The sequence below is a fragment of the Panicum virgatum genome, chromosome 2N (genome assembly GCF_016808335.1).
Source record: "Panicum virgatum strain AP13 chromosome 2N, P.virgatum_v5, whole genome shotgun sequence".
NCBI classification, from domain to species: Eukaryota; Viridiplantae; Streptophyta; class Magnoliopsida; order Poales; family Poaceae; genus Panicum; species Panicum virgatum.
In genome coordinates this window covers 55,515,652-55,652,982 of record NC_053146.1, presented here as the reverse complement: position 1 = coordinate 55,652,982, position 137,331 = coordinate 55,515,652, and the positions used below count along the sequence as shown (strand labels likewise).

The 137,331-nt window shown below is 49.1% G+C and overlaps 14 protein-coding genes, 2 long non-coding RNA genes and 2 other non-coding genes across 19 annotated transcripts; 14 read left to right on the top strand and 4 right to left on the bottom strand.

The window, feature by feature from the left end:
* Positions 1–625: 625 nt before the first annotated feature.
* Positions 626–2,168, top strand: LOC120662788 (pentatricopeptide repeat-containing protein At3g57430, chloroplastic-like). The gene is made up of 2 exons (XM_039941864.1): positions 626–1,661; positions 2,077–2,168. Exons 1-2 carry the CDS (start codon positions 626–628, stop codon positions 2,166–2,168), a joined length of 1,128 nt encoding a protein of 375 aa, XP_039797798.1.
* LOC120658222 (phospholipase D delta-like) lies at positions 1,935–8,034 on the bottom strand. The gene is made up of 10 exons (XM_039936459.1): positions 6,815–8,034; positions 6,269–6,385; positions 5,701–5,895; positions 5,097–5,369; positions 4,941–5,009; positions 4,614–4,761; positions 4,202–4,350; positions 3,625–3,795; positions 2,731–2,928; positions 1,935–2,487 (listed from the first exon to the last, which is right to left on the bottom strand). Exons 1-10 carry the CDS (start codon positions 7,775–7,777, stop codon positions 2,194–2,196), a joined length of 2,577 nt encoding a protein of 858 aa, XP_039792393.1. The 5' UTR covers positions 7,778–8,034; the 3' UTR covers positions 1,935–2,193.
* Positions 8,035–24,498: 16,464 nt separating this feature from the next.
* LOC120658221 lies at positions 24,499–25,315 on the top strand. Its single transcript, XR_005668552.1, has 3 exons — positions 24,499–24,679; positions 24,763–24,834; positions 24,927–25,315. It is a non-coding gene; the product is annotated as an uncharacterized LOC120658221 (long non-coding RNA).
* Positions 25,316–25,381: 66 nt separating this feature from the next.
* Positions 25,382–26,109, top strand: LOC120658219. Its single transcript, XR_005668551.1, has 2 exons — positions 25,382–25,417; positions 25,513–26,109. It is a non-coding gene; the product is annotated as an uncharacterized LOC120658219 (long non-coding RNA).
* A 2,758-nt stretch (positions 26,110–28,867) lies between these two features.
* LOC120658218 (uncharacterized protein At1g76070-like) lies at positions 28,868–30,161 on the bottom strand. The gene is made up of 2 exons (XM_039936458.1): positions 28,969–30,161; positions 28,868–28,935 (listed from the first exon to the last, which is right to left on the bottom strand). Exon 1 carries the CDS (start codon positions 29,815–29,817, stop codon positions 29,086–29,088), a length of 732 nt encoding a protein of 243 aa, XP_039792392.1. The 5' UTR covers positions 29,818–30,161; the 3' UTR covers positions 28,868–28,935; positions 28,969–29,085.
* Positions 30,162–37,424: 7,263 nt separating this feature from the next.
* LOC120658217 (pentatricopeptide repeat-containing protein At1g20300, mitochondrial-like) lies at positions 37,425–40,061 on the top strand. The gene is made up of 2 exons (XM_039936457.1): positions 37,425–39,179; positions 40,043–40,061. The coding sequence occupies exon 1, from the start codon at positions 37,532–37,534 to the stop codon at positions 39,131–39,133; it is 1,602 nt and encodes a 533-aa protein (XP_039792391.1). The 5' UTR covers positions 37,425–37,531; the 3' UTR covers positions 39,134–39,179; positions 40,043–40,061.
* A 1,113-nt stretch (positions 40,062–41,174) lies between these two features.
* Positions 41,175–43,970, top strand: LOC120658216 (serine/threonine protein phosphatase 2A 57 kDa regulatory subunit B' alpha isoform-like). The gene is made up of 2 exons (XM_039936456.1): positions 41,175–42,612; positions 43,491–43,970. Exons 1-2 carry the CDS (start codon positions 41,530–41,532, stop codon positions 43,800–43,802), a joined length of 1,395 nt encoding a protein of 464 aa, XP_039792390.1. The 5' UTR covers positions 41,175–41,529; the 3' UTR covers positions 43,803–43,970.
* A 20,705-nt stretch (positions 43,971–64,675) lies between these two features.
* On the top strand, positions 64,676–66,254 carry LOC120658215 (NEP1-interacting protein-like 1). The gene is made up of 5 exons (XM_039936455.1): positions 64,676–65,061; positions 65,161–65,342; positions 65,505–65,588; positions 65,703–65,876; positions 65,973–66,254. Exons 1-5 carry the CDS (start codon positions 64,884–64,886, stop codon positions 66,093–66,095), a joined length of 741 nt encoding a protein of 246 aa, XP_039792389.1. The 5' UTR covers positions 64,676–64,883; the 3' UTR covers positions 66,096–66,254.
* A 6,368-nt stretch (positions 66,255–72,622) lies between these two features.
* Positions 72,623–76,274, bottom strand: LOC120658214 (protein ALTERED PHOSPHATE STARVATION RESPONSE 1-like). The gene is made up of 4 exons (XM_039936454.1): positions 75,322–76,274; positions 74,401–74,630; positions 73,763–73,986; positions 72,623–73,671 (listed from the first exon to the last, which is right to left on the bottom strand). The coding sequence occupies exons 1-4, from the start codon at positions 76,175–76,177 to the stop codon at positions 72,816–72,818; spliced, it is 2,166 nt and encodes a 721-aa protein (XP_039792388.1). The 5' UTR covers positions 76,178–76,274; the 3' UTR covers positions 72,623–72,815.
* A 12,143-nt stretch (positions 76,275–88,417) lies between these two features.
* Positions 88,418–91,858, top strand: LOC120658213. The gene is made up of 4 exons (XM_039936453.1): positions 88,418–88,809; positions 90,585–90,687; positions 91,140–91,298; positions 91,424–91,858. Exons 1-4 carry the CDS (start codon positions 88,517–88,519, stop codon positions 91,778–91,780), a joined length of 912 nt encoding a protein of 303 aa, XP_039792387.1. The 5' UTR covers positions 88,418–88,516; the 3' UTR covers positions 91,781–91,858.
* A 2,958-nt stretch (positions 91,859–94,816) lies between these two features.
* On the top strand, positions 94,817–98,469 carry LOC120658210 (aspartyl protease family protein 1-like). Its single transcript, XM_039936451.1, has 10 exons — positions 94,817–95,297; positions 95,504–95,636; positions 96,162–96,397; positions 96,476–96,700; positions 96,777–96,912; positions 96,999–97,072; positions 97,163–97,265; positions 97,365–97,422; positions 97,739–97,810; positions 97,907–98,469. The coding sequence occupies exons 1-10, from the start codon at positions 95,014–95,016 to the stop codon at positions 98,134–98,136; spliced, it is 1,551 nt and encodes a 516-aa protein (XP_039792385.1). The 5' UTR covers positions 94,817–95,013; the 3' UTR covers positions 98,137–98,469.
* Positions 98,470–98,723: 254 nt separating this feature from the next.
* Positions 98,724–102,010, top strand: LOC120658211. Its single transcript, XM_039936452.1, has 9 exons — positions 98,724–99,056; positions 99,236–99,379; positions 100,459–100,539; positions 100,617–100,705; positions 100,798–100,872; positions 101,051–101,112; positions 101,197–101,274; positions 101,360–101,557; positions 101,636–102,010. Exons 1-9 carry the CDS (start codon positions 98,739–98,741, stop codon positions 101,734–101,736), a joined length of 1,146 nt encoding a protein of 381 aa, XP_039792386.1. The 5' UTR covers positions 98,724–98,738; the 3' UTR covers positions 101,737–102,010.
* Positions 102,011–108,406: 6,396 nt separating this feature from the next.
* Positions 108,407–111,397, top strand: LOC120658209 (probable 26S proteasome non-ATPase regulatory subunit 3). 2 transcript variants are annotated; one of them, XM_039936450.1, is made up of 8 exons: positions 108,407–108,582; positions 108,698–108,888; positions 109,421–109,558; positions 109,628–109,764; positions 109,902–109,956; positions 110,048–110,158; positions 110,349–110,588; positions 110,670–111,397. In XM_039936450.1, the coding sequence occupies exons 1-8, from the start codon at positions 108,486–108,488 to the stop codon at positions 111,180–111,182; spliced, it is 1,482 nt and encodes a 493-aa protein (XP_039792384.1). In that variant the 5' UTR covers positions 108,407–108,485; the 3' UTR covers positions 111,183–111,397. The 2 variants fall into 2 exon arrangements, with proteins under 2 accessions (XP_039792384.1, XP_039792383.1); XM_039936449.1 differs by having other exon boundaries at positions 108,418–108,582; positions 109,421–109,764.
* Positions 111,398–118,254: 6,857 nt separating this feature from the next.
* TRNAA-AGC lies at positions 118,255–118,327 on the top strand. The gene has a single exon. It is a non-coding gene; the product is annotated as a tRNA-Ala (tRNA).
* Positions 118,328–118,492: 165 nt separating this feature from the next.
* On the top strand, positions 118,493–118,565 carry TRNAA-AGC. The gene has a single exon. It is a non-coding gene; the product is annotated as a tRNA-Ala (tRNA).
* Positions 118,566–118,660: 95 nt separating this feature from the next.
* LOC120658208 lies at positions 118,661–121,216 on the bottom strand. Its single transcript, XM_039936448.1, has 5 exons — positions 120,916–121,216; positions 119,714–119,832; positions 119,302–119,359; positions 119,124–119,201; positions 118,661–119,044 (listed from the first exon to the last, which is right to left on the bottom strand). The coding sequence occupies exons 1-5, from the start codon at positions 121,052–121,054 to the stop codon at positions 118,851–118,853; spliced, it is 588 nt and encodes a 195-aa protein (XP_039792382.1). The 5' UTR covers positions 121,055–121,216; the 3' UTR covers positions 118,661–118,850.
* Positions 121,217–124,282: 3,066 nt separating this feature from the next.
* On the top strand, positions 124,283–126,642 carry LOC120658207. Its single transcript, XM_039936447.1, has 2 exons — positions 124,283–124,896; positions 126,333–126,642. Exon 1 carries the CDS (start codon positions 124,441–124,443, stop codon positions 124,891–124,893), a length of 453 nt encoding a protein of 150 aa, XP_039792381.1. The 5' UTR covers positions 124,283–124,440; the 3' UTR covers positions 124,894–124,896; positions 126,333–126,642.
* A 307-nt stretch (positions 126,643–126,949) lies between these two features.
* On the top strand, positions 126,950–128,957 carry LOC120658206 (trafficking protein particle complex subunit 2-like protein). Its single transcript, XM_039936446.1, has 5 exons — positions 126,950–127,133; positions 127,264–127,360; positions 127,903–127,981; positions 128,243–128,324; positions 128,649–128,957. Exons 1-5 carry the CDS (start codon positions 127,101–127,103, stop codon positions 128,787–128,789), a joined length of 432 nt encoding a protein of 143 aa, XP_039792380.1. The 5' UTR covers positions 126,950–127,100; the 3' UTR covers positions 128,790–128,957.
* The last annotated feature ends 8,374 nt before the right edge of the window (positions 128,958–137,331 follow it).

Here is a 137,331-nt window from a genome sequence, read left to right as displayed (position 1 = left end):
AAACCAGTCAGTAAAATAGAAGAAGAAAGAAAAAAACTGTTGCGAAGGAGCCAGTGGCTCGGTGGTAGCGCTCGCGGTTGCGAGGCTGCCCGCCAGCGTTCGATCCCCCGTGATCGCAACGCTGGTGTCGCACCGGGTGCTGAGGCCTGTGTGTGTGGGTATGCATGCGTGTGTGTTGAGGTGTGTGTGCCTCGATATGACGCGTTCTGAGACTACTCGGACAGTCTCGTCTGTGTTGAGTTCGGTTAGCGTGGGCGTCCAAAATCTTATATGATTCCCGGTGCTCTTGGTGCTTTCAAAAAAAACTGATGTTTCGATGTCTACCCGTGATCCGTGAACCATAACGGCGAGGCTTCAGGCATCGCCACTCCACTATGGTACGGGTAGGCTCCAAGCGACAGCCACGCCCCCGGCCAAGAGACTCGTACGACGTCGTGTCGCTCCTGCAGTCACACCCGGACGCCGGACGCCTCGCGCAAATCCACTCCCACGTCGTCACCTCCGGCCTGGAGAGCGACCGCTTCGTGGCCGCCGGCCTCGTCGCGCGCTGGGCCGTGCTGGCGTGGCGGCCGCACGCAACGTGTTCGACCGCGCGCCCCACAGGGACACCTTCCTCTGGAACGTCATGCTCCAGGGCTATGCGCGGGCCGGGCCGTCGCACGCGCGAGAGGCCGTTGCGCTCTTCGCGCGCATGCACGCGAGCACCCGGGCCACCGCGGCCGGGAACCGCTACACGTACACGTTCATCGTCAAGGCGTGCGCCGCCGCGGGGGACGACGACGCGGGTCGCGCCGGACGGGCTGTGCACGCGCTCGCGGTCGGAGCCGGGGTCGACCTCGACGTCTTCGTGGGCAACGCGCTCGTCGCGTTCTACGCGAGGTGCGGCGACGTGGCGGCGGCGAGGAAGGTGTTCGACGGGGTCGCCGCGAAGGACGTCGTGAGCTGGAACTCGATGGTCGCCGGGTACGCCCAGAACGGGCACTCGGACGAGGCCGTCGCGCTGCTCCGTTCCATGCTGCGGCGCGGCGCGACCTGCCGGCCTGACCATGTCACCTTAGTCGCCGCGCTGCCGGCCTGCGCGGCGTCGGCGGCCACACGCGAAGGCCTGTGGGCGCATTCCTACGCCGTAAAGAAGGCCTTTCGCGTGGACGACGCGTTGGCTAGCGGGCTCATTGCCACGTACGCCGCGTGCGGCCGGCTGGACACCGCCCGGGCCATCTTCGACCGTGCACCGGGCCGGAACCAGGCCGTCTACAGCTCAATGATCCAGGCTTACGGGAGCCACGGTCATGGCGTCGAGGCACTGAACCTGTTCCGCCTTATGCTAGCGAAAGGCATTGCGCCCGACGGCATCTGCTTCGTGTCCGTGCTTTCGGCTTGCGCGCACAGCGGACTGGTCGACGACGGGCTCAGGGTCTTCGGCACGATGGGAGACCACGGCGTGGAGAGGCGGCAGGTGCACTACGCCTGCGTGATCGACTTGCTCGGCCGCGCCGGGCAGCTGTCCCGGGCGCTCGGGTTCGTGGAGTCCATATGCCGTTTGAACCGGGGAAAGACGTCTGGGGCGCGCTGCTCGCCGCCTGCCGGCTGCACGACGACATGGAGCTCGCCGTGCGTGCGGCCGAGCACCTGCTCGTCCTCGACGCAGGGAACGCTGGCCGGTACGCCGCGTGGGCTCAGATGTACGACGCCGGCGGCAGGTGGGACGACGCGTCGAGGGTGAGGAGAATGATGCAGGATCGAGGGGCGAACAAGCCACTAGCAATCAGTATTATTGAGGAACACATGGACGCAGGATCCACCCGAGGCTAAGAACCCCCAGCCTTCCAGGCTGTCTAGCAGAATAAGCAACGTGTTACTTTCCATCACGATGAAACTATGCAGAGTGCAGAGTAGACGGAACAGAAACAGGGTAAACACGTGGGTGAACAAAATGTTCAAAACGGGTGGTATAATCGTAATGGAAATGGAATCACTGTCAAGGATCCTACAAACGCTGGGAGAACTTGCAAAGGAGCGACTCTACAAACACCATTAACTTTGAGCTTTCCCTGCGCCAACTATGGATGATTACAGGTATGGACGTATGGTACAAATTCTGTGACAACCCCGCCAAATTTAGACAGTTACAAAGTTCACAGGCGGATATGATCCAGCTTCAACTCTGAAAGGGTAAATTTTTTGTATGTAATGCTACATGGTTAGCGAATCAGGAAGTGAAGTTGGAGCTCCGAGGATCTTGCCGCCAACGTCAGGAAAGCATTCTTGGTCTGGCAGTGAGCCGATCTTACCATCAGCTTCCACCTTGACTGGGTACTTGAGGAGGTGCCCCTGTAGTGTTCCCATTTCTTCGGCTGTAAACCTTTGCCAGTTCTCTTCAGCTATTTGATTCACAAACCTTACACAGTCCAAACTCGAAGGATCCTTGAAGCGATCATCAACCATTCCAAGGTGCTCTGCCCAGAGAGACGTTCTGTATCCATATACCTGAAGGGAAAAAAATTATACGTGGGTAAAGGAAAATGATATGAGCAGTTGTATATGCATTGTTTTTAAGTGTAGGGTTGTACAATCTCAAAACAAAATAAGTTACTAGTCAATAGAAATATTTCAGTAAGCAATTTGGTAGAAAGAAGACTTGATCTCGAGGACCAAGGTTGTAGAATCATCAACATTGCAGTAAGCAATTTGGTAGAAAGAAGACGTTATCTTGAGTACCAAGCCACAAACCTGTCCGTGAGGATGTCTATTCTTTGTAGACCATGCATAATGAGGCTGGTATGCCCCCATTGCAATTTCAGTATCTCTGGAACCTGCCAGGGATCTCTGGTTGATGTTTGCCGAACCCAGAATGACGTATTCATCATCCACAATCATCCCTTTTGCATGAACGTAGATCATGAACCGCCGATATTTTGTAGCTAAGGCCTGTAGGTTTTAAAAGCAGAAAAAAATTAACATAAGAATCTGACTGCTGTTAAATTATTAAGAAGAAAAACGAACTAGGCTCAGGACAATATGGCACGCTGCGTATGTGTGCCAGTTCTTCAAAGGCTTCAAAGCCATACATGAGCAGACAACAAAAGGACTTTAGAATGACAGGAGCCCAGTATCACATATTAAAATATAGTGAACAGTGAAAATATATCAAACTGAGGAGATTTCATTTGTATTAACATTTGTCATTTCTGGCATCCTAAATTACAACAATCAGGCCAGAATCAATGCAAAAGGTAAACCAATACAGCACACAAAAAATAATACTCAGACATCTGACATTCAGAACAACAACTCAATAAGAATCAATCAACGAAGTAGGGCCTACTATAATATCAGTAAACTAAATCAACTTAAGTATGCATTCATTCTCGCCAAAAGACAGCATTTATCAGTTTAGCCAAACAGGTTACGGTAAGAAGGCAACTTTCCAAGCCAATGTATCAGCATTTGGGGAAACTTCTCCTTATGAACTTGCGCCACTTTAAGCGGTAAACACTATCCTATCAATATGCACATGAGTAGATGGTGGAAAAAATAAAAAGCAGTTAGATAAGTTTTTGTATCGAGTAACTTCGACATTTTTTTGTTAGAAGAATGAAAGAAGGAATGCAACAAATATATTACCGCTGCACTTTTATCTGTAGATTTCTCTGACTCCAGGCTGCCGTTTGACGTTGGTTCTTCCCGATTTCCAAGACAAAAGAAGTTCAAGTAATCTTGAGGGTGCAAATCCTTAATGTCCATTGCCTTAAGCTCATCTGCAATTATCTTATACATCATCTCCATTGTCTGGGCCTGTAAGATGGGAGACAAATCATGAACATAGTTAGTTGCTAAATCCCAATTTCTATGATGCTGTTGCTGTGCCATACTCTGTTCTAAAAAGAGGTGAAAAAACTTGTTTTGATATTTAAGGAAACTGGCAAACTTAGCAAATGTGACTGTAAGCCTACTCACTATTCTGTATATGTACAACATAATAGATTTTAATGAATCAAGAGCAAAGTTTTTTTTGTCCCTAGTGTAATACACCAGTCTCTCAATTCTATGAAATTAAATACACAGTATCATCAAGGTTAGAAAGCGCTATGATGATATAATCCTCAAAATTTCACTAAACTATTACTTGCCTTACACAACATGGAACATGAAAAGTCTGCAATGAAAGAAAAGGATTTCACCAATACATAAAGGAATTTACCTGAAAGAAAAGGATTTCTTGCACAGATGATGCAGTAGGTACTCCTTCAGGCCACATTGGTATCACTACATACACTGCAAAGCGTTCTCCTGCTCTAATCTTACTTGCAATTTTGAGGGCTAATTCTATTGGTATCAGATTGTCAGCACCTGCCACATAAATAGCATGTAGCATCCTTAAACATTAACAGTTAATTCAAGCAGTAGTAGCATAAGGAACAGTGCTAAATTTGAAACAAAGAGAATGTGACCTACCTAAAACAGAATTAAATATGATACAACTAACCTACACTCTGTCCGTTTTCCTCCCACTTTTGACAGTAGAAGATATACATGTAAGTGTATACTACAGAGTCAATGTAACTACATATCCATGAAAAGCAGGCAGAATGAAACAAAGAAAAAGGTCAAACCTGAATTCACATAGGATGGCCAAGCATATGAAGAACCAAGAAAATATTGATTCTCAATATAAATGAAATGCTGTGCAGATCTGATTGCCCGGACATATGCAGTATGAATGCTCTTATCAATTATCAGGTTCTTCCGGCACACGAGATTCTGCAGAGATGCATTTAGTTAGTACCTGTAACAGTTTTAAAACAGTACAATACGAGTGAAAAGGGCAAAAACAACACCAACATTAAAAGAGCTAAAACTTTACTGAAAATTCCCAATGAGGCAATGAGTATATTCTCCATCATCGCTGTAGAAGACAGAAAATAGAGATGTTGACTAACCTGCTTTGAAGCTTCTTTGGAATCACTAGGAAATCCTTTTAGTGAACCAGAGTCAATTGACCGGAATACCTGCAGAGTTAAAAAAATACATTAACCACTCCAGAAAATTTCATGATTATTTTGACAAAAAATAGAACTTAAAAGCTGCATGACAACCTGAACATGCCAATTTTCAGGATCTTCTTCTTTTGAAACCCACAAAGTAGGATGATCATTTGGAATATTAGGTGAAGGGCTTAGTATCCATGAGATACGCTCCAGCTTAATTAAAGCATCATCTTTCCAATGGGATACTGTCCTAAAACGGTCACGCCATTTTGTTGCCTTTCGCCACCGCTGTTCAAAATTTTTCAAGACATCGTAGGCAGCAGGACCATCAATCCTGCAATGTAAATCATGCCATGGTTGTCTAGGTCCCTTTGCACCTGCCTGCATCAGGTGAATACATATGATTATAAGAAGCATCAAAAGCTTGGTAATGTATTACATGAAGTATTCAAGCTTGACAACAGGAATGAAGCCAAGAATCGTACAAAGAGGGGGCCAACTAGTAATTGCAATGCATGGACAAGTAGTAATCTCCCAACCAATTTGACATGGCAAATTCATGAGTACACAAGATTGTGCAGGGGCCAAGAGGGGGGCCATGCCCCTCCTGGTCCCCTTACTAGCTTCGTCCCTGTGCTGAGGAGCTTCATTCACAGGCTCCATTCTTTGAGATGTATGGAAATTTAGAACATGCTAGCACAAAAGAACTCACCGAAAATGTAGGGTTATGGTAATCATTTTCGAATGCTGTGTCAAGATCTTTGAAAAGCCTGTGTTCTGGTGTGTCATAGCGGCCATCACAAAGATCTAGGCCCCCGATGAAAGCTGCAACTTTCCGCTTGTTTCCCCATGCTTGTGTATCAACCAGCACACATTTTTGATGGTGTGTAAACAAAGTTCCAACAACCTGCCAGCTACAAATTCAATATTATCAAGTGCATCCAAATATTCAACTATTTAACGTGAAATATAATAAAGCAACTATTTGAGGGGGGAAAAATCCCAATTGTTGCAATCATGTTCTCCCTTTAGTTGACCCATCCCCATAAGAAAAAAGGAACTTATGTCGATATGGTCTGCTAACAGGTAATGCAAGTCAGTTATGGTTTGAGGATCCCTTCTTATGAATTGAATTATGGGCTCCCAAAGAAGAGTGAATTGAAGAAGAAATGGATGAATTTTGGGCTCTGATTGTTCTTCCTATTGAGCAAAGCAATAGAAGATCCTACTGCAAAGATGAACTAAAAAGAAAGAACCATAAATTCTCGCTCAAAACTTGCCTGTTGTTTGAAAATGCTTAGCTTATTGCTGGCATATCGAGGAGAAAGAACACATATGACTGAGGAATGCTTGAAAAACTTCCGAGTTTCTTCATCATGAGTTGCCATAACTCCACCCTGCGCAAGCATAGGTAATGTTTCTTAAAGATAATACCACAGGGAAAGATTCGCAATAGGAAGGAATATCATGTTTCAGTAGATTCAGAAAACACGGCTTAGATTCGCATTTGTCTAAGATGCATGGTCACATTTTATGGCAAACTGAAAGCAGAGAATGGATGAAAGTTAAATGTCCATGTATTGAAGAGAGTGTTTTCACATTCTGTTACAAACTTACAACAGGCAACTATTTATGATTAACATATCAACTTGGCTCCATGTATGGATTGACTCAAGTGCACCAATTCCTTGCCGATGAGTCAACATCACATACATGAATTCCTTGCCAATGAGTCAACATCAGATGCATGAATTCCTTGCCAATTAGTCAACATCACATAAACTGGAAGTAAAAGGTATGTGGAAAACTAGATTATGGAGTCTCACCGTCTTGATGAAAAACTTGTTATGTGAAGTTTTGTCATCCCACACGAGCAGGCACACTCTGACACCCTCCTGCGACTTGAACTTGAGCAGGTCTCCCAGTGTAAGGTCGCCACCCTCAGGCAATGGCCGCGAGGGCGACCCCTCGCGCACGAGCCGCACCTTGTCGTAGACCGACCAGCCGACGATGTATATCATGTGGTGCGCCTCTAGGATGGCGTGGCAGATGTCCTCCCAGCACGCGTTGTGCTCGAACATCTTGCCGTTCTCGAGCTCAATCTCCGGCAGGTCCCCTTCCCTGACGTGCGCGTCCTGGTACAGCGTAACTTGGCCCCCGTGGCGGAGCGGGAAGTAGGAGTCCTTAATGCCGCTGTGGTCGGGGTCCCCGGGGATGCCGTGCCGGTATGCCGGGTTCTCGGCGATGGGCTGGAAGCGGAAGCGGAGGCGCAGCGCGGTGTCGGGCTTGTACGGCTTGCCGTTGGTGCCGATGATGGGGTACCAATCTTCGACCTCTTCGCCCCTGGCGACGAGGTCGGCCGGTACGGTGACGGTGCCGATGAGCTGCGCGCCGAAGGTGTCGTTGTCCTTGACCTGGAACTCGAGCGCGGCGGCGCGGTGGGCGAGCGGCACAGCGAAGCGCTCCTCCCAGACGGGCTCCTGGCAGTTGGGAATGACGGCGGTGCGCGCGACGACGGCGTCGGCCACGGACAGCGTGACGTAGGGGTCGCTGGTGATGATCTTCCGGTGGTGCTGGCGGGCGCCGCCGCCTCGCGTGGCGGCGGTGGTGGGGAGCGGTTGCTTGGGCCCGCACGAGGTGGGCGGGCGGCAGGCGGCGAAGCACCGGCGGACCTGCTCGGAGAAGAGGTCCATGTTGGGCAGCAGGCGCGCCTCGAGGATCCAGAGGTCGAGGTCGCCGTGCAGGAGCACGGGCTTCGCCGGAGACTCGCCGCCGGCCGACGACGCCATCGCCGGCGACGGAGCCTCGCGGTCGAGGGGGGGCGCGCGGGACGCAGACGGGCGAGCGCCTAGCCAACCAACCGGAGCCCTCCGCCCCTAGGCGCCCCTCTTATAGCGCAGCGCCCTCCGCGGCGGGGATTCCGGCGGGCGGGCGGCCTCGGCTCCGCCCGCAAACGGCAGCGTTTTGCGGGAGGCGGCGGCGAGGCGGGCGGGCGGGTTCGGCTGGATCTCGAGATTTGGCAATTTAGCCTGAAATAGCATGCGGCTTATGCTTATCACAGTTATCAGAAGCGCTTCATTTTTTTTTTCTTCTCCTTTTTATTACTCCCACTCCCACCAGGCCACCACCCAGTTTCAGGTCATTTCTCCGGACTCCGACACCAAGGGCTGCGTCCGCATGGTGCGCCGCGAAACGCAACGCAACGGTCGCCTGAACGGGCAGCTAGCTAGCCAAGCCCCTCCTGGCAGGTGGGGCACGCGACGCCAGGGCCCATCGGCATAGGCGTGCGGCCGTGGCATTTGCTTGATTCGCGGGCCTGGCCGCCTGGGGGCGCCGAGGGGATGTGGGATATGCAAGGCAGGAGAGGCAGCGCGTGAGGCCGGATCACGTGGCCCCCCGGTGATCTTCTTGAAGCGGGCGAGGACGAGAAGCCCACGCTGGTTGCGTCCGCCCGCAATCGTGGCCGGGGCGGTTGGTGCGGTGGGCGGCGGGCACGGGGGCACGTCGTGCGTAAGGATGGGAAACGGATACTAGATATCCGAATTATTTAATATCCATATTAGTTTTAATATCAATATGGATATTTGTATCCGTATTCGAATTAAATATGGTAGCAAAGTGGATATATCCGAATCCGATTTTCATTGATTTTCTCTATCCGATTCCACATCCGTATTCGACAATATCCGATACTATCCGTATCCGTTTCATTCAAAAACTATTTAAAAATTATATTTATTTCTCATCACCCATATTATTAATTTTATATTAAATTTACATTTATGTATTCTTATTTTATCTTCAAATTACCTCTATATTTTTTATTTATATATAATAAAAATTATTTATATGTTTATTGCAATATACATTTTTCTAATTTTATTTATATGTATTTGTTTATTAACATATTTATTGATAAATAAACTATTTTTAACTAGCTATATTTATTATAATATTATTATACTTTAGTTTGTACATGTATAATGATTTTATAATATAAAACTATTAATAAAAAAATAGCTAAACGTTAGCTATATATCAAGTCAATATCCGAATTCGAATCCGAATCCGAGGCATTCATTTTGTATTCGTATCCGATAATATCCGAATCTATATTCGTATTCAATTTAAAATGTGATAGAAAATGCTATCCGAATTCGATTCCATACGAATCCGATCTGTTTCCATCCCTAGTCGTGAGCGCGGTGGCGTGCTCCCGCGGGTAGCGGGGAGGAGGTCAAACGGTGCCGTGTGTGCCCTGCCGCGCGCGCGTCCGGGGGTGGCCTGAGCTGGAGGTGGACGCGCGGTCCTCGGCTTCGGGAAGTGTCTGTCCGTTCCCCGGGTCACAAAGCCAACTTGGCCACCTCTCCTATACAGAGAGTCAGAGATTTCACTCGCGGCGGCCGCCGGTATGCCGTTTCAAGCGTAGCAGCCGCCAACGGCTTCGTAACGAGCGCATGGAAGCGAAACCATCCTTTGTGTCGGATAGAGAGTGTCTTTCCCCAGCTCCCTTGGTTACTTTTGGTCCTCCTTTCCTTCCCATACAGCTTGCTGCTTTTCGTGCCGACAAAAGGGGAGTGCGAAGCTCTCATACCTGAGGGGAGAATTCGTTTTCTAGGGAAACGGTCCGCTCCGCTCGCGTCGCCCCCCGCGCGGGCGACCGAGCGGCCTTCAAACCCTAGGCGCCGCCACCCTCGTCGGCGTTCCCTCCCGCCTTGCTGCCGCCCGAGCGGGCCGCGCGGTGGCTAGCGTGGCTCGCGGTGAAGATGGCGGCGGGGCTCTTCCTCTTCTCCTCCGGCGGTTCGGGGCGGGCGCGGCTGTCCTCGCCCCCCGGAGCTCCCTTGTCGCCGGTCGTCCCTCTCGCGGCGGCGGAGGCAGGAGCCTCCAGATCCGGCAGATCCGGCGTCGCCCCTGCCGGATCTGTGGGCTGCGCGGCTAGGGGCGCGTGGGTGTGCGTGGGGAGGTGGCGGGCGTCGCTGGGATTTGGCGGCGGCCGCCGGCCCGGGCGGCACCAGAGGCCGGCGTTGGTCGGCGGCGACGGGTCGGTGGCGGCCGGTGTGTTGGCGCATGGGGGCGGCTGTGGCCGTCGCAGTGGCGGGGTGCTGCCGGCTCTGTGGCTGTTGCGGTGGCGGCGGCTGCGGGCGGGTGCCGCCGGCTTCGCCTTTTCTGGGCCATGCGGCCTGGAGTGGGTGGGGCTGGGGCGTCTCTGCGCTCGGGTGACAGAGGTTGTAGTGAGGAGGCTGGTGCTCCCTTTCTCCTCGGCGGCAATGCTGGTCCGGCGCTGCCTTGGTGGTGGGGCTGGAGGGCTTGTTGGTGCTTGCTGGTGGCGCCGTGGTGGTGCTTCGGGCTGTGCCGGGCTTCTTCCGGTGGAGACGTTGCGGAAGCGAGTTGGAGCGGGCTACGGGCTTGGTCAAGATCATGCGGCAGGTATGGTGCTGAGTCGGCGAAAGCCTACACTGACACTTTGGTTGGTGGCGATGGTGGCGGCGCCCTTGTGGCGCCGTTCTCCCTGCTGAGAGCACCATTGGGAGGCACCATATTCCTATTGCACGAAGTTTTTTAGGGTGAAAACCATGTCCATCTTTGGACATGGGACGGCGGCGCCAGTGGCGTCGCATTTGGAATTCCAACTTAGCTAGGCTGTGGTGGTGGTTGGTTGGTGGTGTTGCCCACGCGCAGTGGCAGAGGAGGTTTGCTTCGTCCGTGCTGCCAGGGAGGTGCAGAGGACCTATGGGTGCTGGTGGTCTTGAGCTGGCGCACATGGTGCAGTGGTGATCCCGGTGACGGCTGGGCGAAGGTTGATGCTTTCAGAGCGGTTTCAGATATCTGAGTCCTTGGCAGAGAAGTGTGAGGCGGTGGGTAGGCGAGGCTCCCACGCAGAGTGGCCAGGATCAGTGTTTTCCATCGGTGCTGCGACGGGAGTGTTCTGTTGAAGCATCACTGGAGCAGGGGGGATCGACGGTCGTGTGTGCGCGGCTTGAGGGTGATAGTCCCATGGTGGAGGAGTTCAAACTGCCGCTCAGGCCTGCAGCGGGGGCGCGGCATTTGGTGTGGCACAGCGTTGGCGACGACGGCGCGGTTCGCGGGTGGCTTCTTTTGGCTCCTCTCCCAGGTTGTGGCGGTGTAGTGTTTTGTTGTGTGTGTTATTTGCGTGCGTTGTTTGTGGTGGTGTGTTCGCTTTGACACGTTATATACGAATGTTTCTCCTTTTTATATGATACGACAGTGTTCCTGCCTTTTATTTAAAAAAAATTCCTTCCCGTTCTTTTTTTTTGAAACAGTAAGTATTTTATTAATCATCACTCATAAGCAAAGTACAGAGATGGGACAAAACATGCCCCATTGAAAGTTTTGTAGTGCCATCTGCACAATACAATTTTGAGAATGCCCTAGAGCCTCGCATGAGTAAAGGCAAGAACTTGGAATGGGGCTTGTCTTGCTTGCTTCGCGAGCTTGTCTGCAACCTTGTTGGCTTCTCTTCCAATCTTGATAATTGAGTAATGCATTCTTCTTGTGGCTTCTGCAAGGTCCGCAAGTATTGGTCTGAGAGACCAATGATCTGGATTATGGAGTAGTGATCCTTCTTGTGCAGCCGTCGCCACGATCTGATTGTCAGTAAGCAAGCTGGCCACCTGCAAGTTCAATGCAAGAGCTACTTTGGCTCCTAATAGGAGAGCTTGTGCTTCCGCCTCCAGTGGGTCGATGATTTTTGGAACGGCAACCTGAAGAAAAGATGCATTACAGACACTATTTTGTTGGATTCGTGAGTATGAAAATACCTATGCCTGTTTGGTTTGCATTTGGAGGAGGTTGTGTACAAACAGAGGCATCACAAAAGATTTTTGGCCCATCCTGTAATTGAATAGTGACAGTTGCAGGTCTTGTACCTAGATGTAAGCATTGTTGGTTGGCTTGATGCGCAGGAGTATTAGAAAGGGATAAGTCTTCTTCCATGGCCAGACTGTAAGATCTGTCTATAGCTACAGCCTCATGAAGCACTCTAGCAACCGACCAATGTGCATTGTTGAACCTGTGATTGTTACGTGATTTCCAGAGGCACCACATTGTCGGTACCCCAGGACTGGGGTACCCCCTCTTGCTGTGTCTAGGCAAGAGCCTTAGTAGTCATCCTTGACTACAACCAAACAGCCGGACCCCTGCGGTCCGGCGTCCTGTCCTCCCGACAATGGTCCGGACCCGTTCCACGGCTGGGGAAGGTCCGGGGACACCACGTGTCCCAGGAGAAACAGGCGCTCAAGCGCAAGCAGCCGAGGCTCCGGACCTCCCGAGGAGTCCGGATCCCCGCGGGGTCCCGGACCCCTCATAGGGTCCCGGACCCCCCGCATAGCAATCGGACCCCTCTCCAAGGAAAGATTTCGACGCCCCGCCTCAGGATGGTCCGGGGCCGACACGTGTATGAAGCCCTTGGCCTCCATATTGAGGTTCACCTACCTTCGCATTCATTGCGGTAGGTGGACGTCCGCATTAATATAGCAGAAGACGAGGCGTTTGACTAGTCAGGGACACTATTGATCACGTATTACCAAGGTAGTGGGGGGACTGGCGCCGCCCACGCCGCGTCTGCCAGTCTGCCGTAACAGATGGATACGACGGCTCGGCTTCGCCCTTTATGACGCTACATAATAGCCTCAGCAGGCCACGCCGCAAGCTACGCTACTCCAACGGGCACCTAGCTGACGGGACAAGAAAAGACCCCCCTGTGTCAGAGGAGCAGCAGTACGCATATCGGAGGGAAGATTCGCTACCGCTGTAGCCACAGTCACGTTGGGCCCACCTGTCGGGGCATCAACGTTCTATGTATCCGCTCCCCCTTGATCTATAAAAGGGGGGGCGCCGCTAGAAATCCGCGGGCTGAGCAAGAGCCAAGGCCAGCAGAGGATAGGTTCATACACACTACCAAGAACAATACATCTCCCAGTGGACGTAGGGTATTACGCTCTGGCGGCCCGAACCACTCTAAATCGTGTGTTCTTGAGTCCCCTTGTCCCAGTGTAGATCCAGCCCCATCGCCTAGTACTTCCCCGAGTACTCCCTCACTGGGAATAGGCGGGTGCGTTCCGCCACCCGGCTGTGGGTACCCCTAGAATCCCCACGACATTTTGGCGCCGTCCGTGGGGAAGCACAGGCGCTGACTGGATCTTCAGGCTTCTGGGGCCGTGTTCATCCTCTGCAACGACGAACAAGAAGATGAAGGAAGGCAGGGCCACACTCACTCCGCCTGTCTTGGCACCGGCGCGGCAACGCCCTCGGTGCGGCGGCGCACGACAGCGACGCCTGCTGTGCGTCACCACTGCAACACCTCGGAGCCGACGTAGCGAAGCACAGCGGAGGCGCCGCTGGGCGCTGTTGCCCCTACGTCGACTCAAGGTTTTCTCTCAAGCAACGGCCACATCTCCTCTGCGGTGGCATGGTGTCGGCTCAAGGCTTCCTCTCAACATGGAGCCTGGAGCCGACGGCCATCCCGGAGGAAGTGGACCGTGTCGTCCTGCCGTCTCCAGCGCCGGAGATCCACCTCAGCGTTGCTCGGCGCTGCTGCAGACAGGACCCCGCCTCCTCGTGCGGGGGCCCCTGGCGCTAGCACCAAGGACAAGCCGGCGAACGACCGCACTTCTCCACGCGTCGCACCGGTCCATCTGCTGCGCAAGCGCTCTGGTTTCCATCGGCAACGGCGACGGCAGGGGGAGGGGCCTCTTCCATTCAAAGCCAAAGAATTAGTCCCATGCCATGTAAGCATGTGACAGCTCTTAGGCAAGAAGGGGTCCCCCGAGCTCCCGAGGTGATGCTGGATGATGCGGTTCAGGCACGTCCAGGGCGCCTTCACCTCCGAAGAACACGCTGTATAGCATGCAGCCGTAGGTTACTCCTAAGAAAAGACTAAGAGAATTCCTCCTTTGTAATAGCGTGGCGTCTACATGTGTGTCCAGAGCGGTCAAGGTCCGACCTTGTAAACCCGACCTCTGGCCCTATCACACAAACAGGCAAAAGCGGTCCGGAGCGGTGGAGGTCCGACCTCGTAATCCCGACCTCCGATGTATACCGTGACAACCACAATAATAAAGGAGACTTTCTTTCTCAGTTTTACCTAGGCTCCACCCTGATTACATCTATTCGCCTTGGTTTAACTATTCTTTCCTCTTGACCGGAGTTTCCCTTATTGCTAACAATCCAAGTTAAGTTGCTGGCTTGTGGTCAGGTGAAGACACCCCTTCTAGCTGGAAGGCAGTCCGGACCCCTAAGGACCTGCTCTGGAGAAGAGGTATTTGTATCCTGGGGTAGAGAAGCTCCGCGTGGCTTAGCCTGGTAATGTACCCAAGTTTACGTACTTCACTACCCTGTTACAAGTACTCTAGTATCCAGGACTGCTGTCTTTAGAGGTCCCGGGCTCTCTTCTAGTATAAGGCTTGGTTTCTTTGCACCTTACTATGAGGTCCGGTAACATGCTTCATCGGATTGTCAGCAACGGTCGCTCCAAGTCCACTCCGGTGGCCCGCTCCGGCGGAGACCGTTCGCCACGGTCGCGCCAAGTCCACTCCGGTGGCCCGCTCCGGCGGAGACCGCTCGCCACGGTCGCTCCAAGTCCACTCCGGTGGCCCGCTCCGGCGGAGACCGCTCGCCACGGTCGCTCCAAGTCCACTCCGGTGGCCCGCTCCGGCGGAGACCGCTCGCCACGGTCGCGCCAAGTCCACTCCGGTGGCCCGCTCCGGCGGAGACCGCTCGCCACGGTCGCGCCAAGTCCACTCCGGTGGCCCGCTCCGGCGGAGACCGCTCGCCACGGTCGCTCCAAGTTCACTCCGGTGGCCCGCTCCGGCGGAGACCGCTCGCCACGGTCATTCCAAGTCCACTCCGGTGGCCCGCTCCGGCGGAGACCGCTCGCCACGGTCGCGCCAAGTCCACTCCGGTGGCCCGCTCCGGCGGAGACCGCTCGCCACGGTCGCGCCAAGTCCACTCCGGTGGCCCGCTCCGGCGGAGACCGCTCGCCACGGTCGCTCCAAGTCCACTCCGGTGGCCCGCTCTGGCGGAGACCGCTCGCCACGGTCGCTCCAAGTCCACTCCGGTGGCCCGCTCCGGCGGAGACCGCTCGCCACGGTCGCTCCAAGTCCACTCGGTGGCCCGCTCCGGCGGAGACCGCTCGCCACGGTCGCGCCAAGTCCACTCCGGTGGCCCGCTCCGGCGGAGACCGCTCGCCACGGTCGCTCCAAGTCCACTCCGGTGGCCCGCTCCGGCGGAGACCGCTCGCCACGGTCGCTCCAAGTCCACTCCGGTGGCCCGCTCCGGCGGAGACCGCTCGCCACGGTCGCTCCAAGTCCACTCCGGTGGCCCGCTCCGGCGGAGACCGCTCGCCACGGTCGCTCCAAGTCCACTCCGGTGGCCCGCTCCGGCGGAGACCGCTCGCCACGGTCGCTCCAAGTCCACTCCGGTGGCCCGCTCCGGCGGAGACCGCTCGCCACGGTCGCTCCAAGTCCACTCTGGTGGCCCGCTCCGGCGGAGACCGCTCGCCACGGTCGACAAAAGCCAGGTCCGGGAAGTGGTGCTTGCTCCCTGAGCGATCCGAAGTCTGTGTAGCCGCTTAGCTTGGTTCCGTACCCTAAGCCTACACCTTCGTCGCCCCATGGAGAGCACTCTAGTACCTAAACCTAGCAACAGGCATACCGGCTTCAGGGGTCCGGGATGCCCGCACTCTCCAAGAGCACACCAACGCAATCAAGTAGCGTAGGAACACATCACGGTGGTGGCCCCACCCGCGGGTTCGTACCTCTCCCGAGGTGGGCCCGGGGGCCACTGTCGGTACCCCCAGGACTGGGGTACCCCCTCTTGCTGTGTCTAGGCAAGAGCCTTAGTAGTCATCCTTGACTACAACCAAACAGCCGGACCCCTGCGGTCCGGCGTCCTGTCCTCCCGACAATGGTCCGGACCCGTTCCACGGCTGGGGAAGGTCCGGGGACACCACGTGTCCCAGGAGAAACAGGCGCTCAAGCGCAAGCAGCCGAGGCTCCGGACCTCCCGAGGAGTCCGGATCCCCGCGGGGTCCCGGACCCCTCATAGGGTCCCGGACCCCCCGCATAGCAATCGGACCCCTCTCCAAGGAAAGATTTCGACGCCCCGCCTCAGGATGGTCCGGGGCCGACACGTGTATGAAGCCCTTGGCCTCCATATTGAGGTTCACCTACCTTCGCATTCATTGCGGTAGGTGGACGTCCGCATTAATATAGCAGAAGCCGAGGCGTTTGACTAGTCAGGGACACTATTGATCGCGTATTACCAAGGTAGTGGGGGGACTGGCGCCGCCCACACCGCGTCTGCCAGTCTGCCGTAACAGATGGATACGACGGCTCGGCTTCGCCCTTTATGACGCTACATAATAGCCTCAGCAGGCCACGCCGCAAGCTACGCTACTCCAACGGGCACCTAGCTGACGGGACAAGAAAAGACCCCCCTGTGTCAGAGGAGCAGCAGTACGCATATCGGAGGGAAGATTCGCTACCGCTGTAGCCACAGTCACGTTGGGCCCACCTGTCGGGGCATCAACGTTCTATGTATCCGCTCCCCCTTGATCTATAAAAGGGGGGGCGCCGCTAGAAATCCGCGGGCTGAGCAAGAGCCAAGGCCAGCAGAGGATAGGTTCATACACACTACCAAGAACAATACATCTCCCAGTGGACGTAGGGTATTACGCTCCGGCAGCCCGAACCACTCTAAATCGTGTGTTCTTGAGTCCCCTTGTCCCAGTGTAGATCCAGCCCCATCGCCTAGTACTTCCCCGAGTACTCCCTCACTGGGAATAGGCGGGTGCGTTCCGCCACCCGGCTGTGGGTACCCCTAGAATCCCCACGACACACATGATAGAAAAAATCAGGCCTGTGGTGGATAGAGATTGGCCTTGCTGTAGGATTGTGGCTACCTGGATATGGAGACCATGTCCTGATGATGGCAAAGCATCCGCTCTGAGGCCTAGCGCTGATCCAAACCATACTGCCCTGGCAAAGCTGCATTCAAAAAAGATATGATTTTCATTCTCTATTCGACCACAACGTGAACATGTCTCATCAATGCTTGGTATTATTCTGTGCACTCTGCTAGCAGTGCCCAAAGCAAGTCTAAGTAACCTCCAAGCAAACGTCTTGACCCTTGGTTGGATTGTCTTGTCGACCCACACTTGACGAAGGATCTGTAGGACCTGCATGGGAATGTTAATTGGTGGAGAGTTTGTTGTCTCTTCAATTGCCAGCATTTTGTAGGCACTCTTGGAGGAACATAGGCCATTAGAAGCTAACTTCCAGCAAAGGATGTCCGGGCCAGAACCTGAAATGATTGGAAGCTGCAAAAGTGTATCCAAAGTTTGCTGCCCAAAAAGAGTGACAATTTTATTAGTGTCCCACTTTTTAGAGTTTGGCATCCAAAGATCAGAGACTTTATTTGGTATTTGATAATCATTTTGCTCAAGATTTAAACGATCGTGCATTTCTTTCCATATGAGACACCAAGGCTGGTTCCAGATCAAGCTATTTCCTTCGACTAACTGAATGGTAACATGCTTCTCAAGGTGGTGCCTGATACTAAGAATGGAAGCCCAGAAGGTAGATTTCGGCAAATAGGTTACAGCAGTCCATAAGGAGGCATATGGAAAATACTTGGCTTTGATTATTTTGGCAATGATAGAGTCAGGATTATGAACAAGGCGCCAAGCAGAGTTGATAAGCATACCTTTGTTAACTAGCTCCAACTTCCTGATACCCAAGCCCCCTTCTTTTTTTGGCTTGCAGATGGAATTCCATGACCTGTAATGAATGAGTTTTTTTTGCTGCTCGTTTTGAACACCTTGCCACCAAAAGGCACGGATAATGGATGTGATCCTTGCTAAGAATTTCTTGGTGAAGAGAATGTTAGCCATGTAATAGATGGGAATGGAAGCAAAAACAGATTGGATAAGAGTAAGCCTGCCAGCATGGTTGAGGGTATTTGCTTTTGTGAGAGTGAGTCTGGATTCATGGCTCTGAACAACAAAAGAGGAGACATCATTCCATATGGAATCAGTACGCTGGTGATGGGGGTCACCATACAAGCAGACTAGATTAAAGCTACCAGCACTACACTTTTGAACAACTGAAGCTAAGACATAGTAGTGGCTAGAAGAGACAATATTCACATCTATGTCATCAGTCCACATCACCCAAAGACCACCCGAGAGACCAATAGCCGGAACCACAAAACTACCAAAAACACCAAAACAGTTTACTAACTGTGGTGCCGTGATTTTTGAATTTCTTGTTTCTGAGATGAAAATTAACTGGGCATGAGTAGAAGATATGAGACGTGCAAGATGCTGCATCGTATTGCTTCTGAGGCTGCCACCAGAGCCTCGACAATTCCAACTTAACAAACTCATGGAGACTGTGGAGCCAATCAACACATACCTGGAGCCCTGGAGGGGATATGCGAATCGATGTGCTTGGTGATGTTTGGCACAGATCCAAGAAGGCACTTACTCTCTTACTGAGATCGAAGGCAACGACGAACTGGAGGAAGGAGGGCAGTGGAAACAAGATTTTCGGGGAAAACCGGCATGCAGCCTACGACCACAAAGGGTACTCTCAGGGAGGAAAGGGGAGGGTCGGATTTGGGAATCAGAGGCAAGGGCGGCGACCGACCGGCGAGCTTGGCCGGGAGGAGGAGGGAAGCAAGCGGCCAAGCACAGCACCCCGGCCGCCGGCCGGGGTCGATGGATCTACCCCTACTACAGCCCAGGCCAAACCTCCCGTTCTTCGGTCTCGCTGCAGGCTTTGTGTCCAGATTTTTACGTAAAATTTTGTTGAAAAAAAATCTTGCTATTTTAGAATATTAAATAAAATATATTTACAAAATTTTTTACATGGATGGGTCGTAGATCGTGAAGCGAATCTAATGAACATAATTAATTCATAATTAGTGAATGATTATTGTATCATCACTATTGCAAATCATGGATTAAGTAGGTTCATTGAATTTATCTCGCGATTTACAAACCATCAGTGTCGAAGATTTTTTGTAAATAAATTTTATTTAGTACTTCATCAATGTGTCCAAATATTCTATGGAATGTTTTTTGGAAAAAAAAAATTGAATCTAAACACGGACTGCATGCCGTTCCCTTGCATCCCCAATAGATTGATCGCCTTGAGTTGCCACAGGCGCAGCCTCACAGGTGCTGTAAAGGTAAGTGGGGACGGCGTGAAATGGTGGTCATGAGATTCATGAAAGTGATGTCAAGCCTAATAGCGATCCGTATCACCAATAATACCAGCCAGCGGGTGGGAACCCCACCGAGAAAATACGGTGACGCCACGTTGGCATAAGTAAGAAGATGCCATCATAACCTCGGTTCCGTTTGGTTTGCAGCGTGTTAGTGAATAGTGATAGTTTGACCGCTAATTACGGTGTCAAACAAAATCAATTTACAAAACTAATTTCAGAACCTCCGCGCTAGTGACCCTAAAGAATCTAATGAGGTCTTTGACCGTGCAATTAGATGATTACTGTAGCATCAATGTAACGAATCATCGATTAATTATCGTCATTAGATTCGACGCGAAAAGTTACACCCATCTCTGAAAAAAATTTACAAATAAACTTCATTTGGTCTTTCATGCGGAGATTAGAAGGGGCGCGCCTAACCAAACAAGACCCTCGGCCACACGGTTTTCCCCCTTCAAGATCTGCAGCGCTGTTTTTTTTATTTCTTTTCCAGGGACCAAACCACCACTCAGATTTGGCATTTGGCCGCAACACGTGGCTGCGAGCTTGCGACGAGCGTACAGCTCAGCTCCCTGTACGATGATTGAGCGGGAGAGATTGAGACTCTAAAAAAAAAAAAAGGAAAAACGTTACTGGCACTGCAAGCGTGTGGCTTGTACGCGCCACGTACCATGATGACACCACCAAACAGCAAAGTCAGGTCACGACGATTGGATCAGCGACTTTGATGTGGCCACTGGACCTTCTTCATATTTTCGGGCCGCCACCTTCTCCCTGAAGATCTGCGCTGAAGTTTTTCACGGCCGACAAAATTTGGCACCCAAGAAATCATCGTGTGCCTGGTTTAGGGGGTGTTTAGTTATCAAAAAAGTTCTTACAGTATTCGTCACATCAAATTTTTAAACACATGCATGGAATATTAAATGTAGTTAAAAAACATAAATAATTACCGTTTAACTGATTACGATGAAATGAATCTTTTAAATATAATTAGTCCATAATTAGATATTAATTATTAAATAACAACGAAATTTACTACAGTACCAAAATTCAAAATTTTCCACCAACTAAACACCCCCTTAGATTAAAAAAAGCACCGAGGCCAGCGGTCCCACAGCCCGGGGAAAATTTTCATTTAAAAAAACTCTGCGCTTAAACCATAAGAGTGGCATATATCTTTCTGTCACTGCGGCACGGACGGAATTAGATGGCATGCATGCATAAATTAAGACATCATCTCGTCGTGTACATCTAAACTGTAAAATTAGTTTTGTTATTTAATTATATTTAATACTCCATACACATATCCAAAAAGAGATGCACAAAGTTCGAAGTAAAATTTTTTGAGAACTAAAGGTGCCCACAGTTTCCTTGACTCGCCGGCTCATAAATGTCAGCAGGCTAGCTGAGCTACATCTCGGCGCGCGGCCTCCGTCCTTTTTCTCTCTTTTCTTTTTCCGTCGTCGGCGACAACGAACAATGGGCTGGCCCGTGGCCACGGACCCAGGACGCGAGAGATCAGATCCAGGACACGGAGCGGGCCGGCAGGTGGGGGAGGAAAATAGTAAAAGGGAGCGTCCTTGATCCTTCGACATCTCGGTGGAATCAGTGGTCGTTCCGCGAGCATCTCTCTGTCGCCGTCTCGCCACGATCGTGACAGACACTTCTCCGTCTCTGTTCGCTCGCAAATTTTGGAGGGGTTTTGCTCATCCTGGATTGAGTATATACGTATGAGTTCGTGGCTCATCTGTCTCAAGACGTTCAGATATCTTCCATCCACCCCATCCGTTGCGCGTCCTGCCAGACGCCGACGGCCGATCCAGCTCGTGAACCTCGAGGGGTTTCCGCGTCGTCGTCTGTGCTCGGTCGGCACCCACGGCCTTCGCTTCAGATATTTCCGCCCCGTTCCTTGAGCGGAATGCATCCGGCAGAGACTAGTGCCCGTCCGATCCGATCGATGTCGGCGTCGAGCCGTCGACGCCCAGACAGGTGCAAGCGCCAAGAGGCAGGTCTCTCTCGAGCGAGCAGCGACCGGCTCAGGGGTGGCCAGTGCCCATTGCAGGAGGCACTCACAACTACTCCCTCCATCTTAATATAATTGCATATCTAGAGTTTAAAATTTGTCTCATAAAAAAAATGCTACTTTGATCCAACTACTACAAAAAAACAAGAGTTTTTGGAGACTTCTTATAAAAGAGACAAGACATTACCTAGATCCTTCTCATAAAAGATAAGGGGGTATTTTGATAATTTCATAACATACATTGATTTGCGTGTCTAGTCTTAGAATTGCATTTATTTTGAGACGGAGGGAGTAGCTCCTGCTGTGACACTGTGACCTGTGAGAGCGAAAGCCTAACAATTCGAATGGTGGACAGATGGGCCGCAGTGCGGAAAACCAATTCTACGCGCGCTCGAATTCCGACCAGGCCGTCCGTGCGGACGCACGCGCATGCCACATGTAGAGGCCAACCGGATGCTTTCTTTTTTTTTTTTTAAATTTTCCTTTCTCAACGGACACAAAACAAAAGGAGCAGCAGGAAACTACCACGCCACCACGGTAACAACCAGGACGTGGGTCCAGGCATGACTTTTCTTGTCCTTTCTATTAGAATTTTTTTGTGCCTTAATATTTTTACTCTATAATGTATGCATACAATTTATGTTTCTTTTTGCATAACTTATGAATAAGGATCGATATGCATATAATTTCCGTGTCATAGAATTTATGCAAATAACTTTTGTGATTTCATGCATAACTTGTGAATTGATTGTTTATACATAAATTTATGCTTTTACATTTTTTAATAAATAATGTATATAATTTTTTATCCTATAGTTACCTTGAATGATTTATCTTTACATATATTTTGTATATATTTTTTTGTTGACATAGTTTGATTTATATTTTAATTCATATAATTTTTTTGTTTGGAATTGTACAAGGGACCACGGTGTGCATGTGGGACGTGGGTCCATAGTGTGCTGTTTGTCTTCGGCCCTTTGGGAGTCGGACACTCGGACGACACCTGCAGTGCACTAGCCAGTGTTCGGACTGCGGAGGGGCGGGCTGGTAATAATAATGAGACGTGTGTAATCGGTCGTTAGGCAAGTTTCAATGGAAATGTTGTGGATACAATTATCAAAATTATATACTAGGTGATTGAGTCGGGGAAGTATTATGATGATAACACTTTTCTCATATTTCATGATATTTCATATCCTCTTTTTTCATAAAAATTTTATTATGTCAGTAAATTTAATGCTCATGACACTACTATGATATTCTCATTAAAACTGGCCTTGTGAATTACGAAATTAATTACGGAATTAGGAAGCGCCGCATCATTAGTGCCGGTTTCCATCGGTGACGAAACCGGTGGTGGAATCCGGGGGCAGAGCTTGTGTCGCAAAGATGTCGCCACGTCCGCCCGTCCGTAGGAGTTTGAGTTTCGGAGGCGGTCTGATCCGTGGGGAAAAGAAGCGCGAGGAAAGCCGAAGCTAGCACACAGGAGGAAAAAAAAACCATCATGGTACGAGTAGGAACTACATAACGGATACTTATCAGTACTTAGCGGCCTTCTCCTTGCCACGTACTAGTACTCGCAACGGGGCTGGCTAGTTAGCGCTCGCGCGCCGGGAGGAAAAGTAACAAACGATTTCGGACACAGCAAAATCTTTCCATTTCGGGAATCCGTGACATTCCCTATCGATATCGATAGTAGATTTTTTTTTCGGGAAGACTTTTTCTTTGTAATTTTTTTTAAAAGATATAACTTGTAAATACAATTTTTTTGTATAACTTTTTACACACGTCTTCTGGGAGATAAATTCGCATCATAACTTTATGATACATACAACTTTTGCATATAACTCTCTTTCTTAACAACTTTTTGAAAAATATTTTAGCACAACTTTCACGATATATATAATTTTAATGCATAGATTTTTCAGATAATTAGGGGAGGATAATTTTTTAGCACAACTTGTATGATAAAGATTTCTTGTACAAATTTTTACACATAAGTTCATCTCACAACTTATGAGTATAATTCTCGATATACTTTTTAGTACGATTTTTACAAAATATTTGTGAAGAGAACTTTAGCACATAAAATAGAACGTAAAAAAAGAAGAGAAAATCCGAAAAGGAAAATAAATTATAACACTTGCACCACATAACGGGGGAAAATAGAAATAAAAAAAAGAAACAACGGAATATGTGGGTAATCAGTTGTCACATGTCTGTAGGGCTGAAGGCAGCTTTATCGCAGCTGTCGGATCACGCGCGAGGAGGCGCCGTACCGCGCGATGGTTAGTTCAGCTTTTCGACTCGCAACCATAGTCATATGTTTCTTTTTTTTTTTGAGAATTTCGTATGTTTCGATTAAATTTGTCGAATTTGTTTTCGAGACGGCGGATCTGAACAGACTGAATCCTGTGGGCCTGCCTTGTGCGTTTGTTTCAAGCAAAACAAGATTTTAGTTGGCCGCTTGGATTAGCCTTCTAGATGGGCTCAGGCTTCCGGCCCACGGTTTCGTGCTTACAACCTTTCGCGATGCTGGCCCACAGTCCGCGTCACAGTTAATTAATACTGTATATACTATACAGCGTGGGGAGGGCGCCCTGAGAGCACTCCGCTGCTCCCTGGGCGACACGTGTCTTAGAGGACGCCCGACGCGAGCCATGGGCTGCCGCTTCAGCCGTTTCCCCGCGCGCGTTGTCGCTGCAAGTGGGGCCGCGTGCCGCACCGCCTCCCCTGCAGCGCCGCGCACCAGAGCGCGGTGAGCTGACTCCTCCTCCGTGAGGAACGCCGCCCCCTTCTCCTCCTCGTGGACTGCCGCCGCCGGACTCCGATTGCCCTCCCCACCCCACCCGCGCCCTCCACCGCCGCCCCCTACCCCTCGCCTACGCCTGGGTCCCGCCCGAGATTTCGCACCGCCGCCGTCCGCTCCGCCCGGCTGCCCAGGGGATCCGACCGGCGGCATCCCGGTGGGGGATGTGGCCCGCTCCACTCTCAGGCGCGAGCAGGGAGGAGGAGGCCCGCCCGCTCGCCGGATTTGGGGAAGGAGGTGGCGGCGGAGGGGGCGAGGCGGTGGCCGCCACCACGAATTGAGGGAAGAGGGGCCCTTGCTCCGCCGCGCGCTGCACCCAACCTGCAGGGGGCGGCGTCCAGCGGCCTTTAGGGGCCGGCGATTCCCTGCAGGCTGCTCGCAGGGGGGGCGGCCTGAAGGTGTCCTGTTCCTCCTGTTGCGGCGGCCTAGGGTTTGGGAGGGTTTGGGGGCGACGGGATCTCGCCGCCGTCGCAGGAGAGGGCCGGTGCAGGAGCCTTCGAGCCGGCCGACGGTGGGCGGCACGGACGACGACGGCGTCCTCCCGCCGCGCTCCTGCTGAGGCGCACCTCTTTCCCCGCATTGCCCCCTGTTCTCTTCGCCCCTTTGGTAAGCTCCTGATCCGATTTGCTGTTCGGGTTCTCTCGCGCCTCCTGCTGATTCTCGCCTTTGTGATTCGTGTCTCCCTTGAGGTTCTTGCCCTGTTCGCCGGTGCCCGCTGCCTTCTTCTGCTCTCGTGGGCTGCAGTGCTGCTGCTGCCGCTGGTGGGTTTCAGATCCATTTTATTGTTACCATTTTCTCCAATTTCCTGCTGATTCTTGCCTGTTCGTCTAATGTTTGTGCTCGTGATGCGCAGGTTTTCTCTACCTACTCTGCTTTTGGGTCACATTGCCGGTGATTGCCTCCTGCTGCAGTTGGTCAGGTATGAGGTTTACGGATTCTTTACCTTTGTGACCTGCACCTTTCCTTTTGTGTGTGTGCTGCCATGCGTATGTGTGGCCAGTGTTGCTGCCGCTGTGATGTTGTTCATACTTCAATTTGGCCTGCGTTCAGCCCTTCCGGCCGTTATGGTTTGTGCTATGTGTATACTACAGTATGTTCAGGCGGCCTTTGCCAGTCATTTGCGAGGAGTTTATTAGCCCTGATAGGCAGATGCTTGGGTGGTCCTGCTCACCCCTTTGCCGTCTTCTTAGAAGTTTAGTCGATTCTGTACATTGGTGCTCGCGTGTCCCTGACGGGAGATGTTTTTTTCGTGTAGTTCCTTAGATGGATGTTCCTGGTCCTTCTCGCCGTCGTTCCAGGGAGACTGCCTCATTTGTGAGACCAAGCACAGCACCACTGCATTTTGTGAGTCATTTACCTTATCCAAAACCAATTCTCTGCAGCCTTATGCTCTACCTCCACACTCACCTAATCAGCACTCAAATAACTTCTGATTGCAGGAGGAGGTGCGCCGTTCCAGCCATTGTATATACCCACGTACTACTACTACTTCTGCCTTGCCAGCACAAAGACAGGAGCTGCCTAAAGACCTGCTGATGGGTTCTTTTGCGTGCTCTGTCACTTAGCATGGCTAACTATGGTATAGCTCTTCCTTTTGCGAGTTGCCTTTACAGACAGCACCAGCACAACAACTGTGCCGACATTCTTTTGCGTCGTCCACCGTCTGACACCAATTACAGCACTCATCCAAAATATGCTTTGGAGGACAGCTTTGTGCCAACTTCAGGCACAAAGGGCTAGAAACCCGCATCTGAATCATGAGTACGATAGTTCAGTCAAAGATCTCACTCAATTTCTTAATACAAGATAGGCCTGAGCAAGGAACTGGTGATCTCTCAAAGCTGGTTTCGACTTTGTGCGTGTTTAGTTTACCGAAATTAGTATGGCACATGCCCTTCATAGTGTGTCTCTTTTGTAGTAACACATACCTCATCAACGCAGCTGCGCCTGTTGGATGTGCCTAAAACTTCTAGCACCTGTTATTGCCATTGTCCAAACTGGTCTTGATTCATATATGCAGGACTATTTAGTTTCAATTATAGTGCATGTCTGCTGTGTTGCTTATGCCAAGTACTGTGATTACAGCATGTGTGCGTATACTAGGTTTCATGTGTTTTTGCTAGAGTTGCCCTGTTCAGCGAGTTCCCTACCCTGCGTCTAAATGTTTTTATCACTTAAATAGATGGAGTCATAAACCAAAGCATACTATGGATACCAACAAGTGATATACAAACTCAGATAAACATACATTCCAGCCACATTAAACCTGATGCCCATTGTCACTCATACAAAACATTGCTACACTTCAGATGAAGACACATTCCAAACACATGGGGTCGCCTAACATTTTGGTCCATACAAACATTGCTACGCATACTGTTAGACCAAACAAGCAACTACACGACCTCAGTGCCCCGGCAAGCACAGGAAATGACTCAAGTTTCATCCATGAGCTCGGAGGACAATTCTTCCACTGCAGCTGTGGCCATCCAAACACTCTCCTCTGCCCAGACAGCAGCTCCATGAGCGAGTATCCCGATGGACTTCCTGGACGAACCACCAACGGCATCCAGAGTAATATGTTCCAGCGTTTTCTGGAGTATCTTTACGTGATTGATTGTTTGAGCCCAACCAGACTTGAGCAGCATGTTGTGCCTGAGCAGTTTTTCGTTCTTCTTTTGCAGGTCCTCTACATCACTGAAATTTGAGTTAGTGACCACAACACCAAAATCACGGCTTGCTGCTTGGATCAGTGCACTCGCCGCGGCCTCTTCTGCTCCATCCTTCGTCGTTGAAGCACAGCTCGTTGCCTCCAGAAGAGTAAACTCATCAAACTCAACGGGTAGAGGAACAATCACAAAACCCGTTGCCACGTAGAGACCATCAGCGCTTTCAAATGAGTAGAAAGGAATGGAACCCTCTAAAGCCTTGACCACATCAGCCAAAACAGTACGGCAAGAAACATGTGCCGCAACAATTCCTCCTACAGGGATACAAAATCGCGTCACTTGCCAAGCAAACACACACGCAGATGCTACCACTTCACCTTCAGATTACACAAACAAAGACTCACTGTGCTCACCAGTGCCTGAAGCTATCGCCTCTTTGGTGAAGCCGGCGGTGCCTCTTCACAGCCACTTCCGCTGCCTCCACACGCACAAACAATGTCGCCTGAGCCCGACCTCCATTAAAATACAGAACTTTCCTTGCCTCCAACGAAACTTGCCATAGAAACCGACATCCTGGAACCGCCTCTGTCTCATCATGCCAGCAAACCGACCTGCTCGAGCATTAGGCAGCAGCAGCAGCAAACACAGCGTGTGCCAAGAGGTGGTCCACAAACATAGAAGCGGCCCAGCCCAAATGGCAACGTTAGAGCTCATGACAATGTTGCAATCCGAAAAAACAAAGTCTCAGCCCACTAACACGCCATACAAACGGGCGCAGCGTAGCGCGCTACTGACCTAGTTATTTTACATGTGTCCGAGCATGCGTGAAACGTGTTAGATCACACCCCATAAACCCCGTAAACGCAAAAAAACGTCACATCGAATGTTTCGACACATGCATGGAATACTAAATAAAGTTTATTTACAAAATTTTTTGCAAGGATGGGCTATAAATCGCGAGACGAATCTAATGAGTCTACTTAATCCATGATTTGCAACATTGATGCTACAGTAACCATCAGCTAATTATTGATTAATCATGGATTAATTAGCATCATTAGATTCGTCTCGCGATTTACAACCCATCTGTGCAAAAAGTTTTATAAATATACTTCATTTAGTACTTCAAATTAACAAAATTCCAACGCAAAAAATTTTGCGCATGGAACTAAACACGGCCTAAATGCTTATGACGACTAGGCAAAGACAATGACCCTCTTTGGCTCTTTCGCCCCCTCTTTCTTTTGCCTTGTTGGAGCCACCAGTAATCTGTAGGAGTATTCTGCTTTTTTTCTTTCTGTCCCCATCTTTTTCAACATCTCCCAGGTTTTCCTGAGCATGCGTCCACGACCACAATAAACAAGCATCGCTAGAGGAAGTATCAGTGTTGGTTCGATTAAAAAAAAAATCTGTGGACCGAGAAAAAGAAAAGTAGAGCTGCTGAATCTTATGATGCGCGTCTGATCTCATGTGATCGGTGGCATGGATGAGGGTATCTCAGGCATGAATGGAACCTGGATTTCCTACTGATGCCGTATTCCGATCACATGAGTTGAACCAGTATTGCATCAGTAATTGTACGTACGACCGGTCCGGGCTGGCCTTCCCATAGCTGGTTTTTCAGCGTTCACTTGTGCTGACCAAACTTGTCGAACTTCATCAGTAATTGCATCAGTAATTGAACTTCACAGAACAGCATGGGCGCTCGCCTGCCATTATAGAACTAAACGCCACCATTTTGACTATTTCGCCGTTAAAACCGACCAGGTACTGCAAATCTTCTCAAGGAGTAGTAGGAGCAGGAGCCCGATTATTCTCGTATTGGCAACGCAGCTAATGATTTGTTTCTTCAAAAAAAAACGCAGCTAATGATAAACAACAGGTGGATCGCAATGCATAGTATCTAAAACTAAACTGGATTTGTTTTTGTTTTTGTTTTTTTTGAAGTAATTATACTCAAATCAGGATGCCCCAGATTAGGCCTGGATATCAACTTGGACTGGTTCATACAAATTCGCCCCAAATTAGCAGCAAGTCCTTGCACTCCAGACTGTCATGTTCACATTCTGGATTGGCATGCTCCAGACTGTCATGCTCATGTGCAGAAAAAACTAAAAGGAAGAAATTGCTGAGACAAACACTCTGTTTACTTTCTTCCAAAGACGAGCACCACATATACAAAATCAACTAAAACTTGTAGGATATGCTCAAAAAAAAAAACTAAAACTTGTAGGATCATCACACAAGCGTGTCGAGCTGTACAAACTAGAAACACAGGCATTGGCACACAGAGGTGAGCACGCATGCAAGGAACAAGGAGCATGCAGGTCGATCGCTGCTAGCCTAAGGAAGCTGAAGCGGACTGGGAGGGGCCATGGGGCGCCGCCTCCACAGGTTGACCTCCTTCCTGGGCTCGGACGCCACCACCCCGCCGCCGAGCGTGAGCGGCGCCGAGTGCGTCACGAACCCTTCGTCCTCGTCGAACTCTCCGTCGCTGCCGCCATAGCTCCTCCTTTCGTCCTCCTCCTCCCGCCAGTCGAAGTCCTGGAACGCCGCGCGGCCGCTCGCAAACCGCTTCATCTGCCCGAGCCCCGCCGGCGCCGGCGGCGCCAGGGCGCAGCTGCCGTTGGCGCAGCCGTCCTTCGACGACGCCCGCGACCTGCTGCGCCGGAAGAAGGACATCCGCTTCACGAGCGAGCCCCTGGCCCCGCCGCGGGGCTTCGTCTCCTCCGCCGGGCGCGGCGGCAGCGGGCAGGCGCCGCCGTTCTTGCCGCAGGGGTTGACCTTCTTCTGGCGCCTGGAGCTGCTCCGCTTGATCTGGCCGATGCAGGAGACCTTGGGCGACGAGGGCTCGGGCGTCCGGTACCCCGAGCGGTGCTTCGCCCTCCTGCCGCGGGCCTCCGGCGGGACGATGGAGACGATGGGCCCCGAGAAGGCGTTGCGGTGGTTGAAGGAGGACCTGGCGCGGGAGGGGAAGTTGGAGGAGAAGGACGCGACGGTGGAGCGGAAGAAGGAGGCCAGCCCGGCGGCCGTGAAGCTCCTGGACCTCGCGTGCTTCCGCTGCTTCTTCTCCATCGGTCGATCGAATGGCCCCGGCTAGCTAGCCGGCCGGTGTAGATTCCTTGCCTCGTGAAGCGTCGGACTCGGGTCGATGCCTTTTGCGTCTGGATCAGTCTCAGCCGGGTGGTTGCTTCTCCTTGCCGACCTCGAGAGGAGCTTTATATATACGGCTCACAAGGTTGGACGGGGATCGGAGAGCTGCTGCTGCTCCTGCTCGTGTGTGGCGCGGTCAAAGGGAGACAGGGGTAGTAGGTTCGCGTTGGATCGCGCGCGCGAGCTTGACGGTGGTGGCCCGGCGGGCAACGCGGTGAAGCGGCCCCCGGATACCAATCACCGGGCGTGAGCGTTGAAGCGGTTTTTCTATGACCCCTGCGGACCTGGTTGCCGCGACCGGAATCCCGCGAGCGGCATGGACGGAGGGACCGGAGGGGGGGGGGGGGGGGGGGGGGCAGGGCGCTTGTGGGCTTGTCCGGTTAGGTGGCGCGCCGGCGGTTGGTGCGCTGCGGCGGCGGTTTCCTCCACACGCCGCGTGAGCGGTGACGGGCGCCGCCGGTGCGGGCGCGGGAGTGAGTGTGGGCTGGCTGGTGGCTGGCCGTGCCGACGCCTTGCTGGCGTGGCAGGTGGGCGGTGCCATTGCTGGACTGGATGATGGTGCGAATTGTGACGGCCGTGTGTTTTTCATGTGTCCCGTTTAAACTACTTACTACTAGCTACGGGGTAGGACGTGGTTAGCACTAAGCAGTGTAACAGAGCACGGAGACGACTCGTTAATAAAAAAAGGAGATAAAGAAAAACTATTCGCGGCGATGATTTGAATGTGAGGAGGTTTGTTTGTTACAACCAACTCCACAGATTTTCTTAAAGTAACAATGCCACAAATTGACCAGCGAGCATGGCTTCCGTCATTAACTAGCAAGGTGGCCCGCGCTAATAGCGCGGGTAGCTAGTTTTTTATTTATTTTTTTAAAATATTTACATTGACAGAAGAGATGTATTTGATAATTTATTTACCTCTCGTTTGCTCTTGTTAAATACTATCTGCACCTTTGTAAGGATCGATGGATCAAGAGGGGGTGAATTGGGCCTTTTTCAAATTTCTAAAATAATTAAAGCAACCTTAACCTATGCAATGCTAGTAAGGCTCAATTCACCAACCGGCTAATTAAGCAAACTACACAAGCTATCAAAGATACAACAAGATGTAAAACTAAGTAAGGTAGAGCTAAGTTATGATCTCTAAGGTCAAGCACAAGAATAATTGCATGAAAATAAATGCTTGAAAAGAAAGAGTGGTCAAGAGACAACCAGATTTTTTACCGTGGTGTCGATGTGTTGGCACACACCCCTAATCCACGTTGTGACACTCACTAAGAGTCTTGTCACCGAGACTTGGGCGCTCACTAAGAGTCTCCGTTCACCATCCCGGCGTGGTGGAGCTCAAGCCACGTACAAACTTCTTCGGGCTCCCACAATCCTTGGCAAGCTCCGGAAGAAACACCTTCAATCACCAAAATCGCCTAGGTGCTGCCAATCACCAAGAGTAACAAGCTAGGGCCTTCACTTGAGCAAGAACCGATCACCAAGAACGGATGCACACAAGTTTTTCTCTACTGAAGTCCTTAGTCTTGCTTCTTGAATGATTGAATGAACAAATGTGTGAAAGATGAAGCTCAAGGTGACTCTCAACAATAGTATGAGTATATGAATGTTGCCTGGTGTCAAGAGAGATCAAAATGACCCATTGGAGGGGTATATATAGGTAGCTCACACGAATAGAGCTGTTGGAGAAAAGCTGCCAGAAAAGTACTTAACGCCGGTTAATCTGACAAACCTCCAATAGCCAGCGTCGGTTTAACCGATGCATGTAATCTGCCCATTTGGAAAACTAGCCGTTACAACTGGGGTAGATTGACCGACGTATCATCGGTTTAACCGGTGAGTGTAGTTGTCCACTGATCAACTGAAAAACCAACTCTCTGGACAACTGCACCGACGTTAACTCAAATCCATCGTCGGTTTAATCGGTGAGTACAACTTCTGAAATCCCTGGAAAAACCATCTCACTGGTCAATTGCACCGACGTTTAATTTCAAACATCGTCGGTTTAACCGGTGTATAGAACTTGAAATACCCTGAAAAACCAACTCTGGACTATTGCACCGATGTTAATTTCAAACATCGTCGGTTTAACCGGTGTATAGAACTTGTCCAGACTCTGCTAACTGCGTTTAACCGAGGTATAGAAAAATGGAGTCGTCGGTTAAACCGGTGTATAGACTTTTTCTAATTTTGTCTTTTCTGATTTGAGTCTTGAATGAAATCCAAATATTCTTGAGATATAAGTTGAAAACCACTTATTTGAACTTCTAGAAATCTGAGTGACCATAGTGTGTATCCATTTTTGATTGACCATGTCCATGCTCAAGTTACTTGGCCTTAACCCCTTTTAATAGTGCGATCACTACAAAACTATAAAACCTATACTAACCTAAGTGTTCTTCTCAACCTTACGACACTTAGGACTAGAAAGATCCTTAGTCTTGATATATATTTGAGTTGAATACCGGAATCGCCTTTTTGAATAATGAAATTGAGGGGTCTCTTTAACATATGACCAATTGAGCGATAATGATTCATTAAGCTGCACAAACTCATTAGTCACAATAATGGTTGTCATTAATCACCGAAACATACCTAGAGGGCCTAGATGCTTACAATCTTTCTATACATAGAAGTTCATATCAATCATCACTTTTTATGTTGCTTTGTTCTATATTATAGTTACATATTTTAGTACTTAAATATGCAAAATCTAAATTTGAGGATTGAATTCAATTTTGGGTCACCTTGAATACGGATGCATATTGTACATAATTGTATTCATATAAAGTTTTTTATAATTATGAAATATATTTATATGTATTTATTAGTTATGTTTGCCAACAATATGTAACTTAGATGTTAGAGTTCGATTTGTATCTTGCAATATTTTGATTAATATTTAGCGAAAATATATCTAGTGTAGTTGTTAGAGCACTTAAGTAGCATCTAGCAGATCTAGATTTGACTCATCATCGGAAAGAAATAAAAATGATCATGGATTAAACAAAAAAAAGTTATGTTAAAAAATAAGTTGGTAAATAAATGTTATGCAAAACTTATATATATGCGTGCTATGTTAATGCATATATGTTTTAAATATTTTAATTAACCAAACCTATTATTATTTTTTCCACTTTGGTTACTGCACAATTTATTAGTTTTTAGCCCATATCACTGCATAAATTGGCCTAATTTAGAGTTTTGTCATCTCGGTGATAGATAGTTCTATATATATCTTTGCTGTTGTTTCTAACTCTTTTCTTTATCTTCCATTTTCTCTAGTAATTTTTATTGATTTCTCTGTCTTCTATTTTGGTCCTTGGTATATTTGAAATCGATTAGTGTGTATCGCATCCAATGCATCTAATGGAGAAGTTTCCTGTTTAGTATTGTGCCTCAGGGTTTTTTTTTCTGAGCGAAGAGGAGCATCGACAACGTACATTTGTTTGAATCATTTGGTTTTGTACTGTAGGCAATCGACTTGAGATAGATTAGCAGGGCTTCAGGCCTGTAGCTGTGGCTAAAATAACTCCAGTTGTGGCTTCTTTGATGGAGCAGCTTCTCTTATGGATATAGAGCCGTTTTGAAAACCGTTCGGTAGAACCGCTTCTCCTATTTTTTCATGAATATATGGAAGATGTCAAATGTCCAATGTGACATGGCTATAATTTAATATTTTTCCTATTCTAATGATATTATTTATAAACTAAACCAATAAATTCACTTTTGTCTTTTTCTTTTGCCATCGTTTTCTCATTTTTTCTGCCTTCTTTTTCTATTTTTCTTTTTCTACTTTCCTTACCCGTTCAACCTTGCTGCTTCTTTATCTTTTTCTCTTCTCTTTCTCTATACTTCTTTAGAGGTATAGATCACATTTGTGTTCCATCCCTAGTGTGTACCTATAGAAGATTAGATGGGGATAATAATGTTAAGAATTATTTATACTATTTGATTCCTCACACGACTAACTCCCTGATTTTTCCCATGCATCTATTTAGATTGAGCTAATAATAGTCACATTTATTTATAGGTTTCGGTGCTTTACTCTTTATCCCAACGATTATTACTTGTATGGAACTATTTATATGCCCATAGAATCATGATTCTTTGTTGACCACCATCGGATTAGTTTGTATAAATAAAGTTGTTCAAGAATATGCAATATTTATGATGATAATTCTTGTTTGGAGAAAGCATTGGTTCTTCAGCGGATATTCTCTCACATTGATTCGCCTGCGTATTCATTGGCCCACACTGACAATCATAAGGTGCCGATGGTCTTACAATAGATTGCAATATCTGAAACTCTACGCATCATTATTATTTTTTTCATCCCTATCTTGACGTTTGGTTGCTCCAGAAAAAATGGATTGATTGAGTTCAGCAATGATTTTGAGTAGAATCCAGTGTGCTTCATGCAGCTGCATGTACTGCAGGATGTTCTTGAGACTCGAAAAGTTGTGATTCGGAATCTCGGGCAAAGACTACAGTCGTGTCGTAGTGCAGGGCGTTCCAAAGATTTTTCAAAGCAATTATCTCTTCCAATAGTACCGATACAATACGACTATGGTCGTGTTGTCACGCTTATGTTGCTGCCATTTTTTTGCATCTTCAAGGAAGGTTAATGCGAGACATAGATGGTAACGTGAGTTTTTATGTCATGCGGAGTCTGTATTTAACTTTAATTGGATACAGACACTTTTGGGTAGTTTAGAATATTGCATCTCATTAAATTGGACATGGACTCTTTTGTCCAATTTAGATAGTTAGATCTTCATTAAATCGAATGGTGTAAATTCTATACACAAATACTATTTAGATCTTCATTAATTTGGAGTATTTATTAACTTTATTTGCCATGAAACTCAAATTTGGGTTTTTATTATTACATTTGATACTATTTATTTAGCTATTTTCCTTCTTAATATGCTTCATAATCACTACACACATCAACAATAATTTTTTTATTCTAGTTCTTGCATTTATCTATTTATTAGTCATATGTGATGCCAATTTTTTTATACTTTTAATTTTTAATTTAACTATTTCGCTAATAATAATTTTTTTGTCGTGTGCCAATACTAATTTTCTTAATTTTATAATTCCGAATTTGCCGATTTAGTAATTATATTCAACATGGACTCTTTGTTAAGTCCTAATTTCCTTATTTTTTTAATTCCAAATTAAGTTATTTACTAATCATATTTGGAATGGACTCATTGTCATGTCCTGATTTTTTTAATTTTTTTAAATTCAAAATTAGTTTTTTATTAATTGTATTTGATATGAACTCTTGAGTTAGTTTGAACCGTTAGATCTTCATAAAATCCAACGGTGTAAATCCTTCTCGTGTTTAGATTAACGTAGAAATTTTTAGACCCTCTCGACGAACATGGTGGCTTGTTTTAACACTCCCTTAATAATATAATAGAATTTATACTTTCAATTTTAAATTTAGCTATTTAACTAATATTAATTTTTGTCTAGTGGTAATGCTAATTTTTTTAATTTGATAATTCAGCATTTTTCTATTTAGTAATTGTATTCAACATGGACTCTTTGGTTAAGCCATAATTTCTTTATTTTTTTAATTTCAAATTAAACTATTTACCAATAGTATTCAGCATGGACTCTTTGCAATGTCCTAATTTTCCTTAATTTTTAAAATCCGAAGTTAGCTATTTATAATCGTATTTGATATGAACTCTTGAGTTAGTTCGAACCGTTAGATCTTCATAAAATTCAACGATGCAAATTCTTTTTTTAGATTAATATGAGAATTTCTAAACCCTCTCGACGAACCTCTCGACGAACGTGACAGGTTTTTTTAACACTGCTTTAATAATATAATAGATTACCACGGCCATCAACTCAACACATTTGCGCACGCTGCGTAAAAGACGAAGTCCCTAGTCCCATGACAATATTTTTTATCCCCGGCCTAGCCTTTGGAAACGTACGTATATACACAGAGAAGTCGTACCCCTGAACAGATCTTGTACTAATAGTCGTACAGTTTTTAATTATTGGATTGACCGTGAACTGATGAAAAAAGAAGAGGAGAAACGGCGAAGAGACGCTTCATCCATGACGAAGGCGACGGCGCCCATAAACCCATCCATCCTCTCTTGGCTGTCGATATCAATGTTTCCTCCGTCGCACGATTCGTTGCGTCCTCATGTTATTGGACTCTTCATCCGTTTCTTCTTCAAAAAAAGAAAAAGAAAAATTACAAAAAAACGTCACATCAAATATTTTGACACATGCACTGTTTAGATCTTTACCCGTAAACACAAAAAAACGTCACATCAAATATTTTGACACATGCATAGAATACTAAATGAAGTCTATTTACAAAATTTTTTGCATAGATGGACTGTAAATCGCGAGACGAATCTAATGAGCCTACGTAATCCATGATTTGCAACAGTGATGCTACAGTACCATCCGCTAATTATAGATTAATCATGGATTAATTATCATTATTAGATTCGTCTCGCGATTTACAACCCATCTGTGTAAAAAGTTTTGTAAATAGACTTCATTTAGTACTTCAAATTAGCAAGATTCCATCGCAAAATTTTTTTTGTCGGAACTAAACACGGCCACAGCTAAAATACGGCCGGCCGTAAATTTACCTGTTCGTATGATCGCACTGTTTTAGAAATATAATGATTAGGAATCAACATGCGGCCAGTGACACGTGTAAATAACCTCAAAACTTAAAAAAGTTGTAATTCTTCAACCATGCAACAAATACAAATTTCGATTGCACACTTGTATCTCTTTCGAGGAGACCTTCAAAACAAGACTACACTTAAATATATTTCGACGATAATTTTCAAAACATATAAATTGTTTTATGTACAATGAAAAAATGCCAAAATCAATTAGTCAAAATGCTAAATCGATCTGCTAAAGTTGCCTATTATTGATCATGCGATAAACATTCACCTACCTAATAAAGTTGTTTTCCCTTATCCACTATTGACATTAAATATTCTATCTTCACAATATAAACACCAATATCCAATTAACTGAACTCGGACATGCAAAAGCAACATTATGTAAACTCATGAGCAATTTTCGCAAACATCATAAGCAAATTAGAATGCGTGAAAAAGTATTTTCTCTCAAAAAAAATTATATCATTAAAACATAGTGTTGTGAGAACTTGTTTTGAAGTTTTTATTGAAACAAACACACCTGTGCAATCGGATTTTGATTTCGATGCTCGGTGTTGAAATTATGATCTTTTCTATTTTGAAATTATGTGCATGCATGCGCTGTTTGGTTCTGTTATTGTTTTTCACATGCATGCAACACTCACTGTCCAAACGGCCGTACGACCAGTCTGATTTACGGCCGGTCTAAAAATAAGTGTTTATTTTTTCGTTGAGGGCGGCCAAACACCAACTTTGTAGAGAGCACAATGATCATGGTCCAAAATACGATATAGCCCAATAGCTCTTCGTGGTCTTGATGGGCCTAAACTGCTCCAATACTCCACGTACGCTGACCCACCAAAGTCCCAAACCCCCAAAACCGTCTACACCCCCAAGTTCGGCGGCGGCGGCCGCAGGCGAGCTCCTCCCCGCCAACTCCCAGCACACACCCCCGTGGCGCCATGGCTCTCCTCCTCAAGCCCAAGCACCACCTCTCCGAGACCGGCCGCATCATCCTCCTCCGCCGCCTATGCGACGGCACACCAGCCCCGCCGGCCCCAACGGAACCCTCACCCCCGCCCCTGAACCGCGCGGAGATCAAGCTCCTGGACGCCCTGCACGCGGCGCTCCTCGACCACCGCCGCGCCAACCCGGCAGCCGAGCTCCCGGTATCCCCGCCGTTCGACACCCTCCCGTCCCTCTCCGCAGCTGTCTCCGGCCTGCTGCCTTCCCCGCCTTCCCCTCACCTCCCGCTCCACCTCCTCCGCCGCCTCCTCGCGCTCCGCCGCGGAGTTCCGCTCCCCGAGGCCGTCGCCTTCTTCCACCACGTTGTCCCCTCCTTGCCCGAAGACTCCCTCCCCGAACTCTACGGCGCTATGATAGACCTGCTCGCCAAACACCACCATTTCCCTCTCGCGCGCCACCTGCTCGACGAAATGCGCGAGCGAGCCGTCCCCATCTCGTCACAACTCATCCGGGCCCTGATCCGCCGGTATGTCCGGGCGGAGATGCCTTCGGAAGCGGCAGACCTGTTCCGCCACATGGAAGACTATGGAGCTGGGGCTCCGGATCCTGCCACACTGGCGTTCCTCCTCGGCGCCCTCTCCAAGAAGCGCCTTGCCAGTGAGGCGCAGTCGCTGTTCGACAGCTGCAAGTCTGTCTTCCCACCGGATGTTGTTCTCTACACTGCTGTGGTGCACGCATGGTGCCGCGCTGGGCGCCTTGATGAGGCGGAGCGCGTGTTTGCAGAGATGCAGCAATCAGGGATCGTGCCAAATGTATATACCTACACTGCTGTGATTGATGCAATGTATCGTGCAGGGCAGGTTCCCCGTGCACAAGAGCTCTTGTGCCAGATGATCGATTCTGGTTGCCCGCCAAACACGGCAACGTTCAATGCAATCATGCGAGCGCATGTCAAGGCCGGCCGTTCTGAGCAGGTGCTGCAGGTGCATAACCAGATGCAGCAGCTTGGATGTAAACCAGATATCATCACTTACAATTTCTTGATGGAGACACATTGTGGGAAAGGGCAGGGCAACCTTGATGCAGCACTGAAGGTTCTTGCGAAAATGACAGCAAAAGGGTGTGTTCCTGACTGCCACACGTTCAATCCCATGTTCAAGCTGGTGCTTGTGCTCGGCAACATTGATGCTGCGCGAAAGTTGTATGAAAAGATGAGGGAGCTACAATGCAAGCCAAATGTTGTGACATACAATTGCCTTCTAAGGTTGTTCAATAAGGAGAAGTCAATGGATATGGTTCTGAGGATGAAAAGGACCATGGATGCAGAAGGAATAGAGCCAAATATTCACACCTATGCGATTCTGATTGAGGCATTCTGTGGGAGAGGGAACTGGAAGCGTGCACATGCAACACTAAGGGAAATGATCGAGGAGAAGTCCTTTAAACCCTCAAAGCAGGTGCGAGATATGGTACTGACCCTTTTGAGGAAGGCTGGACAGCTCAAGAAGCACGAAGAACTTGTTGAATTGATGGCTGACCAGGGTTTCATTAGCCGTCCGGCAAGTGATGCACTGTGGAGCACTCTCTCGGCTTGCTGATTTTCATGTGTTAGATTGTTATTCAAGTGTATTCACACATAAAAAGGTAACTTTTCTTATGTGTTGTACCCTGATAAAGCTTTATGAGTAAAATTGATTGGGTGAGAGGTACCAGTCAAAATTTTAGTGCTACAGCCTGTCATCCTACAAGTATTTTTGGCCACAAGCTTTGTTGTTCAGCTAAAAAAAAGGCATACCCAGTGCCGTAGGCTTCCCGCACTGCGCCACAAGCTTTGCCGTTCAGCCAAGTTTGTTAATATGAGAGGTAACCATTCCTAGCAAAACTAGCGAATCTGAACCTTGGGTTTAGAATAAGAAACTTACAGGCAACGCATGGCCTATTGGCATTTACTTACAAGTAGCAACTATAGACCTTCTGGAATACAAGTAGCACAATAGGGTGTTTGCCTTTGTGAATTCTGATCACCCATCGGGGGTAGAGTTTGGGCAATCAAAGGTGGATCTGAGAACCACATCTAGTCAAATCTTATGTCCTTCCGATCCCAGAGACTACATTAGGTTTGCAGTTCTGATGCAAAATCAAAAGTCCAAAAATTATCTTGAACTTCAATTGCTTGATTCTGCCTGTTTGGCGCTACCCCTTTTTTTTCTGAAATTAGGAGCAGTGCTGTACTGCACTATTAGGTAGATGCGTACTACCCATATTCATATTGTTTGAGCTTTACGGGACATTTTAGGTTACAATGTTGCACTCTTATAGTAGTTAGCATTTTGAGAAATCATGGTTGGCATTCATTTAAATGGAGGTGCTGAGATGTACTATGCAGGACCAGCAGTCCTTGCTTCACATGATTCGAACTGTTTCAAAATGAATGCCTAATTTAATAGCATGGAAACCTCACATATATGTCCTATGACTGAGTAACCGCCCAAATTAAATTCTTGCAGTGACTGCATTCCTTATACGATCAATCTTCGGCTTGAAAAGTTGGCATGTTTCTGGACTCTTGTATCTTACTGACTACTAGCGAGTGTGTTTGCCTGCATAATCAGTTGCCTGCTGATGAATTCTTCATTCGCTTGTCTAGCTTGCAAATTTTTAACTAGGTGTATACATGCAAGCCTGCAACTTGTCTTGTATTCTTTTTTTTCCTCAGTAGCCATTTACATGCTGATGTACAGAACGTTTGGTGACGATAGAAACCAAACGTTGCAATGGCACCGTCAGTCTCAGTCATGAGGTGTTCATGTACATTTCTGCTTTTTATTCACTTCATCGCTTGAAATAAGGTTACCATAGACCTCCCAAGTCTCTGCTCCTCGCTTGAAGCTTTTTAACGTACTGCTACTTCAATGTTCACGGGGTAGGTTTTGAACTTCTGATCCGCCGGGTTTTTATGATGGCCCGATACTTGCCCGGCGTGCAGTCATTGCTCTGACATAGGGATAACTGGACTTCAAATGATCAAATCCTCCTCCTCGCGTACTCCATTGTTTCAGCATCCCCTAGGTATCGCGTTTGCGTTTAAGCTGTGTAATCTGCACGAAGGACAAAATCCATAGGCGCCGCACTTTTCAGAACTTAAGACGTGTCACGCTTTTTCAGAAGCGCCATGCTTAACTCCCATCTAACGTGCTCATCGGCAGCTTCCAATCTAATGTCTGATGCTCCTTTTTCCTGTTGTCCGTTGCCTACCAGCTCCGAAAATGGTCGGCGCACTCTGTCCGGGACCCGGTGCCATGCACCTGTACACCCTTCGATCCGGTTCAGGCTAGCTCAAGCTCGTGCTTCCCTTTCCCATCGATTGGTTGCTTCCTCTTCCTCAACCAATAGTCTTCAAATGTGGGTAAATTTATTAACCCATTGCGGTCAAAATTGGATACCGTTCCGTTTGTCTACACCCAGTCCAACCAAATCCAGTGCAGTGGATTGCTTTCCGAATTCTGAGCCGAGCCTAGCTATCTGATCGCTCGCCGTCACGCACCGGCTGACCGGCCGGGCCTGCGATCTCGACCCTGCGCAGCTCTCCAGCGCCCTGACGACCAAACATCCGGACGCGTCCAGGCGCTAGGCTCCAGCCACGGGCATTGTTCTGGCCTCCCGCCTACAAGACTCCGGAGCCGCGCCAGGCGCAGCGGCACATGCGAGCCCTCTCCCTCTTGTTTCGCTGCGGCGGCCGGGACCGAAGCCATCAGCCCACGCGTTGGCGTCGCCTCCAACGCGCGGCGTTTCCAAGCGCGGCCGCGGCAGCGAAGGCATCGCTCCCGTTTGGCGTCTTCCGCGCCCGCGCTCCTCTTAAAGCTCCGCCCCCAGCGCGCGCCCGCTCCCGCCCACTTGACTTGAGCGAGCCAGCGAGCTGTTCTCCCGTGACCTCACTCACCTCCTCCGTCAGGGCCCGAGGCTGCGGGTAGGGTAGGCGACACCGGCGAGGCAAATGGGCGCTGCCGCGGCGGAGGTGGTGGCGCCGAGGCCGCCGTCGGCGGCGGGCAAAAGGCGGTCCACCACGCTGAGGTTCCTGTTCGAGCTCGAGAAGCCGGACGGGCTGCTGCCCGGCACGGCCAAGCTCCCGCCGCCGTCGCCGGAGCCCGCGGCCGACAGCCTGATCGACAAGATCGCCTCGTGCCACCGCGTGTTCACGTTCGCCGCCGGCGCGGGCGAGAGCGACGAGGAGCGGGACGCGAAGCGGGACCGCCTCGTGGAGGTGCTCTGCGAAGTCCGGTCTGCGGGCGGCAAGCAGCGGGCGCTGGACCACCGCGTGATGGTGGCGCTGCTGAGGATGGTCGCCGCCAACCTGTTCCGGGCAATGCCGCCGTCGGCGTACCCGCCGCTGCCGCCCGACGGCGTGGACGAGGACGCGCCGGCGATGGTGCTGGCCCCGTCGTGGCCGCACCTCCAGGTGGTGTACGACATCCTCCTCTCCGCGGTCACCGCCGCGGACGCCAAGGCGCTGCGCAACCACGTGGACCGCGCCTTCCTCTCGGGCCTCCTCGCGCTGTTCGGCTCCGAGGACCCCCGCGAGCGCGACCGGCTCAAGACCGTGTACCACCAGCTCTACTCCAAGCTCACCGGCGAGCGCGCCTTCATGCGGCGCTCCATGGCCGCCGCGCTCCTGCGGCTCGTCTACGAGGCGCCCGCCGCCGAGCGCCACTGCGGCGTCGCCGAGCTGCTGGAGATCTGCGGCAGCATCATCAACGGCTTCGCCGTGCCGCTCAAGGAGGAGCACCGGGCGTTCCTGGCGCGCGTGCTGCTGCCGCTGCACCGCACGCGCTGGGCGCACACGTACCACCGCCAGCTCGCCTACTGCGTGCTCCAGTTCGTGCACAAGGAGCCGGGGCTCGCCGCCGCGGTCGTCACCGGCATCCTGCGCCACTGGCCCGTCACCAACTGCCAGAAGGAGGTGCTGCTCATCGAGGAGCTCGAGGAGATTCTCGACGTGATCGACCCCGACCAGTTCCAGAACCTGGCCGTGCCCGTCTGCTCGCGGATCGCCCGCTGTGTCAGTAGCTGCAGCTCTCAGGTCCGAGTCGCCCGACTTGTTTACATTATTTTCCCTACTATACTATTGTGCTTTAAATAATCTGCATTTTTTTCGCGCCAACAATTTCCGTTTGCATAATTTTGCATATTTTCTGTTCAAGCGAATTCAGTTCTAGAAATGTGGTCACTGAACATACCGTTAGACAGGCCACTTTCCTAAATTATGTGGTGGAGATTCAGATTCAGTGATCCACCTCCGCCCCGTAGCCATAACCATAGTTGGGTACATGTGGGAGGAAAAGGTGCCCTTTCACTCAACAGTTTTTGGGCGATAAAGTAACTTTATAAAGTGGCCTCACTTTAGTTTGTCGACTTCACGTACGCCGTTCGTGTAATTCAGCTTCAGAAAAGACACTTTTCTACATTTCATTTCATGTCCATGTTCCAGCTCCAAGGAACTTTTTTTTTGTTTGTTCAGAATGTGGTTCCTATTGAAAAAACTTTAGTTGTGAGATGCCAGTTTTTTTCTCATCACGCATGCGTGTTGGTGAAAAAGCGGTGAAAATGTTGGTGAAATAGATTTTTTTTTTGGGAAGACAGGAGAAGTGCACTGTCCTGTATCTGAATATACCAAAGTAACCAATCCGAATTCAGTAAAGCTGCTTTATAAATAAAGTCCCGGTGATGATTTCACTCTAGCCATCGTAGCGCGTTTCGTGTCGTGTAATCCAGTCTTGGAAAGTTCTCTTTTCTCGTTCTTAGGTTGTTGTTATAATATCGCTGTCCTAGACGAAAGAATTCTTTATTTCAAAAAAAAGACGAAAAAATTCTTAAAACTAGCCTCACAAACTCTGCTGTTGCTGCTGCTGCGTCACCTGCGTCAGGATTCTGCTCACAACGAACTCGTTCCCTTTCCAGGTGGCGGAGCGGGCGCTGTACGTGTGGAACAACGAGCGGTTCCTGGAGCTGGCGACGTCGTCGCCGGGCGTGATGGAGAAGATCCTGCCGGCGTTCGTGGCGAGCGTGGAGGACAACCTGGAGCGGCACTGGAGCAAGTGCGTGCAGCAGGTGACGGCCAGCATCAAGGCCCTGCTGGAGCAGGTGGCGCCCGACCTGTACGCCCGGTGCGCCGCCGACCTCGCCGCGCGGCGGTCCGAGGCCGAGGTCGCCGCCGCCGTGCGCGACGCCCGGTGGCGGAAGCTCGAGATGGCCGCCGCCGGCGCCTTCTAAGTAGCCCGCGGCGGCGAAGCGTCCAGTGTACATGCGTGCGTGGTGGCGATGGCAGAGTGCCAGGATTGATGGCGGCGCCGCGTGCCATCAATCCTGGCACCGGCGCCGCGGCTGTAAGAGCGAGACCGTGTGTTGTGCAAGCGAAGTTTGTGCTCCCGTGAGACGAGACACTGCCTGGTGCACCGCCCTGTGACCTGTGTCTCTTTGCCGTTGCAAAACCGCGGCCACGCACCCGGTAGCGGCTGGCCGCTGGTGGCATGTGACGACGCCCGGCGAGCCGGACGGCGGAGGCGCGCGTGAACCGACGAACCGTAAGGCTGTCAGGTTTTTGGAAGCGAAGTGACCGAGAGCGGCCCGTGTCGCGCGGCGTGGCGTGGGCGACGCCGTTTTGACCACCGGTTTTGGCAGTTCGGCCGTCGAGCGCGGGCAGCGGCTGGATGATTCTCGGCTCGCCCTTCCACGGCGCTGCGAATCCAGCTGCCCGACAAACTGCCAGTTGAGTCGCTTGTCCTCTGCTGCCTCTGAAATGTTCAGGATCAGGGCGGATGGGTGAAGGGGATTTACCAAGACGACGTTGACTGCCAGTGACTCACTGCCTCCTACATTGCATGTGACTCACTGCCTCACTGATCACCTGAAGGGGCCCAGCCGCGATAGGGCGCACCTTCTAAATACGAATAAAATGATACCAATATTGTATTAAAATCTTACGTATTCGTAGAGTGATTGTTGGGTAAAGCTTTATCCTAAGGAAACAAAATTTATCTTATGTTTCTAGACAAAGAGAGTTTGTTTTGTTGGTTGTGATTATTGTTCCAAAATTACTTGACAAAACCACATCAAAATCTGAGGGAGAAATGGGCCAGAGTTGTATCTCTTTTTTTAGAAAAAAATATCTCATCGAGGGCTTCAATACATCTTTCACAAAATACATAAGTTATCCATCTTTATAGCCTATTTAGCCCAATTAGCTACTACAAATATGTTCAACATCCTGATAAGATTAGCTCAACATTTTTCTTAAACGTGTTCAATATTTGATAATCAAAATGTTGAAACAGTACATACAAATGTCGAATTTGGTGGCACAAAATGTTCAAAGTACTAAATCGAATTATTGAAGCCGCTTCGTCTTTGACGAGCAGCCTTCTTCTCCGGCGAGTTCGGCGCGCGACGGCACAATGCAGTGGCGGTGCATGCGCGGCCCGCACAGAGCAGGGGAGGGCCGCCGGGGGGGGGGAGTGTGTGGCGGCGGGGTAGGCGCAACGACATGACAGGGGAGGGCCGGTGGCGGCGTGGCCGCGCGCGGCGGAGGCGGAGGTGGGGCAGCGCATGGCGGCGGGGTAGGGGAGGATCGGTGTGAAGGCAAGGGAGGGTTGGTGGCGGTGCGTGAGCGCGGCAGCATTGGTCGACGTGGGTTGGGGGCACGGGGCAGGGGAGGAGCATGGTAGGTGAGAGAAGGGTGAGGGTTAGGATTTGGATGTATTGATTCAATGGTGATGGTTGCACAAATTTCAAATGCTGGAATGTGTGGAAGAATTTTTTTAAAAAAAGATATATAGGATTGGCGTATCCCACCAGCAGTCCAGCACAAATCCATGTGCAAAGCGGTTTCCCTCTCCCTTCACCCTTGTAAAATCGCGGCTTTTTTATTTTTATATTTTTTAAAAACATTTTTTATAGAAATATATTTTTGGTTTCACATTTTACAGTTTTATACCCTACCACCCGGCAGGGGGGCGGCAGGGACCTACATGTAAATAAATATATTTTTTTTTTGCGTGGAGGCCTCTGGCGGGAGCCTGCCGCCTCCCGGCATGCACCTGCTGCCCGGTGGAGGGGCGGCAGGCAGCCCGCCCGCCCGGCAGGGGGGCGGCAGGCTCCCCCCAAATATAAAAGCTGAGCTCCTTCCCTCGCACCCTCATTTCCTACACACGAGATCCAGAGAGGGGAGAGGGAGAGAGGAGGGGTGAGGGAGGTAATTCCACCGGCGAAGCCCTGCGGATTTTGGATCCGAACCGCAGATAACCAATATTTTTCAACTTTCTCAATGAAATTTTTTTGTATGTTTAATTCTATGATTAGTAATTTTTATTATTGCAAGCACTTAGGGTTCGGATTAGTGGTTATAATTGAAGCCATACCATGTTTCTAGATATTGAATTAATTAAAATAAAGTCTTTGGATGGCCAGATATGTCGAGCAAGGTGGCGTTTCAAGTTCATTACGATGACTTCTATAGAATTACTCATGATTACTATGGAGTAAATCTATCAGCATTGGAAAGAAGACAGTGCAGTCTAGATAAACCCCTAGAGAGGAGTTTTGAGTCCATACGGAAATGTCTTCACAGGAAGTTCAATGTGAATCCAAAGACCCATTTGCTTACGGTTCATACCTTGACTTCCTGGGAAACTAATGGGGATTTCTGGGAGTTGACGCCCATAAGTAGTACAGAAGAATGGCAACATTACATGTACGCAGCTCTTGAAAGTGGGTGGCCTCTCGCAATGGTAATTCAGATTCACCAGAAGGCCGGTGATTTAGGTGAAGGGTCAACACACACAACATCTGACTGGAATGAAGAGATGGAAGAGGATAAAGAAGAAGAGAACGTTGTCGGTGTCCCGACCCGGGCGCCTGGATCCCAACTAGTAAATGTTGCGTGTTTCCTCGTCCCAGATGAAGATGCAAGAGGCAACACAGTAACGCACGGTTTATCCTGGTTCTGGCCGCGGGGTCGTACGTCCAGCAAAGGAGGTGTGCGAGGGCACTGTATTATCTTGCACCCGGAGTGCTTGTAGTAGGGGGTACAAGCAAGGCGAGAGAGGGAGGACGGCTCCCAAGTCTCTGCTAGAAGAGGGGTTGAACGGGGCGAATAGGGATGCCGGAGCGTGGGTGATGATGGATCTCGTCTAGGAGCGTTTGAGTGTCCTCTGAGAGAGAGCGTCGGAGACAGAGAATGCCCGCCTCCTCCTTTTATAGTCACAAGGAGGGGCGGCGCACATGGGTGGTGGCGTGGAAGTCGTAGTTTTCCCCGAATCGTGGGGTACAGTGACCGAATGCTGTAGGAAGTACATTGTGGGGCATGGCATCAGGCGTGGCAGGCGTCCTGGATATCGTCCTTGGTCCTGCGAAGATCGCGCCGGTCGTCCTGCCAGCCCCTGCAGGCGGCGTGGTCGTCGCTGGTGTATGGTCTTCTATATACGGCGCGGTGGCGTTCAGTGGGCCCTGCGGACTAGAGTCCTGTATGCCCAGTGACAGCGGGGCGCGCGACGGCCCCGGACCCCCTGGTCGGAGTGCGGGCGTGCACACTAGGAGGTCCGGGGGAAACGTGGAGGTCCCGGACTCCTCAAGGGGGGAGGTCTGGGACCCCGTCCGTGTGTGCTGAGCGCCCCTCTCTGAAGGACACGTGACGTCGCCGGACCCCTTCCTCAGTGGGAGGCGGGTCCGGTTGGTCGGTGTAGGCAGAATAGTAACGGGAGCAGTGCAGAGCCTGTCTTGTCTCGCGTCGCAGGTCCAATAGTGCTGCTACAGCATCCGGGGTGGTGGAGCGATGACCGGAGTCAGCAGATGGGACCCCGGTCACATCCACTGTGGGAATGGCGGCCCGACGCCGCCTGTCCTGGGTGCCGTGGTGGAGTGGCTAGCCTTTAATGCCTTCGTACGACGGGCGGGTGAGCGGCAGGGCCGTTTGTCTCTTATGCCGAGAGGTGGCCTCGAGCGAGGCGGAGATGAGTTACTCCCTCGAGGGTAGGTTTGCCACCCTCGAGCGAGGCGGAGATGTTTTGCCCGCTCGAGGGTAGGTGACCTACCCTCGAGCGAATCGGAGATGCGGGGCGCAGTCGAGGGGTCTCGACGGGGACCCTCGAGCGAGGCGGGGATCGTCCCGCGGGTTCGAGAGGGATGCGAATGGGCCGCACGCTGGGCTTCTTTGAGTCCTTTCCTTTTCTTTCAGATTGGAAGGAGGTCGTGGGCCTTCGTGGGCCCAGTTGCTTTAACATGTGTTTGCGTTTTAAGGCGATCTTAGTACCCCGATTAGGGTGTCCCTATTCGTGGTACCCGACAGTAGCCCCCGAGGCTTTGGTCGAGTCAGGGGATTCGACCAAAGGGTGATTCGGCGATTTCCCCCTTGACGTGATCAGTCAAGGTCGCGCACCCGCCAGACGCGCCTGAGCACCAGCCTGGCGGATGTGACAACACGCTGGTCGGGGTAGTGCGCCCGCGGGAGGAGTACTTCGAGGCGCGCACCTCTTTGTTTGTTTGTTTCAAGGACAAGACGTGTCCGCGGGCTGAGGGGGGCCAGGGTGACGACGGCGTCCACTGTTCTGCAGCTGGCGCTTCCGTCGCACTGTCCCGCACTCAGGGCCTTGGCCCTGCCTTCCCTGGTTGCCTGGCGGCGCGCCATTCAAGGGCGGTCAGCCTGGGCCGATGCTGCTCCGCTTAGCGTCCAGGGGCTCAGCTCCGCTTTATTTCGTTTGGTCGCGTCTTGGCATGGTGACCGAAGGCATCTTTCTTTCGTGGAGGATCGCGTTGTCACGGGCAGTCCAAGCCTCCACCCTTCGGTAGGGCCGAAGCTTGGCGCTCGGTGCAGTTATAAATAGGGGTCGCGGGACTCCCTTTCCTCTCCAACCTCCCAGCTCTGTCTTCTAGCTTTATCCAAGTCTTAATGTTTTCCTTTGCCATTCGTGGCCGGCCCCCAGATGGGGTGGCCTGGCTTTTTTAGGCCTTGGCGCCAGAAGAATGCTTGCGAGCGGTGGGGGAAGACCGGAGTGGGCGTGCGCACCATCCCTCAGCTTAAGTAGGATCCGCAGAAGAGCATTGGGCCCATGGGGTCCTGCTCCTGCGATGTCCCCTAGCCTGAAGGGGGATGGAAACGCCTAACCATGGCGTTAGTGCCAGGTTGGGTGGCTGTTCTTCGCATCGTCCCCCCCGGCAACAAGGTTGCTCTCGGGGAGACGGTGCGGAGGGTGCTGTCCGCCAGCTGGACCCCCCGCGTAGTCTTCGGTGGAGGAGACGCTAGAAGAAGGCTTGCGAGGAGAGCATTCCCCTGGACCCGTGCGGCCTGGGGGCCGCTCCTCGCATCCCTAGCAGCCTGGCCGTTGCGTCAGCCAGGGGCTCGGTGCCTTTCTTCGTAACTCGTTCCTCCCCAAGACAGGGAAAATTGCCACATAGGTGGCAATGTGTTTGTATTTTGTGACGGCTTTGTGCCGGTAACCCTTTGTAATCTTTATTTGTATTTGAGCAATAAAGTTCCCTTTCTCCCCTACGGGGAGGATGACCGAGGGTATAGGGGTGTATAGAGAGTTGCGACCCTCGAATATGCGTGAAGTCTCCTTTGCGGGGGCGCGTCAGCGCACCCGCGGGTGTAGCCCCGAGACCTTGGAGGAGAGTTTGTGCTCGTCCAAGGGCTATAAACGTTGTCCCACTGGGTTGCCTCACCGGGGTGGCCGTCCAGCGTCTTTTTTCAGCCGGCAACGGCACTCTTTCAGCCGCCCTCGGCATTCTCCGTGCCGGTACAGCGACCCGGTGTTTAGCTTAACCATCAGGGGAGCATACGTTAATAGCGGGGGGTTTGGTTATACACGTGGATCTTCATAATTGACGGTCGTCGATTTATTCGAGGGTGCGGTTTGAACCGTGGTGTGCGAGGAGCCCCCGAGCCTAGGCCCGTGTGAAGGCGTTCAGGGGAACCCTCGACTTTGATTACGACCCTCGTCGCCCTTCCGCAGGGAGGAGGGGTGAAGCACACCATGCTACCCATGCCCGGGCCGCGAGCAATGGCTGCTTCGGTGAGCTATTAGCGGGTAGTTCAAGCGGACGTCCGTGCCCCATTCGATAGGGGTCGGCTCATGGTCCATGGACACGTCTCATAGAACGCTCGCAAGGGTTCGCTAGGCAGGGCTCGGACCCGTTCGATAGGGTCCGAGGGCTCGATGCTCTCCCTCGATGGGATCCCCCTTCTAGGCACCCTCGACTGGCCTTGAACACTGCGTAGGGTGTCTCGAATTCCGCGTTCGAAGGTGGCTTGTACGGCACATCCCTGCAGTCCCTGACTCTGGTGATCTGGGGCGCCTGTCGAACCTCCGAAGGGCCAGGCTTCGAACCCCTGATCAGTAAGGCCTCGAAATACGGTTCCTTCGAGGGTAAAGGGACCCCTGAATGAGTATTCCATCTTGATTTGAAAACAATGCAGAGTCGCGAGTCACGCGCGCGGATCTTCTACTGGTGGTGGGCGACGTGGCCCGATTCATGCGGTGCGGTGCGGGCACGCCTTTTTAGGCGGCAGCCTCGGGTAGATGAAGCGGCGTGGGCGGCGCCTGACGGATGGGATAGTGCAACAGTCGCACCGTGCCGCCGGTTACGTGCCACAGTTATTGCTGCGTGTGCGCATGGGAGACTCCGTGGTCGCGGGGCCCAGCCGTCAGCGACAGCGAATTTTACCGCATTCAATGCGGTAGATTCGGGTTGAGGTGGCGGACCCGCTCATCGTGGTGAATAAAAATGAAAAGAAGGGGGATGTTTGGGCTCACCTGGCTGTTTGCCTTCATCTCACTTTGCCTTCTCCGCCTCCCCTGCATCCTGAGCCCGTAGCCAAGAGCGAAAGGGAGGAAGAAGGAGGCGAGGAAAAGAGGGAGAGAGAGAGCACCTTAGCCATCCCGGAGCATTCATTCCCATGTCCCCCCTTGACTTGGAGAGATGTCGGACATCCAGGAGCCATTGACATGGGGGAAATCCTCCGCCACCATGGCGGTTCTCGAGCAGTTGGTCGCCGACCGGCTGCTGCCGCGGATCACCGACTCGGGGGCGCTGGCGTGGATTTCCCCGCATCCGGACGAGACCGTACCTAAGCCCCCGCAAGGCTACATCGTGAGCTTCGTGCGCCTTCATGAGCGAGGCTTCGGCGTCCCCGTCAGCAGGTTCATGCGGGCGCTGTGCGACTATTATGGAGCGGAGCTTCACAACTTCAGCCCCAACTCCATCTCACAGGCGGCAGTCTTCGTCGCCGTCTGCGAGGGGTACCTCGGGATAGAAGTGCACTGGGATCTTTGGATCCACCTGTTCCGCGGCGAACTCTTCATCGAGAGTGGGCGGGGCCAACCGAGGCGGTTCGCGCGCGCCGGCGGCCTGACGTTCCACGTGCGTCACTCCCGGTGGAACCTCTACATCCACAGCAAGATGACAGCCGGGTGGAAGCGATGGTGGTTCTATCTTCGGAACTACGGCGGCGCACACCCGACATTCACCAACAAGGTGCTCCGGGAGCGTCCACCGAAGTGGGATTGGGGGGTGTCGCCCCCAGCACAACAAGACAAACTCGAAGTCCTCACCGACGCGCTGGCGCATCTGGCGAGGAAGGGGTTGACGGCGGCGGCCGTCATCGCAAACTTCCACCGGCAGAGGGTGATCCCTCTCGTGGAAAGGGCCCTACCGATCTTCCAGCTCACCCCCAAAATCCCGAGGATCTTTGGAGGATCAAGATGCGCCCCGAGACGGGGTACATTTCTCTGGTAAGTTTTGACTTCGAATCCGGTGTGGGTTGTGTAGCCCCCTTTTCCTGACTCCATCTTCGTCATGCTTTGCAGGGGTTGAGGTGCGGTACCTCGAAGCCCCGGTCCCGGAACAACGCCTGATCAACCGCCTCCACGCGGAGAAGATGAAAAGGTGGAAGGACGCGGCAAAGGCGAAGGTTGAGAGGAAGAGGAAAAGGAAAGCGAAGCACGACAAGGCATGCAAGCTCGTTCGCGCGGAGGGGAAGCCGCGGCCCGCCACGTCCGAGTCCTCAGAGGAGGACGAGGAGGAGGCCTCGGATGCCGAGGACCACGCTCTGGGGGGCGACGGGACGGCGGCGGGTGCGAGCCCCCCGCCCCCCCCCCCCCCCCCCCCGCCGACCTACCAGTGGGAAGATGACGAGGGGGCACCCGTGGCGCCAGAAGAGACGAGGGCCGTGGCGGAGTCATCGGCGAATCCCTCCCTCGAGGGTGCGGAGCGAGAGTCGTCCCCGCCGGCGGCCGGTGAGGAGACGCCCGCGCCCCAGGTGCTGGTCCGTGGCGACGAGGTTGCGGCGGGCGAGGGGCAGTCTTCGAGGGGCGGTATGGTGCTAGGGCCCGAAGAAGCGCCACGAGGAAGCGGAGCATGAGTGCTCGATCCGGGTAAGTAAACTTGGGTTTTGTTTTTGTTGCGTGTTTGGTCGATTTCTCGATCTTGTTGTTTTCAACTTGTGTTCCTCGATTTTTTAGCCCCGGGGCCGTCGCCAAGGATGCGGTAGAGCTTGCCCCGGCTAAGGCCCTCAAGACCGGGGCACGCAGCACGCCGCACACGGCGCCGCAGCCCCTGCCTGCCGTGGACCTCGAGGCGGCGGCCGCGAAGCTACGGGAGGCCATGGCTCGAGGGGCCCAGGCGGCGCAGCAAGCTCGGGCACAGGAGGAGGAGGGCGACGCCGGCCAGAGCGGTGCCGAAGCAGCCGCTCAGGCTTCCGATGCCGAGGAGACCGGTCGGGGCGGCGTGGATGGTACCGTCCTGGCAGTCACTGAAGTCGAGGCCGGTGAGGGCGATGCGGTTAGCGCCGCCCAACCGGACACAGGAGGAGAGACCGGCGGGGGCGCGCAGGAGCGCCCTGCCGACCAAGCAGAGGAGGAGACCCTCGTCCTCGAACCCCCAAGTGCCGAGGGCGAGGGCGTCGCAGAGGAGGAGACGGCGTCGAGGGCGCCGGGGGCAGAGGGAGCCCCTGTTTCGGAGCCCACCGAGGCCCGGGACGAGGGCACCGTCGCGGTGGTGCCCGCGCCAACGGCGCAAGGGAGCGCGACGGTGGTGGTGGAGCTGCCGGATAGCAGCGAGGAGTACGGGGACTCGATGGACTTCGACCCCGCTGCTGCAGCAAGCACCGCCACACACATTGCCGAGTTCGCATCGGCCAGCGCGCGTGTGCTCGAGGCGGGGACGTCCGATGGTCCCCATCACGGGGCGATCGTCCCGTCTGGGCCCCCCTCGGAGTTTCTCCGCAAGGAGCAAGAGGAGGAGGAGGCCTAGAACGCGCAGATGAGCGTTGGTCGTGAGATCTTGCAAGCCCTCGACCGCGCCTTCCAGCTCCACCAGAATACGGATTACCAGGTCAGCCAGGTAAATACTTCCCCCGAAAATTGCTCGGATTCGGTTTAACTTTAATGTGTCTTCACCCACATCTTTCCTCTTGCAGCGGCTGAGGGAATTCTCGCGTGAGAAGAGCGCCGAGATGACCCGGATGTACTCCCAGATGAGCCAGCTTGGGCAGCACAATGCCGAGCTAGTGCTCAAGAACATCAAGGCCAATACTAAAATGGCGGATCTGGGAGCGCGTCAGCAGGCGCTTGAGGAGGACTTGGCACGGGTAACCGGTGAGCGGGATGTCCAGAGGGCCGCGGCGGAGCAGAAAGCTCGGGACGCCGAGGCGCAGGTTGCCGAGCTGCAGCGCCTCCAGGCGGCGCTCGAGGAGAAGGCTCGGGAAGCCGAGGCGCAGAGTGCCGAGCTGCAGTGCCTCGGTACAGTGCTCGAGCAGCAGAAGGCCGAGCTCCTCCACAAGGAGGTGGCCGTGGTTGCGCTCACCGGGACCCTCCGGGAAAAGGGCGAGGCCCTCGAGGAGAAGGAGGTGGCCCTCCAGAACGTGGGGACCGCCCTCAAAGAGAAGGAAGCCTCCTTGTCCTTGCTCGCAGAGGCTGCCCGAGCCCAGAGGGAGGAGGTGCAGAGGAACATCACAGGTGAGTACCTTCGAGTTTTCGTCGATTTGTTTCCTTTCATAGCTTACGTTGATTTCCTTTGCCCAGAGCTGAGGCAGAAGGTGGCGGACGAGTCCGCGGCGAACGAAGCAGTCCACACGGCGCTCACGGCGGCGCAAATGGAGTTTGCTGAGCCTAGAGCAAACCGCCGAGAGCGTGTGTCAAGAGCTCGAGGGGGAGGGTGCTGTCTCGGGCAGTTCGGTGATCAGCCGCCTGCGCGCGCTGGGCAGTCGAATTGCCGAATACGCCAAGAGCACCTTCCATCTCGGTGTCCTGCGGGCCCTCGCCGTGGCCTCAACATACTACCTCATGAATCTCCAGAGGGTGTCGTTGGGGTATGTCGTTCCCGATGATGCTGATGCGGACGCCGCATCGGCCATCATGGACGAAGCCGACGCAGCCGCGGAGGAGTTCGCCGCCGTCCTCGCCGAGAAGCACGAGGCAGACATCCCTCCCATCGCCGAATTCGATTCCACTGAAGACCCGCAAGGGGGGATGGTAGCCTGTAGGAAATCGGGGCCTCGAAGCCCGTGTAATAGATTAGTGAACATGTCATAGTCGCGCCTTTGTAATCGCATCTTATGAATATAAGAGATTTATTTTCGTTAAATCGACTGTGTGGCCCATCGAGGCCTTGTGCGTTCGAGCCTATGTTTCTTTACTTTATTTCCGTGTTCTCGTATGCGACTTAGATAAACATCTGCGAGGAATTTCGCGTTCATAAGCAACGTAGGCGTAGGATGGTGAGGGGGGTGCCGTATCCCGGAGGCGTAGGCAGCCCCACGACTCGGCCGGCCCTGTACCGTAGTTGCTTACGCCTCGCGTCTGTTTTTTCCGAGGATACGAGAAGCTTAGAGGCGAGACGGAAATATTTTGAAAAACATTGGCGACTTTTTGGGGACGTTCGGGGGTTCCCCCCGTAGTAGCCCCCGAGGGAGGCTCGGCTTTGCCGAGGGTAAAGCCGTGCGTACCTCAGTGTTAGCGTGCATCCGAGCCTTCGAGGGTCCGGAAGGTTCCCAAAAATAAACAAGTAATGTGTACTTCTTTATTATTTCGGGAAATTGAAAATGTGAGCGCAAACAAAGTACAAAAAGCTCGAAATTCTACGGATAGAAGCGACGTAGCTATTGTATGTTCCAAGCGTTGGTGAGGACTTCGCCTTTGTCGTTCGCAATCTTGTACATGCCAGGTTTGAGCAGCTCGGCGATTATGTACGGTCCTTCCCGTGGAGGTGAGAGCTTGTGGCGGCCCCTGTTGTCCTGTTGAAGCCTCAGCACCAAGTCCCCTGTTGCGCTTGATACCTTCGTAAGGACTACTGGTATCGCGCAGAGTGGAGGAGCGCCACATCTCGAGCCTCGTCCACTTGGTCCAGCGAGTCTTCGCGAGCTCGCTGGTTTTGTTACTCTTGGTATGCCTTGAGCCTTGGCGATCCGTACTCCAAATCAGTGGGGAGTATGGCCTCGGCGCCATAGACGAGGAAGAACGGGGAATAGCCCGTGGCTCTGATTGGGGTCGTCCTCAGGCTCTAGATGACCGAGGGTAGCTCCGTGAGCCACCTCCGGCCAAATTTGTTCAGCTTGTTGAAGATTCTCGGCTTCAGTCGTTGGAGGATCATGCCATTGGCACGCTCCACTTGCCCGTTCGTCTGTGGGTGCGCCACAGCCGACCAGTCCACACGTATGTGGAAGCTGTCGCAGAACGCCAAGAACTTCTTGCCTGTGAACTGGGTGCCGGTGTCGGTGATGATCGAGTTCGGGACCCTGAACCTGAAGACGATGTCAGTGAAGAATAGGACTGCTTGCTCGGATTTGATCTTGCCGATGGGTCGAGCCTCGATCCATTTGGAGAATTTGTCGACTGCCACCAGCAAGTGGGTGAAGCCCCCGGGCGCCTTCTGCAGCGGACCAACGAGGTCCAGTCCCCACACGGCGAACGGCCACGTGATGGGGATGGTCTGCAAAGCATGGGCCGGGAGGTGGATCTTTCGAGCGTAGAACTGGCAACCCTCACAGGTACGCACGACGTCAGTGGCGTCGGCGACCGCGGTGGACCAATAGAAACCTTGCCAAAATGCGTTACCCATGAGGGTGCGCGGCGCAGCTTGATGGCCGCAGATGCCGGCGTTGATGTCGCGGATCAGCTCCTTGACCTCGGGGACGGGGATGCATCGCTGCATGACGCCCGAGGGACTGTGCTTGTATAGCACGTCGTCGATTAGAACGAAGGACTTGGCCCTCCTGGCAAGGCGCCGCGCCTGAGCATGGTTCGAGAGTAGGGTACCTCGAATCATCCAGTCGAGATACTAGACGCGCCAATCATGCGAAGTGGGGGCCTCGTCAACTTCCATTGCTTCGGCCTCGTCCGCGGAGGTGGTCCCAAAGTCAATGTCCATGGCCTCGGCCTCATCCACCGGGGGGTTCTCGTTGGAGGGCCCGGCGGACGAGGGGCCCGTCTCCGTCGGATCCGTGAATTCAACGGAGGGCTTGGTGATGTCGCGGGCGAAGATATTCGGAGGGACGGTGGTCCGCCCCGAAGCGATCCTCGTCAGTTCGTCGGCGTCCTCGTTGTACTTGCGCGGGACATGATTGAGCTCTAGGCCGTCGAATTTGTCTTCGAGGCAGCGCACTGCATTGCAGTATGTCTCCATCTTTGGGTCGTGGCAGCTAGATTCCTTCATCACTTGGTCGACGACGAGTTGAGAGTCGCCGCGCGCATCGAGGCGTTTGATGCCAAGCTCGATGGCGATGCGGAGGCCACTGAGGAGGGCCTCGTACTCCGCCATATTGTTCGAAGCAGAGAAATGCAAGCGTATCATGTACCGCATGTGTTCTCCGAGGGGTGAGATGAAGAGGAGGCCGGCACCGGCGCCGGTTTTCATCACGAAGACGAGACCACGGTGACGGGATGGGCCTCGATGTAGTGGCGTAACTTACGCCGAGCCAAAACCACTGCGTAGAGCAGCTTCTGAATCTGCGGATAGCGTATCTTAGTTTCAGACAACATCTTGCTGATGTAGTACACCGGCCGTTGGACGGGCAGAGCATGGCCCTCCTCTTGTCTTTCGACCACGATCACCGCGCTGACCACTTGGGTCGTCGCAGCTACGTACAAATAGAGGGGCTCGCCGTCCGTGGGTGGCGTGAGAATGGGGGCGCGAGTGAGCGACGCCTTCGGCCTTTCGAGGGCTTCTTGGGCTTCGGGGGTCCACGTGAAGCGTTCGGTTTTCCTCAAGAGTCGGTACAGGGGTAAGCCTTTCTCGCCGAGACACGAGATGAACCGGCTAAGGGACGCTAGGCATCCCATGACCCTCTGTACCCCCTTTAGGTCTCGGATCGGTCCCATCCGAGTGATGGCCGAGACTTTTTCAGGATTGGGCTCGATGCCCCGCTGGGAGACAATGAAACCCAAAAGCATACCTCGAGGCACCGCGAACACGCACTTCTCGGGGTTGAGTGTTACCCCCTTGGCCTGTAGGCAATCAAATGCGACCCTGAGGTCGGCAACCAGGTCGTCCGACTTCCTGGTTTTTACAACGATATCGTCGACATATGCCTCTACGCTGCGCCCGAGATGGTCTCCGAAAACGTGGAGCATACACCGCTGGTATATGGCTCCGGCGTTTCTTAGGCCAAAGGGCATCGTAACGTAGCAGTACATGCCGAAAGGTGTGATAAAAGAAGTCGAGAGCTGGTCGGACTCTTTCATCTTGATTTGGTGGTAACCGGAGTAAGCATCAAGAAAGGATAGAAGGTCGCATCTCGCAGTAGAATCTACAATCTGATCAATTCGTGGCAAAGGAAAGGGAACCTTCGGACATGTCTTATTTAAACTAGTGTAATCTACACAAATCCTCCAGTTTCCACTCTTTTTCTTCACTAATACTGGATTAGCTAGCCACTCGAGGTGGAATACCTCCTTGATGAATACGGCCGCCAGAAGTTTCTGCAACTCCTCGCCGATCGCCCGGCGCTTGAGCTCGTCGAAGCGTCGAAGGCGCTGCTTCACCGGCTTGGAGTTGGGTCGGACATCAAGGGAGTGCTCGGCGACCTCCCTCGGTATGCCAGGCATATCCGAGGGGCTCCACGCGAAGATGTCATCGTTGGCGCGAAGAAAATCGACGAGCACCACTTCCTATTTGTCGTCGAGGGTGGCACTGATCTGCAACGCCTTGTCGTTGGGGTGGCTCGGGTCAAGGGGCACCTTCTTGATACACTCGGTGGGTTCGAAGCTCCCGCCGTGTCGGTGCGTGGAGTCCAAGGCCTCGCTTGCCATTTTGTCGAGGGTGGCTGCGAGGGCCTCGTCCTCTGCTTGAGCCTCCATGCGCTCAACGCACTCGACGTCGCAATCATAGGCGTGCTCGAACGAAGAGCCGATGGTGATGATGCCCTTTGGACCCGGCATCTTGAGCTTGAGGTAGGTGTAGTTGGGGACGGCCATAAACTTGGCGTAGCAAGGACGGCCAAGGATGGCATGATAGGATCCTCGAAACCCCACCACCTCAAAAGTGAGTAACTCCTTGCGGAAGTTGGCTGCCGTACCGAAGCATACAGGCAGATCGATCTGGCCGAGGGGTTGGACGCGCTTCCCCGGCGCAACGCCATGGAATGGCGACTTGCTGGGGCGAAGCTTGTCCAGTCCGATCCCCATGAGCTCCAAGGTGTGGGCGTACATGATTTTGAGGCTGCTGCCTCCGTCCATGAGCACCTTGGAGAAGCGGGTGTTGTCGATGATGGGATCGACAATGAGCGGATACCGTCCCGGATGCGGGATGTAGTCGGGGTGGTCCTCGCGGCCAAAGGAAATGGTGTGCTTCGACCAGTCGAGGTAGGATGGCATGGCCTTGGTGATGGAGAAAACTTTCCGGCGCTCACGCTTGCGTTGCCGAGATGTCATGTTTGTCGTTACTCCTCCAAAGATGAAGAAGGCGTTCTCCACTGGGGGGAACTCGTCATCTTCACCTTTGTCACCCGCATCCTTCTTCTTATCTTCGTCGCGATGCGCGACGCGGTTGTAGTATTTCTTGAGCATCTCGCACTGCTCAAGAGAGTGGTTGACCGGGCCCTTGTGGTAAGGGCACGGCTTCTTAAGCATGTCGTCGAACTGGCCACCACCGCCTCGAGGGGGGCCTCGAGGTCCTTTGCGGTCCGGGTCGGCAGCGAAGGCCTCCTCGGAGTCCACTGCCTGCCCCGACCCGCACTGGTTCGGTGGGACCGGCTTCTTTCCCTTCCTCCCCCACTTATGTTTTTCTTGGCGGGGGCGCTGGGTTTGACGTTGCTTCCCTCCGCGGGCGCATCGTCCTTTTGCTTGCTCGACTAGTCGTCGAAGATGGCACCGACAGCCTCCTCGCCGGCAGCGTAGTTGGTGGCAGCGTCGAACAGCTCGTTGGTGTTGGTCGGACGGCTTCTCGCAAGCTCATGCACCAGGTTCCTGCACGTCGTACCCTCGAGGAAGGCGTTGATGACCTCGACGTGGGTGACGCTGGGGAGCTCGGTGCATCGCTTAGAGAAGCGCCGCACGTAGTTGTGCAGGGACTCGTTGTGCTTTTGGCGACACCCTTTGAGGTCCCAGGAGTTCCCAGGGCGCACGTATGTGCCCTGGAAATTGCCCACGAAGATCTGGACCAAGTCGGCCCAGTTGTGGATCTGATCCGCAGGCAGATGCTCTAACCACGTTCGTGTGGCGTCAACAAGGTGAAGACAAAGGTTGCGGATGATGACTGCATCCTCCGTCACGCCGCCAAGCTGGCACGCTAGGCGATAGTCGTTGAGCTAGACTGCAGGGTCAGTCTCGCCCGAGTACTTGACGAGGGTGTTGGGTTGTCGAAAGCGCGGGGGAAAAGATGCTGTTCGGATTTCCCGGCTGAACACCCGGGTGCCCGGAGGCCCCGGTGACTCACCCCTGTCGTGCTCGGGGTCGAAGCGTCCACCCCGTCGGAGGGTGTACCTCCTGCCGTCGATGATGTTGCGGGCGTCGCCGTCACTAACATGCCCGCGCGTGTCACAGATTCGCTCCCTTACGGGAACTCTGCCGACGCGCTCGTGCACCGAGGGTGCCTTCGCACCGGGCGCTACGGCTGCCTTGCCCTTCCCTGCTGGTGGTGTGTGCACAGAAACCTCGCGGTCCTGGTGCGCAGTCCCACCAGGCTGCTCCGGGGCTTTCGAGCGCATACGAGACGCAGAACTCTCGGCCTGCTGCACGGCAGCTTGCTCGATGAGCTCCTGTGGCTCGCGGCGCAGGTTGCGGCCCGAAGGCGTCGATGGCTCGGGCATAGCTTGGAGTAGATAGGCCGCAGCGATGAGTTTTTCGCTGGCCGTCTTCAGTTCCGGGGGTTTGTCGACGTTGTCGTCGGCCAGGATGCGCACCCGGGCAACACGTCCCGCCGCCTGGTCATGTGCCCCATGCGCGGTACGCTGCTGCTCGAGTGCGGTGCGCTGCTCCTGAGTTTGCTGACGCTGCTCGTCAAGCTTGGCCTGAAGCTCCTTGAGCTGTGCCAGCTGTGCTTGCCGCGCCGCCGAGCTTGACGAAGAAGAATGGGCTGCATGTGGCACCACCGGTGGGTTCGCCTGCGCGTCCGCCCCGCCATTCCTGTCGTCACCCGGGGCGTTGTCGTCTTACCCGTCCGCGAGTTGGACCATGAAGCACTCCTGGGAAGGATCGAAATCTCCCTCACTGGAGTCTTCGGAGCAGGTGAAGCAGTAAGCCGTCGCCAGCTGGAACAAGCGGAGAGCGTCGGGGTCACAGACCCCGGAGTAGTCCTCGGCCTCCTCGGCCGTGAAGTTGTTCATGAAGAAGTTGATGTCGTCGGCGATTGAGCTCGCCGTCTCGGAGTAGGATTCGTCGGGAGACAATGCGATGAGGCTGCGGATCGACAGAAGATGAGGACCCGACAGATCCTCATGCTTGGTGAAGATAGTGCTGATCGAAGAGGCGTAGGTGCGAGCGGCAGTGCTGCGCATCCCAAAGGGGAAAGGCGAAGGCGAGGTCGAGCCCCTCCTGGGAGGCACTGGTGCTGTAGCAGATAACAGTGCCGGCGCAGATGACGCCGAGGCACGTGATGATGAGGCGATGGCCCCATTGGGCGCGATGCTGGGTTGCGACATGCCAGCCTCAACCCACGTGGTGGAGCTGTGGCGTGCCGCATGGCGCCGCTCCACGCGTGCTTGTCTCGAACGGTGGCCCGAACCCCTATTGCGTTGGGCTGGTGGTGTCGGAGCGACGAGGTTGCGTCTGGGTGAGAGGAGCTGCATGAGGTAACCGTTGCCGGTCGCTCTGAACTCGAGACTCCCGAACCAGATCACGAATCCCGCTGGGAGCGGATCCGAAACACCCATAGGGTATGGGTTGGATCTGCCCGCCATCCCTGGAGATCAAAATGGGAACGAGAGAGAAAATGTCACACAGGTCCCCTACCTGGCGCGCCAACTTTCGGTGTCCCGACCCGGGGGGCCTGGATCCCAACTAGTAAATGCTGCATGTTTCCTCGTCCCAGATGATGATGCAAGAGGCAACACAGTAACGCACGGTTTATCCTGGTTCCGGCCGCGGGGCCGTATGTCCAGCAAAGGACGTGCGCGAGGGCACTGTATTATCTTGCACCCGGAGTGCTTGTAGTAGGGGGTACAAGCAAGGCGAGAGAGGGAGGACGGCTCCCAAGTCTCTGCTAGAAGAGGGGTTGAACGGGGCGAATAGGGATGCCGGAGCGTGGGTGATGATGGATCTCGTCTAGGAGCGTTTGAGTGTCCTCTGAGAGAGAGCGTCGGAGACAGAGAATGCCCGCCTCCTCCTTTTATAGTCACAAGGAGGGGCGGCGCACATGGGTGGGGCGTGGAAGTCGTAGTTTTCCCCGAATCGCGGGGTACAGTGACCGAATACTGTAGGAAGTACACTGTGGGGCATGGCGTCAGGCGTGGCAGGCGTCCTTGATATCGTCCTTGGTACAGCGAAGATCGCGCCGGTCGTCCTGCCAGCCCCTGCAGGCGGCGTGGTCGTCGCTGGTGTATGGTCTTCTATATACGGCGCGGTGGCGTTCAGTGGGCCCTACGGACTAGAGTCCTATATGCACCTGCGACAGCGGGGCGCGCGACGGCCCCGGACCCCCTGGTCGGAGTGCGGGCGTGCACACTAGGAGGTCCGGGGGACACGTGGAGGTCCCGGACTCCTCGAGGGGGGAGGTCTGGGACCCCGTCCGTGTGTGCTGAGCTCCCCTCTCTGAAGGACACGTGACGTCGCCGGACCCCTTCCTCAGCGGGAGGTGGGTCCGGTTGATCGGTGTAGGCAGAATAGTAACGGGAGCAGTGCAGAGCCTGTCTTGTCTCGCGTCGCAGGTCCAACAGTGCTGCTACAGCATCCGGGATGGCGGAGCGGTGACCGGAGTCAGCGGATGGGACCCCGATCACATCCACTGTGGGAATGGCGGCCCGACGCCGCCTGTCCTGGGTGCCGTGGTGGAGTGGCTGGCCTTTAATGCCTTCATACAACGGGCGGGTGAGCGGCAGGGCCGTTTGTCCCTTATGCCGAGAGGTGGCCTCGAGCGAGGCGGAGATGAGTTACTCCCTCGAGGGTAGGTTTGCCACCCTCGAGCGAGGCGGAGATGTTTTGCCCGCTCGAGGGTAGGTGACCTACCCTCGAGCGAATCGGAGATGCGGGGCGCAGTCGAGGGGTCTCGACGGGGACCCTCGAGCGAGGCGGGTATCCTCCCGCGGGTTCGAGAGGGATGCGAATGGGCCGCACGCTGGGTTTCTTTGAGTCCTTTCCTTTCTTTCAGATTGGAAGGAGGCCGTGAGCCTTCGTGGGCCCAGTTGCTTTAACATGTGTTTGCATTTTAAGGCGATCTTAGTATCCCGATTAGGGTGTCCCTAATCGTCGTACCCGACAAACGTGCAAGCTCCAGAACCAGAACCACAAGGTTTAGCAGATGAATGCGAGCGGATACCTGGAATTGTGGAGGACATGGAGAAAGAAGACCAGGATGCGCGAATAATGGAGCAATGTGGGGACTCATCGGACGATGAGGACGATGAGCGCTTCCCAGTGCTAGGTGAATGGCAAGAAGCGGGTTTTGGGAATCTAGTGGTACAAGATATTAGGAGTTCGAAGTTTGAATACAGAGTGATTGAGGTTGTACAAGGGGCAAAGTATCGTACCATTGAGGATGTGAAGGATGTTGTGAAGCTCTGTGTTGTATCTCTAAGAAAGGAATTCGGAGTACTGAAGTCTAGCAGCAAAGAATACGAGGTGAGGTGTGCAGATAGAGACTGTACATGGCGAGTGCATGACTACAAGGAAAAGTTCAAGACACACTGGGAATGTTCAATTGTTATACCACATACTTGTAGATTGACATGTGTTGTGGGACATCATCATAATATCACATCAACTTTCGTGGCTAAGAAGATGTATGGGGTGATTCTTGACAAAATGGATTACGAGCCTGCATTGATAATTAGGGACATTGAAAAGAATTTCCAGTATGTGATCAGATATGCAAAGGCTTGGCGGGCTAAACAAAAAGTATTTGAGATGAGGTTTGGCACTTATGAAGCATCATATGACAACCTACCTCGTACCCACTGCTACTGCCGAGGCTGGACCTTCCGGGAATTCAACGGATGGGTCGGCTCCACCTATAAGAATTCGCCGCATGTAGTTGTGCATGACACACCTTCCAATGTATTTATTTGTACGAAACAAAGTATATTGTGTATGTAGTATGCCTAAATATCTTATTTAATTAGTTGGCAGCGCGTATTTCTATAGAATTTGGTTGTAATGAATGAAACCTTCAATGTAATATCTTATATGATATCTTGTTTAACGTTCAATTTAAATTTCGTTTATTGTATCAAATTGGTCTGCCCCAAATGCTTGTACACATGGTTTGTGGCCACCTTTAGCACAAGCACCAATTAAACAAATCAAATAATTCTGAACGCCAACTCTACTTGACCAAGTCATAGAGCCACACGAGGTTCAAGGTTCACAAAAAATATAATCATTGCAATCAAACATAGCAAACATATAACTATTGCAATTAAAGGTAGAGGCAGCCTGCCGCCCCGTCACAATTTAGTTCACAATCTAGACCAATCAACACCATAACACCATATGATACACATCATGTCATTTCTTGGAGGCCATAGTCCGGGGGGCATGAAGTCATCTAGATCGTCATCCCAGTTAATAGAACTTGGTGCTGGAGGTGGTGCAGTTTGACTTGATGAACCTCTTGACTTTCCCTTTCTCTCTTTTATGATTCTACTTTCATGTACAGGGGGAGAAACATCAGGTCTTGGAGGTCATGGTTTCGGGGTATGAAATCATCTAGGTCGTCATCCCAGTTAACTGAACTTGGTGCCGGAGGTGGTATTGATTTGATATTGATTTGTTAATCAACTCTGTGTCCTCGAGACAAGAAATGAGGGTGCGAAGGAAGAGGCTTAACTTTTATATTTGGGGAGCCTGCCGCCCCCCTGCCGGGCGGGCGGGCTGGCTGCCGCCCCTCCACCGGGCGCCGCCTTCACCGTCGTCCATCGCTCAGACGCAGAAACAGCATGGCCGGCGTCATGCACGGGCAGGGCACGGCGGAACATCAGATGACAAGGACAGGGCAGTCCATTTCTCCGGCCACGCAGCTGGCGCCCTTCTAGACGACGAACTGTTAGCCCGCGGAGATTGAAGATCGCGGCACACAAGTTTCCGCGGCCGGTTGCTGACACGGAGGGGTTGCCTATAGATTCCCTTTCAGCTGCGGTGAAAGCGAAAGCTTGGTGGTTAAGGGAGCGATCGCTCGCGCGGCGAGGGGCAGGCCGACCGAAGAATGAGAGCATGAGACGCAACGGGGACAAACGAGCAAGCCATCGCGGCGACACCTGAACTGAACCGAACTGCCTCTTCTTCTTCTTCCTTGCCGCACCGGAGGCGAGTACCCGTACGCCGCGTAGCGTCTCCGGGTTGGACACTCGAGGAGGATGTGGAGGACGAGGCAGTCTAGGCGCAGGTCGCACTCGCCGACGCTGCTTCTGTCGCTGCCGCGTGCCGGGGCGCGCCTATCCTGGCCTACATCCTGTCAGCCTCGCCGCAGTCAAGCCCCCGCACGCACGCGTCCGCGTCAACGAGCAAAAGCCCGGGAGATTTTCCAACCTAACCTCGCGACCTCCCACGTCTCCTCCTCCCTCCACCTCCGTTATAGAGGAGCCGTCGACGGATTGCACGCCTCCGCCTCCGCCTCCGCGTCCTCCGAATTCTCACCACACCGATTCCCAGCTGCAGACGAGCCCCCCTGCCTCCCCGAGAAGACCGCGCAGGCGGCGGGGCAGGCACGGACACGGACATGGACGTGGACACGACGACGCTCCCCGACCACGGCGCCCGGCTCCATCCTGCTACTGCCGATTCCGCGGCGCGACGCGTCTCGCCGGCGGGAGTCCGCGGCGGCCGACTCGGCTCATTGGCCGCCCGCGCCGCCGAGGGCCTCGCCCGCGGCCTCGTCACCTGCGTCTTCGCGACAGGTCAGTCGTCAGCCCTCAGATTGCTCCGTGGCCATGGCGCGCGGCTGCAACCGTGTGTTGGCTACTTGGCTCTGATCGATTTCGTCGCTACGCTGGCAGTGGGCACGGTCCTGGGCGCGATCACGGGCGGGCTGATCGGGCTGGCGACGGAGACGGGCGTGCTGCGCGGCACGGGCGTCGGCGGCCTCACGGGCGCGCTCGTGTCCATGGAGGTCGTCGAGTCCTACCTCGACATATGGCGCTGCTCCGGCGAGCCGGCCATCTGGAGCGTCGTCTACGTGGTCGGTGCCCCCTGCTCCGCTCTTGCTTCGGCCTCACGCGTCAGCGCGTTGCGTCCGTAGATCGGTGCCGAATTCAACGGCGAAAATTCGTCGGCGCGTAGCTTCGTCGCGTGCCGTACGTGCCGTGCTGACCCACGTTTCTGGCCTTCTTCTGTTTCTCAGCTCGACGTGATCTGGAGCCTGCTGACCGGCCGCCTCGTGCGCGAGAAGGTGGACCCCGCCGTGCTCAGCGCCGTCGAGAGCCAGGTGCGCGTGCCACGTGAGCCCCGTCCCACTCGCCTAGTCGCCTACCAGTATGACGCCGACTAAAATCATGTACCAACGCTGCCCTTGCGTACGTGACACGGGCGGCTCCTGCAGATGAGCGCGGTGGAGGCACCGGCCGGGCAAGGCGACGGCGCCGACTTCTTCGGGACGGGCGGCACCAGCGGCATGCCGAGGGCCGCCATCGACGCGCTCCCGGTCGTGAGGTTCGCCGAGCGCGGCAACGTCGACGCCGGCGGCGAGCTCATCGCGTGCTCGGTCTGCCTCCAGGTATCCATCCATCCCCTACTGCTGGCTACTACTACTCGACATGAATCCGCAGACTGAACCCACCATGACCTTCTCTTGACGATCGTTCCTCCGCAGGAGTTCGAGGCCGGCGAGAGCGCGAGGAGCCTGCCGATGTGCCGCCACACGTTCCACCTGCCGTGCATCGACGGCTGGCTGCTCCGGCACGCCTCCTGCCCCTTGTGCCGCCGCGCGGTCTAGGCAGCCGTTGATCACCCCCTGAGCCTCTGCAGCGAATCCTATGTAGCTCGTCAGATGCGTCCATAGGAGCTGACTGTTCTAGTCAATTTTCGGTATATTTTAATTTCAAATGCTATTATCAATTTCATGGCATAAATAAGTGATATTGTGCTAACAAAATATGTGCTCGTGTTCATATTATTCTCACTAATAAACATGAACAAAATAATAAACCAGAATTGGTTTAGAGTGTACCTTAAGGCGGGACCAGTGCTAGAGGCACCGGGTGCGCCGTTCTCATGACTGGACATTGTGTCGGTCAGGGCTGTTCGATGTAGCCGAACTTAGTCGATGCAGTGCAGATGGCCGTCGGAAAGTAGTCGAGACGGTCTTGATGTTCACTTGGAGAACACAGGTACGACCACCAGGAAGTAGAGGACGTAGACGTTCGACCACCAGGAAGTCGAGGACGTAGACGTTCATTCGGCCACCGGAAAGTAGACGGAGTAGTCGATCAGGGAGCGAGCAGCCACGTCAAGACGCTCCCCAAAAATCTGATTGCTCCGCTATCCCGAGCAGGATTTCAGCGTTGTAGAGGTTTCGGAGGCCTGCTCTCGCCAGAACTGTGCTCGCAGCGCTAGCGATGGGGATTGCAGAAAACAGCTGAGGGAGAAGGGAGAGGTCTCCTAAGTAGGAGTAACTGAGAGCTTGAGAGTGTTATTTTAGAATGAGAGGGGCTAGTATCTTTTTATAATCGATCCTATAGAAAGTGGGGATGAACCTGGACACATCTAGGTGTAACAACGGCCATCAATTTGCACCATTAACCGGTCATCAATCCTCTAATTTAATCGCTATTTATTACCCAGCCATCACTATCCTCAATTACAACATGGTATTAACATCCTCATGACTTCCTAGCATTAGTAGTGATATTTAATTTTTTCCATTGAATTATTAAATAATTGGGCTAAAAAGCCCCTCATATTCCAACAATCCCCACCAAAAATTTCAAGCCTCACTGAAAAATGCTCTCAATCCCTCTTTGATCTATTAAGTTGAACTTCCATCTAGGACAAAGGCTACATTTATTCACAACTATACAATGGACTATACCTTGAATTGCCAGTCTTGTGCAAACAAATTTGACTAGAGACATACACTGGTATTAGGCTGCATAAACATTCCCGCGGTTTGGAGCTTATAAGTCACACTCCATGTCTTTCATGCGTTTCTAGAAATTACCCACTTCTCATAGACTATAACTAATAGTTAGACTCATATAGGTGTGTTCCTTACAGACGCTCTGTAGGACAACATTTTTGTTTCAAGAAAACAACTCATTTGTTTTAAAGAAACCACCTGGAACACATTAAGGTATAGACCAACCTACCATACAGATTAGAAGAGAAATGCACCTTATACACGAAATGAGTCTTTTTACAAAGGTTTTCTTTCCTCAGTCAGACTTTAGTTTGTTTCACCATCCTACTTCACGGGACCTCCGATCATGTAGGACATATTACCACTATAGAATGACTCACGTGGGTTTCAAACCTAATTCCATAGATGCATTGTCTATCACATTCCGTGAAAAACCTTTTGTAAACTGATCTGCCAGATTTTTAGCCTTCTGAACATAGTCCAAGGCTATTACTCCGGAGTTTCTCAATTTTCTGACAGATTTCAACCGTCTTTTCACATGTCTTGATGACTTCATATTATCCTTTGAACTGTTCACCTTGACAATCACCGTTTGATTATCACAATTTATTAAAATTGCTGGTATCAGTTTTTCAACTATGGCAAGTCCATAAGGAGTTCACGAAGCCACTCAGCCTCAACAGTGGCGGTATCTAATGCTGTGAGTTCTGTTTTCATAGTTGACCTCGTTAAGATGGTCTGTAAACACATATCCACTTGTGGCCTTTATCTCATCAGCATCAGAAATCCAGTTTAAATCACTATACCCTTCTAGTACCCTCGGGTACCCGGTGTAGTGAATTCCATAGTTCATTGTGCCCTTTAGATATCACATTACTCTTTCAAGAGCCTTCCAATGATCATCTCCCGGGTTTGAAACAAACCGACTCAGTTTGCTTACAGCAAACGAGATGTCAGTTCATGTTGCACTACCTAAATACATCAATGACCCAATGATCTGAGAATATCTCACCTGATCTCGCATTATCTTTTTGTTCTTCCTTAGAATTAAACTGGGATCAAATGGTGTTGAGACAGGTTTAAAGTCGCTATAGTGAGGCTGTGTAAGAATCATCCCACCATTGCTCTTTTTTACCAGCTTTATATTAAGGATAACATCAGCTTCTCCCAGATCCTTCATCTCAAAACTTTGAGATAAAAAACTCTTTGACTTTCTTAATCACATTAAGGCTAGTGCCAAAGATCAGTATGTCATCCACATACAAGCATAAAATCACTCATTCAGCCCCACCATAGCGATAGTACACACATTTGTCAGTTTCGTTCACAACAAAGCCAGCGGACGTCAAAGTTCTGCCGAACTTTTCATGCCGTTGCTTAGGTGCTTGCTTGAGACCATATAAAGATTTCAACAACTTACAAACTACTCCTTCTTGACCCTTTGATACAAACCCATCTGGTTGATCCATATAGATCTCCTCTTCCAATTCTCCATTGAGGAAAGCCGTCTTAACATCCATCTGATGAACGAGAAGACCATAAGAGGCTGCCAAGGAAAGTAACACTCGAATTGTGGTCAATCGTGTAACTGGTGAATAAGTTTCAAAGAAATCTTCTCCTTCTTTTTGGGTATAACCTTTGGCCACAAGTCTAGTCTTGTACTTTTCAATAGTACCATCTGGCCTAAGCTTTTTCTTGAACACCCACTTGCATCCAACCGGTTTACATCCATAAGGATATTCAACGACCTCCTAGGTTCCATTAGACATAATAGAATCCATCTCACTCCTCACTATTTCCTTCTAATAGTCAGCATCAGAAGATGAATATGCCTCTTCAATGGTTCTGGGTGTATCATCCATGAGGTATACATTGAAATCATCACCAAAAGACTTTACAATCCTTTGTCTCTTGCTCTTTCTAGGAGCATCATTGTTATCCTCCTCAGGATTTTTCACAAGTGTAGGTTCATTGTGTTCTATCGGCTCAGCAGAGCTATCATCTTCTATGAACTCTTGCCTAGATGAATTTGTTCCATCTCTCATGGGAAAAATATTTTCAAAAAATGTAGCATCTCTGGACTCCATTATAGTACCAACATGCATGTCAGGTACTCTAGATTTCACTATTAAAAATCTATACCCAACGCTGTGAATAACATAACCTATAAAGACACAATCCACAGTTTTAGGTCCAAACTTATGTTTCTTGGTTATTGGCACACTCATTTTTGCCAAACAACCCCATGTACGTAAGTATGAAAGTGTTGGCCTTTTCTTCTCCCATTCCATGAATGGTGTTATCTCTTTATTCTTTGTAGGAATACGGTTTAGGACATGACATGCAGTCAATATAGCCTCACCCCCACCATTTTTTGGAAAGTACCGCTGTGTCTAACATGGCGTTAACCAAATCAGTTAGAGTGCGGTTCTTTCTTTCGGCAACCCCATTTGACTGAGGTGTCTCTCATGAATAATACCATATTCCTCGCAGAATGAAGTGAATAAATTTGAGAAGTACTCGCCACCACGATCTGACCTAACTCTTTTGATCTTTTCTTTCAAGTTGGTTTTCTACTTCATCTTTATAGATTTTAAAGTAGTGTAAAACTTCATCTTTTGATTTCAACAAATAGATGTAATAAAATCTAGTGCAGTCATCGATCAAAGTCATGAAATATCTTTTACCATATTTTGTCAACACGCCATTCATTTCGCACAAATCGGAATGAATTAATTCTAAAAGTGCCAAGCTCCTCGCCTCCGCGGCTTTATGAGGCTTGCGAGTTTGTTTTGATTTAACACATACATGTCACTTAGAATTTTTGACAAAAATAAACTTTAGAATTAAACATAAATTAGCTAAGCGCATCATACAACCAAAATTAACGTGACAAAGCCTTGAATGTCAAACATTTGATTCATCAACATTAATAACATTGTATGCGACTTTATTACAAACATCTGACAAAGAAAGACGGAACAAGCTTCCGCTTTCATAATTTTTTCCAACAAAAATACCAAACTTAGATAAGATACATTTATTGGACTCAAAGACTAATTTAAAACCATCTCTACATAGTAGAGAGCCGCTGACTAGATTCTTCTTGATGGTGGGGACATGCTGCACGTTCTTCAGCTGCACGGTCTTCCCCGAAGTAAACTTCATATTTACCGTACCAACATCAAGAACACGCGCATGCGATCCGTTTCCCATCAGCAAGGAGGAAGTCCCTCCGACCTGGTAAGAAGAAAACAAAGAAGCATCAGCACAAACATGAATATTAGCACCAGTGTCAACCCACCACTCGGGTGAACAGAAAACTGAAAGAACTGTAGGTAATAAATTACCGTACCCCGATATTCCTCTAGGCTTGCTAATTACCACGTTGGCGGAATCCTTGCCTTTGCGGTTCGGACACTTTGCAGCAAAGTATTCTGAACTAGCGCACACATAGCAAGCTCCCTTCTTCTTTTTGAAGGTGGTTGTCTGCTTAGTCTTTGGTTGGTTCAGCGGTGGCTTTTTCTTTTTCTTGTGGGAGTTGTTCTTCTGAACAAAATTGGCACTTGAAGCACCAACAACTCCTTTCCAACGTATGTCCTTTGCTCTCGCCTTCTCCTCAACATCAAGAGGCCCAATGAGTCCATCTATGGTGAACTCCTGTCTCTTGTATTTTAGTGAAGTAGCAAAGTCCATCCAAGAAGGTGGCAGCTTAGAGATAATACCTCCAACCACAAACTTATCGGGTAACACACATGGGGACTCTTTGCTACAATTTTTGAGATTTTTTGCCAGAGTATGTATTTCATGGACTTGTTCCACCACAGAACGGTTTTCGACCATCCTATAGTCAAGGAACTGCTCCATCACATACAACTCACTACCGGCATCAGACACTCCATATTGAGCCTCAAGAGCATCCCACAACGCTTTGCCAGTTGGCAGCCGGACATAATTATCCACCAGGTTTTCAGCGAGAACACTAATGATACAGCCTCGAAAGAGGATATCAGCCTCATCGAACGCACTTCCTTCCTCTGTAGTGAACTGTTCAGGCTTACTCTCTTTTACATGCATCACTCTCAGCACTGTCAACCATAGTATAAGCTACTCTTGCCAACGTTTATAATTTGAACCATCAAAAGGTGGCGGTTTGATTGTTGCAGCAAAGCTAGATACCGAAAGCCTATTAACATGATTAGGTTTTTGGATTGTTAGATAGCTAAGCAATTTTCGGTATATTTTAATTCCAAATGTTATTATCAATTTCATGGCATAAATAAGTGATATTGTGCTAACAAAATATGTGCTCGTGTTCATGTTATTCTCATTAATAAATATGAACAAAATAATAAACCAGAATTGGTTTAAAGTGTACCCTAAGGCGGGACCAGTGCCGGAGGCACTGGGTGCGCCGTTCTCATGACTAGACATTATGTCGGTCAGGGATGTTCGATGTAGCCGAACTTAGTCGATGCAGTGCAGATGGCCGTTGGAAAGTAGTCGAGACGATCTTGGTGTTCACTTGGGGAACACAGGTACGACCATAAGGAAGTAGAGGACGTAGGCGTTCGGCCACCAGGAAGTCGAGGACGTAGACATTCGTTCGGCCACCGGGAAGTAGACGAAGTAGTCGATCAGGGAGTGACCAGTCGCGTCAAGACGCTCCCCAAAAACCTGATTGCTCCGCTATCCCGAGCATGATCTCAGCGTTGCAGAGGTTTCGGAGGCCTGCTCTCGCCAGAACTGTGTTCGCAGCGCTAGCGATGGGGATTGCAGAAAGCAGCTGAGGGAGAAGGGAGAGGTCTCCTAAGCAAGAGTACCTGAGAGCTTGAGAGTGTTATTTTAGATTGAGAGGGGCTGGTCTCTTTTTATAGTCGATCCTAGAGGAAGGGGGATGAACCTGGACACATCTAGGTGTAACAATGGCCATCAATTTGTACCATTAACTGGTCATCAATCCTCTAATTTAATCGCTATTTATTACCCAGCCATCACTCTCCTCAATTACAATATGGTATTAACATCCTCATGACTCCCTAGCATTAGTAGTGAGGTTTAATTCTTTTTATTGAATTATTGAATAATTGGGCTAAAAAGCCCCTCATATTCCAACACGGACACCCGTTCCTGAACATGAACAGCACTGAACTTGACACCATTTTTGTGAAACACGGCAGCGTGAATCCTCTGTAGCTCGTCAGATGATCAGATGGGCATCTTGTATGTAGCTTTGATTCTTTTTCTATTGCTTAACATACTCGTATGCAGTACCTGACTACCGGTCCAGTGCTCCCCATTCTCATGCACATTGGCACATTGCGATGGCTGGCCAGATGCCTGACAGGGTGAACGGCACCACTAGGGAAGAACACCAGCAGCGATAGAGCGAATCCCCCCACTGATATCAAGCTAGAAGAATAATTACAAGCACAAGTTGCCCACAAGAATGACCCTACCTCCCACAACCAACCAACATCAACATGGTACTCTACAAGCTAAAATCAGACAGATTCTAGGGGCCCAAAAACTGGGGCAATGCAACTGGCTAAGTCCTACAACGGGGGTCACTAACATTCATGTAGCATCCACCGCTATGTGCGAATATGGCCCCTCAACGCAGGGCCGTTTCTCGGCAGTAGCCTTCTCTGAATCTTTGGCGTTGGCTTGAGTTAGAAGGTCTTTGTAAAGCTTGACCAGATCCTTCGAGAATTCGGTCAGCGATTCGAAGATACTGGCGAGGCCGATCTTGAACCCATTGAGAGTGACATCGTGTGTGTCCCGCATGCAGGCTTGATGCTTCGCTTTCTCCATCTCAATCCTCTTCCTCAAGACGTTGAGCATCTCTTTCTTCTCCGACAGGTGCTCCATGCGCTGCTTCGCGTCTATCTCAGGTTTATGCTCCAGAAGCTTGGTGCCAATGATCCTGTTCTCTGCTCTTTTGTAAGCGTTTAGCTTCTTGTCCAGCTCCTTTGACAGGCTGTCCACTTTTCTTTTCTGCTGTTGCTCTTCTCCCTGCTTCTGCCATAGCACTCTCACACTTCTGAGAAAATTTCGCATGGTGAATGAGACCCGCTTGTTTGGAAGCTTGCACAGCGTAGCGTACCAGTCATGGCAAATAACAACTAAAGTTGGGGCACCAGCTCTATCAGGAGCAATTGATGAGATCCCTCTGGAGTACCGGATGGTATCAGTAAGAATAAACTTCGATAACCAGCCATCAAGAGCTTCCATATATGCTCTCTGAGCATTGACATAGCTTATAAAGCAGGATCTCCAATTTCTTAGTTCCGCCTCCAACTTCAGAGTTGCATGACGCTGTGCGTCATTACAGAATTTGCCATAAGCTGGACATGTGAATGAATTCACCTCAAACATTATCTGCCTCTGGGTCTCATGTGAGTCTACCATTAATTTCCAAGATTTTGTGAAGCTGCAAAGGAGCGGCCAACCGGCCAAAGCATCAGCACAGATTGAAATGAGAACTACAGAACCAATCCTATACGTGAGGAAGGTTTGCTTACCCTTGCAACAGCTCAACAAGTTGTGGCTGCAGTTCCTCATCCCGTAACTTCTGTATCCTATCAGATATAGATTCTGCTGCTCGTAGAGAAACCCAGATTCTTGTATACAAGTCTCTAACTGTTGTCCTAGTTTTTTCAGCACTACGCAGCTCTGAACCTCTGGCATCTTGGTTCCTCAGCTGAACACATTTTTTCTCATAGGTTTGTCGAATTTGATCTATAGCCTGCACAGGATTGAATATAAATAATATCAGTACAGATGTACAAAAAAATCAATAGATGACAACTGATAAGATAGTTAAACCATGTAGGATAACTGCTCTGCAGTGAGGCAAGAAAAAAAATTATATACAGACAATAGAAACACATATTGGTCAAGATATATTGAGGCATTTGCTCTCATAAGGACACATCACAAAACTAATTTGAATACAAGATGGTACCCCTAGCTCAAACGATTGGTAGCTGGCCATGTCACGGGGTGTGGCAACTCAGCTCAAAAGATATACACTCATTTTCTTTTGTTTATCATTCAGAGAATAGCACAATTCTAATATTTATGCTCCGAACTCAACTATCAATTGACTCCAACATAAGTAATGGTCAAAAACTCGTGAAGAATCAAGAGTAAAACCCACCTTAACTTCTTCATAAAGTTTCTTCTCCCAAGCATACAGTCTTCCTAAAGTCTGGGAGTGACTTCCTGACTTCATCCCACCATAGTCTTCGAATATATCACTCTTAGTTTCACTCTTGTCCGTCCAGGACAGGCTATTTGAGCTTGCTCCCAGCTCACTTCTGTAGGATGAGGATACGGATGATGGAGAGCGATGCCATGTGATGGCATGAATTATCTTTGATGAATTTTCTGCCAGGATATAAATGTAGAGTAAATATGATGATTCAAAGGCATACGAAACATAGTATCAACTGATAACTACCACTAATCCATGGATTCCTGGTACCAACAAAACCGAGCCTTTTTATACTCCTATTGTTCTAACTTGAAGCAACAGTGCAGATTCATGATGCTGGTCATCAAGCAGCGCAGCTTTAGCCTTTTGCATACCAAAAGGATCACTTTAGCAATCGAGGGCAGCAAGTATACTAGCATCAAAGGAGCTACGCAAAATGGCCCATGAAATGACTGCAGAGCAGAAAAGATGATAACAAATTGGCAGTGGGCGGCTATTACATCAGCCAGGAATATTTAAAGGCACTTTTTAAAGACATATACTCTGTCTATTGTCCAGGGGCACGGGGAGTCCTAAAATAAGAACAGTAATATCATCCCATTCCATCCAGACTCGTGAGTCCTCAACTCCTGATGAGTATAAAAAGCTATCACCCAACTAGGAATTACAAAAGGACTTCCTTGGATAAAAGATTTGTCAAAACCACTCAAAACTCGCAGCATTACACCCAAATCTTACGATTTCCAGAAACAGCAAAAGGGATTTGGCCAACCCAGCACCACATTTGTAGCACAGATCGAGCAAGTTGCAACCAGAGAGCGAAATCGCGGGAAGAAAAGCGATGGAGCGCAGTAAAGGCTGGACCTTTGAGCTCGGGGACGCGGGTGGCGGCTTCGAGCATGCTGGACACCTCCTTTCCGGCCTCGGCGGCGCGCGCGAAGAGCTCCTCCACCTCCTTGAGCGCCGCGAGCAGCTCGCGCCCCTGAGGCGCCACGGCCACCTCCAGCCCGCTGTTGTTCCCCTCCATCTCGCACACATCTCTAGCCTCTTCTTGGGGAGTTGAGACTCCAAGAGACACCTCTGTCTTCGGGGCCTTGGCTTCCGCCTCCATGGCTCCGTCGTCCTCTTCCTCCTCCGCCTCCTCCAGCTCGGGGATGCCCTCCCGCTCCCTCACGGCGCGCATCTCCTCGTCGCTGATGGCCGCAGCCACCTCCTCAGTACCGTAGAACGGGTTAAAGAAGTCCCACCCGCCAACCGCCGACGGCGCAGGAGGCGGCGGCGGCGGCGTCATTGGGGGCTGGTAGTAGTACGGGCACGCCATCTCCGGCGTCTGCGGGCCGCCGCCCCCATCTTCGGCGGCGGCCGGGGATGCCGGCGCTTCCTCCTCCTCCTGCTGCAGCGGCGGCGGGGGCGTGGCGGGAGAGGGAAGCTCCTGCACCTGAACCTGCGCCGCCTTGGGGGAGCCCGGGGGCGAGTTGCTGGGGGTGGGGAGCGTGATGAGGATCGGCGCCGGCGCGGTGTGGCGCGCGACGAAGACGTCGAGAGCGTCGGCGACGGACCGCAGCGCCGCCGCGTAGTTGGCGTGCGCGCCGGCCAGCGCGAACCGGCGCTCGGCCGCCGCCTTGATAAGGCGCTTCCGGTCGCGGCACACGGCCACGGGGTCCCCTCCGTCGCCGCCGCCACCGCCGCCGGCGAGGCGGGAGGCGGCGCAGTTCCCCATCGGAGGCTACCGGACCCTACCCCTACCCTTGCCAAGGTTTAGCGCAGGGTTTAGGGTGGCGTAGGGGAGTCAGGGAGTGGGGAAGGGGGAGGGGGAAGAGGGGTAGTCAAAGTCAAAGCAGTGGGGTGCGTGAGACTGTGCAGGAGTAAAGGGTGGGGAGGAGCTTGGGGTGTTGGCTGTTGAGCCTGTTTGGCTCGGCTTGTTTCTGCTTGTCTTTATTTATTTTTTCTCATATAATACTATTTATTTTATTAGTCGAATATTATTTATCAGATCAACCGAACAATCTCATTATCAGGTGGTGGCGGAGGAGAGTGAAATTTTGTTAGTTGTGGGTGTGGGCTAGTGGGGAAAAAGAAGAGATTTTGATATTTGACATTAAATATATAGACTTCACGTGTTTTGACATTAAATTCGCGAGCCTTTCAAAATATAACACTGAACACGCGAATTCTTTCAAAACATAGGATTTCTCCTCCTTTTCTCAATTTTACAAATTTCTTTTTTATTTTAATTTTACAGGACACATGAAGTACCTAGATTGCCCCTGACCCAATCGGTTAGAGCTCATGTCTTCTTCTCCATCTCCGACAGTGGGCAGCATGGTGGCCACTGGCGCCTTGCCAGCTGCAGAAGCAGGTCAACGACCTCAAGGCGCAGCTGCCGCGTGCCCACGAGTAGATCGCCGGCGCCCGTGCGCACCTCCTCGCGCTGCTCTGCGTCGAGGTCGCGGCCGCGCGGTGGGATCGGCAGCGGCGACCAGCTGTCGCGCGCGAGCGCGAGGCGCAGCACCGCGCGGTTGCCCGTCGCGGCTCAGGACGTCGACGGGGCGGGTGGCCGGCGAGCGCGGGGTGCGGCGCCGTGCCGGCAGGCGGCCAGTGCAGCACAGCGCAGGGCAGGCGGGTGGTCGGCGAGCGCGGCGGCGGCACCGTGCGGTCGGGCGGCGGGCGGCCGGTGCAGCACAGCGTAGGGGCCGCCGTCGGAGTGCATAAGATCGACGTTGCTGCGAGTAGCAGCCGATGCGGCGACGGACGAGCAGCGGAGTAGCATGTGGAGTCCAGCGGCAAGCAGCGCGAGGAGGAATAAGGCAGAGACATTGGCTGTGGTGTTTAGTCCCAAAATTTCTCCGTCCAAACTTCACTATTCACCTATCACATCAAATTTTTTACTTCATGCATGGAGTATTAAATATAAATAAATAAAAAAATTAATTGCATAGTTTTGATGTACACGACGAGACGAATTTTTTGAGCCTAGTTAGGTCATCATAGGACAACAATTACCACAAACAAACAAAAAGTACTACAGTGTGCTACCGTGTCCGATGTAACCTTTTTTACCACTATTTTACGGATATAAACACAGGCATTGAGATGAGAAACGACGAACATGATCGGATGGATGGATTGGATCCATTCGAGTGTATTGGATTGGGTTTGGGATAAAACGGGAAGATTCAGTGTCCAGTATAAGATAAATAAAAAGAAAAATCGTGAAATAAAAAAGTCTTGAAATCTCTTGTTTTGAAAGAATTCACGTGTTTCAGTGTTATATTTTGAAAGACTGACGAATTTAATGTCAAAACACGTAACGCCTACGTATTTAATGTCAAATATCAAAATCTCGAGAAAGATGTCAAATATCAAAATCTCTCAGAGAAAAAGTGGGGGAGAGGACTAGAGAAGGAAGAAGGCGGCCCTAAATTCTGGTGATGATGGCAGGGGAATCTTTGGGTGATTTGTTTATGTGGGGCTGAAGATTTGGGGTTTGTGGGGTTGGGAGGAGTGATGACCATTATGGTAGCTAAAATTTGCTAGAGTCACGAGGTAGAATGCTGCCCCAGGCAAGGGTTACATCCCTGAAATGTGAAACAATAGATTCTTTTCAAAGAAAAGACAATTGATAGGCAGCTTGGTATGAACAAATTACTACTTCACTACATGATTATAGGGCTATCCGTTTGAGTAGCAAAGAAGTGTCAATACTATGACTCATATCTTTACAGAAGAAAAAATAAGCCACAAATCCTATTTTCTCAACATTGAAAATGACTCAATTTTTAATTATAAGTAGCTGGTGCCATGCATGTATGTCTGCAAGCGGGGAAAAGCTATGGTAAGAAGAAAAAACTTATGTGAACAGTGGTGGTCAGAAAAAGAAATTAAACAAGATGGTTGGAGGAAGCTTAGATAGCATAAGGTTTCTATGACTTCATGAGGAATGTATGTGGCGTTGACTAGATAAAAGGCTCGTTTTAAAATTATTCCTCTTCAACCTCGAATGTCTGAGTTAAGTGGGCCTGTTTAGTTCCTTACGGCTACATCAGAGCCGTGTTTAGTTCCCCACCAAAAATTTTTCACCCATCGAATCAAAGAGAATCTTACATGTATGAAAATGTTGAATAAAAAAATAACTTATTACACGGATAGGCTATAAATTGCGAGACGAATTTAATGATTCTACTTAATCCATAATTTGCAACAGTGATGGTACAATAATCATCTGCTAATTATGAATTAACTATCCTCTAATTATCTCCATTAGATTTGTCTCGCGATTTCTAGGCAAGATCTGTCATTAATTTTAGAATTAGTCCACATTTACCGCTCCAAAATGGTAAGATTCTCTTCGCAAAAAAAAAATCACCAACTAAACAGCTAGTTTAGCCCTTCACTTTTAGCTTTATTTAACTTTTGGAGAACCAAATAGGAGAGGTAAAAGTAGAGTGCTAGATTTTAACCCGTTAGCCCCTCCAAGATAAGCCTACATGAGACTAAATTTGGTCGTGGATGACCAAAAGACTCTCGTTACCCTCCCCAAAACATTAATTTGCGGCAAGGCAAAGGAGTCTTTTTATACACTTTGAACTAAATTAAAACCCTTGTATCCAAACAACAAAAGGGGCTAAACTTTAGCCCTCCATTTAAGGGCGCTATCTTTAGCCCTTGAACTAAAGTTTAGCTCCATAACATGCCTTTCGAAGTCAAAGCTGAAACAAATAGATAGCTTTCAAAATTGGCTACCAAGAAGCAGAAAGCAGTTTTGGAGATGCTTTTAATATTTTTCATAGAATGTTGTTTCCGGGTTTGACATCTGTTATTCATTTCATTAGTCCACGAGTCCATTAAAATATATTTTTAGCATCCCAGCAGTTCGCAAAAAGTCAATTTTTTGGAAAATAAAAGTTTCAACAGAACCTCATAATAAGATGCCAGAAAAAAAAATGAAAATATCAGTAATCAGCCCATCTCGTATGTAAGGCGTGATCTCTAATGTCACACTTTGACTACTAATATATCACATGTTTTTTTATGAAACAGGAGGGGTAATTCCCCTACTAATTATATTATATTAAAATAAAATAAAGTGTTACAGTCTTGGGGAGCTCGCTCAAGAAACAAAAAAGATCAAAAAAATTGCACAAGGCCTTCTAGCCATGAAGACATGGGGGTCTTAGGTCTAGCTTTTGCTCTTAGAATAACTAAGGCAAATTCCTTAATGAAGTGACGTCTACAAAAATATCACATGTTATAGTGTAAGTAATCAGAAAGGAGGACTCATGAGAAAGTGCTTCCAAAAATAATTTCAAATTCATTTGGAATAATAATTCCATTAAATACAAAGTATTGGTAAAAGTGAAAATATTTGGGTGCTTTGCATTTCCAAATAAAGGGGGTACTAGTTAGTAAAATGTCACTGAATGGTTGGTATACAACCAAAATGTAAACGGTATAATTTGAGCTTGGAGGGCCAACATTGCTATAAACAATCTAAAGGAAATAGCTTCGGTGTATCTTGGACAACTTTTCAGCTCATAAACCACCACCCGTCCGCCCCACGTGACATGAAGGAAAATAGTAAGAGCTTCCCCTAAGGGGCCGTTTAGTTACCAAAAATTTTCACCCAAAAATTTTCACATCTCCTTTAAACACATATATGAAGCACTAAATGTAATTAAATAACAAAACTAATTACACAGTTTGAATGTACACGACGAGACGAATCTTTCGAGCCTAATTAGTGCATGATTAGCCATAAGTGCTACAGTAACCCACATGTGCTAATAATGCGGTCAAAAGCCTCAAAAGATTCGTCTTGTGGTTTTCAAGTGAGTTCTGAAATTAGTTTTTTAATTAGTGTTCGAAAAGCCCCCGACATCTGGTCAAACATTCACGTGACTACCAAAAAATTTCACCTTTGGGAACTAAACACGCAATGATGAAGCGAGCAGTCCCCTAATTATCTGCATGTCGTCGTCCTCTTGCAGGTTGCTCCCCATAGTCACAGGATTCGGGGTCGATGCCTCGTCCCTCGACCCGGGAACGTCGTTCCGATTTGAGGGTCAGGGTCGAAGAGGGTCAGTGTCCCATTCAAGGTTGGATCGTGTCCCGGTTTGAAAGGGGTCGCAGCCCCATTGCTAGCAGATTTAATTGGGATAAGGAGGTTAAGGACAGTGGATTGGTGTGGTTTTTGTTAGACAATGAGCTGAGTACGTGTAGCATGGTCTAAATGTACTCTTTTATATGTTTCTTATATGCTTGTGCAGATTAGTTTCTTCATTAGTAGCACATATATAGTTTTTGTCTTTATCGACCCGAAGATATCGACCCCGATGAATCAGGGTCGCGTCCCACATAATAATTTATCGTTCCATAGATGTATACCCCCTTCGTACCACAATTTTATAAAATGATGACCCTCGACCCTCGACCCCGTTCCTCGACCCGGTCGACCCAGGAACTTTGTGACTATGTTGCTCCCAGCAAGCCACGAAGCGTACTGAAACCATGTTCGAAACAACGCACATGCTATTATTCGGTCCGGATCCGAGCCCCTTCCTTCGCGACAGTGCCAAGTGCGCAACCAACTACAGGCAGTTCGTGAATTTTTTTGTATTTGGCTACTGAATCACTTTCGTTTTTATTTGATAATTAGTGTCCAATCATGTACTAATTAGGCTCAAAAGATTCATCTCATCATTTCCAGCTAAATTGTACAATTAGTTATTTTTTAAAACTATATTTAATACTTCATGCATGTGTTCAAAAATTTGATGTGACGAGGAACCTTAGAAATTTTTGAGAACTAAACATAAACAGGGCCGTAACTACTCCGTTCGACAGGAAACAGTCTTGATGAGTTTCGGATGCCACCAAAAATTTAGTTACTAAAATTTTTCACCCAAAATTTTTTGCCTCCCCTTTTGAACACATGCATAGAATATTAAATGTAGTTAAAAAATAAAACTAATTACACAGTTTGGATGTACATGACCAGACAAATCTTTTGAACCTAATTAGTGCATGATTAGCCATAAGTGCTACAGTAACTCACAAGTGCTAGTGATGCGGTCAAAGACCTCAAAAGATTCGTCTCGCGGTTTTCAAATAAGTTCTGAAATTAATTTTTTAATTAGTATCTAAAAATTCCTCCCAACATCTAATCAAACATTCGATGTGACATCCAAAAATTTTCATTTCACCAACTAAACACACTCTTACCCAGTCAGCCAACCGCCGGATCCCCATCCCCGCACAGCGCCCAGGTACAGCCGTACAGGGGCCGGCGCCGGGTGCCCACTGCTGACGGCTGGCTAGTGGCTCCTCCTCCCCATTGGAACTCCCCTTCCAATCGATTGGCGCCGGAAAAGCTCGCGATGCCTCATCGTTTCAGGCCAGCGGGCACTCCGGGCACAGTGGCCGCGGATCATCGCGTCCGCGTGGCATGGGAGCCCCCTGCCGCACCCCATCATTGCGCTGCTGCTGCCGCGGCCCGTTCCATCCTTTTGATACGCCGCGGCATGGGCGTCACGGGCGCGGCGGCGGGCATCGAACGAGGCCGAGCGAGCCGGAGGGCAGCCGTGTTCTCCTCCGGGTCCCGGGCCTGCTCGTGGGAGTCTTTGTGGCGATCGCCTTGTGAGGCGTGACGCGGGAAGGGGTAGCGGCCGGGCATGCGGGTGGCGGTGCCGGAGTTGTTTTTAGTCCCCGGCGAGCCCGAGTTACTAGGCTTGTTGGCTTGTTGCCATCCGCGGCGAGCGAGCGAGCGAGCGCACGGCGGCAGCCCGGGTGGGCGGGGGCGGGGGCGGGGGGCGCAGCGCGTGGTGGGTGGCACGAGAACTGAATTAGGCCCGGGTTTTGTGGAGCCGGAGGCCCCGGAAATCGTCTCCTTGTCCACCCGCTCTCTCTCTCTCTCTCTCTCTCCTGCTAATCCAGGAGGCCTACCAGGGTCTTCAGTTCCGCTAGGTGCACAAGGAGTATAGCAAGAGCAAAAGTAGACAGGAAGACGCTTTGCGTTGTACTGGACTACTAGCACGCTTGAGATCAAAAAGAAAAAGGTACTGTACTGCACGTACGTGATACCCGTGCGTCACCGAGGATTCTGTTCTGCCACGAAAAGTCCGTCCAGCTCGCTCCATGCGACGCGCCAAAGCGAGACTTTTGACCTTGGCTTGGCTACCTGTTCTGCTTCATGAGGTCATCGATCCATCTCGGTCGTGCCCTGGCCGCGTCACAGACTCACAGGCCCTCTGCTCTGCTTCAAAACTCGTAAAAGAGCACGTGTACGACGAAAGTTTATACTCATCCCTCAGGCGGGGTGGCGCACGGCCGCAACCACGTTTTCCTGGTCTGCGCTGACAAGTGGGAAGCGCTACCGCGCTACTGTCAGCTTGGTCTTGTTTAGATTTCAAAATTTTACAACAAAAAATGCTAAATTAAATACACCAATACCACGTTTAGATTCTCTTTTTAAAAATTACGCCAAAAAAATCTAAGACACCGATAGTACGGTAGGACGTATTACGAAGGTCCCGCTGCGCAACCTCGTGCAGTACCGAATGGTAATGTTTTGGGAGGTGCGAGTGCGACTATCCCCTCTGTCTGTGTGGCTGCGTGCTCGGGAAACGGCCACCCCCACCTGCGCGCCTTCCCGTTTGCCTGTTGTTTAGTTGCAAAATTTTTTTAGAATTTTAATACTGTAGTACTTTCGTTTATATTTAATAATTATTATTCGATTATGAGTTAACTAGGTTTAAAAGGATCGTATCGCAAATTACAGACAAATTATGTAATTAGTTATTTTATTTACCTACATTTTATACTTCATACATGCGTTTAAATATTCGATATGATGAGAAATTTTATAAAATTTTGAAATTTTGAATGCAACTAATCAAGGACTGGTTCAAATCCCTGGAACCAGGTCTGACTCGTCGATTCGTTATTTACAGCGGAGCCCGTACCACGGACCACCCTTCTTTAACCCCAAGCACTCTCGGTTTGCCCTGCCTTTCTCTCTCTCGTCCTCTATCCGTGTGTTTGGTTGCGGGATCAATGGATTGGATTGGATCCAACCTGGATTTTGGGGACGGAGCCAACCCATCCATTGTTTGGTTGCACTTCTGATTTTGGGGATGGAGTGAACCTATTTCATGTTTGGTTGAAGGAATTGGGAATACGGGTTGGATGGCATGATAACACCGTTAATGAGGGTCCCACTTGCCACCAATAGACCCCACCTGTCAATCTCTCACTTTTTTTTCTAACCCTTATCTTCTTCCTCAGGGGGGCACCGCGCCCGGCCCCCTGCCCCCGGCCGGCCCCCCTCCGGCGGCCTGCGCCCGACCTCCCGCCGCCGGCCGAGCTGCACGGCCCCCGCCGAAGCCGGCCGCCTGCGCCCGCCCCCCCCCCCCCCCCCCCCGCCGCCGGCCGCGCTGCACGGCCCCGCCGAAGCCAGCCGCCTGCGCCCGCCCCCCCCCCCCCGACGCGGGCCCGCGCGCCCCCGACGCGGCTCCGCGCGCCGCCGCCGCTACCTCCCCCCCCCCCCGCCGCCGCCCCCGACGCCGGCCCGCCGGACCTCCTCGCCCGCGACGGGGAGGAAGAGTGAGGGAGGCTCGAGCTCGCCACCGCGCCGCTCCTGCTCGGGGCTCGAGCTCTCCCACCGCGGCCTCCCAAGGAGAGCACGCGCGCGGCCTCCTGCCCGCCCGACGCTCACGGCGCTCCAGACGGAAGAAAAGGGGTTCGCTCCGTTCGCCAGATTTCAGCGGACGTTGCCGACCCGCATCTCAACCGAATATTCAGTTCTGGGTCCAACCCAACCCACCTCGAATTCCATCCAAACAACCGTAGGGACGGGTCCAACCCAACCTAGCTCGCTCCAATCCCCAACCAAACACACGGTATGATGCCGGATGGCCGCCAGATGCCTACCCGGGCGGCCGGACCCGGATGCGGGGTTGTGGCCCTTGTGGGATGGGTGGGCCGCAGAACGAACAGAGCGGCCAACAGGTGTCCGGCCGGCGTCCGCTCCCGCAAAGGCTGCAGCTGCACGAGCAAACCAAACCAACGCTTCGATCGAGCCCCGCTGCTGCTACCTGCACTGAGGTTTGCTTGTCACGACCCCAAAACGTGGAACGCGCGGAACGCCGGCGCGCGCATCGCGGCGTGCCGCGTGTCGGTTTCGCCGGCGTCCAACCTCGTTCCACGCATCGGTCATCTTCGTTCTCCGCGCTGTGCACACACTTATCCGCGACCCCGCCGCCGGCCTTATCCTCCCCTCTGTCGTGTTCCCCTTCTCCTCCTCTTCTTCCTCGAGCACGAGCAGAGCAGAGCAGAGCCGCCCTCGTCGGCGCCCCGACCAACCTCGGCCGCCGCTCCTCGATTCCGCTCGCCCACGGCCTCCTCACCTCGCCCTCTGTCTCCCCCGCCCCTCACCGGACTCGATTGAGCACCATTCCGTGCTACCACGTATCCAATATAATGGTATGGATGAGCCAATTATTTTCTTTGACTTGATCATTGATGTGCAGTCCTAGATACGTGGCTAAGGGCTATGCAGAGAGGCTTAGTGTGTCCCCGGGTGGAACTATGTGTAGGAAAGTTTAGAGATGCCCCCGGTGGAACTAAATCTCTACGCGTAAGTTAGGTGTGAAAATTTCAATGATCGAGCCTTGTTGGGAACAGTTGACGCGAGTACCCCCTTATCCAACTTTGGCCGGTTGGGTGAGTCGCATGGTCCTTGCGTCGTGTGGGTAAAGTAGTACACCCTTACAAGATTTAAATCAATTCGAATTGCCGCGCTTTCGGTTATGAGCAAGCTCTTTATCCCATGAACTCCTCGTAGAATTTCGGTTATGATGGGAATGGTTCATGTTACAGCTATGATCAATTATAGATTATATTACTCTCTTAATCAATTAAAATTGTTTGGGGTTGGGCAAGATTAATTAATTTTGCTAGGTGATAGTTTAGGAAGCTCTTGCTTATACAATAATTACTTAACCTTAAAGCTTTTAATTGAGCCTTCGCATGATCCTTGTTTATTTAATCGCGTAAGTCTTGCGAGTACCTTTTGTACTCAGATTGCTTTCTAAACCTAGTTGCAGGTGAGTCGGAAGTGGTGTTCGGCCACTTCTACCCCGTCGATCCTGGTGCGGGGGAGGAGTAGGTCGTTGAGGCTATGGTGGTGTCCTTGAGCAAGACACCATTAGCTTAGGTATGTTTTTATCGTAACTGAACTCCGTGAGAGTATGTAAATACAATAAACTTTAAGTTTCGGTTTAATATGTCTTTCGTGAGCCCAAGACTTGTAAAGGTAGTTTGAACCCTCCTATATCGAACCTGTAATGAACTTTGGTAAAGTAAAACTGCTCTTTGTGATTCTGTGGCGATGTATTTGATTGTAAACGGTATGTACATATGCTGGATCCTGGATGTATGTTGGAGCACATACCGGGACTACCGGATTTGCGATCGTTTTAGATGAAATGTGTTGATTAAGTGCCTCTAATATGTGGATTAACACATGGCGCGTCGAGAGACGGACACGTGTTAACTCTCATCTTAATAGATTAATCAATAATTTTCAACTAAACCGAGTGCAAATTGGGCTGTTCTCACATTTCTGTTCCTCGCCATTTTACTACTACTACTCGTATTTTTTTTCTTTCTTTCTTTCACTTGCCATTTTACTACTACTACGAGTAGCTCGTAGGGGGTCTGCCGGTACGTACTCGCCTACCAGTACTCTCGGAGGAGTAGTTTATCACTGTAGCCGCGCCGCATGCGAGGGATGGACGCCTGCTGCCTGCACATCCCTAGACGCAGCTCACGCGAACAGAAGAGACTGCCCGTGTCCTCTCCTCCGGTGCGTGCGCGAGCCGTGACCGCTGTCGCCGCCTGCCGGTTGCCGGCCGGCGCGGTCTACCTGCCTGCCGCATGGCACCGCCGTGCGTGCCCCCGCCGCCCGCCCGCAGCTGCCTGCCTGGTGCTGATTCGTGAAAGTGGGGGAAGGGAACGCAGGCGCAGGTCAGCCCTAGCTACGCGCACCGCGACGCTGCGGACGCCGGGCCTGCTCGATCTGTCGCGTCGTGCCCAGCCCGTGCTGCCGCTGCCTGCTCCTCCTCCTGCTACTGGCTGCTACAGTGCTACACACCGCACTACGTTTCCGTTTGTTTCGCTCTGCTTGTCTCACGTCAAATCTCCTCTCTATTTTTCCCCGAGTGAACGTCAAATCTTTTAGGTTTTTTTAGCAGGCTGGGCTGCAGACGGGATACGGCCTGAGAAGAAGGCCCAATAAGCTGCACCATCTCTTGTTTCGACTGAGCCTAACTAAACGTCGGGTCCACTAAACCATCGCCGAATAAGCCCAATAAGTGGAAGAACAGAGGCCAGCACGGAAGGGACAAAAAAAAAATCTCCGATCCATCGCCGATCGACGCGCTTTTTTATTTTTATATTTTTCAAAATCGTTTTTTTACAGAAATATATTTTCGGTTTCATAATTTACAGATTTATACCCCTACCGCCCGGCGGCAAGGGGCGCCCTGCCGCCCTCCTGCCGGGTGGTAGGGACCTTAATGTAAATAAAATTTATTTTTAATCGCATTTTGGCCTCTAGGAGGTACCCGCCGCCCGGTGGCGGGGCGGTAGGCCAGGCAGCCGCCCGGCAGGCCCCTCCCGCAGGTTAACCCTTGACCGTCAGTGCGGCAGTGCGGCATTAGATGTGGTTTTAAATATTTTGGATAGAAATAAAAACTGTTAGTAAAGTAGATGAATATGAAAAGTATAACTTAGCAATTCATACACATACGCAACTGAGAACGAAATAGGTGATGTATGAGAACGAAATAAGTATAACATGACGACATGTCCATAACAAAAATACAGAAACAACTAGAAGCATCTCCTAACCACCCCGGCCATGTCGACCTCTTTTACGCTGTGCGTGGACGTGGTCTGTAGGGTAGATGTGTCGGTCTGGAGGCCCTGCGTCTATATCTGGACGTCCGGTGGCCACAGGTGTCTGGAAGGTAGGATCAGCCTGCTGGTTAGGTGTAGAAAATAACCGACTCCAGTCTTCGAAGCTCGCCTCAAAGGTATCCCTGTGTGGCCCCTATGCAGTAGCAATTAAGATATCTTAATCATCGTCTTATAAGTCATATATTTGGGTACATATTCATCATACGTATCTATTAGTGGTGGATACGAAGAAGGACCCATATCCGAAAGCTGGTGGTGCGATCATGTAAACCGTTCAAATTATTTAAAATATTCATAGAAATAAGAAGAAAATGATAAATTTGAGCTACGAATTAGGTATTTACCTTACATTCCTTCTGCTGTCGCCATAGGGTAATACGAAGAAGGTCCCGCATCATATAACTGTTGTGATCCTATATGTAAATGCAAAAGGAATTAGACTTCATACCAAAATTAATTGAAATTAAGATATGGACTATATACTTACCGAAAGATTGTGGTGGTGCCTGTGTTGGTTGAAATAACATCCCTGCAGCTGGTGCCATAGTACTAAACTGGGTCCCCTCCGTGAGGTTGATAAGGTGGGTGTCCATCACCTGTATGGACTGAGAATTAATTGTTGTTATCAAAGTAGGAAGTCAGTAAGTATACTCACGTACCTGGATAATGCTGCTGGGACCAATAAGGTGTTGACTATCAAGAGTTAACCTGCGGGAGGGACCTGCCGCCCCACTGCCGGGCGGCTGCCTGGCCTACCGCCCTGCCACCGGGCGGCGGGTACCTGCCCCAGGGGCCAAAATACGATTAAAAATAAATTTTATTTATATTAAGATCCCTAATGCCCGGCAGGAGGGCGGCACGGGGCCGGCCGCCCCGCAGACGGGCGGTAGGGTATAAATCTGTAAATTGTGAAACCGAAAATATATTTCTGTAAAAAACGATTTTGAAAAATATATTAAAAAAACGCCCGAGCGACAACGCTGTGATGACTTGCTCCTCCTCTCTCCCCATTTCCTCGGGACTTCAGTAGCGGCGACCTGCTCCCACTAGGGCGGCAGGATCGGGGGGAGCTCTCCCGCGGATGGCGAGGCCCGCGCGCGCCCCGCTGCTCCGGCGCCTGCTCCTGCTGGCGGCCCTCGCGGCGTCCTGCTCCTACTACCTCCTCGTCCTCCAGGCGCAGGCCACGGCCCCGCCGCGCTACGACGGCTTCGCCTACGGCGGGGGCGCCGCCGCGGCGTGGAAGGACGCCGTCCTCGTCGAGGCCTTCCTCGACCCGCTCTGCCCCGACAGCCGCGACGCCTGGCGTCCGCTCAAGCTCGCCGTCGAGCGATACGCGCCGCGGGTCTCGCTCATCGTCCACCCCTTCCCGCTGCCGTAAGCACACCGAAGCACACGTTGATCTGGCTGTCTTCCGGGTCTCTATCAGGAGAGATTTTGCCATGGCGGTGAAAGTTGTTAATTATTTTGGATCCGTGGACAACCTCGTAGTAACATCGAGTAGCTGTTCATATACTAAGAGTACTGTTGAGGTCACTGATGTTCTGTACCGGAGTGTGATTTCGGCAAGTCTGGGTAGTTTCATTAATTCACATGGCAAGTCTGAGTAGGAGTGTCATTTTGGCATGCCTAGGTAGTATCTCTTATTAAATTGGCGAATCTGAGTATTCTCACTAGAAATTGGACTAATTAGGCTGTGCTGGTTTCACTATGTTGCCGCTTTGACTTTAGGGTGGAAAATTATGAGGGTGAGCTAATTCAATTCTCTCTTACAACAGCCAATTCGTTTCCCATTCATGTTGTTTTCTTCGATATATTCCTGTTTGGTTGTGTATGATTTGTACTGTTAGTGTATACTGTATTTGGATGCACTGTTTCATTGGCCCGCAACAAAGTATAGTATTTTTGTAAGAACTTTGTAAGGCTGTTTCCAGCAGGTCGCGGTTGCGCATGCGTAAAACGGATCAGATCCGCACCGTGACCCACCACCTGCATCGCGATGAGGAAAGGCCCGTTCCAGCGGGATGCGGACGCGGCCTCGCAAAACAGACGAGACTTGCCTCCCGCCAGTGGACGCGGTTGGGTTCGTGTGGATGAGGCGAGGAGAGAGAGGATGCGGTGAGGAGAGAGAACGAGTGAATATGCGGTGCGTCGAGGGCCGACTCCTTTTTTACGCGCCGCATCTGCATGCTGCTGGATAGTGCTACAGTAGTCTCGCGATGCGCATCTACTTTGTTTTTCCGCATGCGCGACGTGATGAGAGACCTGCTGGAAACAGCCTAATTGGTTGTGCATAACAAAGGATTGTGGTACATCCTTTCTCCAATCAGTTAACTTGGTACTCAATTTCTGAAAACCATGAGATTTCTGATTTGTCTAAGGGGTTTCCACTTTCCACTTTCCACTTTCCCACTAACAACTAACAAGTTAATTAAATAATACAGAACAGAATCTATAACCAGGCCGTGTTTAGTTGCCTCCCGTAAAGTTTTTGAAAGGGCATCTTTCTACATTTGAAGTACTAAACATAGACTAATCATAAAAATAATTACAGAACTCGTCTGTAAATCGCGAGACGAATCTAATGAGCTTAATTAATCCGTCATTAGAGGTTATTTACTGTAGCATTATTGTAGCAATTTAGCGTCTAATTACAACTTAATTAGGTTCGTTAGATTCGTCTCGCGATTTACAGGCAGCAGTTGCAATGCGTTTTTTATTTCGTTTAGATTTAAGTCTCCATGCAGGTGCCGGGAATTTTTTTTTGGAATTTTGATTTTTGGAACTAAACACGGCGCCAGACTTGCTATTTGCTAAAACAAAACCTTGCCATTGCAGAATCAAGTGGGTGTGTCTGTACCGAGATGATGCTTTTTTCGAAGCCTATGATTGCATCTCATGTTCTGTCATGTCAGTTGTTTTTCTTTTCCAATTCGGGCAATACATTGTTCGGTGCATAGTTCCAGGTGCTAGGTGTTATAGTAGCTTCTCTATGCTAAAGTTGCAGCCTTTTTTCCCTTTTTTCAGTTCAACTTCTGTACTAAAGTGCTTCATATTATGGACTGTTCAAAAATGATTGCTCTTGTTTTTATATATCACGTAGGTCCCTAATGCTCATTCTTACATTTTCTTACTGTGATGTTAAACTACAGATACCACACATATGCATTCCATGCCTGCCGTGCACTTTATATAGCTAACAAGCTGAATTCGTCATCAACATATCCATTGTTGAAGCTGTTCTTCAAGAACCAGGTCCGTTTCATTCCCCCTTACAATGGTTTACCATTTTGTTCAATTTGTCATTTTCGTATGCTAATTGAGCTCTGTTTTATTATCAATGTGTCCTCTTCTAATATGGGATGGATTTTTGACTAAATACTCAGTTATATGTCTGGTGAAATATACAGTATCTCCCCCTTTTCAGGAGAGGGGTTACCTCCAGGCAATTTTAGCGTTAGGTTCAAGCAGATCTTGAGGATCTGGATCCCAGTTCTCCTGTCCCCAAATAGGCCCTTAGGGAGCAACAAAGCACGCTGTTGCTTTCAGTAAAGTCATGATTGCGAAAATTGTTGCTGCTCAAGCAATTTGTAGTGACATAGCTTTCTTCTTCATACAATTCATCCACTGCAGTCCTCTTTCTTACTGCTTATCACATCAAAGTTTTACTGAAGTATTTTCATTGCCTTGTTGGTAAACACAAGCAGGAAAAGTTCTACAACTCTGCCACATCATCGCTCTCGAGCCCTGCTATAGCTGTAGAAATGTCGAAGATGGCCGCGCAGGCTGTAGGCAATTCAGTATCTGAGTTCCTCCAAGGCTTCAGCGATAGCAGGACAGACTCGGCAGCTAGAGTTTCTTTCAAGGTAACATTTGCTTGTTGCAGCATGTGAATCAATTAGCAGAAGTTAAAAATATCTATTCTGAGCTAGCTCATTGTTTGTATCGCCGACGAAATTGTCTTAACCGATGCTTTGTTGTTCTGATGTAGTACGGGTGCACGAGGGGAGTGTATGGCGCGCCTTTCTTCTTTGTGAATGGTTTCCTCCAGCCTGGGGGCGGGTCGCCCATCGACTACAGCACATGGATCGGCATCCTGGATCCCCTCGTTTCCCAGCAGGGTGAAAGAATCGAGATGTTCACTTCTATCAGGTGCTTGAAGCGGCCTTACGAAGGATACAGTGGCACAGATGCTTGGCTCCTGCCGAGAGCCCGAGGGGCAACAGCTCTGATGTCCGTTGTGTGTATGCTTTGCATTGATGAAGTCACAGGACGCACTCCACTTTGCATGTTGTACTTATTGTACTACCTAGCTAGCGATTGTGTAAAACGCCTAAAAGTTGGATAAGAACGGTAGATCGCATGATGGTATGATTTGGAGGAGCTTGCTCGATCGATGAGCAACCAATCTGGCAGTTTCCTGTTTGCTCGTCTGCCTGGTGGTGTCTGCATTGCATAATGAGTTAATGACTGACGAAGCAGATATAGGCCAGGGCGGGCCGACTCACAGTGCGCTGCTACATGCCTGTAGAAACTTGTCGAGATCACTGGGGGCTTTGGTTGGGCCTTGGTTTGGTAGGCGATCACCATCAGGCATCAGCCTTGGTCCGGTCGTACTGGATCAGGTACGGGGGCCCGATCCGTTCCCTGGTTCGAGTTCGATCAGCAAGATCGTGGCGGGATCGCGTGACCGGACCTGAACCCACCAGCCGAACCAGTAATCATCTCCGGCGAGGATGACCTGCGGCTGCATGCGCGGGTGTGGGGTTGTGTTTGCAAGGCTGCAATGGTGTTGTGCAGCTGCACGTGTCGGGGGGACGGATCCATCTAGACATCTGCCCCGCGGATATCAGAACAGCTTCGCTTAATCGACGCTCCCCTAGTCGAGTCGCGGCGCCTCCTGGACCTGCGGAGTTGCTGAGGGGACGAACGTCGCCGTCGTCGGCAGCGGCCGCGTGACCCCGCCGATTTTGTGCGTGGCGCCGGCCAGGCCGGCGTGGTCTCCGACCTCTGAACGCTGCGACGCGTCTCGCAGCGTCACCAGCTGCGGGCGGGCCCGGCCTAGGACTGACTGCGAGAAGAGAGAGCGCATCGAGCAAGGGTAGGGTGCTACTGGTACGTAGCCACGTAGGGCCCCCTGACTGACGGCAAGGATAGATATGGATGATGTGTTGATGAAGGATTCCCCCTGCATTGTCAACATGCCATGATGATAATCTTATAGCTCTCTCTCTCTCTCTCTCTCTCTCGTTAAAATAAAAATCTTAAGTTCTCTACAATACAAGTCGGTTTTTTCATCATAAAAGAATTGCCAGCTATCGCTGTTGATGATGTGGGTTACGTGTCGTGTGTGCGTTGGGCATCTGGAGGCCATCGTCGTCAGCGATTGTACGTGATTGCCTTAATACCGCCGATCGGTTGCCTCCTCTCGGATCAAATTCCCCGGAGGCTCCGATCTTACTCTTTTGTGACGCCATCCTTCGCGCGTGTGACGTTGTCCGCATGCATGAGGTTCTTGTTCTTCTCGGGCAGTAGCTAGCTCGCTGGCGCGCCGACACTCTCATCCCATCTGATTGAAGAGACACGGTTGTTTTGTCCCACCACAGTAATAAGGCCAGTCTTAGTGGAAGTATTATCGATATAGTTACCAAGACTAGAAACTAGGTAATCGAGTCAGAGGAGTATCATGGTGATGACACTTCTCTCACATTCCATGACACTCTCCATCCTCTCTCTTCATAAAAACGGTGACATGTCACTCACTGAGACAGTCCTAATAAGAGGATGATAGCTAAAGGGTGTTGTTGCTTCCAATAAATTATTTTTCTTGGAATCCCATGCAATACAGTAGTACTTTAGTTTTACACCACCTAAACTTCAGACGTCTAAAATTATGAAGTATTCTAAGGCAAACCGTTTCTTCCAACACAGTTCACCGAAAACAAAAAAAAAAGATAGATGGTCCTAGTTATGCAAAAGCGTGTTGGCTAGTTGTGCATGCTGACCGATGCAACATAAAACAACAACATTTTTGACTGAACACATAAACAACCGCCTAACTCCTAACCCCTTTTAAAACCCGCGAACCATCTATCGCAGAGACCGTGTCAGCCAAGCCGCTGCCGTCCTTCTAGAACAGTAGAATATGTAAACTACCCGGCCAATGCATGCCTGCCTGAGTCGCCGTGGGTTCCAGTAGATCACTTGACCCAACCATTCATACGGTATTTGATTGTCAGCTACTCCGTAGCTAGCAGCTGACGGCCACACCAGTACCGGAAAATCGTAGAAGAAGTCTATAGACACATGACGGAAAATCGCAGAAGAAGTCCAAACACATGACGGCCAGTCCAAGCCGGCACGCCTTGGATTGGGCCAGCGCGCTAGGTGTCCTGTCCTTGGTGCCCGCTGGCTGATGATGGGTGGTCTAGGATAAGTGCGATTAGACAACAGGAAAAGGAAAAACGAAGGGGCCCTTTGAAAAAAAAATGAGAGCAAAAGGAAAACGCAGCGACCCAGCTAGTCAAACGCAGGCTGCAGCCGTGTTGAAACCGGCCGATCGCGCCGAACGCAGACCGAGACCGTGCACTAAACCCTGGGTAACCACCTGGATGGCTGGATAGGATATCCATCTCGGCAGCTTCAAGCCCTGGAACCGTGCAAGCAGATTGGCCCCCTGGCCCCTGCCTTGTTTCCTCTTCGAGGGGCAACATCTTCTTCCAATCTTCTTTCAAGTTCGGCCCTGGCAAACCAGAAGGGAAATATCTCAGCAGCGACACGGACACCTGACCCATACCCAGATACTACCCTGTGCCGTCCCCGTTGGCCGTTGCCTACCCATCCCATCCGAAAACATCACGGTCACCCATGACCCACCCGTCCGTTCGCGCATCCTTCCAGCCACCGGGGCTAGTCGCGGTGGACACGCCGACACGCCCAAGCCAGCGAGCTCCATTTTTTGCTTCCGCGCTTCCATCCCAGCAGTAATCGCGACGAAGGCGACGCGCCGAGAACCTGAACTTATTTGCATCCAATCCGGTCGCGTCGCCCCCCGATCAGATCGGTCTGAACCCAAGGATCCCCGGTGAGGCCGGGCGGCGCCACCCTTTCCAGCTCCGAACCGGGCCATTACCACCGGGGCTGCCGGTCCCCCTCGGCCGACCGACCCTTTTGAAAAAAACACAAGGCGAAACCGAAATCACGATGGAAAAAAGCGAGGCGGACCGGCGACCACAGGCAGGAGGCAGCAGTCCAAAGCGAAGCTTCAGCGCACTCACGCGTGCGCCCGACGCCTACCCCCCGGCGCTCTCTGCCGGCGGGGCCCGCCACCCACCCTTCCCGTGGGAAAAACCGGCCACCACCTCCGAACCGGCCACCTCGCACTCGCAGTCGAATGCGGCAGGTACACATCCCGCGGTGCGGCCTGCTCCTTGTCTTTCCCATTCTCCTCCTCCCGCCCCGGGCGCCGAATCCCGGATAAATAGCGGCCCGACGCCCGACGCCGGGGGAACTTTTCCATTTCCAGAGCTGCAAAGGCTCCTGCTTTACCTTGCCTTTTTTTGCTTCGCGCGCTGCCTGCCCATGGCGGCGGCGGCGGCGGCGGCGGCGTGGGTGCGGGCAGTGTTCCTGGCCGCCGTGGCCGCGTCCGCGGCGGAGGCGCTGGGCCTGGACGTCCACCACCGGTACTCGGCGACCGTGCGGGAGTGGGCGGGGCACCGCGCGCCGCCGCGCGGGACGCCGGGGTACTACGCCGCGCTGGCCGGCCACGACGGCCTCCGCCGCCGGTCGCTCGCCTCCGCCGCGAGGGGAGGGGAGGTGGCCTTCGCCGACGGCAACGACACCTACCGGCTCAACGATTTCGGATTGTGAGTGGCGCTGTTCCGCTTGCTCTCCTAGGCTCCTAGCTTGCTTGCTTACCAATCGCCGTCGTCGTCTCTGTGGCTTAGCTTCGAATCAGGGAGAGGGATTGGAATCATTGGTGTTCGGGGGGCCTGTCCTGTGTGTGTGTTAGCTGTTGTGTCTTTTTGCTTTGGGGGCTAAAGCCGGGCGGTGGTTGGTGTTGGTTGCGCAGCTTGCATTACGCGGTGGTGTCGCTGGGGACGCCGAACGTGACGTTCCTGGTGGCGCTCGACACCGGCAGCGACCTCTTCTGGGTGCCCTGCGACTGCATCAAGTGCGCCCCGCTCGTCTCCCCCAACTACGGGGTACGTACTCCTCCTCCTCCCTCTACTTGGCATCTACTCTACTCCTTGTTATGTTAACATTTGAGTTAGGGGGGTAGGCTAACATGTTGCTGGTAACTCTAACTTGGTAAGATGATGGCAATTGGCATAACATCAGGTTGCTTCTTTTACAAACATTGAAAAGTTTATGCATGGACAGCATGGTAGAGTTTCTTTCGAGATTACTACATGATCATGCTGGCACATTTCGAGAAAAGAAAAAAAAATTGTGGAAACACGGCATGTGTCATGTGATTCTTGGAAATCTTCCAGAACAACGACAGCCTGAGCTGGGACCCTGTCGGGCTTAAAAAAGAGCCAATTCTATGGTCCTAGATCAGTACACTCTGCTTGTCCTGAACAAGATAAGGTGGTTCTTTTATTTGCAGAACAGAGTCAGTAGTGTCGTTGTGCTTCCATTGTCTGTCACCAATTTGTACATGCCTTGCGTCTGCGCCTTGTGTTCTTGCTAACTCATTGTGTTTGTGTGTGCGACAAATTTCACAGAATTTGAAGTTCGACGTGTACAGCCCTCAGAAGTCGAGTACTAGCCGAAAGGTCCCTTGCAGTAGCAATTTGTGCGATGAGCAGAGCGCGTGCCAATCAGCAAGCAACAGCTGCCCGTACAATATCGAATACTTGTCTGATAACACGTCGTCCTCAGGTGTGCTAGTCGAGGATCTATTGTACCTGATAACTGAGTATGGACAACCGAAAGTTGTTACAGCCCCCATAACTTTCGGGTATGTACTCTATGATGCACCCCATTCTAAATTGCTCTTTCTTACTTCCGTGTGCTGAATCTTGTTTGCATTGTTCAGTTGTGGACAGGTTCAGACAGGTTCATTTCTGGGCAGTGCTGCGCCCAATGGTCTGCTTGGGCTTGGTATGGACAGTAAATCAGTTCCAAGTTTGTTAGCAAGTGAAGGAGTTGCTGCCAATTCCTTCTCAATGTGCTTTGGAGAAGATGGACATGGTAGAATCAATTTTGGGGACACCGGAAGCTCAGACCAGCAGGAGACCCCATTAAATATTTATAAACAAAAGTATGTTCCTACGGCACAAATTTCATAAACAAGAAACTGTTCATCAACCTCATGTTGGTCTACCTTCTTTCTACAGCCCATATTACAATATAAGCATCACTGGTGCTATGGTGGGAAGTAAGTCCATTAACGCTAAGTTTAGTGCTATTGTCGACTCTGGCACCTCTTTCACAGCTCTGTCCGATCCTATGTACACTGAAATCACAAGCAGTGTAAGTATTATGTTTAATTAGTAGTAGTTTTCAGAACTCCATCTTTCACAATGTTTCTGTTCTTACATATGTTCATTCTTAATCAGTTCAATTCACAAGTCCAAGATAAGCCAACCCAACTTGACTCTTCGCTACCCTTTGAATTTTGCTACACCGTAAGGTATTTTCATCTCTAAGCAGTCCCTCATAGATACATCTCAATGTACTGCTATCTGTTTATGCCTGATGGATATGTTGCTGCATTTTCCAGTCCAAAGGGATCTATCAATCCTCCAAATATAAGTCTGATAGCAAAAGGGGGAAGCGTATTTCCTGTCAATGATCCAATAATTACTATAACGGACACTGCATCTGTAAGATAGAACTAACACTCAGCTCTATTTATTAATTTATTTATTGATTAATTAATTAATTAATTTATTTATCCATGTATGTTGACTACTACTTCTCAGAATCCACTTGGCTATTGCTTGGCCATGATGAAGAGTGAAGGTGTTAACTTAATAGGGGGTAAGCGCCTCTGCATTCTGAAGTCTTAGACTTTCTGTTCAAACTTGATGATGCTTGATTGCTTGGTCCTATTACGTAGCACTTCGGAAACTCTACAAGTCTGCTGCTTCCTTTTAAATAAACCATAGAAATGGATTCTTTGTATGACTGTTAAATGCTCGACATATTAATTTACTATCAATGCGAAAGGCATCTTATATTTCAGCTTTTTAGATGTTGCCTTTTGCTTATAAAACATGCCAGCTAAATCCATGTTCTTTTGTGCATATCTTGGATTACGAATTTTCTTATCCTTGCTGTTCATGTTTTGGTGCAGAGAATTTTATGTCTGGGCTGAAGATTGTGTTTGATCGAGAGAGGAAGGTCTTGGGCTGGAAAAAATTTGATTGTAAGCACCCCCATACCTATGTAGATGGTTCTTCAGATCCAATGCGCTAAACCTCGAAACTAGAATGATGCCCTTACATGTTGTTGCTGTTACCAGGTTACAGCGTGGACAACTCGAGTAACCTTCCAGTGAACCCAAATACTTCTGCTGTTCCTCCGAAGCCTTCAATGGGACCTAACAGCTACACTCCTGAAGCTACCAAGGGTGCTTCACCAAATGGCACCCAAGTCAACGTATTGCAGCCTTCAGCGAGTTCTTTGCTGAAGCTGCATTTCAACACAAACATCTTCATCGCCACCGCTCTCCTGTTCTTCTCGATTCTTTGATCAGCTCAAATTCCACATGTCGGTCTTCTGAAACAGAATATACAGATGTGATAGATTTAGCTAAAGTTTCATTACCTCATATTGATTTACGTGTAGCGGTATAGGACCACATTCTTTTGGCTTGGGTCCAGTAGGAATTACAGGATATTAGGACACGGGATGCCTCATAGGCCATTTTTGTTTTCACACGTTCATACTGTACCTTTCGTGATGTTTTTTTTCTCTCCACCCAATGTTTATGTCGTGGTGGCTGTACATATATAGGTAACTTGAGGTTGTATTGACTATAGAATAAGTGAATAATGATGCTGGCATCTGCTTCATATAGGTTCTGTATGCTGTTCTTGTCCATTTATTCCTCTGGTGCTGATTTAAGTCTGAAAAGCGAACACTGATCTCTTCAACATCTTTTCACGTTTTGAGATTTATCGTTTCATTCTTTTATTCATTCCATTTTAAACCGAATTTGCAAAAGGGAACTTGTCTTTTCTTGAGCCGCAGGAAGAAAATGATAAGCAAAATTGTTTGAACGAGTATCATCAACCAACCAATGATGCCCATTGGGCTCAAAATCGAAGTCCCTCGGCAAGCCCACACAGCCCATGCACCCTTCGGCAACCGCTTGCCCAAACAAATCCCAGCCCTGCATCCCGACACCGTCCCCCGAAATCCGTTCGTCCAAACGGCAGCCCCACTGCCCGAAGAACCCCGCAACGTCCAGGGGCATTTCCGTAACTGCAGCCTCCAAAACCCTAGACGCGTGGCAGGCGGCCGACCCGGTCGCTCCCCTTCCCGGGCCGAACGGAGGCGGCCGTATAAAGGCCTTCTCCTCCAACCTCACCCGCCGGTTACCTTCCTCCTCCACCGCATCGACGCCAGTGAGCCGAGGACGCAACCGCCTGCGCCCGGACCCCAACCAGGTAACCGCCGGGAACCGCCCGCCCCCGCTTCACGACTGGCAACCGCGCGCGCCGCGGCTGGACTTCCATTGTATTTCTCCCCTCCGCGCTCGCGCTCGCCCAGTCGCCGCTCGCCCGCCCGCTCTCGCGTCTCGGATCTGAGCGGGCTCTCCCCGCATTGTGTTGTGTTGTGCGTGCAGCTAGAGGGAAGCGGGAGAAGGATGGACCGGTACCAGAGGGTGGAGAAGCCGAGGGAGGAGGCGCCCATCAAGGAGAATGAGATCCGCATCACCACGCAGGGGAGGATGCGCAACTACATCACCTACGCCACCGCCTTGCTCCAGGTACCACCACCTGCTCGCTCGTTCGACTGCCTGCTCTTCAGTCGAGGACTGTAGCAAGTTTCAATGCCGTTGAGCTTTTTTTTGAATTATCGTCTTAGCGCCATAAAGTGTGCGCGACTTGTAGTACGTTGGTGGCGTGGTCAGCGATGACTGGCCGCTTAGATTTAAAGGTAAGCTGTATGATTGGGCCGTACGGGTTGTTGTGACATGCACTAAAAAGCATGCCTCTTTTTTTTTTTAATGCAACTAGAGACTAGAGTTGTGAAGTAGAGGGGACGCATCTGGTTTCAATGCTTTGTTCGATACGATATGGTGGTAGAACCGTAGAAGGTCACCTGATTGAGGATTTGGAAGCTGTTATGTTAGGATTTAAGACATGCTAAGCATTGTCAAGGTTATGGCATCCAGCCCAATTAATTATACTACAATTGCCGATTGGTTTGCCAGTAGTTGCCTGATTTACCAATGCATTTATGCTGTCAACTTTTGCTGCATTATAGGTAAGGGCAAGAGCTTTTGATGTGTTCCATGAATTGCGAAAGCATGTTTTGCTAAATATGATGCTTTAGTCTAGATATTGGACAGAATATATGGTGGCAAATTAAAGGGGGGTGATGTTTGTGATGTGATGCGCCACATAAAAACGAAACATGATGTGTTTAATTGCCAATCTGAAGTAGCCTGTCTTGTCGTCACTGTCTAAGTGCTCCTGTTTGTAGTTTGGTACTTGGCATACTGTTTTCATTACCTAGTTGATGTTGACAATACCGTCATGTCCACATTTTGCCATTTTAGTCATTTGGTCCACCTTTAGGACCCAGTGCCCTTTAATCATGTTTCTTTTAGTTGTCTATAGTTGCCCATTTGGGGGTAATTTAAAACATTGAAAATGCATTGTATGGACTTTGTGTTTCTTACTTTCTTCTTTGAGAAAGTCGCTGAATACTTATTCTGTTCATGTCCACTTTTCAAACACTCTTTTGTGTAATCTTTATATGCCCAAATTTTATGTGACATTTTTGCTTTTTGCGTTATATTCTTGTTGTGTGCCTGATGAGCATTATATTGCTTACTTGAAGGACAAGGGTTCTGATGAGGTTGTATTCAAGGCCATGGGAAGGGCTATCAACAAAACTGTCATGATCGCGGAATTGATCAAGGTACTTTTGGTGGCTAGTGCTTGCAAATGTTACTTGTATCTTGATTCTAATTGTTTGTTACTATAATTTATATGCAGAGGAGGATTGTTGGCGTCCATCAGAATACGACCACTGGATCTACTGATATTACTGATATGTGGGAGCCGTTGGAGGAAGGCCTACTTCCGTAAGTGGCTTTTTTTTTTTCTCGTTTTCAGGATAGCGAAATATATCCATGTGAACTTAGATTTTGAGGCCTAATGATATATTCCTCCTCAGGCTTGAGACAACAAGGCATGTCTCTATGATCACTATAACTCTTTCAAAGAAGGAGCTGGACACATCCTCTGTCGGGTAATGCATATTGCACTCTTTTTATGTATTTGTTGATTTTCTCTGCCAGTGTTTTTAACAATCTCTGTGGTCACATATAACATTAACTCGTACCTTGTTGCATCACGTAATTAAATAGCAAATTAGGAGTTCAGGATGCATGCTTTCTTATCATATGTTGAATTTATTGTTTGGCCAGATATCAATCTCCTTTGCCTGCTGATCAGGTGAAGCCTTTGGTTGACTACGATAACGATGAAGGTATCATGCAAGATTCGCTTCTGTTTATTACTAACGTTATGATAATTCTGTATGACCCCATAATTCATTCAACTTAAATTGTAGATGCACACTCACCTGGTGGCCGAGGGAGGGGCCGTGGTGGTCGAGGCCGTGGGCGAGGCAGGGGAAGAGGTGGACGTGGTGAGAACCATCGCCATTGAGTAAATCATCAGTTCATCACTAAACATAGTGGATGTGCAATTGTTCCTTACATATTAAGTTTCAGGAAATGGATACAATGACTATGCTGATGGTGGTTGGGGAGAGGAGGATCATGCCCCTGAGTACATGGGCAACGGATATCCCCGTGGAAGAGGGAGAGGTTTCAGAGGCCGCGGCAGGAGAGGTGGCTACGGTGGCCAGCCTGATTACCAACAGGATGGAGGCTATTATGATGAGGCACCTGTTCCTGCTCCGGCCCGAGGTGGGCAACTTCCCTCTCTTTAATAGTTTGTATATGCACAATTAGTCAGCTCGTTAACCTGTTGCAATTGGTTACCAGGTCGTGGTCGAGGTCGTGGCCGTGGGAGAGGCCCGTCTAGAGGCAGAGGACGTGGTGGCAACATGAATGGTGTGGTGCATGCTGCAGCATCCGGTGCGTAAGCTGTCTGGGACAGGTTGTTTGTTGGATGCCCGCTCCAAATATGAAGATGTATCATGTGTTGTTGTCAGTTAACATTATACTTGGTATAAGCTTGACATTCACTGTCGGAATGCAGCCAGGTTTTGATATTTGACTAGGCTTGTAGGGTAGCGTCTTTACAGTGCTTCCTCCTTCCAGTAGATGTCGTAAACTAATTGTAGTTTCGTAAAGGTTTAGAGCAGGGCATTCTTTCTATTTTTTTAATATAAAATGAAGTCTTGTTCCCAGTTGGAATGTGGGCGCCTCTGTATGGTGCTGTCTTTAAAATGCAAAGCTCAGTTTAAAAGTTTATCAGTTTCTCTTTGGTGGTGTTTACCGGTTGCCTTGCGCACGCTTACGTCTTCGAAATGCAAGCTAAATTTTCAGCACGGATACAGCGTCAGTAAGTGTCGTGCTATAAATGTATAAGACACTTAAGGCAGACTGTCAGACGGGCAAACTTATGCTGAAGACTACAGCAATTGGATTAGTAATAACAAAAATCTTGTGGGTTTCTTGGGACTTGGCGGTAGTATCTTTGGCTACGATGTGAAAATCCACCTTTTTTTTCTCCTGGAAGAGTGGAAAAACGCAGCGCAATGGGATGCGTATCATGATTCATGAGCACAGCTCGTTCAAATCAACTGCGCCTCGCTAGAAACGCACGAATGATTGAGCTTAACATGATTGTCAGACTCTCAATCTCATTTCTTCAATGTACTAGGAGGTGAGGCCAGGTCGAGTTTAAAGTAACCACAATAATAAGTTAAGCATCAGCCTTTGCGCCCTTGAGAAGACTGCGATGCCACTTCAATTTTCCTCTCAGCAAACTAGAATTTGGCAACTAACGTGTCTGGTGGATTTATGTGCAGATGAATATGCGATAGAGGAGGGCTTTCAAAGATGAAACTCTCTGTAGTTTTTTCTTTTTTTTTTCCTGAGAAGCTGCTTTAGTGCAGCTGGGTAGTGTCCTTAGGAAGAGCTAGCGGATCAGGATATTTAATATCTTCCTGTAGCCTACATTATTATTTTTTCTTTTCCGATAAAGCTCTGTGTGGATCAACTACACTCTACAGTACAGAGCAAGGCCGATAAATTACATGTCAAATAAAACAGACATACACCAATGTAATAAAATTATTCAATAATGACATACATGGTTGATACATGGACCGCTCAGACTGTGTCTGCGGTCAACATAACAGACGAGATATTGATCAAGGTTGCACGGCCTTGCACGGGGAACTACCCTCTCATTTTCATCAAGGTCAAACTCATATGGCGGCTCAGCCCTCCACTCTCGAGATGATAGATACTGAACTTCTGATAGAACTGATAGTAGCATCCCAGCCTCCCAGGTATATCGCATTGGCAGCAATGGAGGGGAATGTCTTGGTGGAGATGAGCATGCAGTGTGTCATGCCGATTAATGCCGCATAGTGCCCAAGGCTCCTCACAGGTATCAGCGTCCGTTGATCATGTGGCCGCTGATGCCACCAGGATTCCCAAAAAAATTGAAGAAGTGGTGCGCCATCGTGGGAACGGTCGCCACGATGGAGGAGATAGCAGGGAACTCGGTGACGGCGTTGCTGAGAGGGTCGAGGAGGCAAATGGCCTTTGTGGTCATGTGGAAGAGGACGAGGAGGCCATCAACGGCGCACAGGTGGCAGTGGGTGGTGAGCGCCGTCAGGTTGACGCTGAGGGATGCCGCGGTGGCCATGTTGAGGAGGAATCGGCGCGGCCCGGCATCGGGGCTGATGGCGAGCACCTCCCAGTTGCGGGGCCGAAAGCGACTGTTCAGGGCGCCGCTGGCACGCGGGTCGGCGGTGTGGCCGCGCCACGGCCTGCACACAGCGCGGAAGCGGTAATAGTCTGCCACGTATTGGGAGAGCAACCGGCCGGCGATGTCCTCGACTAGGCCGGAAGTCAGGTTTGCCCAGTCCCTCCATTCCTCAAGACCGGCGGCCAGATCTTGGGCAAACGCTTCACCACCGTTCATTCCCGAGCGCTTGGAGCCGTTCGTCCCCGAGCGCTCCGAAGATCCGGCGAGGAGGCGCCACCAGCGGCGGCGACAATGCGGTTGTGGAACAAAAGCTCCGTGGAGGATGGATCCCCTGTGGGAATCGGCAAGGCTTCGGCTCCGCGCCCGTGTTATCATTGTCTTGGTCTGTTTGTTTTCTTTGGCGTAACTTGCTATGAGCGAATCTTATATGTATGGAATATTAAATGAAATCTATTTGTAAAATCTCTTTATGGATGAGTGTAATTTTTCGCGACGAATCTAATGATGATAATTAATTCATAATTAGTTACAGTAATGATATAGTAATCATCTTCAAATCATGTGGTCAAAGACCTCATTAGATTCGTCTCGCAAATTAACGCAAAGATTGCGGAATTAGTTTTGTAAACTGACTTTATTTAATATTTCCAATTAACGGTCAAATTTTGCTATGCTACTAAATCAAACAAGGCCCTTGAATCTGAATCTGAATCTGAGTGACACATGTTAGTGGGCGGCGGCGGAATCAGGGAGGAGGGAGGCAAGCCTCTTCTTTTGCCCTGCGGGTTATTTTATTAGCCTGAAATAAAGGGATTGACGTCTTGGGCCAATGGAAGGGAATGGTCACCGTTTGATCACGGGTCTTCAAGGCCTTCAACAGTCAGATGATCACCGTTTTTCTTTGAAGATGTGGATTTTTTTACACGACGAGTACACGATTGCTTGCCGCAGCAAGACTTTGCTCAAGGGAGTTCTCGCAAGAACTAATCCATATACAAATGCACAAAGCACTATCTCAAAGCTTCTCATAAGCTAGATATGACAATGAGTTTTGCTAGGATGGTTAGAGATGTTAGTTTTCTTGGGCAACACTTCCTTCAACTTTTCTGGCGTCCAACCATATGCAGCAACCGGCCTTGGGGGTATATATAGCCCACACACCCCAAAAGAGCTGTTGGAAAAGTGACTGACAAAAAGCGCTATCACCGGTTAAACCGATGATCCACTTTGTGTCATCACCGGTTTAACCGGTGAGCACCTTTTTCCAACTAGCCGTTATACTTCAACGGCTACCTTAATCAACCGACGTAATCAACCGGTGAATGTATCTTCATCGCCGGTTTAACCGGTGCATGTAACTGTCCCAGAGTTCCCGAAAACCAACTCTCTAGATAACTACACCGACGTAATTGACCGGTGTATCATCGGTTCAACCGATGTATGCATTTCCCTTGGTCTTCTTCTTCCGTTGCACCGACGTATTCAATATCTTCATCGTCGGTTCAACCGACGCAAAACCCTAGCCTCAGCTTCTGGGTTCATTGCACCGGTGAGTACAATTTGCTCATCATCGGTTTAACCGGTGATAGCAAAATATCTCTGTCTTGTTTGTTTTGACTTATTTCTTCACGGTCTCTTCAATTCTTTGTCCTTTGGACCGAAGAGGTTTCAGAGCGCTGCCCTGAGACCTGCGAGGGGCGGCTCCCCCTCGACCCCCGTCCGCTAATCGGTAGTGGAACCACCGTAGGAGCGGCCCTTCGGGCTTAGCTACGCATATCTTCTCTTTGTCATCGCTTGAAGCTAAAAGCCTGAGAATGGTCATCTTAACAATCATATTAGTCAAAGTGTTGTGTGTGTCATCAATCGCCAAAACATTATATTGAAATATGGCATGAGAGACCATTTTCGCTACAACTTCCATGCGGCCATTAGGCCGCCCTTTGGGGCGCGTGGAAGCACAGGCGTAGCCAACGGGTGGTACGGGTATGGCACGGCATACCCTAGGCTCAGGGGCGGAGGGAAGCCTAGGGCAACTAGGGCCATGGCCCTAGACGTGTGCTTGTACTTTACACACTGTAGCTACTGTAGACCAAAGGAACAGACCCAGCTAGCCCCAATTGGCCCATTAGCGGTCCTAGGTGACAAATTGGCCCAGTTCCGCCCCTACTTAGGCTGGTGCAAGCGTACTCTCTTTATCCCATAATAAGTGCACTTCTAGAGATTAAAATTTATCTCAAAATAAGTGTACATATACAAACAGAACAAACTAACTCTAGTTATCTTTTTTTTACTTTCTATTTTAGGAAGGATGAGTAGCTACTGCCTACTCCAGCAGGACCTATACCCCTATTCCTTTCGTCCTAAAAGTTGAAGTCTCCACAGCACACCCACTCCACTGCTTGCCAGCTCCCCTGCCCCCAAGCGCTGCCTGACGGCTGGCGCGGTGCTATTGCGGCCTTGCCCTGGGGCGTCCTGGGCCCACAACCAGACTTGCGGGGGGCAAAACCAGGCCCCGCTCCTAGCCCAGTACCCGAGGCACCAGGAGTGCTCACAGACGTGGAATATTTTGGAATAAGGGATAGCACATGTCATGTACTTTGTCCTGGTGTAACTACTCGTACAAAAGTAGAATAGTCGAATAGAAGGAAACTACTCGATTGACGTTAAGGACTCCTTTAGTAGTGTTCGGCTAGAATTTTCATGTAACCCTGTCCCCAAACTATTTGGATGGGTATGTACCCCCTCGAATCAATGAACAATCTTCTAAGACAATACAAACAACACACAGGACGTAGGGTATTATACATCTCGCGGCTCGAACCTATCTAAAACTTTGTGTTTCTTGCACCATCGGTTCCAGACTCGGTGATTCCCTACCTACAATCCTATTGCGTGAGGTATCCCTGAGCAGACTTGGCGGCTAAACATCGACAACTGGCGTGCCAAGTAGGGGACTCAACGAGTCAATTGGAGAACTCGATGGCCAATTCCGATGACTCCACATCGTGCTAGAAGTCACAACTTTTGTATCCTGCACCGCCAACGGATCGGGTGGCTACACTAGTCACTTGATCACCCTTGAGGAGTCGAAGACCACCGATAATAAGCAAGATCAACTCGCCAACTGCTCCAGCAAACTCGACGAGATGACAACAACTTGAGCATCACCCGCCCCTGACTCGGATAGCATTGGGAACAAGCTGGCTCCAACTTGCTTCAACGGGTCAGCGAGCTGAATGTTATCCCTGATTTCGAAAATTTTCAATTTTTCGACACACTCGGAAAATATGTGACTTACCTCAAGTCAATCAAGCGCCCCAGGGTCAGCAACTCTAAACTACTCGACGGAGTAGACAAGTTTCGCAATGCATTGAGCTCGCTGAATCTGCTCTCGGACAAACCAAGATCTCTACAAACGTCATCGAATACACAGTCAAAAGCGAGTTCTTCAACGCCAATGTGTAGCAGAATGCCATCAAAAACAACAAGGCGACACGCACGACTACTCTAACAGCAACTTCCGCAACGTCATCAACATGGATGGGATGCCCACAGCATGATCACCTCCAGAAGAGACCTCCGCGGAAGCGCTGTGACACAAACGTTGACTCCCAGGGTACATCCCGCGATCAGCGTCGTGCGAAAGCGGCTTCTTCGAGGATGGCTTAAACAACCTCCTCCACAGCAAATGCAGGTGGCATCCAAAAGACTCCCACTCGACCTTCGAGTGCAAGGCCCTACGTAAAGCTCTAAGTGCTTCTATGACGCCTAACGCTTCAACGCGAGTCTAAGCGACTTCTACAGGAGGTGAAATTTTGCTGAATATCACTGTAGTTACTATACAAAATAGCCATTGTTCAGTGCATACACTCTGGGCAAGTGGTAGGTTTTAGTTAAGAATTTCTTTTTGTCAAAGTCACAAGAACAGAGTCTGTTGCCTCTAAATCTTGTACTCGCAAGTTATAATAAAGTTGATTTCTAGTACAAATCGACTACTTCTGGTTTGGATTTTGCATCCGGAATTTTTCTTAACACGACCTACACTTGTCTGCTAACTATTTCTAGCTCCATATCTTTCAAAAGAAAGATCTGGTGTAACGAACGAGTAGTTATAGGCTCCACGCCTACCCTGATAATCCTACGGGATTAAACTCTATCCTTGTAAAGAACTATCTACTCGATAGCTTATTCCTCTTTTGCATCGCAAAGATAAAGAATTTAAGAAAAGCCGAGTAGATTTAGGCTCCGCGTCTTATCTTTGTAAAGTACTATCTACTCGATAGGTTATTCCTTCTTTGCATCGCAAAGATAAAAGATTTAAGAAAAGCCGAGTAGATTTAACATTTAGTCTCCACGTCTATTAAGTGTACTTGATTTTGAATGATTGATTGTGATGCAAAGTTTAGATGGGATCCTCGCCCTCATCAGTTCAGCGTAAAAAAATAAAAAAAAAGAATGAATGCAGACATGAGATGCTAAAGCTGGGCAATAGACTCGGATACGTTTGTTTTGGCAATTTGAGGTCCAAACTAGCAGCACTATATTAGAAAATCTAGGGCACCTCAACTAACAACTACTCTCTCCATCCAGAAATGCAATTCTCGTTTTTTGATAAATCAAATAATTTGGTTATATAAAAATAATTATAACATTCATGATACAAAATAAGTGTTATTAGATTAGTTATAGAATATATTTTTATAAAAATTTATTTAAAGATATTATCGCTAATACTATTTACTATAAATTTAGTTAAATTTAAATTAATTGATCGGTATGGATTTTATAATTGCATATTTTTGGACGGTGAAAGTAGTGAAAGTCCGAGCCGTAAATAAAGAAAGCGAAAATAAAAAATAAAATAAAACCGCAAGGCTTTAGAGTTTGTTCAGCAACACCCCACCTGCATCCTGTATCTACCCCCGCGACCTCGTCGGCGACGCCACGATGCCGGAGGACGTCGAGATGAACGACTCCCAGGCCCCGCCCGCCGCCGCCCCCGCCGTTAGCGACGCCCCGGCGCCCGCGCAGTCCACTCTCCACCGTGAGCACCCTCTCCCTCCAAAACCCTAGCGTTTGTTTTTTCACCGGACTCCGGTGTCTCGCGTGGACGCGAGACACCTGTGGCTCACGCTTGCCCGCGCCCCTGATGCGTGCAGATCTGAAGGAGATCGCGTCGGTGATTGAGGCCGGGTCGCTGAGCAAGGAGGTCCGCCGGATCTCACGCGCCGTCCGCCTGACCATCGCCCTACGCCGCCGCCTCGCCGCCCGCGACGTTGCTGCCTTCCTGGCCTTCGCGCTGCCTCCTTCCTCGGAGGCCTTCGCCCGCCTCTCCGCCCTCGTGCCCAAGGTACTTCTACTCTGCCACTGGATTTTGTGTTTTATGTTGGCACTGCCTGCTAAGTAAGGATAATACTCTATTGTAATTCGACATACACGGTGATGATGCTTTTAAACATTGACATAATAGACGCTATTATATGCTGATTGGTTTGTATTGGTGTCCTAATTCCTTTTACTATTATATGCTGATACATTGGCATAATAAACTCTGAATTTACCTGTCTTATAATTTGTTGTTTCGTTTTTTTTTTGGTCGATTTCTGGCCTAGCTGTTGCTGCTCACGTGGTATTACTTCTCTTCTCAGTAGGGTTGATGAAATTGTAATATAGATTGGTGCTCCAAAGCAAGCTTGCATTTTTTGTAATGCAGAATTAGATCTGAATAACTGCTTAGTTTGCAAAAATGAAATGTGTCCCAGTCTCTTCTCACTGTCGAAACTTTATGTTCCTTTATTCTGCTGCCTGTTTGATAGTTCATACCATAACCCTTTTTTAGTTCAAAATGAACATTTTGAAGCTCGTGGTGTTACTCTTTTTAGGAAGATGGGAGTGAAATGGATGTTGATACGGCAGCTCCAGCAGCTCAAGTTTCAATCAAGCATGGTCTTCCTGAGATTGAAATTTATTGTTACTTGCTTGTGCTTATTTTCCTTTTTGATAATAAGAAATATGACGAGGTATGTCTGGGATTTTCATCCACTTTGTTATTTGTTGGGAAACATACTAATTTGAATTTTGTCTATCAGGCTAAAACATGTGCCGCCGCAAGCATTGCTCGTCTGAAGAGTCTTAACAGGAGAACAGTTGATGTTTTAGCTTCTAGGCTGTACTCCTATTACTCATATGTCCATGAGCTTACCAACACCCTTGCTGAGATTCGTGGGTGAGTTAATTTGAACTCAAGATTCCTATCAAGCAATGATCAAACAAATGTCTACCGGCATTTCTTAGGTACCTAGAAGCACATTTTACGGTTTTGTTGTGTTCTGGTTTACCTCACATGCATTTGATGCTTTTCAGGACTCTCCTGGCATTGCACAGAATGGCAACTTTACACCATGATGAGCTTGGTCAGGTGGATTTGATAATCTAATCTTCAATCCCTAGCAGTCTTAATTCTTAAATATCATCAAATTTGTTGGAATTAACTTCTGTTTCCAATACAGGAAACTCTTCTCAATCTGCTTCTTCGCAATTACCTGCACTACAACTTGTATGACCAGGCAGAAAAGCTAAGGTCAAAGGCGCCTCGTTTTGAAGCACATTCCAATCAACAGGTAATTAATGTGCCAGTGTGTTTGATGTTTTGTCATACTGATATGCTGTGCGTTGAATGATATGTGATATATGTCTTGGACTCCTGCTAATTTGTGGACTGTCTGATTTGATATATAACAAAGATACGATACCGTATCCTATCATATGGAAATACTAGTGTACACAAGTGCTAACCTCTACTTATTGCAGTTCTGCCGGTATCTCTTTTACTTGGGCAAAATAAGGACAATTCAGTTGGAGTACACTGATGCTAAGGAAAGCCTCTTGCAAGCTGCTAGAAAGGCACCCACTACAGCTCGAGGATTTCGGATCCAGTGCAACAAATGGGGCATTATTGTAAGGCTGCTCTTAGGAGAGATTCCAGAGAGAACTGTTTTCATGCAGAAAGGAATGAAAGCTGCTTTGACACCCTATTTTGAGCTTACAAATGTAAGTTTTCTTATAACTCTAGAAAATACTGCTCACTGTGAATATTGAAGGTTCTGATTTTTTTTCGTGGGTGCTCTCTAGGCTGTCCGAGTTGGTGACCTAGAGCTATTCAGATCTGTGGCAGATAAATTTTCAAGCACTTTCAGTGCAGATAGGACCCGGAATTTGATAGTGAGGCTGCGCCACAATGTTATCCGGACTGGATTGCGTAACATCAGCATCTCATACTCAAGGATTTCCCTTGCTGATATTGCCAAGAAGCTGAGGTTGAACTCTGAGAACCCTGTCGCTGATGCTGAAAGCATTGTAGCCAAGGCCATCAGGGATGGGGCAATTGATGCCACCATTGATCATGCCAACAGCTGTATGGTGTCGAAGGAGACTGGTGATGTCTACTCAACTAATGAGCCACAGATAGCTTTCAACTCAAGGATCGCTTTTTGCCTGAACATGCATAACGAGGCAGTCAAGGCGCTAAGATTCCCTCCGAACTCTCACAAGGAAAAGGAGAGTGCTGAGAAGAGGCGTGAGAGGCTCCAGCAGGAGGAAGAACTGGCAAAACATATGGCCGAGGAAGATGATGATGATTTCTAGACTGGTGCAAATCGTTTCAGTTGCCACTTGGTTTCATTTTAAGAGCAAACGACTAATTTAGTTGATTAAAGCTGCACACGAACTCTGCCCCCCCGGTTGTATTTGGAATGGTGTTTCGAATTTAGAGTTCTTTATTGTAACATTTTATATAATTACATGACTTCGAAAAAACAACATTTATTTTTTATCCTGAAATGGTACCTAAGCATCCAACATGGGAGGTCTTCTGAAGCGCTGTACCCCTTGTTTCTGGACAATGACAAGCGCATTCTGTCCATTCGTTTATGAGTTCGGAACATCCAGATGCGCAGATGTAACTTGAATATTCACAAACGCTATTGATCTCTTGCTACAGCAGAAGACAACGACTAAGGCCCATGGCCGCTAGAGTACATCAACTACCTAAGTACTTAATTACAAACTCTGTCCTCAAAAAACTTACAAACTCTAGAATAATGAGAGAGAAATTAGTAAACTCCCTGAACATTAATGTCCAATTCTCTGAACATTGTAAACCGAGCACAGACCTGTCATGCTTCGCACACATCAGATGTTCCGTAGCTTCTGCATGCTGTGCACGCATCAGATGGGTGTGATCCTTTTCCATTTCCTATAGTTGAATTACTTTTGAGTTGGATGTCACTGTTAAAGCTCCAAACTTTTCTCCAGCATCGCCTGATAACATCAGGAATTCAGGATGATCCTCTTCTATGTTCAGAACTCAGAAGCTGCCAGCAGTGCTGTTACCTCCCATATTTTATTTGGAGGGTGTCTTTTTGCTCGAGCAGTTAGCAGCTGCGCTGTGCTTGCATGGATGCAAACATTAAGTTGTCAGTCCCTTGATGAATGAGATGGTAAAAATCCTTGCCTGCTCCTTGGACCGCTGGCCCCAGTTTCGTTCTCTTGCAGTTCTAGGCTTCTAGCTCCACAAAATTTTGTGACTGGCAAGTGCCATCCTGTGCATAATTGTCAGGATACTTTCTGAATATCTCATACGGTTATCCCAAGAATCCCGTCGTGTTCACCATCATCATGCCGGCTCCGCCTGCACGCATGCTCGACGCTGCACTCGCAGATGGCAATGTTGCAGGCTACCTTCTCCAGGATGAGGCGATGAGCGTACCGCCCCTGTGTCGCTGGATGGTTGGAGTTTTTTTTTTTTTTTGTTTATGAAACAGGAGGGATAGTCCCCTACTGATTATATATTAAAAGGAAAAAAGGAACTGCAGTACAAGTAAGCCAGTTCAAGAAACAAAGAAAGAAACGAAAAAAACCAACAAAATTACACAAAATTTTCTATCCATGAGGACATAGCTTGCTTAGCACTTTCTTTTGCTCTTAGGATAACTAAGGCAAATTCTGTGCAGAAGAGAGCACGGCAGTTGTCTTGTGAGGGCTGAATGCCCTTGAAAATCAAATCATTGCGTTGCATCCATATGCACCAACTCAAAAGGATGATTATTTCCATAAAGAAGGGAACTGCTAGCTGATCCTGAAGCTCCTCCAAAGTGGTGTAGGGATCATTGTCTCCGATGGTTAGCCCAAGAATTGCCCAACAACTTTGTGCAAAGGGGCGATGCAGGAAGAGGTGAACCAAAGTTTCATCTAAACCAAGATTGCAACAAACACATGAGTATGATGGTAATTCCATGTTTTTTCGTCTTAGAATATCTCTGGTAGATAGTCTATCATTAAGCAATAACCAGAAAAAGACTTTGTGCTTGTTCTGACAGGCAGACTTCCATAGCCATTTAAAAGAGACATGAACAATGCGAAAACCAGTGAGGTGCTTGTAGGCTTTAGAGGAGGAGAAAAAGGCCGAACCCCAGATATAAGACCATATGTCTGATTCGTGCAGTTCCTGGATGGTTGACAGATCCTGTGCTAAGATTGCTAACTGCTGCAAAGCAATGTTTGAAATCGGAAGGTTAAAGAGATCATGTGGCCCTTCCACTGAAAGAGCAGCTCGCAAAGAGATGTCCGGCACTGATGTGAACGAATAAAGCTCCGGGAAGTGCGTTCTAGGCACTCTATTCAACCAAAGGTCATCCCAGAATTTGCAAGTAGAACCATCACCAACTGTAATCGTAGCCATGCCTTTAAATGCATCCAAAAGCTTGAGAATATCTCTCCACCAGAATGAACCTTTCTTCTGATCAGATGGCAAAGCCCCATTGCTGTAATATTTTTCCCATATGAGATGGACCCAAGGTGTATCCAATTTGTTAAAAAACTTATGGAGATATTTGAGGAGAAGGGCCTCATTTTGAGTTCTTAAGTTGAGAACACCCAGGCCACCTTCAGACTTAGGTAAGGTCACAAGCTCCCAAGCAGCTTTAGGAGGGGATTTAGCATTGATGTCTGCTCCCCTCCAAATGCAGTGTTTCCTGTATTTATCAATCTGTTTGATCACCGTTTTGTGCAGCTTGAATGTACACATAAAGTACATGGGCAGAGCTATGAAAATAGAGTTGGTGACCTCTAGTCTTCCAGCTTGAGAGAGGAAAGCTGATGTGCAGGTTAATCTTTTTTCACATTTGTTAACCATTGGAAGAAAATCCACAACTTTTGGTTTAGTGAGACCCAGAGGGAGCCCAAGGTAGGTGAAAGGCAGTGATCCCAGAGAGCAACCAAAATTTTGGGCTAAGCTGAGTGACTCATGTTCATCCAAGTTAATGGGCACCAGTATTGATTTAGAGTAATTAACCTTGAGACCTGTGGAAGCTGAGAAAGTCTGCAGAATCAATTTGAGGTTATTGAGCTGATTATTATCTCCCTCCATAAAAATCAGAGTATCATCAGCATACTGCAAGATTGGAAAATCCTGTGTATACTCCAACTGAATTGGCAGGTTTAAATTACCCAGACTCCTTTCATGATTCAAAATTGATTGTAGGAGGTCAGCAGTAAGCACAAAAAGAAGGGGTGAGAGAGGATCACCCTGTCTGACTACTCTCTTATAGTGAATTGTTTTACCAGGAACACCATTAAGCAAAACCGAGGAGGTACCTGTTGAAAAGATGAGATCCATCCACTGTAGCCACTTAGGCCCAAAACCTTTGTGTTCCATAATTCTTCTCATGGCCTGATGCTCAATTTTATCAAATGCCTTTTCAAAGTCTAGCTTTAAGATGATGATTTTTTTTATGTGATTTATGACAGATATGAAGATATTCTAAAGCCCAGGCAAGGCAGTCTTGAATGGTTCTTGACTGAATGAAGCCATAATGGCTCTTATGAATAATGCCTTGGATGATAACTTGTAATCTATTGGCTAAAAGCTTTGTGATAATTTTCATAGATGTGTTGAGAAGGGAAATAGGTCTGAATTCAGAAGCTCTGTTAGCACCATCACACTTTGGGATAAGGGAGATGAAAGACCCATTAATGCTCTCCAAGCAGATATCACCAGAGAAAAAAGCTTCACATAAATCATAGAAGTCTGATTTAATGATTGGCCAACATTTCTTGATGAAATCCATATTAAAGCCATCAGGTCCAGGAGATTTGTCTGATGGTAAATTACTGATGGCAGAGTCTATTTCCTCATGAGTGAATTCCATTTCAAAACAGCCAAGTTCATCTGAGTGCTGAAGGAGGGTGGTTAAGTCTAGAAACATATCCTGAAAATCTGTCTGGCCAAGTCTTTCTTTGAAAGCTTCCCATAAGATGGAAGCTTTGGCTGAGTGATCTGACAGTTCCAAATCATTCTGGTCCAAAAGGCTTGTAATAAGATTTTTTCTATGCTTTATTGTTGCAGCAATATGGAAAAATTTTGTACCAGCATCACCCTTGGTATCCCATTTAATTGTACCACGCTGTTTCCAGTAGATTTTCTGCTATTTAAACAAAAAGATCAGCTTTTCTTCTAGAATTTTCCTGAAATTCCATTCTTCTAGTGTGAGGTCTCTGAATTCCTCTAGCAAGCTTAAAAAGGTAAAGATGAGCTTCACATTTGCAATATTTGCCTTTAGACTAGATAGATGAGACTGCCAAGCTCTTATCACTCTTCTTAGATTTTTGAATTTAGCAGAGATCCTTTTAGCCATGTCATTCTGTGCCACTGGAAGAGACCAAGCATGTTGCACCACATTCATAAAATGCTAATGTTCCATAAGATAATTCTCGAATCTGAAAGTCCCACCTCTGGGGATATTGGAGTTTACTGTCACCAGACAGGGTACATGATCTGATGTTTCCATGAAGAGTGTGCTTACAGAGGTGCCAGGAAATAAGGAGGTCCATTCATCTGAAGTAAAAAACCAGTCAAGCCTCTCTAGGAGTGGTGGTTGCTGTTTATTAGTCCAGGTATATTTTCTGCCTTGGAGAGGTAATTCCACTACTCCAAGGGCACTAAGAGATTCGTTAAATAGAAACATTTCCTGAATATCTCCCCCAGGCCTATTTCTATCTTCAGGTTTTCTCATCAGGTTGAAGTCACCCAGTAAAAGCCAAGGAAAAGCTTCTGGCATTTGTATATTTTGAAGCCAATTAGTAAAATTCTGTTTACCAGAGGAGGTACAAGGCCCATAGACATTGGTAAGAATCCATTGAAAATCATTATGCTTTGAGATGAATTCGATCGAGATGCTAAACTCATTCGCGAAAGCCAGTGTTCCCTCAAACAGGTAGGATTTCCAGATAATAATCAAGTCTCCAGAAGCACCAATGGAGGGTAAATATTCAAATGCATCAAAAGCAGCAGGGCAGAAATTTCTTATGAATTGCAAATCAAAGCTATCTTTTTTGGTTTCCTGCAAACAAATGATATCACACCCAGACTCTGAAATTTTGTCACGAAGGGAGTCCCATTTCTTATCAGAGTTGAGACCTCTGATATTCCAGCAGAGGATCTTCCAAGATCTAAATTGGGATGTGCTTGCCATAAAGAACAAAGTAGTGAAATGGTCTTGAAACATTATAGATAATATAATGTTCAACAGGAGGGTACCTCCAATTTAACATCACAGGATAAGATAACAGAGTAATTATTACAAGAGACCACACAAATGACATGAGTTCAGTAATAAGACAGATGTTTTCCACAAGATTAGGCAGCACAGGAAATGAAAGAGATCCTAATGGATAAGATAGATAAGGCACAGACTGCAAAAGGTGCCCACAAAAGACGAGTTGGAAGAAGAAATTATTTCTTGGATTTCTTCTTATCCTTGGAAGTATCTTCTTCAACATTATCATCACTGGGGAGTTTCTTTTTGGATGCCTTCTTACCAATATTGGCGGGCAAAGAGTCTTTCTTGTCTGCAACAGTTGAGACTGGTAATTTCTTCTTTCCTTGAGCTGGGGCTGAGGGCTTCTTCTTTTTCTGCAAAGCAGCTACGCTAAGGTCCTGCTCATCCAGTTTACAAAAAGATGACCCAAGATTTTTTATGACCGAAGGGGACAGACTGGGTGGAATTGTTTTGCAACCCAAGCAACCCTTGGATGAGCATTGTGGATCTTTAAACCCCTTCTTCTAATTCTGCATTCTCTGACTTCTTCTTTTTAATGGATCTTCTAAAAACTCTTCTTTCTTTTCCTTATCAGCTTTCTGAAGGAAAGTCTTAGCCCAAGGACCAGGGGAAGATGACACTTTCTTTTTGACTAATTCTTCTGGTGTGCAAGGGGATGAGCCTCCTTTAGATGCTTTAGCTAGGCATGAATCCAAAGCAGAACCCTTTGGAGGAGATGAATCCAGTTCCTCAGGGACAACTGGCAGAGTCAGTTTCTCTTGACACTTGGATAACTGAATCTTAGGACAAGTTTCTGGTAGACTGAAGGTTAGGTTGGAGGGTGACTGGTTGAAATGCTTCCAAGCCTCAGACTGCAGGAGCTGTTGTCCAAGAGAAAGTTACAGGGCTAGCTAGCAGAGTTGTGATAAACTCAGACCATTGAAGTGGAACTTGAACTGGATTTCCAGAGTTGGCAGAGAAAAAATTGGCCCAGAGTCTCACAAGATCAGGGTGCATTTTGGGCATAGATGCAGAAGATGAAAAAACAGGGTCCACTGGAGGTTCAAAAAGCTCCACAAACCCCACCTAGAGGTTGTCAACCTGAATGTTTTCTGCATTGTTCTGGCTATCATCATCAGATGGGTCATGATCCATCAACTCGTCAGGGGAATTCATCTGGATTAATTTGCTCCAATGGGATGAAAACTTCTACCTCGGGCAAAGGATTAACCTGCTGCACATTCATATCATGCTCATTGTCAGATTCTGCATCAGAATTAATTCCAGCATCAATGACCTCTTCAGGGTGAGGCCCAAAGACTGGCTGAGCATCCATGGTTGGAGTTCACAATTACCATGCCGCGGAGATGCCGTCCATGTAGTGTACACCGTGGCATCGCCTACCGCTACCGGAAAGAAAGCACATCGACGCCGTCCGCCTCAGCCACCGCGGCCTCCAGGCGCCCAGCACAGCTTGGCGAGCAAGAGTCGATGGTTCCGGTCTGCCGGAGACGGAGGCGGGTTGTGCCAGAGGAAGCCGCAACACCGATACAGGTACGGGTACGCCGATACGGTGATACGGCAATTTCCAAAAAGTAAGGATACGCCGATACAGCAAGTTATATATTTTAAAAATGTAAATTGCCAAATAAATCTAGAGAACGAAATAGATAATAAACATTACGTTTCAAAAGGACCAACATACTTAGCAAATGTTCAAGTTCAACCAGAAATAGGTAAATGATTGTTTCAACCAAGATGGGTCTACGTTGTTGGACTCCCGATGCTCTTTCAAATGAGGTGTTATCGGACGGAGTATCGAGAATTAAATCTTTTATTTCTAAATCATAATTTCTCGATACGCGTATCGGGTCGTATCGCCATATTGGATACGGGTGCGGCACCCATTTTGAAGTATCGGTGATTCATAGACGCCCACGATGGCCTGCGTCTGACTGACTCGCACCTCGGAGACGAGACCACAGACCAGTGAAGCCCGCCCTGCTGGGGAGAAGTCCGGCACCATGGAACGGCCGGCGGTAGGAAAGGGAGTTCGATCTCTGATTCTCTGGTGCGATCGACGTTCTGTTTATAAAATATCAATCGGATGAACATCAATTGGGGATGTAGCTCAGATGGTAGAGCGCTCGCTTAGCATGCGAGAGGTACAGGGATCGATACCCCGCATCTCCATATCTTTAAATGTTTTCTCTTGTTTTTCTTTGTCCTCCATTCCGTTTTGACATTTCTCTTGTCCTGTTCAATCAAACTAATTGGAAACAGAAGACTAAAAAAAGACCATTCTCATTTTCATAGCAATATTCACATAATCAAAAGTCAAGTCAAACCATGTCAATTGGGGATGTAGCTCAGATGGTAGAGCGCTCGCTTAGCATGCGAGAGGTACAGGGATCGATACCCCGCATCTCCATATCTTTAAATGTTTTCTCTTGTTTTTCTTTGTCCTCCATTCCGTTTTGACATTTCTCTTGTCCTGTTCAATCAAACTAATTGGAAACAGAAGACTAAAAAAAGACCATTCTCATTTTCATAGCAATATTCACATAATCAAAAGTCAAGTCAAACCATGTCAGCTGAAAATCTGAAACATTATGCATCACGTCCAGGCATTGGGCAGCAATGAAACATCTTCAAAGAGAAAACAGACCATTTGCCTCAAAAGCACGACATGACTAGAATCAGATGAAAGTGCATGTTAGAGCGGGAGCAGCAGAACAGGACATGGGATGAATTCAGCCAGCAGATTGCCATCAACATGCTTCGAGTGGATTGCCTCCATGCTTAGCACAACAAGATCTAACTCCAGCTCATCGGCAACTTCCCCGATGATTGCCGTTGGTTTCCTGCCTTCCCCAAGACGCTCCATCAGTCCAAACTCTGTAAATCCACCTGCACACAAACAGGGATGTCATCATTACAGTAACAAAATAGCAAGAATTAAGAGTGCTGGTAGCTCCAATGGCTTGACCTTCTGAGAGATGCCATCTGATGCTTGACATCTGAGTATCGTGCTCTGGAAATGACTCCTTAGGTTTATCATCAATAACTTAAATGAACAGCAGATTCAGAATATATTAGTCTTAAGCTGTGAGGACGAAAAAGTTCACAACACCAGAAGAATGCTATGTTTCAGAAAGAGATCATACCGACTACAGTAATGTCTGCTCCATATTTCTTAGCTAGAGAAGCGGTTGTTGCTGCAGCCTGATACATCATTCAACCAATAAGAAAGGTAAGAGTGCCAGTGAAGGTAAAGTAAGGAGTGTACAAAATAAGTCAACCACATAAAAGGTACTCCGGATAAGGAAGCTAACAAATCTTTCTTACGGAAACAATCACTTTATACATGCAATGCCAGAAATAAAATTGCACTGCCAATCAAGCCACCAGATCTAAGGGTCTGGTGGCTGGTGCTAAAGTGATGCAAATCAGAAATGACTACAATTCACTTGTTGCAGTGAGTATAGTAAAAGAGCTGTGGCAGTGTTTTGCATCCACCGGAAGAAATTATTTAGAAATACAGATAACCCATCGAAGTATTTTGAAGAAACTGCTAACCTGTCTTGTGCCTTCAGAAAGGTAAGGGTTGCGATCTGTGACTGGAAGCAGAACATGTTTAACTTGTGAGAGAGCATCAACAGCCAAAGTGCTTCCAGATTCATTCACTTCAGCCCTCACTGATTATCAAACGACATAAATACTAAAAGTTAGTACCTTTAGGTTGATGAAATATTTAAACTACATGGCAAGCAATGATAACAATGCTCTCCTATCTATAGGAACCAAAAAAAAAGGGCGTTGCTTTTCAGCATTTTGGGTCTGATGGTATATATCTAACTTTTGGATCTTTTAATGGTACAAATCTAATTTTTCCTAAAAATTATTTCCATCCGAGCCATTTCTTGTCAAAATAGAAAACAGTATCATACATTCGTACTCTGACCTATCTTTGTAGAGTCAGGGTGAACTAGTTCACCTTGTGTATTCACTAGAATGGAATCCCCTTACTACGCATAGAGCCATAGATAAAGCATTTTTTGTTAACTTTTCAACTAAAAACTGTGACTGGAAAGAGATGAACTTGACACTATATAGTGACAGGCTCTTCCTTGTCATCACTGTCACGGATTGAGCAAAAGCTGACCAAATGAAGAATGGAAATCATTGTACAACTGGTCCCAGTTATCCAAGTCATCCTCTATATCACTTTTTTTTACAAAAAAAAAAGAATGGTAGACTTGGCTTCGAGATGGAATTAACAATTCCATACTACATTGCTATTCTAGTTTGCAATTTTGTCCAGCACTCCTTCAAAGTCCAACTTAAGGTGTGCAGTTGGAGTCAGGGCGTGCTTCCTGAACAATATAGCACGGTGAAGCAAAAAGACAAGCATGATGACCATCGCAAGCTGCTGGGATGCAGAAAAGCGCGGCCTTGCAGCTTGGTAATAAAACATGATGCTTGATTGAGCTTGGACGTCACAAGAACAGCGGGCTATTCAACTATTAGGTTCCACACTTGAGGCACTTCCAGTCTGACAAATGAGCACAGTAGTATCTCCAGATGTGTAGAAGACTCCTCGTTCAGGAATTTCTACAAACACGTTGCATCACCAACGCGACCCAGGAGTCCCTTCCTACAGTCAACTAGTCGAGATTCCACAAGCAGGCCGCGCGCACCGATCAGAGGCGCAAAGAAACAGCACAGCTCCTGAACTCGAGTTAAGACTTAAGAGACCAAATTGAGGGGACAGGGATTACCTCCGTGCCGGGATCCCCGGCGGCGAGCGGCTGCGAGGGAGACTCCCTTCCAGGCGGGCGGGGAAGCGGCGAGCTCCGGCGCAGTGCTCGCGCGGACGCGGGAGACAGGAGCGGGGAGGAGCGAGCTGGCGAAGGCCATGCGGACAGATTGGATTGGGCCGCCCTGAGGTTTAGGCTCGAACGGCGGCTGTGGCGCGCGGCGCGGCGGGCGAGGAGAGGGTGGCGGCTTCTGGAACGGCGAGGAATGGGAGAAGACAGACAGAGAGAGTCCGCGGAAACGACGGCGACGGGCGGAGGGACAGGTGGTGGTGGTGGCGGTATACCGGGGGCCAGGACGGTGGCCCACAGGAAGGCTGTGGATGGATAAGTTTTGAGTAAATTCCCTGTATGTTATTGAGAAATATAGCTCATCTCTTATGTGCCATTGAAAATTAGTATATCCCTTCTATGCCATCATTTATAATTGTTCATCCCCTATATGCCATTACTGTTAAATTCCACCAATTGAGCTGTTAAAGGGTAGGGTGAAAAGACATTAATACCCCTAGCTTGGATACCGTGGCCTTCATCCCTTCCCCTGCCCGACTGGGCCTGCGCGCGGGGGGCGCGGCTCACTCCCGCCGCACGCCCTCGGTCCCGTCAGCCTGCGCTTGGGGCGCGCGGCTTGCTCCCGCCACTCCCCCTCCGTCCCCACCGGCCGCCGCGCCTCGACGCCCAGGCTCCTAGCCGGCCGCCGTAGCTCTCGCTCCCCGCTTGCCACCGCGGCCCTCGGCGCCCTCCGTCCCTGCAGGCCGCCGCGACCTCGATGCCCAGGCTCCGAGCGGGCCGCCGCGCCTCTCGCTCTCCGCCGGTCGCCGCAGCCCTCGACTCCCAGGCTCCCAGCCGGCCGCCACTGCTCTCGCTCCCCGCCGCCCGCCGCGGCCCTCGGTCTCCGCTGGCCGTCGCGACCCTCGACGCCTGGGCTCCCAGCCAGCCACCGCGGCTCTCACTCCCCGCCGGCCGCCGCTGCCCTCGACGCCCTCGGTCCCCGCAGGCCACCCTTCTGCTCGTCCGACGCCGCGCCGTATGGGATGCAGGGCAGCCGGCGAGAGGAGCAAGGTGGAGGGTCACGGGATGGAAGGGGGGCACGCGTGTTTTTTTTATCAGTCTAGTGAGCAGCTGAGCGTTGCTTCTGTTTGGAAGGAGTGTAAAAACGTCCAAAAGGAAGAAAAAATTGACGCCGTTAGTATGTGAATTTGGCGGTAATGGCATATAGGGGACGTGAAATTATAAACGGTGGCATTGAAGGGATAGACTAATTTCTGATGGCACATAAGGGATGAGTTATATTTCTCAATGGCATATAAGAAATTTACTCATAAGTTTTCCTAGTGCTCCTCCTTTTCTTTTTCCCTTCTATTTTTTCCATGTTCCTGGTTTGTGTTCATTCGAAAAGTTCTCCAGCTTTTGTCTTGATTTTCCCTGGATGATCTGTACCTTAGCTGCTGATCAACAATGCGTATTGTCTAGGAATTTGTTTGTATACCTTTTCTTGCGCCAGGTTTGGACGATCTGTCCTGTTTGTGCTTGTACCATTTTTTTTTGTCACTTTAGGTAGGCTAGAGTAAAATAACATAAACAAATACAGGTCACATGCAAGAAACCAACTCGGATAAACGTGACAGTGTGTCCAGCGATATTAGATTTGGATTCGAGGAATATTTACTTGAAGGGTGTACTTACATGTTTTATATAAATTTAAATATACATTATTTGGCTAGAAGTTTTTTTTTCATTTTGAGTGATAGCCTCACTTTTCTCAAATTCAGATAATGTCTACTCTATCTTATAAATTTGATCCCATACATCAATATTTTAAAAACCGTATAGCCTTAGATGCAGGGCCGGCTCTATAATTTTAAGGGTCTCTGGGCGATGAAGAAGATAAGGGCCCGTTCAATAAATTTTTAGTGTTAAAATCACACTATATAGTGATGATGAATTTTATGGTTGTTGATGTGTTGCTTACTGTACTCGTGTTGCTGCCTTGCCAGTCGCCGCTCGCTGAGACCGCACTGCGGTGAAGAATCATATGAGATCGCAGCATTGTTAGGGTCTCGCGCGTCTCGCACTTGCGTCTTGTGGTGGCCGGCGACAGAAAACCAAGCGACGGTACTCTGCAAAACCTGGGAGCAGCCTCCCTCACCCTCACGTCACCTTATGGCCTCATATAGTCATGTTCATGGACTGCTCACGAAGGCTGGTTTGGACGTTTGGCATAATGAACTTTCAATTAATTACCTATACTAATACTACTAATTACATGTATAATTTTGGGCCCCCTAGCTCGGTGGGCCTCGGCGGTCACACCTCTTGTCCCTCCTCCCCCTAGCCGGCCCTGCTTAGATGTCATTTAAAGGAATGAGGATATCACATGGCGACTAATAAAAAATCATTTTCAAACATAATAAATTTAGATTTCTACTAGTATAGTATCTATTAGTTGCTACGGATAATATAAATTTTATCCAAACTTACATAAAACTACCAATTTTATGATCTTTCACTCAACATATAAGTTATACTGTGATCGTGCGAGGTATTGATTATTCAGGTTTTGATTGGAATTTGAATGGCCAAATAGCCACTTTGGTCCTTCAACTTTGCTCTAAGGATCAAGTTGGTCCCTCAACTTTCAAAAAGACCAATTTGATCCCTTAACTTCTGTTTTAGGTCAAATTTATCCCTATACTGTTGTGATGCTCCATAATACCATGAGATAGATGCGAAAATTATTTTTACCCTAAGCTCCTTTTCATACTCAATTTCTATTATTGTACAATTGTAATTAATCAATAATAGATCACAATAGATCTATTATTCTGTTCGCTGGTTTGATGTCTCTCGTATTTGTTGAAATGCTCTTTCATATTTAATTTAGTTTACATCATATTAGAATATCATGCACATATTTGATTAACTTGTTGCACCACTGCTAAACATACAAATTGTGAAAGAAAAAAAAGCCAAGGTTAACAATGACTTTTTAGCATTAGTCTCATGGTATTATGGAGCATTTAAATCAGTATAAGGATAAATTTGACCTAAAAACAAAAATTGAGGGACCAAATTGGTCTTTTTGAAAGATGAGGGACCAACTTGACCCTTGAAGCAAAGTTGAAGGACCAAAATGCCTATTTTGCCAATTTGAATTGAATTGTTTGAGTTCTTATTAGGATTTGATTAATTTATATGGATTTCAATTAGGATTTTAACTCATGTATAAAAAAAATCATTGCTAGAGATAGAATTTGTTCTCATTCGAGTTAGAAAGTCTTTTGTTGACTGGAACGGTTGCCTGGTTTTGAAAGAAAGAGGAAGTCGCGGGTCGCTACTCGCTACTCGGATCCATCCAGCGCCTTCGCTTCATCCGTGAGTTACCGATCCGATCCGACCGGACCCGACGCAAACGACCAAAACCCTAGCCGTCACAGCGCCGCCCCCAAATCATAAACCTCCACCTCGCCGGCGGCAGCCGCGGCGGCCATGGCGTTCTCGGGCCGGATCAAGCAGCTCGTGAAGAAGTACGGCAAGGTGGCCGTCGGCGTCCACATCTCCGTCTCCTGCGCCTCGGTCGCCGGCCTGTACGTCGCCATCAACAACAACGTCGACGTCGAAGCCGTCTTCCGCAGGTTTGGCATCTCCCCCGGCGTCCCTGTCGGCGGGGAAGCCTCACCTGCCCCGGCCCCCGGCCCCGCTGCCCGCGACGAGGCCCTGCGCGACGCCGCCCTGCCGCCCAGGCCCAGCGATGGCCGGCAAGAAGAGCCGGAGCGGCCGCCGCGCAACCGGACGATGGAGCTCGTGGCGTCGAGCGGCGGCGCGCTCACGCTCGCGCTCCTCTGCAACAAGGCGCTATTCCCCGTGAGGGTCCCCATCACCATCGCGCTCACGCCGCCCATCGCGAGGGCCCTCAGCCGCTGGAGGCTCGTCAAGAGCTGAGCTGTGAGTTCGTCCACCGATTCGGATTCCCTCTTCAAACTCTAGGATCAGAGCAAAATTTGATGCCTTCACACTGGCTGTTGTTTAATTTGTGAAAGTCCCTGTCGAATAATGCTGCTGTTAAGATGGATTGTGTTCTGGAAACATGAAATTGGAGAGCAAAAAATCGATTGTTTTGCTTTGATAGCGATTCTGTCATTTTTTAGTCTGTCGTCTTACACTGTACTCACCATGATGGAGTGGATTCGTATAGCAATTATCTTTGGGTGATAGCAATGCTCCAGACGTCTATGTGTTGCTTCCTTGGAACTACTTAGTTGATGTCCAACAACCTTTATCCAATTGGCCAATTTTATCCCTTTTAAGCAGATGCTATGGGTATGAGCTGCTAGCACGACCAGAGCCTAATGGATTCAGTAGTAACTGGTTGTGATGAAGTTGTGTGCTTAACTTGTTTTGGACACCAGTATTCACCATGGGGACTATAATGATCACTTAACTGCTTAATGCTTAGGTAAACATATGCCATAGGTTTATTCATCTTTTGTCCAGTCATGTTACTGTATCGAGCCTTGTGTTATTTGAGATTAGTTTCTTTGTTGAACACAGGGTTGCTACTACTATAACACACAAGAGTGAACAAGTTGGAAAAAATATGCGTGCAGAAATTCTAGCAACGAATTTTAATGCTTTACTAGAACATTGCGCGGCGTTGCCGCGCAGAAATATGCCCTCCAGTTCAGGTTTATTTTAAGAAATTGAACTGCAAAAAGTCCGGGGGGGATTTTCGTAAAATTGCTAGACTGCGGGGATTATTTGGTAAATTTGGCATCGACGGAGTACCGGTCGATTACTAAAAAGTTCAAGGGGTTTTTCATAAAATTGATGGACTTCATAATTATTTTAACAAAGTCCATGGTTTTTTTACAAAATTCACGGAGTACGGCACGATTACTAAAAGTTCAGGGTTTTTTGTAAAGTAAGGTTCCACGAAGTCCGAGGGGTTTCCCGTTAAATTGATGGACTCCGTGTTCATTTTGACAAAGCTCGGGTTTTTTTTTGCAAAATTTACGTCTCTATCTTTTATGACCGTCGGATCGCGATCCGACGGCCGATATTTTCCGTGCTGACGTGGATGGCCTCAGTGGCCTGGAGCGCGACGCGCTTTCAGTCATAAAAGATGAGCCCTTTGGGCATACTTGGAAGAGCATAATGTGTATTACTCTCTACTGTTTGGTCAATATGGCATATGGGATCTTCTTGTCATGTGCAGTACCATATCCAGAACTCAAAATTTTCATTTGCCCATGTCATGTTAATTATAAAATCACTGTTGAAAAGTTCACATTGAAGTTCACCGGATACAGAGAAGTTTTACAGCCCTTGTACTTTATTGATTCTTGCTGACTGTCGCTATCACTTCCATGTCTGTTCTTCAGGTGTTTCCATCACAACGCTCTGGGAGATTGGTGCATCCAGGATCCACCTTCCAGGGCCATCCTGCAGTGGGTGGAAGACCGAAAATGCTGTAAAGTACCTGGTGCTGCAGATGCGTTTTTTAAGTTTGTATCTGATCATGGATGAAATGAAACCCCTGGAGCAAATGTCTCTTATGTGACATATGTTGAACTGAACTTATTCTATGAGCTTCTGGCAAAACGCCACACTGATTTTTTTTGTAGCATGGACACAAAGGTTGACAAAAAAAATAAGCACTACGGTTGATGCAAGAGCAGCACTCTTTCTTGATCCTACTTTGCCTATTTGGTTGAACTTGGCCATGCCAATGTTCATGGTTTGCTCTGTAATCATGTCCTTGGATTCTATCCGTTTGTGAGTCAGGTTCCAAAAAAATCTACGAAAATATTGTTTGCCACTTGACAGAGTACATTTTTTTCGTAATCACTTGCCATAGTGCATTCTCAAGTGTGCAATTAAAATTGTCCCTGGAGAGACTAATGGAATCTGAGCCTGGGGTGTGGCACTGCGTCAAGATTCGTGCAGTTTGGGGGCGAGATTTCGTGGGCCGCCCGATCCTCTCCCGTTGGGTCGTCTCCCTTCTCCCACACGGGCTCGATCGACCAATTGAACCGGACAGCCTAGCGCACCTGCGGTCGACTCCGCGGGAGGGGGACGCCGTCGCCGTCCGGCAGCCACTGCCTGCGCTGCTCTCCGGCGACCGACTCGCTCCACTCCCCGGCGAAAACATGATCGTCTGCGTCGCCGTCGTCGGACACCAGGTCAGGAATCCCCGCCACGCTCACTCGCCCGCGTCGGATCGTGCAGATCTGATCCGATGCAATCTCTCCGCGGACGCCACAGGAACTGAGTAGAAATCTCATCTTTTATTGTCTCCCCTCGGTGGTGCAGAACAACCCGCTGTACCTGCAGAGCTTCACGGAGGCGGACGACGCCATCAAACTCCACCACATCGTCCACTGCTCCCTCGACGTCATCGACGAGCGAGGTAGCTAAGCGTCTCTTACCCGAGCGCCACTCCGGCCGCACATCGTGATCCAGATCTAGTGGCTGGGGTTTCTGCTTAGCTTCAATCAGTTGCGATTTGTGGAGAAGGGGTCATGTTCGTTAAAAATTGTGCGCTTGTTACTTTGAAGTTAATTGGAAGATCAATTTGAAGCTGGATAACCACAGAGGAATCAAAATCTAGTCTTGCTATTGCTTGTGTCTGGAATCAAAGCAATCCAACTAAGGGAGCAGACTAGAGCCATGTGGCATATGCAGACAAAACTTGCAGTTAGCTTTGTTTGCAAACCTGCTTTGCGAGAAGTTGGACATGCATAGAAGAATAGTGGTTCTAGATGATTATAAAGGACGAGTGTGTTGTTCGCTTCCATATCATCACACTAGTCTTAATTCGTGTTGTTCTTTCGCGTATTCTGTTGGATACAAACATCAACCTTTTCCTAGTGCCGGTCTGATATCATTTTTGGTTTGTGACATGCATAGTGTTTGTTTTCTTACGTGTCTCTACATTCATTCTGTTGACAGTAAACAATCCTAAAAGGAGTGCGCCTACATTGAATGAGACATTTTTGGGTCTTCTGTACCCAACTGAGAACTACAAAGTGTGAGTATCTTCCAGGATTTAGTTATTGCCTAATTTGCTTGATGGCATCTGCCTCCATTAATTACTTAAACTTCAAAAATCTATTGCCTCTATGTTCAGAAATGTTTGTACTTGGATTATTTAAACAATGGCTATCAATTAATATTTTTATGTTTCTCCTTGTTGCCCAACTAATTCTTGCTGCTGAATGCACAGCCGTTCTTGATGTTGTGCTGTCAATTGCAAACCAACTGATTAATTACGATGGTCTGTTGTGTGCAGGTATGGCTATTTGACAAACACAAAGGTCAAATTTATCATGGTCACGACTGATCTTGATGTCAAAGATGCAGATGCCAGAAATGTAAGCTCTTAACTATTTTAACTTTACCATATATTAATGAAACATGTTAATATATGTATTGAACATGTATATAGCATCCATAATATTTCATTTCACTGGGTAGTACAGAGATATCTGCATTTGAATACAGCTGTTCAGTTTCTCAGTCAAGCATTTGAAAGCAAGTGTTCTCTGAGAAATTCTAGATGCTCTGTTTCATCATTTTGAGGATACACTGAAATTAGATTGTGTAACCATTTTTAGTTTACATGTGATTTAATGCTTATACTTACGTCTGCTGTAGGTGAAAGATTCCTGTAACCGTTTCCATCTCCATTTGCTCAGTTTTTCAGGAAGTTCCATGCTGCATATGTGGATGCTGTCTCGAACCCCTTCCATGTCCCAGGGAAGAAGATTGCTTCCAGAAGCTTTGGCGCAAGAGTAAGCACCATTGTGAAGTCATTCGGTTCAGGAACTATTGGTTGAGTTGAAAGGCTCTTTTGTCAGACTTCCTGTAATCAAACATGGTTCAGTCCCGCTGATTGACGATTTACTCTACACATTGTGTACTACTTGTATGTTGAACGAGATTCTAGTGTGGTACTGATGAAAGAAAGATGGTTGTTCATTCATTCAAAGATTGTGCTTTTTTCTTGTTCAGTGCGTTCCCCATCCTGTGTTGTTACTTCCTTGGTCTTCTTGCATGGGCTGCCCCCTGCAGTGACCTCCTGTCCACTCGTAGCTGCAGATGGCAATGGCTCTTTTCAGAGCATGGGCAGCTATAGGTGAGTTTCAGTGCAAGTTCAGTGAATGGCTTGCAAGCATATATGCATGTAGTACATTTTAATACTGACGAGGAGCTAGCACCGTAGTAGAACAGACAAGAATTTCCATGCACCCACAGTCCTACGCCGAACCTACTCTCAAAATCGGGCCGCTCTTTTTCTCAGAACCTAAAAAGAGTTGGTTTGGGTTGGACTTGACCTTCCTAGTTTCCTGTCTGAGCAGTCAGTCAGTCAGTCAGTCAACTGTTGCATGCCCGAATAACAAGAAGAAATCACACTTCCAGATGATCATCCTAAATTCCCAATACCAACTGACAAGTAATAATTTGCTTATATTCCAAAGCATGATGTCTTTGTGCCGTTGTGCGTGATCTGGATCTGGCCGGCCTTAGCAGTTCACACTCACCGACTCACGCACAAGAGGGTGTAGCAAGCGGGTGTTTAGTTGGCAAAAAAAATTTGGGTTTGGGTACTGTAGCATATTTCGTTGTTATTTGATAATTAATGTCTAATTATAGATTAATTAACATTATTAAATTCATCTCGTATGAATCAGTTAGACTGTATAGTTAGTTATTTTTTTCAACTGCATTTAATGCATGTGTTCGAAAATTTAATGTGATAGTTACAGTTACTGTGCAAATAAATATGGGAACTAAACGCTCATGAGAATTGTGGCACATGCGGCGTCAGCGTCACTGCCCGGGACAGATTGTCATCTGAAACACACTTGTACTGACCAATAATAAGGCATGTCACTGCAGTGCCGGGCTACCTCTGCTCCGATCCTGTGAGCCAGCTCCCGTAGTGCCGACAAGGGGTGCCCAGGCGTAATAACTCGGCTCGACTCGAGGATCCAGTGACCGCCTATTACCATACTCCATGTCATTTGATTAGCTCTCTGCTCAAAGCTACCACAATGTTTTTTTAACTTGGATTTTGCTTTGCAATTGTTCGTCCTAAATGCAAGAACTGCAGTTTAGCTGCAGTAATAAAGTTAGGCTTCATCAAGTGGTTATGTGTTTATGTATCCTAGCCACTTCAGCTGTTTTTTTTTTTTTGACCGAACAGCACTCGACGAGAGCGTTTCTATTGATATACTGTGGAAGAAAAGTACAAGGTTATATTTATGGGAGATCATAACTAGACAACAAAAAGAACAAGAAAAAAATCACATAAACTTCAGCCGGTTTTGGCAAGTCTGTAATTAGTAGCCAAGTTGCTAAAATTACAGAGATGGCTAAAATAGCTCTGGTTATGGCTAAACAAAGCTTGTTTAGCCAAACTTGAGCTCCATTCCTAGCTGCTTGCTCTTAGGGGGGGCATTTGGCAGGTTTACAATTTCTTAAAAACCATTTTCCATTTCATTTTCTCGAAAGAAATGTTTCTCTACTACTATTTCTAGGGGCAAAGCTGCCTTAAGTTGTCGGGCTGCCGGACCCCGATGGAATTTGTCAAATCCAGTGGAAAAATATTGTTTAATACTGTTTATCTATGCATTAGACCCCAATAATGGATGGAGCCGCCCCCGGTGGTTTCATTTTTTGGCTTCGGCACTTACTATTTCTATTTGTGGTAAAACCATCTGGTGGATCAAGGTTTCTGTCTCTGATTAAGCGCTTGACGTTAGAAACAAGGAGAAACCTAATCCTAAGCTTTCAGGGCTTCTCCATTGCATTGCAAAAGAATGAATGTTTCGGCTGGTTTCTATTTCAAAAACATGGATTTAGATCCTTTTGATATAGGATTTATGTGGTTTTGACTAAGGAACTGAAAGTAGAAACCTTGACAAACAGCTAAACGGTGTCTTAGACCCTTTACAACCATAAGAGATCACACACAAGCACAAACTAAGATTTTCACTTAGAGCCCTCCTAAGGGGATGGGGATTAGTAGAGGGAATTGAGGGGGGATTTTGACTTGTAGGAGATGTAATCCCTACCAATCCCTTCCAATACTATTCAATCCCCTTAAAACCAAACAAACCCATATGAATATATGGGTAAGTATAACATAGCATAATCAAATTAATTAATTGCTTCTTTGCACATTAGATAAACCGAGCGTCACTTCCTGTATCACAAACCCAATCATTTTTCCTGCTCTTTCCTAGTATAAATATTACTTGCCTATAGTGCATGGCATATTTATGTCTACAATGATAATATATATGCACAATAGTTGCATTCTATATACATCTTAAGCTTCATATTTTAGCAATTCTGGAATAACTATAAGTATGACATAATTTGCCAAACCCAATACAATGACAATTTTCGAAAACCAAAACAGATGCATTCGTGCATGCTAGAAATAAAACACAATTCCTAGCTTGAATTCAGGAAAACAATGCTGAATGGTGACACAACATTGTCCCCAATCGACGATATGAACACCCTCGTGTGAATATAACAATTAAATACATGATCTACATGGATGCTGCTTTGACGCATCAAACAACATCATAAATAAGTGTGTCTGATCATCCACAACGCCTATATATATAATCAGATCATCAGTAGTCTCCACCTAGACCATCAATCACACCCCACATAGCATCAGCTAGCTAGATCAGGGCCACCACAGCCACAGATCAGACAGAGCACCAGAAACAACGATCAGAGCCAAGCACTAATCTGTTCAGAAAGAGATTACGTACTGAAACAAACGAAAGCAAGCCCGATGATTATTGCAAAGGTAAAGTTGCTACACTTCTTATCAGACTCCAGATTACGGCTCTCCTAGTGAGAGACGACTGCAAGAACATTAGAACAAGCACAAGCCGCACAAACTCCAAGCTACCCCCTAAGGAGTTGGGGTAATTACAAGCAAGCACCTCCCCCCCTCTCCTCCCCGCTCAACCTCGTCTATTCCTTCTTGTTCCTGAGGCCGAACCTCGCCAATCGCGCCGTTGCGAGGTAGATCTCGGCGATCGGGCGGTAGCGCTTCGTCCTCCGCTGGCTCCCCGCCACCTCCTGCTCGTCCTCGTCCTCTTCCTCGTCTCCATCGCCACCGGCGCCGGGGCCGCGGGGCAAGGCCAGCTCCCAGGCGGGAGCGGGCGCCGGCGCCGGCGGGGCGTCGTTCACGGAGCGCGGGGACGAGGATCCCGAGGCGGCGGCGGAGGCGCCGCCCGCTCCCGTGGACGTGCTGCTCCCGCTGAGCCGCGTGAGGAACTCGGCCACGTCGAGCTCGGGCGGCGTGAAGTCCTCGGGCGCGGGCGGGCGCGGCGAGGCGGCGGCCCCCGGCCCCGGCCCCGGACCCGGGGGCGTCGCGGCGTCCGCCGGCTGCTCCTGCTGCTGTAGGGTTTTCATGGAACGATTGGTGTGGGTGGGAGGGATGGCGTGGACGCGCGCGCGTTGGCTGATTTCGCCTGCCTGCGTCCGCCCCGCCCCGGCCGCGCTCTTGCGTTCTCTCTCGCCTCTCCCGGCTCTCTAACCTCCTCCCAATTAATTTCCTTTTTTCTCTTTTCCCCTTTAACATTTTAGCCCCTCTCCGTCTATCGCCTTGTTCGGAGCCCATGTAGCCCGGCTCGACGCTCGAGTGCGGCAACATGACCACCGGTTGTGGTTGTGCCCAGGCAACAACTTACCGTTTTAAAATTTTTGCCGCGGCCGGTCACTTCCGTTATTTACCGCCTGATCGATCTCAGAGCTGAGTTTGAATTACTGCATACCAGTTACCGTATCAGGCTTGAGCAAATTTATTTTTGTTAGGGAAACACAAAACTCTATCTCCAGCGTTAAAAAGCCTCCGCCGAGATATGCAAATCTGTAAGAAGATATAAACAAATCTTCTATATCTATTTCTAAAACGAATAAAGTTTTTACCTAAATTTTTTATTTGGTCCATTTGGTTTGGCCCGTCTCGTATTATGACAGATGGGTCTTAGTTCATCATGTATGCGAGTCGAACTAACCATCTCCGTCCACAGTTCGATCATGTAGATCCTTACAAATTAACACATGGGCACCAATATGTATTCGATATTTATACCAATTTTATCCGTAGCAACGCACGGGCACAATTGCCTGGTCTAGAAAAAGAACAATTATATCACTTCCTAAGACAGACTCTCTTGACAAATCTTAGGCTAGCATCTCATAATTCGTCACACTTCTCTACCACTTCTCTACTGTTACTGATGACTACATTGTCAATCCCACATGTAAATGAGGATAATGTGCACAATTCTTCTCCTAAATCAACCATAATAATGATCCAAACGGTTGTATGATATTTTGCCATAAATGGATACCATCCGCGTCGTAGAGTTATTAATTTACAAACTGCATGGGAAGTAGCCCAAAAGTATATAGGAAAATGGTGTGAAAATGATTATTTAAGTGTCCTCGATCGGTGAATACCTTTAGCATACACATCATAAACTGGAGTGTGCATGAACAATTCATTGCTCAGATAAAATCTAAATGGTCGCAAATGATGATTAAACATTTTTTCATCAATGGATAGTGCGTGCATCGATTAAACTTAATTTATCCATAACACGAACTTCATTAGCGGTCCATACACACACCATAAACAAGCCTGCTCAGATCATTATTGGTCAAGCTAATAATTAGATCAACGTTCATCTAGATCTCTAATCTCTTCCCATTGAGCAATAACAATGATCATAATATAATACAAGCAATAATGCCGCTAATATTCATTTGTAATATAGCAAATTAATGGAGTACCTACTGATCAGAGAGATGACAAACATGGCTGAAACATTTGTAGCAGCTCGTGATTCAAAGCCAGTATGAATCATTGATCTTGGTGATCAAATCCATGCCCAAATTAAGGCACAAAAAAGAAGGGGTGTGTGTTAAAATAATGGAAGTCTTGTAGCCAAGCAAAGCCTGACAATGGCTCAGTGGTCAACTAGGTAGAAAATGAATTGACTTGGATCGGCGGTCACACACTTTTAGCAATATAAAGTGGTACTTCACACACTTATGCTTTCTATCCCTTTGTGTGTGTGTTCCTCTCTCCGTTTTTCCATACAGTTTTGGCTGGATTTCGGCGGCTTTAAGTACGGTTAGTTTAAGCATAATGATCAAATTTTGCCGTCCATGCATCTGTGTACGATCGTGCTGGTCTTTATTCTCACATCTGTGATCAGCTTTACCCTTTATTTTTTCCTTTCCGATTTAGATTTAATTAATAACGATATTGCTATTTGTAAATAGTAAAATTCCAAAGATATTCAATTGTAAATAGCTTAGAAAATTCGTGTAGCAAGCTAGAGATGACCGGATCATCAGTGCTATTTGTGGAGCTAGATCAGCCTTGTTCTTGTAAGTGCGCGGCTCTTCAATTTGTACGTCCCGTGATCAGTTTGGCAGGAGCAAAGCTTTAAATTACTTCATCAGCGCGTTAGTTACTATGCTTACTAAGACTGGTGGCGGATATAAACCACACCAGCGTACGTACACGGTACACCATGCAAGATTCATTAACCCCGAAAAGCGATTGCGGGTGGAAATTGGACATGGAATTCGCCTAAGAAGTGTGGAATTGGACCTGGGAAACATACATAACGTACACACAATGTTTCCACGAAGAAGCCACATGTGTCACACGTCATGCGAATATATATGTATGCTTGCAAGAACTGCCTAACCTTTTCATCATTTGCTTACAGCTACTTCCAAAAGATCGCTGAGAAGTGCTTATTGCTGACAAGTAACCATAGGTATTAATTGTCATTCTGCGACGACGATGTATTTCATACATGCCGCTAGAAATCTATTTCCCCTCTTCACAATCACCACGAATAACTTTTATTAGCTGCAGTCGCCTTTATAATGAGCGTCGCTGTCATCGTCTTCCACCATGAACTTCCTTAGCTTTGACTTTTCAGTTCCCAGCAGTTTCTCCCGTGTTGCTGTTTCCTTTTCAGGACGGAGTTAATAAGGGTGGTGGTATCTTTTGTGTTTTATGGATTTCGTACATGTGTTATTCTTGCCAAGATTGGATTAACTTGCAGAACTGAACATCCTTACAGGCCAACGCATTTTCCCATTGATATACATCACGAAGAAAGCTGCTGGTTTCCAAACCTGAAAATCTCCGACCCGCGTGAAGCCGTGAGCGACTTTCGGTATGAACTTCCATTTCCTGGCGTCCTTTACACCTAAAAATGGTCGGTAATTAGGAGGTATTAGGTGAAGGACTCCACCGCGTAACACTACTATTACTGACAACAGTTCTCACACGAAGTCAGAAAAGTGATCGATGAAGCAGCAACTTAATTATTAGTTGCCTTTAAGACATATATTCAGGGATGCTTTAATTTGAGCAGAGATCATACAGAGTAATGACTGGACTGAAAGGAGATCTCCATCAATAAGCGCCGCCTTGATTCGGTGGTTGTGCAACACGAACGCACGCACACGCGCTGTAGAAAACGTGTGATCGGCACAGGGATCTCTGCCTCCTTGCATTGCTTGGACAAATTAATCTACTGATTCCAAGTCCTATCCAATGTTGTGACTACGACGAATGAATCATCATTTTCTAGAGGGTTGATGACAGATAGAGATAGCCATCGATCCCTTCGACAGTGACAACAGTAAAGCTCTCGATTCCATCGCAAACAACTCGGAGAACGATCGGGGAGGAGGCTGCCTATTCATCTCGCATATATATCTGTGCATGTGTGGACCAGATACAGACAGTAATAAGCTAGGAAAGAACATAATAAGCTTAAATTGGAAGGATATTATGTTGGGATTTGATTTTCGTACTTAGCAGTCGATCAGTGTGTGGACCAGATACAGACAGTAATAAGCTAGGAAAGAACATAATAAGCTTAAATTGGAAGGATATTATGTTGGGATTTGATTTTCGTACTTAGCAGTCGATCAGAACAGTTGTGTGCTAGTTAGCTCTAGCCTGATGAGGAATTAAAAAGCTGGAGTATCTCAGATCATGAAGCTGCAGCAGGCACACCAAGCAACAGCAGTAGAGTCATATATATATATATATAGATATATTATATATATATATATGATAATATTATAATATATATATATGATATAATCATAATATATATATATAATATAGTATATATATATATATACAAACGGCCCGCGCATTCTACACACGCATGTGTAGAATGAGATTCTACACCCAACCAACATAACACTCACCAGTTACCAACCGACCCGCCCACCCATCCCCCCTGTCCATCTTCTTCGTTCGCGAGCACGAGCCGCGAGCGGCGCGGAGCGCCGCGAGCAGCGAGTGCAAGGCATCGGGCCGTCGGCACGCGGGCCATTGGGGTCGGAGGCTGTGGCAACGCCCTGGCTAGCGATGGGTCGGCAGGAGCGGCGGCCGCGGTGGCGCGTGAGCCTGCTGTGAGCCGGCGGAGGCAGCCGCGGCAGCAAGGGTGCGGGAGCGGCGGCGCGGGGGCGGCGGCTACACGGGCCGGTGCTGGCCTGTGCAAGGAGTAGGCCGGCAGCGGAGGCCACCTGCGTGGGTGGTGCGCGCGGCTAGGCACGCGAGAATCAGGGTGGTGGAGGCTGCGGCGGCGCGCGGAGCGGGCGGCGGCCGGCGCAGTCGCGAGCTCATTGCATGGCGCGCGGGGCGGTGGAGCAGAGCACAGCGAAGAACAAAGCCAGAGGTGCTCCTCCGCACGCCCAAAAAATAGATCACGAACGCGAGCGGCGAGCATGAGCAAGAAAGCCGGAGCAGACGCAGCAGATCGGCGGTGTGCAGGTCCAATAGGGGGCGCCGGCGCACGGGTCCAGCAGGGGCGCCGGTGAAGCTGGTCCAGCAGGGGCAGCGGCAGTGGGGGGTAAAAAATTACTGAATTTTTCGGTGGGCTAGAAAAAATACTGAAACATTTTACTTGTTCTCTTAGTAATTTCATTTGTCTTGAGATTTTTTTTGATGAATTTTCTTTTCGTGTAGCTCGGTAGCTAGTCTCTTCATGATTTCAAAATGGTAAAAAATGTATACACCAGTAATCCAGCGACCCCTAACAAAAAGCACTAGTTCAGTAGCCTTCTATAGTTTGAGAAGCATGAGTTACTAAGCTACACGAACAGATTGCTGGATGTTTTTAAGTAGTATTCAGTAGTATAAGTATTATTGGATCTGTATAAAAAATACTGAATAACTGTAGATGCACCATTGTTGAATGAAAGAAAAAAATAAGCATAAAATACTGAATAGACGGCCTTATGGATTACTGAATCCAAGCATTTTGAATATTTTCTATTGAGTCTGTCGGT

Bases quoted from the DNA above. Each gene is read 5' to 3' on its own strand.
- LOC120658211 (XM_039936452.1), top strand. From the start codon at position 98,739: ATGCACCCTTCGGCAACCGCTTGCCCAAACAAATCCCAGCCCTGCATC. The intron at 100,540-100,616 runs GTACTTTTGGTG...ATTTATATGCAG, and splicing joins TGATCGCGGAATTGATCAAG to AGGAGGATTGTTGGCGTCCA. The intron at 101,113-101,196 runs GTATCATGCAAG...CTTAAATTGTAG, and splicing joins TGACTACGATAACGATGAAG to ATGCACACTCACCTGGTGGC.
- LOC120658214 (XM_039936454.1), bottom strand. From the start codon at position 76,177: ATGGGGAACTGCGCCGCCTCCCGCCTCGCCGGCGGCGGTGGCGGCGGC. The intron at 74,631-75,321 runs GTCCAGCCTTTA...ATATCCTGGCAG, and splicing joins CCGCGTCCCCGAGCTCAAAG to AAAATTCATCAAAGATAATT. The intron at 73,672-73,762 runs GTAAGCAAACCT...GCTCCTTTGCAG, and splicing joins CTTGTTGAGCTGTTGCAAGG to CTTCACAAAATCTTGGAAAT.
- LOC120658216 (XM_039936456.1), top strand. From the start codon at position 41,530: ATGGGCGCTGCCGCGGCGGAGGTGGTGGCGCCGAGGCCGCCGTCGGCG. The intron at 42,613-43,490 runs GTCCGAGTCGCC...TTCCCTTTCCAG, and splicing joins TCAGTAGCTGCAGCTCTCAG to GTGGCGGAGCGGGCGCTGTA.
- LOC120658209 (XM_039936449.1), top strand. From the start codon at position 108,486: ATGCCGGAGGACGTCGAGATGAACGACTCCCAGGCCCCGCCCGCCGCC. The intron at 108,583-108,697 runs GTGAGCACCCTC...TGATGCGTGCAG, and splicing joins CGCGCAGTCCACTCTCCACC to ATCTGAAGGAGATCGCGTCG. The intron at 110,159-110,348 runs GTAATTAATGTG...TACTTATTGCAG, and splicing joins AAGCACATTCCAATCAACAG to TTCTGCCGGTATCTCTTTTA.
- LOC120662788 (XM_039941864.1), top strand. From the start codon at position 626: ATGCTCCAGGGCTATGCGCGGGCCGGGCCGTCGCACGCGCGAGAGGCC. The intron at 1,662-2,076 runs GTACGCCGCGTG...GGATGATTACAG, and splicing joins GACGCAGGGAACGCTGGCCG to GTATGGACGTATGGTACAAA.
- LOC120658207 (XM_039936447.1), top strand. From the start codon at position 124,441: ATGGCGTTCTCGGGCCGGATCAAGCAGCTCGTGAAGAAGTACGGCAAG.
- LOC120658210 (XM_039936451.1), top strand. From the start codon at position 95,014: ATGGCGGCGGCGGCGGCGGCGGCGGCGTGGGTGCGGGCAGTGTTCCTG. The intron at 97,266-97,364 runs GTAAGATAGAAC...ACTACTTCTCAG, and splicing joins CTATAACGGACACTGCATCT to AATCCACTTGGCTATTGCTT. The intron at 97,423-97,738 runs GTAAGCGCCTCT...GTTTTGGTGCAG, and splicing joins AGGTGTTAACTTAATAGGGG to AGAATTTTATGTCTGGGCTG.
- LOC120658218 (XM_039936458.1), bottom strand. From the start codon at position 29,817: ATGGAGAAGAAGCAGCGGAAGCACGCGAGGTCCAGGAGCTTCACGGCC.
- LOC120658213 (XM_039936453.1), top strand. From the start codon at position 88,517: ATGGCGAGGCCCGCGCGCGCCCCGCTGCTCCGGCGCCTGCTCCTGCTG. The intron at 88,810-90,584 runs GTAAGCACACCG...GTTAAACTACAG, and splicing joins GTCCACCCCTTCCCGCTGCC to ATACCACACATATGCATTCC. The intron at 90,688-91,139 runs GTCCGTTTCATT...AAACACAAGCAG, and splicing joins AGCTGTTCTTCAAGAACCAG to GAAAAGTTCTACAACTCTGC.
- LOC120658222 (XM_039936459.1), bottom strand. From the start codon at position 7,777: ATGGCGTCGTCGGCCGGCGGCGAGTCTCCGGCGAAGCCCGTGCTCCTG. The intron at 5,896-6,268 runs GCAAGTTTTGAG...TGTAGCTGGCAG, and splicing joins TAAGCATTTTCAAACAACAG to GTTGTTGGAACTTTGTTTAC. The intron at 2,929-3,624 runs GTAATATATTTG...TAAAACCTACAG, and splicing joins CTACAGATAAAAGTGCAGCG to GCCTTAGCTACAAAATATCG.
- LOC120658215 (XM_039936455.1), top strand. From the start codon at position 64,884: ATGGACGTGGACACGACGACGCTCCCCGACCACGGCGCCCGGCTCCAT. The intron at 65,062-65,160 runs GTCAGTCGTCAG...CTACGCTGGCAG, and splicing joins CACCTGCGTCTTCGCGACAG to TGGGCACGGTCCTGGGCGCG. The intron at 65,877-65,972 runs GTATCCATCCAT...GTTCCTCCGCAG, and splicing joins CGTGCTCGGTCTGCCTCCAG to GAGTTCGAGGCCGGCGAGAG.
- LOC120658217 (XM_039936457.1), top strand. From the start codon at position 37,532: ATGGCTCTCCTCCTCAAGCCCAAGCACCACCTCTCCGAGACCGGCCGC.
- LOC120658208 (XM_039936448.1), bottom strand. From the start codon at position 121,054: ATGGCCTTCGCCAGCTCGCTCCTCCCCGCTCCTGTCTCCCGCGTCCGC. The intron at 119,833-120,915 runs GTAATCCCTGTC...TTTGATAATCAG, and splicing joins CCGGGGATCCCGGCACGGAG to TGAGGGCTGAAGTGAATGAA. The intron at 119,045-119,123 runs GTCAAGCCATTG...GTTTGTGTGCAG, and splicing joins CAGATGGCATCTCTCAGAAG to GTGGATTTACAGAGTTTGGA.
- LOC120658206 (XM_039936446.1), top strand. From the start codon at position 127,101: ATGATCGTCTGCGTCGCCGTCGTCGGACACCAG. The intron at 127,361-127,902 runs GTAGCTAAGCGT...TTCTGTTGACAG, and splicing joins CGACGTCATCGACGAGCGAG to TAAACAATCCTAAAAGGAGT. The intron at 127,982-128,242 runs GTGAGTATCTTC...TGTTGTGTGCAG, and splicing joins CCAACTGAGAACTACAAAGT to GTATGGCTATTTGACAAACA.